Raw genomic sequence first — 141596 nt, 5'->3', positions numbered from 1 at the left:
GGGAATCAGCTGTTAGGGTTGGGGGCCCAAAAGGTCTTTGCAGCTGTGCCCCAGCCTTTAGCAGTGTGCTAGGGCACAGTGACATTTCTCAGGTCTCAAGTAGTCAGATGCCCAAGCCGAGCTCTAAGAACAGCACTTAGCTTTGCAGCATGAGTCCCCGGCTCAAGCTTGGATGATCGAGAGCACTGGCTCTGCAGGAAGGTTCTGGAGAAACTCAAGTTGATGAGGCCATTATTTGAATGGTGTTAACCCCTCCAGGATTGGAGTCCTCTGTGGTCCTGTGAACTGTCTCATTTCCTCATCACACTTGTGACACTTGAGGGCTTGACTTCTCTGAGGCCCTTTGCCATGTACTGCAAAAGACTTCAGCCCTAGAAGGAGTGCCCCCATGGGATCAATCCCTAGAGGGCTGATACTTGTGAGTAGGCGTGTCTTCGTGACGACAGCCTCACTGCCAAAGCCATGTGATTTGGATGTGGTGTTTTCTTTCTAGTCACCTTTTGCTTAGATTGAGCCAATGGTCAGAAAAGATAGGGCAAGCCAAGGCCTTAGCTGCAGAGGGCCTACACTCATACACTCAGCCTGGAAGGTAGAGCCAGGTCGCCAAGGAGTCAGAGGAGCCTACAACAGAAGATGGATGAGCATATGCCCTGGACAGCAAGGGACTTTGTTCAGCTCCTCTCAGAGCTCACTTCTCTGATAAAAAATATGTAAGATGTATGTTCCTTCTGGAAGGAATAACGTGACCTTAAAAGCAGTTGCACGGGCATTGGACTTTGTCCTTTAGCCACCCCAGTGGACTGTGCTCTGCAGACTCAGTGGGCAGGAACCAGTGGGCATACTTATTATTCCTGGTTTAGAAGCCCCTGTTCATGACAGCCTTCTGCCCTGTTCATATTCAGAAATTCTAGTCAAAATGAAGGATGGATTTATGATTTAGAAAAAAGTCTTTTTGCCTACAGAATCAATTATAAGTACTGTGTGAGCAGGTTGCTCTTAGGAAGGCTTGGGGAGACAAGGCACTGGCTAGGGTTCTAGCTATTGGGAATCTTCACATGGTTACATCAGCCCCTGGAGCATAGATTGGAGAGTTTGTTCTTAATATGTAAGAGTCATACAAGTGGCCCTGGATTGCTTTTTTGCTTATATAGTGAAGACTTCCTTGCCAAAGGATACCCATTTAGGTTCCTTTGAAGCTGGCATGAAAGGCCCTGCCCGTCCTCACCCAGGCCTGGCCAGAACAGGAGTCACTGGTGAGGCCACTGTAGGCAGGTGACTGTAGCTCAAGAAGAAACTGTAGGGCTGTGTGCAGAAAGTTGGGGGTCAAGGCTTGGCCCCTAAAGAGCAGCATTGAGCTGGTTCTGGAGGAGCTCAGTGTGCTGCCAGCACTCCTGTTGGAAACAGCCACGCGCGTGGGAGAGAGTGCAGACAGCAGCCTTTGCCAGGCTCACTGCTCTGGGGCTGGGCCTTGCCAGGACCATTCTTTACTTCACTCTGAGGACTTTGCATTGCCACCATATCTGGCTGCACAGTTGTTCTGTTAGTGTTTTGCACACATCATACTTACAAAGCTCTGGATGGGCACTATTGTCCCCTTTCTGCTGAGGAAAAAACAGGACTGAGAGGTTAAGAAACATGTTTAAAGTATACAGCTTGTGAACTGCAGGTGCACCCATACCCAGCTCTGTCTGGTTCTAGAATCCTCAGTCCCTCTGCCTCATACAGTGAGGCACCGTCATGTGTAATTAGAGTATAGTATTGGGGGCACTCCTGGTTCCTGTTAGGACTGGCAGGGAAGGCAGTCCAGTTAGGAAGGATTTGTGTCCTCCTGGCCACAGCCTAGCTAGGTTTCTTCAGATGCCTTAGGTTGTGGATTTGGCAGAAGACCCATTTCTGCTCTCTCCCTCTCTCTCCAGCTGCTGCTGCTCTGTGGGGGCCAGCATCTGGCTGTGCCCCTTTGTTCTCAGTAGTTACCCTCTGCACACGCCTTCTTCCTTCCCATTTCCTAGCATTCCAGGTGAAAGTCAGTTTGCACCCACATAGGACAACAGTTTCCAAAGCACGCAGCTGGGACCAGCAGTGTGAACACTAAAGTGTTGTGTGAATTGAACATGCAGTTCTGAGAGGCTGAGGTGGGAGCGTCTATCACCACTGGCAGCCATGTGCCCATGTGGAGGGCGGGCAAAGCTAACTTGGCCCTGCTCAGCTTCCAGTGCCTCAGATGTCCGTCTCCTCCTCTGCAGGACCGACCAGCCAAGCATGCCAAGCGACCCATCAGTTAATGGCCCTGTATGATGAGTGACGTCCACTGCTGCTGACTGAGGACTGCAGGCCACCACCACCCAGGGGCTCTGGAGGGCTCACCCAGAGCTACTGAGCCACCACTACTGCACTCTGCAAGAGATCAGAACCAGCAGCCTTTCTGTTTCTAGATTCTAAGATGCTGTACAGAGAGACTCAGACATGTAAAACACTGCACATTGACAAATACCAAGAATTTTTTTGCGTATGTTTATATTGTATTGATCTAAATACTGGGTAGCCTGTGACACCAGATCTTGCCGCCCATGTAATAATAGTAATGATACATAGTTCAGATGGTTGTAAGAATAGTTTTATAAAGTGACTACACAGATCTATTGTATTCGAAACATAACTATTTGACAATTATTAGTGTGACCAAAGTATTAGGCAGTTTTCATACATTTTCCACCTTGTACAAAATTCTGAATTCATTTTTCTTCCAGGTTGGCACGGAGCTGTCGATGGAAAAGCCCTCTGCGTGTTATATTTTGGTTGTTCTGACTTACAAAGTGATTTTGAATAAGAAATACTTGGTGTTTTTTTATAACCCACTTTCAATTGGTAACTGTTTTCTGTATTGTTTCAGGCGGATCAAATGCTTGAGTCTTGGTGGAGATTAAGTATTTATTGCTACAACTTAGTTGATGAATTGCTGTTCTTGTAAAGCCATATGTTCTGTTAAGGTCTGGTTTGCTCAGAGCGTTTCTTTCTGCAGGTGAAACACTAGAATATTGGAGTGTACATGGCTGTGGTTAGAATTTTAGGGGGGTTGGGGGGTGTTTGTTTTTTGTTTTGTTTTGGTAGTTCATCCGCCTTTTAACCCATTCACCAAAATGTCCCTTGTCAGCAAGTATCACTGATGGCTATTTCAGAGTGGTCTGCACCCACACTGCTCTGTGTCACAGAGGTGAGTCTGGAATGCTCATGTGGTGACAGGGTAGAGTGTGCCCATCACGCGGGCTGGCTGTAACAGAATCACAACCTGGCATCCAAGCATGTTTCTTGTTTTACTGTACCTTGTGAGGTTTTCACTTGTAAACCAGTGGATTTTAGAACTGGTTTGTGTGTATATAGTGATTATGGATACTAATTCAGTGTAATTTATAATTTTCTATGTCAGCGTAAACACATCCTAGCCTCCTCCAACAGCTGAAGCAATGGCCTGTGCACTGCCGCGGCATCGGGTGAAGAGCTCAGTCACCTCGCCTCTTGCACTTTTAGATGCAGATCAGTTTTTCATTCTATAATAGAAAATATTCACATATTTTTACATCATTTGTTTTTTCCTGACCAGTATTTAAAACCAAAAGGATATTCTGAAAAAATGGCCAACAAGTTTTTTAGAACCAGCATCCCAAGCAGTGTGCCTACATGACATCGCGTATGGAGATAGAGTCGAGTGTCCAATGCCTTACTCCTTACTCGCTTCTCACTGTACACAGTGCAAGGGACCACCTCAGGTGGCCGAGGCAGGCCTGGTCACCAGGCTCAGTGGGCAGCAGGAAGCCCTGGGACTGGTGGCGAGGGGCTCGGTGGCCTGTGCTTGCCCGCTCAGGACCCTTCAGTCACAGCTCCTTCAGAAGAGACTGCGTTCTCTGGAACCTGGTGCCACCAGAGGACAGGGCTCCTTCTGCTCGTCTCAGGGATGGTTGACCTGCGTGGCCCAGGACCTCACATTGCTGGCGGATGGCATTCTCCTGTCTCACCTGGTTGACAAGCCTTGCTGACCCCAGCCAGGACTTGGCTCCTCCTAGTCAGCCCACACTGCCTCCTTGCTGTGGACTGGGCTGGCTTTTCTGTCCCACTGTCCACTGGGAAAGGAACGCTTGGGTACTGTTCTTGGGAAAGGACTTAGGCTTGCTTGTCATAAGGAGAGGCTGTGAGGGTGAAAGGGGACAAGGTGTGTTGGGTTGGAGGGTGCCAGCCAGGGCTTGTGATGAGTTCCTGCTCCTTTTCATTTCTGTGTATTGGCCGAATGAATTGCAAGACTAACAGACGTCTACAGTACAGTACCTGTATCACAAGTAATAACAAAATAAAGCCTGATGCTTTGTTTCTATAAACTTCCTCGTGAGCCTTTTTGGGGTTCTAATAGCCACATAGTGAGCCTCTGCCAAAAAGTCCTCTTTAGCTTTCACCTGTCCTTACTCTTGGGCATGCCAGCTACTGAAGAAACAGTGTTGTGACCCCCACACGCCTTGAGCCTCCAGTGCCTAACACGTTTGCTTGGCACCTTGTTGCTGAGAGTGAACCACCACCACTTGCCGTCTTGAGATGGTCTGCCTGGTCCTCCAGCTTAGCTTGCCATATGTGTCGTTCCCGGCCCTGCCTGCTGTTATTGCCAGCAAACAGCATTAGTGACAGTTCTACAGATTCCCATTGCTGTCATTAAAGCGTACTCCCTGCTAAACACATGGTGCAGGAAGAGAGACAACTTTTGCTCTGTTTTTTGAGACTATATAATCCTGACTATCCTGAAACTTGAAGCCCTCGAACTCACAGAGATCCTTCTGGCTCTGCCTTTAGTCTTATGGGATTAATGGTGTCTGCCAGTGCACCTGGCTAAAGTGAGAAATAGCTTAAAACGTCACATGCACAGCATGGCACTGTGTGCCAGTCAACTCACATATAAAATACATGGTGGTATTTTTACTAAGCTGGGCTGGCTGTGGTGGCACATGCCTTTAATCCAGCACATGGGGGTAGGAGGATCTCTGTGAGTTTGAATCCAGCCTGGTCTAGGAAACAGGTCCAGGACAGCCAATGCTCTGTTCCACAGAGAAACCCTGTCTCAGAAAAAACAAAACCTGACTGGACTGAAGCTTGCCTATAATCCCAGCACCTATGAGGCTGAGGCAGAAGGATTGTCATTTCAGAGCCACTGAGGCTTGTCTAAACTGCCATTTTTGTGTGTGAGGTTGCTCACGTGCCACCATGCATGTTGTAGAACTCACAGCTTGGGGGAATTGGTTCTCTTCCTAATGCTGCGAACTTTTAATACAGTTCTTCATGTTGTGGTGACCCCCTAGCCATAAAGTTATTTTTGTTGCTAATTCATAACTAATTTTGCTACTGTTACAAATTGCAGTTGTAATCTGATAAGCAGGATAGCTGATATATAACCCCCGTGAAAGGGTTGCTCAACCCCAAAGAGGTCATGACCCACTGATTGAGAACCATTGGTCTAAGGTATTGGATTCAAGTTGATGGGCAAGCCCCATCACCTGCTGAGCCTTCTTGCTGGCCGGGAGACCACCTCAAAAGCAGCAGTAGAAATTGTGGCATGTCATCTCTATTTGCATTGAGAATGTGTGTCGTCGTCGTCCCCCCCCCCCCTTGTTGCTGCCCTAGCAAGGCCTGTACTCTGCCCGTCACACACATGACTTCATGTTTCTCCTGGATTCTGCAGGTGTCTCCCACAGGCATCTCCCATGGTTCACCATGAGCAAGATCATGGGCTTCTGAGAATCCCAGCTCACTTTGGGCAGGATGGTTCTCTGCTTGTCTTTTTGCTCCTCGGCACCAAAAGGCGGGTGGTTCCTGATAATGGGGAAGGCACTACCAGAGCTGTGCTCCTGCTTCCTATTGGCCTTTTGCTGCATTTACTCATCCTGCTGGTCCATATTTGTAAAGTAGGATGGTTTAATTGTCCTGTGTTGGGGTCTACTACAGCCCATGTGCCAGGCTTGGTACACCACTTGAACAGGCAAGTAAAACTGGACAAGACTGCTCTTGATGAGGACCCAGATTCAATTCCAACCTCTTCAGGCCACTCACAACCATCTATGTGTAACTCAGGTTCCAGAGACTGTCCAGCACCCTCATCTCTGTGGGCACTGTAGGCACATGGGCAACGCACTGATGCACATAGAATTACCTGTCAAGAAGCAGCTCAGGCACACACGGGAACACATGAGGGCAAACAGGAATTGTGTGGTAACACACGCCTTTATTCCCCGCACTTGGGAGGCAGAAGCAGGGAGACCTCTGAGTTTGAGGCCAGCCTGGTCTACAAAGTGAGTTCCAGGACAGCCAGGGCTATACAGAGAAATTCAGGTGCTGGTGACAGCATGAAGCATTGGGACCTCTGCTGTCACTACTGCAAATGATGCACCCATTTGGAAAGTTGCTGAGCATTTGTTCTGGCTGTTGTGGAGGTGATTTCTTAATTATGCCAGCAAACTGCCTTATAATTCCACAGCTTAGATGCTCACATGACAACATGCCCACAAAATATTTGTCCAGAGAAATTTATTGTAACTTTACTGAGATAACTATCCAGTGACAAGAAAACAGGCAAATGACAGTGCAGTCACATACTGGAGTTCTTCCCCCCCCCCCCGAACCCCCAGGAATGAACTGTGATGGGTAGTATGCCTGAACCTCAAAGTGTAGTGTAAATGGAGACCTAGCATGTGCAGGTCTACCTTTCTGCAAAGCAATGGGGCAGACCATTTTATGGTACTATAAATAAGAACTCGCAAGGAGGTGTTCTTTCATTTTCTGCTGCCATTAGCAATGCTGCAGACCGTAAGTTCTACTGAGGTTTATCTTGGCTGTGATTCTGGTCCAAGGTTATGACTGCAAGAGTCCTAACAGCCCCAGGCATCCCGTGGGGGGGGGGGGGGAAAGAACACGTGTATGTGTCCTTTTCTGGCCTCCTCAGCTAATGGGGCTGCACCCTTGTCACATCATCAGATCTTAATCTCTCTCTCTCTCTCTCTCTCTCTCTCTCTCTCTCTCTCTCTCTCTCTCACTCACACACACACACACACACACACACACCAGGCTTCATCCTTAGACACTAAAGTCAAATCAAGCCCCTCCACTTCCCCCTCAGTGGGGATTCAACTCAAAAATGACTTTTAGAGGACACACCTGGCTCAACCACAGCAGGAGGCTTGGCAGTAACGGGCGTTGGAGCTGATAACATTTGCCACTCTTACCTATGCTGAACTTTGTGTCAATACAATCGTTGGCGATCTCTAAATGGTCCTGTGATCATTTCCATCTGAGGCAGAATCTACACTTCCTCTGGGGTCTAGCCAGAGAACTGCTGTTAAAGAGACAAAGCTGTGGTTGCAACAGATGGCCGCTGTGTAGCAGGTGCTGTGCTGTGTAGCAGGTGCTTGACTCCCTTGGTGAGCTGGAAACACCTGCCCAACACCGGCTCTCTCGAGATCTCATCTCCTGCTCGTGGGAAGGAAGGGCTTGACTGCCAGCACAACAGAGCAGTGACAGCCACAGCAGTTGAGTTGACAGGCCAAAGCTAAAGGGTAGCAAGGAGGCCACTTGCTTAACTGCTGAGGAACCAGTGATCAAATGAGTCTCCAGGACAAGAACAAGAAAAGAGAGAAAAAGTAGAGAAAAGCTGAATAGTCCAGGCTGAAAGATAGGAAGCTGGGAAAGCCACAGAAGGAGAACTGCAGGCCCTAGTTGCTGGAGGAATATGGAAAAGTTGTCAAGCCTTTAGAACCAACAAGCCGCTGTCAAGCAAGGGCTGAGCAATTCCAGTGTCTAGGTTTGTACCAAATACGGAGAATCAATGAATCCCCCTGGACCTGCACAAGAACTGTAACACTAGAGGGCGCCATACACTGGTGTTCTGTCTGCGCCTGTTCTTTGTTGTCAAATGCTAACCATATAAAAAGCTGCTGGAGCACTTTGGAGCATCTCCCCAGACACCTGTAGTTTCCGAGCAAACAGAAGAGCCATAGTCAGGAAGCTCTCCAGTTCAAGGCTGGCCTGTGTACATAGTGAGAGTTCAACCCACATTGTACTCAGTGGTGAAAACCTCTTAAGTTTGCCGTGTCAGAAACACAGCTAGTACTTCTATTACACACAGTATTGAACATTCTCATCAGAGCAATTGGACAAGAAAAACCAAAGGCATCAAGCATCAAAGGAAGAATGGGGAGCAGGAGACCTCAGTGGGTAAAGCACTTGCCATACAAGCAAGAAAGCCAGTGTTCAGATCCTCGGAAGTCATACAGATGCCAGACAGGTGTGACAGCGTGCCTTGTAGGTCAGAGGTGGACTCTCCAAGCTGACTAGCTAGAAGGGTCAGATCAGTGAACCCTGGATTTAACTGAGACCCTTCCTAATGGGTAAGATGCAAGAGTGAACAAGACCCTTGACATCAACCTCAGACCTCCTGAGTACGCATGCAAACACATGCTGGAGAACAACTAGTTTTGGTTTTGATTAATTTTTAGTAAGTATACAGCAAGCCAAGGTAAGGGAATAAAGAGAAAATAAAAGATCATCAGATCAGGTGCTCAAAACTTGTAGGAGGCCGGGCGGTGGTGGGAGGCAGAGGCAGGGGGATTTCTGAGTTCGAGGCCAGCCTGGTCTACAGAGTGAGTTCCAGGACAGCCAGGGCTACACAAGAGAAACCCTGTCTCAGAAAAAAACAGAACAAAACAAAACAAAAAAAAAAAAACTTGAGGAGACAGTAGCTGGGGAGTCCTGTTAAGACAGCCTATTAAATCACCTGTTTGCAGATGTTATGGTTTGTATACAGAAAACCCTAACACCCATACAAAGCTTCTAGAAGTAGTAGGTAAACTCAGCAGAGCATCAGGGTACGAAAGACAACACACACACAAGTGGGGATAGAGAGGTGGCTCAGTGGTTAAGGGCACTTGCTCTTGAGGGGGACCCAGCTTCAATTCCTAGTACCCAGCTCACAACCCTCCCTAACTCCAGTGCCAGGGGACTCAGCACTGTTCTCCTGACCTCTACAAACGCAAGACATGCACATGGTTCACAATCATGCATGCAGGCAAAACTCTCATGGAGGGAGAGAGAGAGGGAGGGAGGGAGGCGGGGGAGGAGAACTTGTCTGTAACTGGGAATCAAGCCCAGGGCGATGTACGTTAAGTGCTCCACCACTGAACTGTGCTCCCTGTCCTTTCTCAGTGTCCAGTGGCTGGGTCTGCAATCTGAAGCCTTTACAGATGTCAGGGGCTGGCTAGCTAGGAAATGCTGGCCCAGGAGCAAGGCTATGTTAAAAGCACCTTGCACTATTTCTTGTACCTTGGTAGAAGGGAAGTGAAGGATCCAGATTAGTGGTTTTCAAAAGCCTCATTCAGCTTGTGGAGAAATATGCAGGCATCTTAGCCTCCTTGAGTGATCTTTTGACAAGGTAAGAAGCTTTTCTGCCCCATCCTTTCTCCCTGCAGCGAGGCTTTCTCTCATCCTGTGTCTGTGGACCTTGTTCTAACCCCAAGCAGTGGGCTTTGGGCCTGAGTGAACCAGTGTGCTGGGCAGGCAGTCAATAGGACACTAAGGATAGCTCGTGTCCATGCCTGTAGCATCTTCTCAGATTCTCTGCACCCCACTGCCCTGCACACCAGGGTGTAGAAAGTGAGATAGGCCCAGAAGAGCACAAGGATAGGGCTGAGAGTAGCTGGTACACTGGAGAACCTTGGTCATGCTTCCTAGCACTTCCTGGTCTTGCTGGAGCTTCCTGGCTGAGGAGGCATGGACTTCAGCTGTGGCCATGCACCCAGGCACTTCCTTTAGAGGTGTGCCAGAGGCATAGCGCCAAGCTGATAGATTCCTGCCTCTCCTATGCTGCTTAGGGCTGGTTTCCTTTTTGTTTTGTTTTGTTTTTTTCGGTTATCTCTTTGTTTATGTTCACCTCTTTTTCCTGGCAGGGAGCCACCAAGGCCTGTGCATAAGGACTTAGGGCGTGTACCTTGATTCTCACAAAACAGGTACAAGTGAGGGATTGTGATCCAGTTTATGCTCTCGTGCCTTGGCCATATTTCTCTGGCTTGTACTGAAGTCAGATAGTGTTCCAGTGAAATATTAGTTTGTTTTCTTAGATTCTTAAGACCAGGCTTGTACTGAAGTTAGATGGTGTTCCAGTGAAATATTAGTCTGTTTCCTTAGATTCTTAAGATCAAACATTTCAATTCTGTAAAAATATTTTATTATAGTTTTAAATTATGTGCCTAAGTATCTACAGAGGCCAGAAGAAGGTGGTGGCCCCCCTGAAGCTGGACTTGTGAGTCATCCAATGTATGTGCTGGGAATCAAACACCCAGGTTCTTTGTATGAGCAGCTCTTAACCACTGAGCCATCTTGACAGCCCCTATATTTTTTAATTTTCTTTTTAAAACTCTTTTCAGTGTGTAGTGTATATGCATACGTGCCCACATGTGCATTTTGAGGCCAGAAGCGATACTGGGTATCTTTATCATTTTCCATTGTATTTTTGAGATGGAGCCTTTGAGCCTAGCCCTTGCTGGTTTGTCTGACTGGGTAGTGAGCTGGAGGTCCTCCTTTTTTCTTTTTTTTCTTCTTTTCTTTCTTTCTTTCTTTCTTTCTTTCTTTCTTTTTTTTTTTTTTTTTGCAGGCCCCTCTCCTGCACTGGCTGGACAGCCATGTGCAGCCACAGCAGGCTCTTATGTGGGGGCTGGGATTAGAGTCAGATCTTTATGCTGAGATAGGTATTTAAGCAACTGAGGCATTTCCCCAGTCCCTTATTTTTCTTTAATTCTTTTTAGTCTGTAGATTTTTGGTCAAAGTAATGATATTTGAGTCCAACCTCTGACTTTGGGTAGAAAAAGCATTCTAAGCTGCCCCTAAATTGACCTAATGCATGGCCTCTCTTCTGTGATGAAGCACTGACCCAGGCAACTCATGGAAGAAAGGCTTTGTTTCATTTTACACTTCTGGAAAATGGTCTATCGTTGAAGGGAGTCAGGGCAGGATATCAACACAGAAACCACAGCAGAAGTCATGGAGAAACACAACTTACTGGCTTGCTCTCCACGACTTGCTTCCTTATACCATTGTGGGTAGAGCTAAGCCCTTCCCCATCAATCAACAATTGAAAAATGCCTACAGACAGGATCACAGGCCATTTTTGATGGAAACTGTTTCTTAGGTGAGGTCTTCTCTTCACAGGTGTCACAAGTTTGGGTCAAGCTGACAAAAAAATAAAATAAAATAATCAGGACAATGTACTCTTAAGAGTTGATGCAGGGGGCTAGAGCGATGGCTCAGTTGGTTAAGAGCACTGACTGCTCTTACAGAGGTCCTGAGTTCAATTCCCAGAAACCATATGGTGGCTCACAACCATCTGTAATGGGATCCGATGCACTCTTCTGGTGTGTCTGAAGACAGCTACAGTGTACTCATATAAATAAAAATAAATAAATCTTTTAAAAAAGAAAGAAAGAAAGAAAGAGTTGTTGCAGGAGCTAGAAGGATGGCTCAGCAGCTAAGAGATAAATGCTGCAAAGGACATGAATTCAATTCCTACCACCCAGTCAGGAAGCTCATTATACCTAGTGCTCAAGCTTCAGGGGACTCAGCGCCCTCTTCTGGCCTCCTCAGATACCTGCATGCACTGGGACACACACACACACACACACACACACACACACACACACACACACACACACACACACGTCTGTTACCTGGATGCCCTCAGGAAGCCATCATCAGCGCCCTCTTCTGGCCTCCTCAGATACCTGCATGCACTGGGACACTCACACACACACACACCTGTCTGTTACCTGGATGCCCTCAGGAAGCCATCAGTTCCAGAAACTTCCAAACCATGATCCACAATCTTCCTGAAGACCCATCAAAGAGGATGAAAATGTGAACTGAAGTTTTCAGGGAGAACAAAAGGCCACTCCTCTGCTTAAGGTGCCACAGAGCTCATCAACTGCTCATGACGTCTGTGACTGGAGCTGGAGAGATTGCGTGAGGGTTAAGGGCACTTGTTGCTCCTGCAGTTGACCTGATTTATGTTCCCAGCACCCAGCTGGGTGGTTCACAGTTGCTGCCTAACACCAGCAGAACACCAGAGTTCTGCTACCCTCTATAGTCCATGCTTATGGTGCACACTCCAATGGGCAGGCATGCACAGAGACACAGAAATAGAAGTCAAATCAACACTAAGAAGCAGAAGAAAATACCCTCTGTACTTTCTGTCCCTTTAGTGGTCCAGATTGAACCAGGGAGGACATTTGTATGGCAGGAAACCACCTGCTCAAGTTGGGAAGCATTTCATGGAATCTTCAGTCTTTTGGTGGTGGTGATGGTGGTGGTTTGGTTTGGTTTTACCTTTCAAGACTGGGTTTCTCTGTGTAGCCTTAGTTGTCCTAGAACTTGCTCTGTAGACCAGGCTGTCCTGGAACCCAGATATCCACCTGCCTCTGCCTCTGCCTCTGCCTCTGCCTCTGCCTCTGCCTCTGCCTCTGCCTCTGCCTCTGCCTCTGCCTCTGCCTCTGCCTCTGCCTCTGCCTCTGCCTTTGGAGTGCTGGGGTTAAAGGTGTGTGCCCCCATGCCATGTGGGAATCCCCAGTCTTCGGTGTAGCAAATGAGCCAGTTACTTTGAGTCTCTCTCCAGTCACCTGGATGCAACTTGCTAGCCACACAGAAGGACTTCAGACAAAGGGGACTGGGTCACCTTGAGTTCTTTTATTATGACTGCGGCTTACTTGGAATGGAGGCACTGATTTACGACAGAAATGTCATGTAGGTTTTCTAAAATTAAAGTCCATTAAACTTCTTAAAAATACAATTTAAAAGTGCTTCTGTGATTATGGAGGGTTAGAATGTTGCAAGTCAGAGACACATAATCTTGGGCTATCTTAGGCTCTGTCCTAAATGTGTTCCCTGATGCCATGACAAAATATTCTGACAAAAAACAACTTTAAGAGACAAGTAGGGTTTTCTCAGCTCTGCAATCCTGGGCTATACAGTCCGTAATGTCGGGGAAGTCAAGGAGGCCTGAACCTTGAGGCAGCTGGTCATGTCCACCATCAAGAATAGAGAGAAGCTGGGCGTGGTGGCGTAAACCTTTAATCCCAGCACTCAGGAGGCAGAGGCAGGCGGATTTCTGAGTTCGAGGCCAGCCTGGTCTACAGAGTGAGTTCCAGGACAGCCAGGACTATAAAGAGAAACCCTGTCTCGAACCCCACCCCCCCAAAAAAGGAGAGAGACAGGCCGGAGAGATGGCTCAGCGGTTAAGAGCACTGACTGCTCTTCCAGAGGTCCTGAGTTCAAATCCCATCAAACCACATGGCTGCTCACAACCATCTGTAATGAGATCTGATACCCTCTTCTGGTGTGTCTGAAGACAGCTACAGTGTACTTACATATAATAAATAAATCTTTTTTAAAATTTATTTATTAAAAAAAGAATAGAGAGAAAAACACATGCAAGCCAGTGCTCAGTCTCTCTCTACACTTAAACAGGCCAGGATTCCCTATCTAGGGGATGGAGTCACCCAAAGTGGTCAGGTCATCCTACATCAATCAGTGAATACAGACTACCTCCCACAGACATAGCCACAGGCCAACCTGGTCTAGACGGTCCCTCACTGAAACTCTATTCCCATGTGACTTCAGATTGTAACAAGTTGACAGTGAGAACTCACCACTGCACCCTCTATAGCCATCTTTGCATGACCTAACAAACACCTGTGACAAGCAGCTAAGTCCTCTTGTTGTTCCCTGGCTTCTGCAAAGCCACAGGCTAAGATGGCAGCAGTGTCTTAGGCCCATGGCAGCAATCCACTCCTGCTTCCATAGAATCCACCCACTTGATCCCAATCCCTGCCCAAGTGTGTTATCTATGACTTTCTTCGTGGCTATCACAACTAGAGCCATGTTGGAATATGCTATCTGGGGCAACCTGAAGCTTACTTCCAGGATAGTCGCTCATTTGCCAAAAGGGAACCCCTCCCTCCCTCAACGCGGCTGCTTATACAAAGATCTTGGGGGCTTAGCCAGGCTGCTTCTCTCTTCCTCCCCTCTCTCCCCATCCCCCACCCTGCCCCTGTCCCAAGCACAGTTCTAATTTCCAGAGCTGGACCTGCTGACTGTCTTCTAATTCATAAAGCCTGGCTTTCCCTCTTCCTCTCCTTCTCCCTCCAGCGCACAGCTGCGGCGCCTTCCTGCTTGCCCTCTCGAATGCTCCTAAAAGGGTCCCCGAGTCCCCCTCACCTCTAAGTTTGTTTCACATTTTTATCTATGAAAGTAAGGACCCTCGAAGGGAACCCATGGTTCCTTGGTGACAGATTGACTGTGTAAGTGGCCGAGCTCTGAAGGCCTGGGCCTTGAGAGCTGATTGCACAGCAGCTCTGCTCCTTGTGGATCCAAGCATGAAATAAATGCCATCATTGTGGGAGCGCTGGGTGCCATTGAGTTTTATGCAGCTTTTAAAGAGAATAATTTGAGTGTCTGCCTTGTGGGACAGTCACACGTGGCCACCACCTCAACAGACAAGATAAACTCAGCCCATTAGACACTGTCTGCAGTACAGACGCTGGGGTAGGGGATGTTACTCTGAGCTCCGTGGGAAGAACAGCCTTGAGCAACCAGAACCTGTGAGAGACGGCAGGAGGGGCATCACTGCAGAGCCAAGTGCAGCAACTGGATGTTTGATGCTGGACAGAATGGCAAGGAGGCGGTGGAATCTGCGATAGGGATAATACCCAAAATGACCTTGGCTCTGTTCACATCTACAGAGCAGCTGAGGCCAGGTCATAACCAGCACCATCATGTCCCAGGCTTGCTGATTGCATCTAGAACATTCTCCAGCTCCTCAGGGTGTACACAAAGTGCCAATCTGGAAGACACAAACCCCCATGGGTGGGCATGCATCTGAAGTCCCAGCACTCGGGAGGCAGAGGCAAGAGGATTCAGAATTCCAGGCCACTCTGGAAAATCTAGATCTTGTGTCAAAAAACAAAACAAGCCAGTCGGGAAGGCACATGCTGGCAGGAAAATGCTGAAGAGGCAAGGGCGAGAGGGGCACACGTGTGGGGCCAGCTTGGTACACGTTCAGGCCGAAACTGTAGATCAGTTTGTAGAATGCTTGCAGAGCAGAGGGTGCACAAAGCTATGGTTTTGACTCTCAGCAGCACTTAAACCATGCAAACACCTAAGAACCAAAGCCACCTTCAGCTTCATCCAGAGTTTAAGACCAGCCTGGGCATGAGATCCTGTCGACAGACAGACAGACAGACAGACATGCTCTAGGTATCTGCTGCTATCTCTGAATTCCCCATGTGTCACTGCAGATTTGTGTGGGGTCATTTCCCAGCCCCCCTGCTTCCTTAGCATCTTTCCCAGCAAAGGGTCTGGCAAAGGACTCACTGATGCCTTCTTGGCCATGCCTGGTGGCTCCTCAGAGGGGCAGTGATGGGCTCAGCAGCCACTGTTCATAGCTTCCAGGCTTGTGAAGGAGGCTGGGTAAGGAGACAAGAGCCATCACAGTGGCTAGAAATCGTAGCTTCATTCTGCCCAGGACAGGTGAGACCAGGTCCCGCAGGAACTCCACTGCTCCCCAAAGCCTGTCCTGTTCTCCTTCCTGTTTTCACTCAGAAGGAAGCAGCCCTGAGTGGTGGTGCAAGCCCGTGACCCCACTTCTTGAGAGGCAGAGGCAAGCCTTGGCTACATAGCAAGTTGGAGATCAGCCTGGGCTAAATGAGACACTATTTTAAAACAAAACAAAACAAAACAAAACAAAACAAAACAAAACAAAACAAAACAAAAACCCTTAATGGGTAGTTGGTTCTTGCTCTGGGAACTTCCAGCTATCTGCAAATCTCTGGGCTTCTGGGACTACCCCCCAAAACAGTCAGGACCTGGCCTCCTGCCTAAAGGAGCTCATGCCGACGGAAAAGGACATCGATCACCCAGCTTTGACTTTCTATGGGCCACTCAGAACCTGCTGCTGTCCCCAGAGTCCTCTGCTCACAGGTGAGGAGAGGTATGAAGGAAAAGCCCCCTCCCCTATAGAGAAAGTCACAATCACGTCTTCAAAGGTTTGCTTTGTTTTTGAGATAGAATTGATGCATTCTATTCAGATAGAATAGCCCACACTAGCCTCAGGCTCACCGCGCAGCAGAGGATGACCTGGAATTCTGATTCTCCTGCCCTTTCTCTTGAGTGTGCCACATCCAGGTTGTGGGGAGCTGGGATGGAAGCCAGGGCTCCTCTCATGCTGGGCAGGCTCTACACACTGAGCCACAGGCGCCGCTTCCTATTTTCACAAACGTGAAATATGTAGATGTTTAATCAGACATCCTGATTCTGTTCGAAATATATAGTGAGTCAGGCGTAGGGACACACAACTGTGATCCCAGCACTCAGGGGGCTGAGGCCAGAGGATCATGAGTCAGGGCTAGCCTGGTCCATAGATAGACCCTGCTCAACAAAAGCGTGGAGGGAAGTCTAGCTCAGGGTTCCGATGCTCACCTCCATGTCTAAGGCCCTAGGTTTCATCTCCAGGGTCAGAGTAAAGCACACTGGTGAATTGGTGAGCGGGTGATTTGACCACTCTTTCTGTACCAGGATGGTACAAAATCCTTCCCCTGATGGGGTCAGGGCTTCTCTGGATTGAGAGATGACAAGTCTTGACTGTGTTAATGGCACTGGAGCCAACAGTCGTTTCCCACAGTGAACCAGTTTGCTTTATTGTCACAATTAGAGACATGGGGAAGAGAGACCCTTAACTTCAAAGCTGCCTCCATCACACCAACCTATGGGCATCTCTATGGGGCTAATCAATTACTAACTTATGTAGAAGGCCCAGCCCACTGTGGGTGGTACCATGCCTAAGCAAGCGGGCCTCCACTGTATAAGAAGCGTAGCTGAACAGGACACGGTGGCATACATCCTTAATCCAGCAGAGAAGGCAGAATGATTCCTGCGAGTTCTAGACCAGAGCTGCACAGCGAGACCCTGTATCTCAAAACACAGGCAGACAAACAGGCGGACAAACATGTAGCTGGATGTCTAGGAGTCAGCGAGCAGCATCTCTCCATTGTGTCTGCTTCAGTCGCTGTCTTCAGGTCTCTGCCTTGGCTTCCCTGGATCCCGGATGGTGGATCGGTAAGTCAAATAAACCCAATGGTGGATCAGTAAAGTCAAATAAACCCGATGGTGGATCAGTAAAGTCAAATAAACCAGGATGGTGGATCAGTAAGTCAAATAAACCCAATGGTGGATCAGTAAAGTCAAATAAACCCGATGGTGGATCAGTAAAGTCAAATAAACCAGGATGGTGGATCAGTAAGTCAAATAAACCCAATGGTGGATCAGTAAAGTCAAATAAACCAGGATGGTGGATCAGTAAGTCAAATAAACCCGATGGTGGATCAGTAAAGTCAAATAAACCAGGATGGTGGATCAGTAAGTCAAATAAACCCAATGGTGGATCAGTAAAGTCAAATAAACCAGGATGGTGGATCAGTAAGTCAAATAAACCCGATGGTGGATCAGTAAAGTCAAATAAACCAGGATGGTGGATCAGTAAAGTCAAATAAACCCGATGGTGGATCAGTAAGTCAAATAAACCCAATGGTGGATCAGTAAGTCAAATAAACCCAATGGTGGATCAGTAAGTCAAATAAACCAGGATGGTGGATCAGTAAGTCGTCAGATAACCCCTTTCCTCCCCAAGTTGCTTTTGGCCAGAGTTTTATCACAGCTACAGAAGGCACACAGGGCACACAGGGTGTGGTCTCCATTGTCACCTCTGTGAAGAGACACTGACTACTGAGTCTCAGAGCATAGCTCTGGGTTCCCTCACCTGAGGGCCAGCAACCACAGAGGCAAACAGATGTGTTTCTGTCCCCCCAGGAAACCACAGAGCCTGGGGGCCGTCAGAGGCCCGTGACTAACGGCTAATGCTGCTGTTGTCAGTCAGGCTCATTAGCAGAGCAATTTGAGCAGAGGATGGCATTACGCTAATTACTCAGCAGCTTGTTAGAGCGGGCACAGAAAGGTTCCGCCATCCGGAAATTAATCAGGACCCTGGCGCATTGTTGGGAGCCATGAAAGCGGGCGGATGAAAAAATAAAGGTGAGCAAAGTTGCACAATAATTTCTGTTATTTTTCTACTGTTTTATTTCCTCTGCTGAAGAGGATGAGAGCCATTGTTCGTCCTTTTCTCTCTTCTTCTTCCTCAAAGCTCTGCGTGGGAAGCAAAATGACTGGTCTAACAGCCCCAGCCGCATTAAGCCCATTACGAGGACCACACAGATACATTTGCGGTTTTTCTTCATATTGCTCCAGGGAGGGGGCAGCCTCCAGCAACAGCCCAGCCCCGACTGACAGTCTCATGCCCTCCAAGCTCCAACCAAGGCTCTCTCCTGAGACCCTGCAATCCCCTGCAGCCTGGGTCCTTGTGGAACAGCTGCATACTGCACTGTGGGCCCCCTCTGACATCCTGGCTCTTGTTGCAAAGCTCCACACCTCTTAATGCCCAGTTCAGCCCAGTGATACCTCCAACCCACTATAGCCCCCATGGGGTCCTAGAAGACCTGGATCCTCACCTTGTCAGAGAGTCACTTTTTGCTGGCACCTCTCTTCTTGGGGAGTAGCCTCACTGCACACACCAGGACAAGCTTGATGTGTGCGCCCTAACTGTGCACCCTTTCAAGCTGAATCCTTTCCCTAGGTGTGAGGACCTTAGTAGTGACCATGCCACGAAGACAGATGCTGTGGAGGTGGAGGTGGAGGCACACACCTGCGATCCCAGCACTTGGGAAGTGGAGGCAGGGGGACTGTGAGTACAAGGCCAGCCTTGGCTGCCTAGTGAGTTTAAGACCAGTTTACTATAGAAACTCTGCCACAAACAACAGGCTGCTAGAGCACCTGCCCTGCACACACCAAGCCCTGAGTTCAGCCCTCAGCTCCTTAGAAACCAGGCGTGGTGCTGTGAGCCTGCAAACCAAGCTCTCAGATGCAAGCAGAAGGACCAGTCATTGCCTGCTACAGAGAGAGTTGGGGAGGTGACCTGGGATTGCAGGTGACAGCACTGCTTTCTCTGTCTGTCATATTCCATTAGACAGACAGACAGACACAGCTTATCTTCCCGTTGTGATGTATCCATGGAGTTGAAATGAAATATGTAAAAAAAAAAAAAAAAAAGAAATATGTATTTTCATCAAATAGACTTTTTGGGTTGGTTTTGAGACAGGGTTTCTCTGTAGCCCTGGCTGTCCTGGAACTCACTCTGTAGACCAGGCTGGCCTCGAACTCACAGAGATCCAGCTGCCTCTTCCTCTCAAGTGCTGGGTTAAAGGCTTGCACTGCCAGGCTTCAAATGGACTTTTAAGTGATTGCCAAGCACAGCAGCCTAACAGCAGGGGCTAGGGACTCGGGCTTTCACCCCACCATCCTCTCCTGCTCCCAGAACTCCAGAAGAGCAGAAGGCTGTCCAAGAGAGTGGTCTGAAGGCTCAGAAGCCTGGCCTGATGATAGGGACCCCAGCTCAGCTGCCCTATGAGGTAGGCAATCTGGGGTCCTGATCTGACAAATTCTGCTCCAAGAAATTCTGAGGAGTCTTTGCTGCTGAAGACAGCTCCAGAGCCCACGGGGACAAAGAGCAATTTGACTTCAGTTTGGGAGCTGGGAACAGAGGTTCACAAGGAGAGACCTTGCATCTTTGAGAAACCCCTGCCCATACTACACCAGCTGTATGCCACCTCTGCCAGCCTGGGTCCTCCTGGCCTACCAGGCCAAGGTCTAAAGTCACATCAGGGCCTGACTGAACTGCTGGTAGGGAAGGAAGTTCTGGGGACAAATGGGCTTTTCCTGCAGTCACCTTGCAGTGGCATTAAGGCGCAGACACATTTTATCAGGCTAGTGTCTCACAGTCCTATCGTCATTCCTTCTGGGGACAAAGAGTCCCCAGACAACTCGCTTTGTTCTTGTGGCATTGGCGGCTGGTAGACAGGTTTTGAGGAAGCTGTTACAAAAACAGACAGCTCCAAATCCAGGGGGAGGGGCTGGCTGGTCCCCCAGGTGACATGCTCTGCTGGACCAGTGTCCCAATAGCTGGGGGAAACAGCCAAGGACACTCCCAGGAGTCTGGGTCCCCTCTCATCTGTGCCCTTCAACCTGATCTTAGATGCATTTCCCCCAAAGCAGAGCAAGGCAGCTCCAGGCTTGGAGGGCACCCAGCCCCTCTGCTCCCTCCAAACAGCAAGAGACGCCTGGAGACGTGATGGTGGCTGTGAGCCAGGGACAGCAAGAGGAGCCACCTATCCCCTCTAAGACATCATAGTCTTGGGTGACAGGAGAGGTTGAGGTAGGACTATGTCAGGGTCACCTTTGTCAGGGATACCCTTAGCTCCATGTCACTTGTTCACAGCCGTGTCCTCATTCCTCTAGAGTAAGATTCTGCTCTGGGGCAGGCCGTGCAGCAATTTGCCTGGCAACATTTTGGGGTGTTTAGTGTTGAGGGCACGGCATGCTACTGAGTGACCAGTTCCAAATGTCAGCCCTGAAATTCAGCTTCCAGTGGCAGGGTGGGCAAGGGCCAGAGACTCCAGTGCACCGAGTGCAGACAGTGTGAGGCTGCACCAGGCACTCTGCACAGTCCTCACCCAGCTTCCCACAATGTTCCCTGTCCACCTCTCCTGGGACGGCCAGCACAGGACTCTCATTCTTTAGTCAGAATAGAAGATGCCACAGCCTCCCTCTCATACCACCAATAAAGCTGGATGACCCCCAAGACTCCCAGGGCTGATGACGCTGAGGGGAGTTTTAGGGAAAACGTCCCTGCTTTCCTTCCATGAGGGCTCACTGAATGTACAGCAGCTGAGGGGCTGACTCTGCGCACAATGTGGCATCTCATTTAATCCCTACCAGAAAAAAGAGCAGTGGGCTTGGCAGGGCAGGTGCCGTGTTGGTGAACAGGAACCTGGAAGGGAAGAATTTCTGATTCTGAGCGGCTGGAGACATAGCTCCATAGCAAAGTATTTACTTAGCTGGTGTGAAATCCCAGGTTCAACCCCTAGACCCACAAAGTGGGTAGGACCAGCAGATGGCGTGGTTGGTAAGGTGCCTGCAGAACAAGCACAAATACCCAGAACCTGTCAGGGAAGCTGGACCTGTAATCCCAGCATGGGCAGGGTGAGAAGGCAGGAGGATCCCTGGAGCTCTGGGCTGGCAGTCTAGGGAGATTTGCTAAGCTTCGGGTGCATTCGGGTCCAGTGAGAGGCCCTGTCTGAAAAATATAAAGATGGAACTCTCCAGGAAAACAGCGGACACCCACCGACAACTCACGCACATCATACGCACTTGCATGCTCATGCACACCCATAGCAACAGGTATACCACACATATACCACCACAACCACCACTACTACCGCCATCAACAATAACAAAAAACAGCCAGCAAGGAGGGGTGATTTTCTGATTCTGGGCTGAGGCACACACAACCCTTCATCAGCTGATCTCAGGAGACAGCCCCCCTCCCATAGCTTCCAGCTCCATATCGTACTCCATATCATATTTCCATACCCATACATACTCCATATCGTATTTCTGCTGGGGGCTACAGGCAATCATGTCACATGCAGCTTCTGTCTTGTGACAAGCCAGGCTGTGGGTGTGGTGCTCTGGACAGGGTCCTTTCTACTTGGGGACAGCCATCTGGAAACCACACCCAGAAGCTATACCTCGAACTTATACCAGTCCCCATGGTTGGAAGCACAGTGGCAGTTCCTTCTCCCAAAGACAGGTTCAAGGACGACCATGCCATGAAACTGAGTCCAGCAGATTGCTGGATATGCATGGAGCCGACTCAGCCTCCCCGAGGAGCACAGTCCCTCACACCCCAGGTTCAGCAGAGCAACTGTGCGTCCACAGTGCCGACCACAGGGAGGATAGGCAGGGATCAGAAGGTGGCCATGAGCCAGCCGTCACCGGAGAAGCTGGGAGGAGAGGCAGGACCAGCTTCAGAGGCAGCCACACCTGACACCGGGGCATTTGGAGTTTCTGAGAGAGCCAGTGTTTGTTCCTATATATAACACGGGCCGTGATACTGCCACAGTAGCCACGGGAGATGAACCTACAAACCCAGAGCACCCCAGCTACCTAGCCAGACCCAGCAAAGGTTGTAGTCCCCATTGTGGCCGGTGGGGGCGCTATTGCTCAAGTGAGCTGCCACCTGCACCCGGTCACATGGAACAGCTAAGCTCTGCTCTGTTCACACATAATGTGAGCACACCTCCAGCTCCCCCACTTAGACTGCCCAGTTTGTGGGCTCATTATAGGACCTCCTCTCTCACCCAGGTCCCCTACCCTGTTCCTCAGGATTCACAGTGGCTTAGCGCAGAGGTTGGCAGGACCTAGAGCACGTTAATAGATTGGGTTAGGCTGCAGGAGGGAGGGCATCCTGGCCACACTCAGCCACATACAGTCTGGACCCAGAAACCATTCACTAGGACTCCTAAAAAGGCTGTCTTAACAGGCTGAACATCTGAATCCTCTAGACCCCACCAGAAGACTCATCCCAACTCCCCATGGCAGGAACAAGGAATGTTACTATGAAAACTCTCCCCAGAGGAAGGCTGAATCCCAGGAGTGGGCCAGGAGACCCTCCTGGGTCTGGGATGTGTGACTTTGGAATAAGAGCTGATTACCCCTACCAGCACCAGGGCTGGCTGAGCAAGCACTGGATGTGGCTGCTGTGTCCAGGTAGGACGTTAACAGCAGAGGGCTTTCAGATCCAGGTATGGGGCGGGCTCATAGCCAGACCTCACCACACTCCAAGACAGTTAGTGGCTCCCATTGGCTGCCAGGTAGAGGTGGACCCAAGCCACTTGTCGGGAGGCACTTGTGCACTTGGGAACATATTATGGTCTGGCCACAAGAATCAGGTCTTTATATACAATCTGGATGCTAGAGGCTGGAAGTAGAAAATTCAGGGGCAAGAGGGCATGAATGTGCAGGTGAGGATTAGGACAGGGGAGGGGGTTGGGGAGACAGGGGTGGAGAGGGAAGAGCCACCAAAGCAGGGAAAACAAAACGGGGTGTTGCACAAGGAGAAACCAAGGGGAGGCTGGAAGAAGACTGAGGCTTTCTAGAAGTGAAGAGGCAGGGGAAACCCTGAAGGACAGGAACTCTCCGTTCATTATGAGCCAACCCTGACCATAGGTTGCTTTCACCAATAAAGTTTTATTGGCACACAGCCTTGTTTGTTCAGGCCTGTGTTGCCTGTGGCTGAACTGTGACAATGACTACTTAGCCGGTTGTCCTTGGCAGAAAACATTTTCTGGCCTCAGAGTTAGAAGCATGGTTGCTTCCCACTCTGCCAACCCTCAGACTTGACAAGAACCAGGGACAGGAGGTGGCTGTGCCCCAGTGGCCTGAGGTCCCACTGCATCCTGAACCCTTGGTGTGTCCTCCACTCCCACGGCAGTCTGGCTCTCCCGGGAGGGCTAATTTCTCTGGAATTTTCTCAGCTCAAGTTCATAATTCTGGCAAATGGTCTTGAAATGTATTTCTAATAGTTTCAAGGGAGACTCAAATCTTGTTAGGTGATGCCAATGTGAGTTTAAATATAAATCTCCACTTGCCTGGAACACTTTCAGTTATTAAAATTATCCATGGAGAGGCAAATAAAGACATAAAAATGTAAATGAGCAGAGCCTCTGCCAGGCACTGGGGTCTCATCCAGGCCAATGTGAGGGTCTCGCCCTTCATCATGGCCATCAGCCCCGCCCTGGAGTTTCCAGAGTCAAAAGAAGAGCCTGGGCTATGGCGGAGGAAGAGGCTCATGCCTCAGCCACATTGTACAAAAAGGAACAAAAGCAAAAACCCAGATGTGAATGCAGCCACAGGACAGCGCAGTGCCCAGCAGGACAGCGCCTGGCAGGACACAGCCTTCATCCTGTGTTCAGAAAACCTGTCACCACTCAGTCTCAATGGTCCAAATTACCGATAATTTCAGCACAAAAATCAGACCATTACTCGCTACTGCGAGATCGCGTCTGTCCTTTGTTGAAGAGTGAGAGGTGAGTCTGTTCTCTGCAGACAGAAGAGGCGTGGAGTGGGGGCGTTTCTGATGTCCCTTCACCCTTTTCCTGGAAGATCTGAGGCTGTCAAATGGATCTGCCAGACTTCTGTTGAAGCCATGAGCTGTGACCTGCCCCCAGCAGGCTCACATGTGGCCCCAGAATGATTTCAGGAGACTGACATCAAGCATAGAGCCCACTGTGGATCACATAAAATTCACTGAACTCAGGCTGGGACACAGGGGTTGGGGAGATCAGAGCAGGGGCAAGTCCAGAATGCATAGCTCAGAGCCTTTATGCTGACTTTCGAGGTGAGGCCTTGGGTGGGGCCCTGGGTAATGAGATGAGCGCCGTTCTGATAGGTTTCCCTGTCACCTCTCTTTGTCTCTCCCTCCCCCTGCTTCTCAACTCTCACAAAGACCAGGCCAGATCAGGGAGCTAGCAGAGAGGTACCACCCGCAAGCCAGGGGAAGAACAAAGCCAGGCTCCAGGAGAAAGACATTTCTGTTGCTTAAGTTGTTTGGTTTCTGGAATTTTGTTATAGGCTGAACTAACATACTGGGGCCACAGAGAAGAGACAGAAGGCTCAGAGGTTTAGGGTAGGATCAGAAGGGCACCTTCCTGGGATCTCAGAGGAGTCCTGAAGGTTGCAGCAGAGGGCTCAGGTTTCCTTTCACCCTTGGCTGTAGGGAGTCATGGTTTTTAGAAGAAAAACACAGAGATGAGGTGTAAGCATCAAAGACTGTAATGGAGGCTCAGACACCACCTTTCTAGATCCAGCGTGCTCTGAGGCCCCTGCCCGAGGCTCCTGGCCACTGTGTGATTGACATGTGCAACTGGGTGTTGGTGGGGTCAGCAATCTCCGCCTGCACTGCAAGCTGCCTGCTTCTTCCAGTGATGCTTGTCCCAGCTGTGACAAGCAATGGCTCTGCTGCATGGCTGCAGGTCTGCAGCTGCTGTATCTGTGTGGGGCTTCTACTAGGGTGAGCAGGAAGCCTGCCTGTGGTCTTCTGGGATCTGCTTCCGGTTTTTCAAGGTTGGGGTTCACCCAAATTGGTAGTGAAACTTGGAAGATCTGCGTGGATGGCACAGTGCTGTTCCGGCCAGCCTGGGTTGGGACTAAAATGTCACCCTTGCAACAGCTTCTCTTTGTCGCTTTTTAAGAGCAGAAAACTCCTTGTTTGGTTTTTTCTTCCATAAGTAACAGGATTAGCTGGGGGGGTGGCTGCCTTGAGCCCCACTCTCTCTATTCCAAGGCAGACCAGTCCCCTCCTCCTCTCCAGCCTTGGCTCCAGCCTTGTGCTCTCTGGTGCCCCTTTTCTCTCCTAACTGGACAGCCTGCCCATCTATCTGCCCCGCCCCCGCCCCCAGCTCTTTCTCACTGAGGACCAACGTCAGCATGCCCCACTCAGAACCACACGGCAGAGTCACTATCAGGCTGCCTTGAGATCTCTTCTGACAAGGAAATTAGTCCAATTTTTCTTCAATTTAGCCTCAGGAAGATTCTTAGGACAGGGGCATAAGGCAGACACATTCTTTGCCAAAATATCACAAGAATGGCCTCTAGCTCAGTGGCTAACACTGCTCCCCTCTGACACCACTTTAGCTGAGCCTTCATAGTTCACATTGCTCTCAGAGCTGCTGTCTTCCGAGATCCCACTAGGATGGCCACCGAGTCCCTTACAGCATTCAGTCACTTCCCTAGCTCCTCATCTCAGGTCTCCCACACCCTCCCTGTCAGCATTCTGTCTAAGCTCCACCCCACAGCTACCTGGCAAGGTAGGCCTGACCTACTACGAAAGGATCAACATGCCCCTCCCCTCTCTCTCTCTCTCTCTCTCTCCCTCTCCCTCTCTCTCTCTCTCTCTCTCTCCCTCTTGGCCTCTTGCTCCTCCCTTGCTCTTTCCCTGCTTCCCTTCCCCCCTCTCCCTCCCCGTGCTCATGGCCAGCCTCTTCTCCTCTGCTCTCTCTCTCTCTTTCTGTCTTTCTCTGTCTCCCCTCCCCATGCCCTGAATAAACTCTATTCTATACCATACCATTGTGTGGCTGGTCCCTCAGGGGGAGGGGAATGCCTCAGCATGGGCCAGTACCTCACCATACCTCCATAGATCATAGCACCCCCTTTATGTTTTTATAAACACATCACTCCCCACAAGATCCTGGTCGGGCCTGTCACAGCAAGCCCACTCCCTGTACCAACTTCTGTCCTACTTATGTCTCTAATGCCGTGACAAAGCAACTTTCAAAAGATAGCACTCAGCTGGGCTTATGGTCTCAGAGCTTAGAGTCCATGATGGCAGAGCAAAGGTGAGGTGGGGGAGCAACTGAGAACTCACATCTTGATCCACAGTGGGAGGCCGAGTCCTTGTGGGAACAGTGTGAGTCTTGAATCTTCACAGTCAGCTCTCAGTGACACATCTACTCCAACAAGGCCACACACCCTAATCGGCTCCCAAAGTTCTACTGACTGGGGACCAGGTATTCAAACATATGATCCTATTGTGGGGGGGTATGGTGGTTTTAATAAAAATGGTTTCCATAGGCGCATATATTTGAATAGTCACCAGGGAGTGGAACTGTCTGAAAGGATTAGAAGGATTAAAGGTGTGGCCTTGTGAGAGAAAGTGTGACACTAGGGATGGGCCTTGAGGTTTCAAACGCCCATGTGAGGCCAGGCTCTCTCTCTCTCTCTCTCTCTCTCTCTCTCTCTCTCTCTCTCTCTCTCTCTCTCTCTGCTTGCAGATCAAGATGTAACTCTCAGCCGGGCGTGGTGGCGCACACCTTTAGTCCCAGCACTTGGGAGGCAGAGGCAGGCGGATTTCTGAGTTCGAGGCCAGCCTGGTCTAGAGTGAGTTCTAGGACAGCCAGGGCTACACAGAGAAACCCTGTCTCGAAAAACCAAAAAAAAAAAAAAAAAAAAAATGTAACTCTCATCTATCTCTCTAGCACCAGGCTGGCCTCCCTGCCACATGCTCTCTGCCATGATGATAATGCAGTAACCTTTCAAAACTGTAAGCCAGCCCCCAGCTAGATGTGTTTAAAAAAAAATAGATAAGATTTGCTATGGTCACATGTGTCTCTTCACAACAATAGAACAGTGATAAAGACAAAAACCATTCTCATCCAAGCCACCACAAGCCCTTTCTTCTGCCGGGTTGATGGGATAAGGCTCTTCAAGCCATGGCCAAGGTCATCTCAGAGCCCAGGGCCCCCAAACACTGGAGTAGCCCTCCTCTGCGTACCAGCCCTGCAGGCTGGTCATAGCCTCAGTGTCCCTATCTGTTAGGACTCCCCCTCTCCCTCTAGGCAACTGATCATGGAAACTGGCAGGCTCAGCTCCTCGGGGCTCTGAAAGAGGAATTGGGAACTTCCCAGAGGAGCCAGGATCACGGAGCCACCTCCATAGAGGTCTTGACTCTTTGTGCTATGTCCTGAGCCCAGGCCTGCCCCAAGGAAAGCAGCCCAGCCTTTGGACTTGGCTGCAGGTGGAGCAGCGTTCTCTGGTGAGCGGAAGCAGGGCACACGCTCCAGACTCCACACTGTCACCTCCCTGGGGGCTGGAGGACTTTTATTTTAAGAAAAGTTCATTTTGGGGGGAGAGGTGTCATTCAATCTAGAAGGCTGCCAGGCTTCGTGACGCTGCTCTGTAAAGGGCAGAAATAACTTAATAAATCAAATCTGATTTGCAGGCAGTGGCTGGGGTCACGGGGCTGTCTGCGTGGCTGAGACGGGAGAGGAGGACAGGGTGTGGCCTGTCTCAGTGAAAGGCCAGCACATCGTCTAAGGTGGCAAGTGCACTAGGACGGGCCACAGCTGGGACAGTGAGTTGAGTGCCACCACTCAGAGAAACAGAGAAGAGAGCCACTCCCCACCTGTGTGACAAGCCTGAGGCCCTGCCTCCCCCAGGGCTCTATCCTTCCTTGGTGGCATCCTCGCCTTTGATGGCCTGGCGGGGGAGGGGTGAGATGAGTGGAGGTTACTAGAGGCACAAGGTAGGGGGCACACAGGTAGCAAGCCCACACTCACAACTGCGCACAGTGATGTTACAACACTTTACAGGTACACAAGCATCCCCACCGGCCACTATCTCACACACAGAACTGTACCCACTGAGATACACGCATCAGCTAAGACCAAACACAGCCCATCATCGAGTGTGCAGTGTGCAGGGGAAGGTCGTGCTGAACAGTACAGCTTGCCCCTGTGGGCTCATTAAGCCTTACTTCCCCTTAGTTTTATATTTTAAGACAAGGTCTCAGGTACCCATGCCGGGGACTCACTGTGCAGCTGAGGCTGGTGTGAAACCCCGGCTCTTCTGCCACCGCTTCCTCACTGCTAAGAACACCAGAGTAAGCCAGCCCAGCTGTGTGTGTGTGTGTGTGTGTGTGTGTGTGTGTGTGTGTTACCTGCACATGTGTGTGCATGCATGTGCAAATGTGTGCACAAGAGTGTGTGGTACCTGCACAGAGGACGTCTTACATCCGGCTCTGTCCTTTGAGTCAACACCTCTCACGGAACCTGGACCTACGCTGGCAGCCACAATCCTCCTGCCTCCAGGCCCTAGCAGTGGGGTTAGAGGCCTGTATGTAGCCCTGCCCTGCTTGCTGGTTTTAATGTGCACAGATGTTTGCCTCCGTGTATGAATGTATGTATGTGCACATACATGCCTGGTGCCCCTGGAGGTCAGAAGAGGCCATCTGAGCCCTTGGAACTGGACCTGGAGCTAGAGATGGCTGTGAGTGTTGGGAACTGAACTCAGGTCTACTGCAAGAACACATGCTCTTGTTTGGGTTGGGTTTGGTTTGGTTTGGATGGTTCAGTTTGGTTTTCCTATGTAGCCCTTTCTGTCCTAGCACTCACTCTGTAGACCAGGCTGGTCTTGAACCTGTCTGCCTCTGCCTCCTGAGTGCTGGGATTAAAGGCGTGCGCCACCACAGGCTGACAGGACAGGTGCTTTGGCACAGAGCCAAGTCCATATGCTCTAATGCCCACGATGCCACAATGAACCCTTTCACCCACCGAGCCACTTCTTTACCAACTCCTCTTTTTGACACAGGGTCTCCATATGTAGCTCAGGCTGACCTCCTGAGTGTTAGGATTATAGGAATGCCCTACCACACTTAACTCATTATTTTTATTTTGCTTAATTAGGTTTTGAGATGGAGGTGATGGCTCAATGGGTAAGAGTGCTGGCTACTCTTCAGAGGACCTGGGTTCGATTCCCAGCATCCAGATGGCAGCTTACAACTATCTGTAACTCCAATCCTTGGGGATCTGTTGTCCTTCTGGCTTCTCAAGACACCAGCCATCCACATGATATACATACATACAGGCAGGGAGAACGACAAGACACATAAAATAAAATAAATAAATCTTTAAAAAAACAGTCCAAGACAGAGTCTCAAATGCCACACAGCTGAACCAAGCTTCCTTCGAAGAGCAAAACGGGTTTCCAGAACAGTCAGTCAGTGAGACCACAGCCCTCAGCTCTGGTCCTGCTGGGAGGCTGAGCACCCCGCCCCTACCCAGCATGCACTGTGCCTCAGTCAATTTTGTCATCGCCATCTGTGGCCTTGCATGTGTGTTTGGATTTTCTCAGAGATCAGACGAGGGTCCTAGTTGCCCTGGGACTGGAGTGTGACAGTGAGCTGCCACACTGGTGTTGGAAACTAAGCTCTTAGCCTCTGAGCCATCTCTGCAGCCTCAGGGCAAGGAGTCCCGCTCACCTCTGTGAGAGACAAAGCCCTGTTAGGCATGGTGTGGGGCTTTCTTTACAATTTGATTTCCATTGTTCTTTCCTTCATTCTGAGAAGGAACCTGGGGTCTGTGTGCCAGGTAAACATTCTCTCCACTGAGTGGCAGTCCCTGCCTGCTGCTTTTTTCTTCCTTTCTGTCTTTTCAGTAAAACTGTTAGTGCTTTTTTACTGAATTGTTTGGCAGGAACACAAGCACACAGCTGCTTCTCCCCTTCTGCCTCATGGATTCTCTGGGGATCGGACTCTGGTCATCAGGCATGGGGCTTGGTTGGTGAGGTCTTAGTTTTGTTTTAAAGAAAATGCCATGAAGGGCAGCAAGAAAAAAGGCTTGCTTTGTTGGGGAAACCAAATTTGTTAGGGAAAGAGAGAGATCTGTGATTAGAAAGTTATTGTTATTAAGTATTTCCAAAACAAGTCCCTTGGCTGTAAGGGCCATCCTTAGCTACGGAGCAATTTGGAGGCCAGCCTGAGCTATAGAAAACCCCCTCTTGGGGGGGGGGAACTAGAGGGAATATTATCTTCAAAATACTGACTCTTTATAAATCCTTCCAAAAGTAATTTGATTTTTTTTTTTTTTTTTTTTACAAAATTCAGTTTCCCAAATCTGTAACATTGACAAGCTGGTGAGGCTGGGAGATCGGCAGAGTCATTTACGACCTGGCAGGGCATCTGCGTCACTTAATATGAAAAATGGGCTTTGATGGTTACATAAGCCCATGGCTGTCAGGACAGCCAGGAGAACACTGCGACCCTTCTGACGCGTTCTGTAGCTCCTCAGAGTCCTGGCGAGCTCTAGGTCACTGTGATGATCACTGCGGTTCAGAGTGAGGATTGAGGCTGCTGCTGCCAGCTCAGATCCTGTCAGCCACAGGACAGGCTGCCTGGTTGCCCACGGAGCCTGGGTGTGGGGCTGCTCGGTCTCTCTCTGCCATCTGCTATGGGCTGTCCTGGGTGCCCGCAGAGCCACGATGCAGGATCGTTCTATTTTTCCATACATCCTGAGATTCCCTCTGTGTACTTTTCTCAAATGTCCCTCCCCTTAAAGATCTTGCTGAGTTAGGGGCTGTTCTACTTAGCTTCTATGCCAAAACCCTGACCAAAAGCAACTTGGAGAGGAAAGGGTTGACTTGGCTCCCAAGTCCCAGTCACATTCAATCTCTGAGGAGAAGAAGTCAGGGCAGGACTCAGGCAGGGCTCAGACAGGAGACACAAATGCTACCATTTCCTGCTTACCATGGTCTGTCAGGCTCACAGCCATCCCATCTCCTGGGATGGCACCACCCACAGCTACCCAACCATCAAGAGGATTCACACACAGGCCAATCTGATGGAGGCAATTCCCCAGGTGAGGTTCCTGCGTCCCTCGACACTGTGCATCAGGTTAACAGCGTAGCTACTTTGGCACTGATGCAAGAGTTAAAATCCCAGGGGTTGGGGGTTATTCAGACCCAGGTTCAAGTCCTGGTGAGCTTGTGTGCACTATTCTTAGCTCACAGTGATTTCCACAGTCACTGGCCTCTTGTGTATGGACTAGTACCCAGAAGCCATTTCCTGTCACAAAGCTCTCTATACTTCCAGACCTCTGTCACACAGGTAATGGGATCAGGCTAGGCATCTGACTTGGACTTGGGGTTGGAGGGGGAGGTGGTGCACACTCAGGGTGGGGGGCAGAGGCAGGCGGATCTCTGTGAGTTCCAAGCCAGCCTGGTCCAAAGAACAAGTTTCAGGACGGTCATGGCTACATAGGAAAACCTTGTCTCAAAACAAACAAACAAACAAACAAACAAACAAACAAACAAAACAAGCAAACAAAAATCCACCCACCCCACCAAGATCGAGTTCAGCTGGAAAACAGAGAGTGCTCTGGGATTCATGGAAGGTGTCTGAAGAAGGAAAGCCCGCTGTGGGGATGTCCGCTTTGTCCTCCAGGTAGATGAAACAAGATGGATGGAGCCATAGGGGAGGGGACAAAGAAGAGAAGAGGGGAGTGGCCTCAGGGTCACCGGAAGCAATGTTGTCTTGTGATGTGACCAGTATCATTTTCCCTGAAGTCAGTAGCTCAGCCTTGTGGGCTCCCTTGGGAATGGCTTGGCCTCTTCCCACCAGATGTTCCCTGTTTCAGTGGCTCCTATACCACACCCTTCTCAACCTTTAGACCTGAGCAGGGTGACGAGCCAAGAAAGGCTGTTGCAACCATACAGGGAAACTGAGGCCTGGCTCCCACACATTGCTGGGACACGGAAGCTAAATGAAACCCCAGACCTTCACTCCCAGAGAAGATTGTCACTTGTGACATTCTAAGCCTCCTGCCACAGCCCAGTTCCTTTTCCAGAACCATCCAGGAGGCCATGGCAAGCAGATCCTTTGCTCTAAAGAAACTGAAATGTTGCAACTGCACCTGTGGTGACAGACTTGGAATCCCAGCACTCGGGAGGCAGAGGCAGGTTGAAAGAGGAACTGAAAAACTTTTGTTTTTGTTTTTGTTTTTCGAGACAGGGTTTCTCTGTGTAGCCCTGGCTGTCCTGGAACTCACTTTGTAGACCAGGCTGGCCTCGAACTCAGAAATCCACCTGCCTCTGCCTCCCGAGTGCTGGGATTAAGCGTGCGCCAATACCGCCTGGCTTGAAAAACATTCTTATCTACCTAAGTCTGAGGTCAGCCTGGGCCCCAAGAGACCATGTCTAGGAAAAAAGTAGACTGAGGAGATCCTCAGTGGGTAAGAACATCTGCACCAAGTGTGAAGACCTGAGTTTGACCCTCAGAACCAACGGTGTAAGGAGCGCTGGCTCCCACAGTTGTGGCTTCATGGTAGCACATGCAAGCACAGAGAGAGAAACAGTCCAGAGAGGTGGCTGCTCGATTAAGAGCACACTGGCTGTTCTGCCAAATCAGGGTTCAATTCCCAGCACCCTGGCATGGCAGCTCACAACTGTCTGTAACTCTGTTCCAGGGGCTCTGACACCCTCTTCTGACCTCTGAGGGCCTTGAATGCAGTGCACAGATATACGTATGCATAAAGTAAATAAATCTAAAACAAATTAAAAGTTAAATGATCTTCAAAATAAGTAAATGAACATAATTTTAAAAATTAAAAAAATAATCAAAAAATGTTAGAGGGGAGAGAGAGAGAGAGAGAGAGAGAGAGAGAGCACCAGCTCACCTGCTAGTGTGAGGAGAGCATGAGCTGTTCCCAAATCGCCCCAGCTGAGGCAGGTGAGCCTGGGATGCTGAGCCAGTCACACCACTGCAGTTGCCCTAATTCTCACCCCCATTTTTAGTGGCAAAACCAGAGACCAGAGAAAGATGAACCTGCCCCTCTGTCCAGGGAACCCCTTGGCGCTCAGTTCGGTAGCATCCTCCAGCCTGCGGCTCCTCATCAGAGTTGCCTGTAATTGGAGGTCCAGTTAGGGTAGTGCTTACGTGAGCAGCTGGACCCAGGAAGGTGAGCACGGTAAGAGGCAGGTCCTGTTGCAGACGGGCATCAGCAGATGTTTACTGAGAAGCTGGCCCCTCAGTGCCCTGACACCCAGAGAGGGTTCGGTGGGCACGCAGCATGGCACACTACATCCCTATGGAACTGGACTTTCTTAACTAGCAATCCCCACGTAACTGGGCCAAATGACCAAATGCAAGTGCTTGTGATGTGTGTACGCATAGAACAGGATACACATGCAAGGTGTGTCTCTGCTGGTATTGTGTGCATAGACACATATCACGAGTGTATGAGCAATGGTAGACATATGTGTGTACTGTGTATGTGTGCACACCTGTCATGGAACATGTGTAGAACTGATTTTCTTCTTTCACCATGTGGTCCTGACCAATAGAACTCAGGTCGTTTGCCTTGGTATCAGGCATCTTTGCCCTGAGCCATCTCTTTTGTTCTGGAAGCTTTGCATATACCCTTCCTTAGAAGACTCAACTTTCCCTTCTCAGAGACACAGCGTGAGCAGACCCATGGGCCTGGGGGTCAACGCTGCCCACCGGGCCCTGCTTACTTAGTTTCGGATCTGTGAGTAACTCTTGCAAGCCCCTGTTTTGGCAAGGCCCGCCCTCGCTGGGACTCTATGAATTTGACCTCCCATGTTCTTCTTGGGGATTCTACTAGGAGTAGGTGGGCCACGTTGTGTGATTTGACAACCTGCTTTTCATCAGTGGCCACGGTGGCCTGAGCCTGTGGGACCTCCGCCTGTAGGACTGCAGCCCCAGGGTCCCCACGGCTGGCACCTGACTCTCTTTTCTCTGCTGTGCTGGGGCAGACCACCCTGATTTAAAGAAGACAGTGTCATGGGAAAGGGGATATCTGATGGTAATTTGAAATCTCTTCTTGGTTAATAGACAAAAATGCCAAGAGCTCTCTTCACGGCTGAACTCTTAGCGGAGAAGGGTGCTAAATGCTATTTCATTCTCTTCCTTGTCACAGGGGAGAGCTTAGGTGAGAGGGGAGAGCCTGTTATCTGCGGGTCGTCTTGTGCTGGCTTTCTCCTCCCCGTGAGACGATGTGGGACCACTCATTGGTTGACAGAAACTTCCCCAGATCCAAGGGGCATTGAGCTTGTTTGAAAGACAGTGAGCTCAAAGAACAGAACACGCTGTTTTGGAGGGCAGTGGTAAAGAACACTGGTTGCTTTTGCAGAGGACCCAGGTGCAGTTCGCAGCACCAACATGGCGGCTCCCAACCACTTAACTCCAGTTCCAGGGGATCTGGTTCCCCACCCCCACCCCACCCCGGGACCAAGCCTGTCTTCTATGTAGAAATCTAGGAAGCTTGTTGTCCCTTCTGAAATATTAATCAACCCCCCAAGTCTGCCCATCTCCTTCTACAGCTTCCCTTTGACCCACACTAGAGGCCAGGAGGGGTCAAGGAAGGATCTCAGCTTAGCCCAGGACTTCTTCCTGCCCCTGGGTCTCAAGTTGAACCTTCCCCCAGTAAGGCCAAGCCTCCTCCCTGTTTGGGGTGTGACTTTGAGATAGCTGGTACCTCTCTAGGCCTTACTTTCTAGTCTGAAGCTAGGGTGAGGAGAAGGGCAGGTCGGCTGGCCTCTATTGTGTGTTACAGGGGAGTGTCTGACTGACTGCATGATCCTTCCTCCTGAGGCCAGGTAAAGGTGGTTGCCTGATCTTAAAGGGTCCAAAGTCTCAGGGAGCAAGTGGTGAGGAAAGGTATTAGAGTCACCCAGGGAGGAGTGGGAGCCATCTGCGAACACCTCAGAAGGGGGTTGGAAGGGACAGAGGCTATGCAGGACAGCCAGAGACTGCCAGGGCTCTGTAGACTGAGCCTGGTAGAGACAGAGCCAGCCCCATCACTTAAGGCCATCGTGAGCAGCTCCCCAGATTAGAGAGCGAGACATGAAAGATGTAGTCTGGTAAGCCAGACAGCCGGGGCAGCCTTTCATCTTTGGAGAAACACCTCATTAGGGCTCAGGACATCACTGAGGCCCCTGCCCTGCAATGACTGCCTGGCCCTGACATACATCCCAGCTCTCTGAGCTGGACTGGCTGTTGCTTTCCTTTCATGTACGCACTGGGACCGGTAATGCAGGACTCTGTCCCCTGAGACACCAGCCGGCCTGTCTCTGAAGACCATCGGGGATCCAGGTATGCACCACCACATCCATGGGCCTCTCTTGCTATCCATGGAGTCACAGAATAGGGAGCCACAGGCTCTGTCCCCTGGGTCATTTCTCCACCCACCTCCATTTCCTCCTAGACACCTGAGGGCTGGGGCGAGCAGCTTCCCCCTGGAAGTATCCCCTGTGGCATGGGAGGGACTGACTCCACCCCAGTGTTGGGCCTAAGCTGGTCAGTATCTATCATCTTAGGGCCACGTGACTGGTTTAAAGAAAGGTGATTCAAGTCAATTTGATGTCATTAACAAATTCCCAGTGTCGGGCAAGACAGACAGGTGTTTCTAGAACAAGAGCAAGCGTATCACTGGAAACTCAGGGGTGCAGACCAAGTGTAGACTCCGGGTGAGGAGTGAGAAGGCCACTCACTGTCTTCGCTGGAAGATGGATTCAAGTCAGACCTGGAGAGCCTGGAATTCGGGAAAAACATTTGAACTTGATCAGTGAATGACAGCTCCCAAGTCTCCAGACAAAGAAGAGGTGGGGTTTCAGAAACTTAAAGGGGTCCTGGAGTGCTGCTATGAGAGGGGGGCTGCTCCTCACTGCCACACGCCCTACATCCGGGTTGAGCTGTGGCTGCTTTGCCAAATACAACATAAGAGAAGTGATGTGGTAATCAGGCCTGGCTGGTGGAAGGCTGCCTCTTGCTTCCTCTTGTTTGACACTTAGCTGCCGTACTGTGAGAAGCTAAAGTGACCACAAGCAGGGAAATAAAAGAGCTGTCCCTGGAGAGGCTACCACTGTCCCCTGGGGTGCTCCAGGCCTTCAGCCACACCAATTCACATAAACTATTTGAGTCAAAAGCTAAAGGGACCCACGGTGATGTTGCACTGGGTGGGAAAACTGGGCTTTCTTAGCACTTACCACACCGCTTAGGAGAAATCTGTTACTCAAAGCAGTGGAGGTCTGGGAAGGAGAACTCTGTCTGCCTGGTACCTTCATGGTGGCAGAGCAGGGAGCAGGACAGTGGAGGGGAGTCAGAGACAGGCCTGACAGCTGTTCCTGAGGGTCATTTCCTGAGAAAATTCCCACAACCCTCTCCACACACTGTTGCTCACATCCAGAGTGAGTTTCCCTGGCCATGGTGCCGGCCCAGACCAGCTGTCAGGCAGGGGCTGCCATCCGGGCAGCTTTCAGGGCAGCTTGCAGGACAGCTGCACTCCCCGGAAAAAGCTGTCCCTGGAGACAGTAATTGACCATGTCCTTTCCTTGTTGAGTTCAGCATGACTCGTCAAATAGAATAACAGGGTTTGGGAATTTAATTCCCCCACCAAGGTCACAACGCATGATGTTATTGTGTACCACAGTGGGGGAAGATGTCCGTAGGCACTAAGGGCCCATTAACTGGATTTCCTCTTAATTAATTCTTATGCCCATTTTTTTTTCTAGCAGATTTATGTTTAAAAAAAGAAAGAAAGATCTGTTTTAGTTAGGGTTTCCATTGCTGTGAAGAGATACCATGACCAAGACAACACTTATAAGGGAAAACATTTAATTGGAGCTGGCTTACAGGTTCAGAGGTTCAGTCCGTTATCATCATAGCGGGAAGCATGGCAGCATCCAGGCAGACATGGTGCTAGAGAAGGAGCTGAGAGTTCTACATCTTGATCCGAAGCCAGTCAGGAGAAAACTGACTCTGGCCAGACTTGAGAGTATATTAGACCTCAAAACTGACCCCTAAAGTGACACACTTCTTCCAACAAGGCTATGCCTCCTAAAAGTACCACTCCCTATGGGCCAAGCATATTCAAACCACCACAGACCCCATCAAGACTTGTCATTTTGTCATTTTCTGTGGTTCCACTAGCCAGTGGCTTAGTTGGTGATGTGCATTAGTTGGTCAGTGTGCTTTCCTGAGAATAGCATTAAGCATCTTAGGCAAGCCTCAAACTTGCCGTGTAGATCAGACTGGCTTGGAACTCAGTGTTGCCTGCCTCTTTTAAAGCATCACAGGTGTGTGTCACCATTCCTGGGACATCACACCTGGCCAGAGAGTGCAAGTTTATTTTTTTAATTATTAAATAATTTATTTGTTTGTCTGCATGTACATCTGTGGACCACGCACATGCAGGGTCACAGAGGACAGAAGAGAACATGAAATCCCTTGTAGCTGGAGTTACATAAAGTTATTAGTAGCCATGTAGGTGCTAAGGAGCCAGTGCTCTTAACCACTGAACCATCTCTCCACCCTTAGAGTTCAGCTTTTGAGGACTCGGTTCCCACTCTGGGGACCTGGGGGGAGGCAAAAATGCGGGACATCCAGTTACGTTTAGACTTCAAGATCATCAGAAGTCTCTTCTGGCCTCTGTGACCACTGTGTGCACATGGTGAACAGATGTACAGGCAGACATAAACTGATGCATGTTAATAAATAAATAAATTAATTAAAAACAAAAGACCCTCAAGCCATGTATGGTGGCCCAGATATGTAATCTTTTGGATTATATATCCTGAGTATTGCATGAAGCATATATTCAAAAATACTCATTTGTTGGGCTGGTGAGATGGCTCAGCTAGGAAAGGCACTTGCTGCTAAGCTTGGTGACCTGAGTTCAGTTCCTGGGTAGGAGAGAACTGACTCTTGATAACTGTCCTCTGTCTTTCTCAGGGATGTTCTGTGAACTTACATAAGCATAAGGACATTTTTAGGGGCTGGACAGATAGCTGCTCCTCCAGCGGACCTGGACAGCTCACTTAGGATGGTGGTTCACAACTGTTTCTGACTCCATGCCCTTTTCTGGCCTGCATGGGCACTGCAAACATGTGGTGTATACACACACACACACACACACACACACACACACACACACACATATACACTCAGAACATGGGAACATAAAATGAAAATAAATAAATCTTTTAAAAATACAAGAAAAATCTAAAATTGTCTATCTTAATTTCCAGTTTAGCTCACATTTTCTGTTTGTATGTGCCTAACCATGCCTGAACCATTTGGGGAGCGGTGGGGGTGAACAGGGTGCTATGTTACAGGAAACACTCAGAGAAAGGGGGGTCTCAAGGTGCTCAGGTCAGGATCAGTGGAGTGGAGAGGAGAGAATGAGGACACCGGGGCATCCTATGGAAGAGGAGACTTTGGCAAGGCAGACATGGGGGCGGGGGAAGGCAACCCACCAGACATGGGGGCAGGGGGAGGCAACCCACCAGACATGGGGGCAGGGGGAGGCAACCCACCAGACATGGGGGCAGGGGGAGGCAACCCACCAGACAAGGGGGTGGGGGGAGGCAACCCACCAGACATGGGGGTGGGGGGATGGAGGCAACCCACCAGACATGGAGGCAGGGGGAAGCAACCCACCAGACAAGGGGGTGGGGGGAGGCAACCCACCAGACATGGGGGCAGGGGGAGGCAACCCACCAGACAAGGGGGTGGGGGGAGGCAACCCACCAGACATGGGGGTGGGGGGATGGAGGCAACCCACCAGACATGGGGGCAGGGGGAAGCAACCCACCAGACAAGGGGGTGGGGGGAGGCAACCCACCAGACATGGGGGTGGGGTGGGGAGGCAACCCACCAGACATGGGGGCGGGGGGAGGCAACCCACCAACCAGTGTCCCACATTGCTTTGGATTTGACATGGAAAACTCCATGTCCCAGAAACCCCTCCACCCTAGGAAATTGGTTGGTTGCATACACAGCAGGGAGGATTCTAGATGGGACAGGGAAAAGCCTAGAGCTGTGAGGGTGTCTGTGAGCAGGTGGGGGCCCCTGAGGAGGAGTGGGTGCATGAACATGGGGGCTGCTTCACTGTACCTGGTAGGGCTTCTCAGCCCAGTCACACAGATCCACAGTGGCTCCTGTGACTCTAGTGGAAATGTCTGCTCATGAAGCCCAGCTGGGAGGACGCTGGTCAGTGGCGTTGTCCCTGTGGGAAGCTGCGGCTCAACCCTTGAGGTTCTGAACATGCAGGGACATGAAGATGCAAACCCAAGAAGCCATCAGAAGAAAGTGAAGTAGGTGTCAAGAGGAAAAGCAGCCCCTGGGAAGGCTCAGAAGCAGCCCTTGAAGTCCGACAGCTGGTCCATCTGAGGGGCAGTGGCAGAAGGGACATTGGTACTTAAGGGAATGGATGTCACTCTGAATGAGGGCTGGTGACACAGAGGTAAAGTTCCCTGAAGTGTGATGGGTCCCTTAGAAGGAGACAGAGACAAGGCTGTGGATGACTGCTGCACAGCTCAGGCAGAGGTGGCCTGTCCTCTTCAGAGACTTTACATCCCGAAAGCCAGATGGGCCCCGTCTGCCCTGGACAATGCTACGGGTCTGTCTGACTCAGGGCCAGGAAGCAGGTGCAGTTGGCCAGGGCTGGGCTGAGTCACCTGCTGCCTCAGCCCCCACTGTGGGCTGCTCATCAGCAGTTCTCTGCTCCAGGCTGAGCTGGGTGAGTCACCCCAGGGTGCCGGTGGAATCCCAGACTACCAGGAGGGGGCGAGTACCTCATCATCTCTAGAGTTCCCAGGAAAGGCTCAGCCCTCAAAGCTCCTTCCTGATGGGAAGGCCTGTGGGCAAGTTGCAGGGAGGGGGTTCACAGAAAGGAGTGCTGCCCTGGCCTAGGAAACACTTAAAGCCCCACCCGAAGCAGGTCACAGGTCCTCCCATGTCCCCTGTTTCTCTTCTTCCAGCCTCAGAGCCATGGTGCCTATCCAAAGCCACACGAAGGACCGCACCACAAAGCCCTGCCGTGGCTGGGTGCCCCTAGGCCTTTAATATTGGGTAGGAGTAGGGAACCATCTTCGAAAGCTTCCTAAGGACAGAATTCTCTAATGGGAGGCAGATATAACCAAAATACATTATACCCATGTACAGACATGTCATAATGAAGCCCATTATTATGCATAATTAATGTATGCTAATAGGGGCTAGGAGCGGTCTATAAATTGGCTGCCGCGTGATCAAGGGATTGTATTCTATCCCCAACAGATATATAAAAACCCTGGGCATAAATGGTGCATACTTGTAATCCCACTGCTGGGAGACAGGCAGGCAGAGCCTCGGGGCCCAGGGTCTAGTCAGCAGAGCCTAATTTGCAAGAACCAGATCCCACTAAGAGACCAAGCCTCAAGACAAAAACAAAGCAGGACTGGAGAGATGGCTCAGTAGTTAAGAGCACTGACTGCTCTTCCAGAGGTCCTGAGTTCAATTCCCAGCTACCATCTGTAATGAGATCTGTTGCCCTTTTCTGGTATGTCTGAAGACAGCAACAGTGTACTCATATACACAAATTAAGGAAAAAGCAAGGGGGCAGGTCCTGGGGGTACCACAGGCCTCCACATGCATTCTCACCTGGACATGCCTATACACATAAGCAAACCCACACACACACACCACGAACAATAAATTAAATTAAACAGACACTACAGGATTAACATAGAAAAACAGCATGGGGCTGGAGAGACACTCAGCAGCTAAGAGAAGTAGCTGTTCTTCCAGAGGACCCAGGTTCGATTCCCAGCATCCCCATGTCTACTCACAAACCCTTGTAACCCCCATTCCAGGGGATTTGACTCCACCATCTGGTCCCATTAGGTACTGCACGCACTTGGCACACATACAAACCCTTATGCACATACAAATATAAATACAAATGTAAAACTCTTTTAACTGAACATTAGTAAGTGACCTCAGGTTTTCCTCCTCAGCCTACACATCATCCCTCAAGGCCTGCCGCCACAGCCCCATGGGAAACCCCTGCTATTTATATGAAGGAAAGTGGGCCAGCTTTTTGTGTGTTTTGAAGCTATGAAACGGAGTTACACTGGACAACTGAATACAGGTACTCAAACACTCACAGGATGGCTCAGTTCTATTTGCTGACAGTTGCTTTAGCTAACATTTTTCCAAGGTGATATTTTGTTTCATTGTAATGTTTTGTTTATAAGGCTTGTGAGTGCCTGACAGCATTGTACCACTGAGCCACACTCCCAGCCCCTGGGTGGGACATTCTAAAGTGGTCTACTTCTGTACCACAAACCCTAGCCCCAGGTACTGTTTTCCTTGGAGAGAATTAAGCCTGGAGACTTTTTTCCAATGGCCTCCGCGTTACTAGGGTCAGATGGAAGGAACCAGCTAGAAACCGAGGGAAGAGGGGATCAAGCGCACAGGCATATCCAGAGTGAAGGTTAGCCAGGTTTATATCGCCCGGCCACTTCCTTGGTTGCTTTTTCAGTCAAAATGAGGTCACAGTGAGGTGCAGGGGCGCTTATCTGTCTGATGCTCTCCCCAGCTGCTCCTTTCATGAGTCCATCTTCCCAGCATCAGCCCCACTGACAATGGATGACATGTTCTTCCATTTGCTTGTATGTGCTCATTTCTCCATCAGACATCGGCTGAGTGTTTCCTGGGAGGTGTTGATCATAGTAGGTCCAATTGCATCCACTGTAAAACTCCAAAGTAACAAGGCCTTGAACAAAAAGGAGAGTTTCCCTCTGTTCTAAAACAAGCCTAGCAGCTGGCAGCGCAGGTACCCACAAGCACAGCTCCGTTAGCCTGGCTGTCATCCATTGCCATCACCTTGGGCTCCAAGATGGTTGTTCTCCTCCAGCTCCTACCTTCAAATTCCAGGCAGAAGGAAGACGGAAAACCGAGAAGAGGCATAGAGCTGTCTTCCCCAGTGCAGAGCCCTGGATCACCCAGACAGATGTACCTGACTGTTAGGTCTGGCTCCCTGAATCCACAGCCCTTCCCGTGATAGCTGAATAGTTCATTGGGAAATTGCTGTATATTTCGGTCTGCACCAGAATGGAATCCCTGAGGGGCAGGCCCCTCTGTTGATGATCTCAGCACTGCTGAGACTCACTCCAGCTGTCCTCCAGCTCCAGCTCTCTTTGGTATTCAGATTTGGGCATTTTTCCTTGGTGACAGGCAGCAGCAAGCAGGGCTTCTGAGGAAGTCTAGACTTACAGGTAGGAAATGACAGCTTTGTGTGCTGTGTCCATTACTCTAATGGTGACCCATTTTGCTAGCTCCACGCTGGGCTGCCTTGAAGATGACAAGTTGACGGTGTCTCTATTGGGTCATTGCTGAGTGAGGAGTCCATTAGAATCAGGCTGTGGGCTCCAGCACAGAGTGTACCAGGAAGCAGAGACCTGCGACCCTGCACCCTGTCCTCATTTGTAGGAGCGAATCTGTCAGTGATATGGGGAGCCACAGCCCCTCCTGTTCCTGCCTGCCCTCCTGCCAGTGTTTCCCGGGCAGGGGGGATCCAGCCACACTCTAAGAACTAGAGAGAAACCCCCTCACCCAAGCACAGTGGGGAGCATGACATCAGTGGCCCCCGGACGTGCTGGAAATACCCCGAAGGGAGTGGCACTGAAGCATGGGCTTCAGTCTGGCTTGAGTCCCCATCCCCTTTAACAGAGCCTCATCTATTCCAAGCTGGCCTGGCACTATGTAGCCAAGAGTGAACTTACAGCTCCTGCTGCTCTGCCTTCTGGGTAGTGAGGTTACAGTGCAGACCACTACACCCAGCTTAAATGAATTCATAACACTCAGTATATGCTTACAGACATGTCTGATTTCCCTGTGAGGCAGGTAAGAGTGGTGGCCAGCCTTGGTCTGGCTCCCCCCCCCCCGACTTTTTTTTTTTTAATTCTATTTTATTTACTTTTTGAGATGGTGAGATGGTCTGGTGTCTGGTCACATTGCCCAGGCTGGCCTTGAAGTCCTAGGCTCAACACCATCCTGCCTTAGCTGGGGCAGCTGAGCTGCAGGCCCTTGCTGCTGTGTCTGGCTTCCACTCTTTCAAGACATTCTTATTGGTTATGGGCAGACTTGCTTGTTCTGCTTGGGCCCCCTACCCTTCTGAGCAGGGGGGGCTACTCTGGGGCTCTGTCTTCTGGTCAGCTGGCAGAGGTCTCAGCCAGTGGCCAAGGTAAGAGGCACGGTCCTCTCCACTGAGACTTCAGCAGGGCTTGAGGCCCTAGCCTGCCTGAGGTTGGGTTTCCCTGGAGACATTGGAAGACGTGGGCAGTGGGGTGTTCTCCACCTATTGGTTTTGAACATTTGCAAGAAAAGGGGTGACTCAGAGGTAAAGTATCATTTTGTTAAAAGGAGGGCCTGCAAGATGGCTTAGCGGGTAAAGACACTCAGTACAAGTCTAGAGACCCAAGTTCAAATCCCCAGCTCCATATAGACATGAAAGGAGAGAACTAACTTTACAAAGTTGTCTCTTGACTTCTACATGTGAGCCGTGACACACACACAGGCATGATAACCCAGAGTCTTCCAGCATTCTGTGGCCTTCCTGTCCCTGTGGGTCAGCCGATCCCTCCAGGAGTGGCCTGAGTCTGCACAGCCTCCTAAGTCTAGTGTGGGGACACTTGGAATGTGACATTAACATTCACCATTTGCCTTGTATTCTGCTCACCTCAGGTCCCAGACAGGTCTTAGGGGAAGAGGGGACACCTCAGCACAGGGTCAGGCCAGTGTTCATCAGGACACTGAGGTTAACCCAAGTGACGATGTCTCATGTGATGGCGAGGCTGCTTGGTCCAGCAAAGGAGCCATGTTAAGCCAAGAGCAGAAACTCTCTTCTCTTTCATGTACAGGCTTCTCAGGACCTGGCTGACAATGCTAGTGAGGTCCACTTCTGAGTCAGGTGACAGAGCACTCCTATGAGCCTCGAAGGCTGTACCTGGTTGAAATATCTCACACATTGGGAGTCCGGAGTTGCTACCCCTGTGTCTTTCTTGAGGTGTGATTTCAGGGTGTGTGTTTGCCTGCGTGCTGTCCTTGACAGGTGGCTAAACTCCCAGGGCGTAGACAGCTCTACTCCTTGGCAAGAACCTGGTCTGGATCTCTGCACCACAGCTATGACAGAGTCCACTGAGGAGAGGGAGCTTCAGGGGAAAACGGACCAGCCACCCTCCACCCTGCCCTCAGCCCTGAATAGCTGAAACACACCCCGCCCCCACCCCACCCCCCTTTTCCCTAGCAAACCAGGAGTGGAGGACCCTGGTAGGGAAGCTGCAGTCACATCCAGGTGCAAAGCGGGACCTGGGAGTTTCTTAGGTGTCTGTGACTGGCCTTGCTTGGGCTCTGGGGTGGTCCATACCAGCCCAGCCCTGGGAAGGAAAGCAAGACCTCCTGTAGGTCTCAGGACCGGAGGTGTAGGGACTCACTCTTGTGTGAGTACCGGGCGGAGCAGCGGTGAGTGACTCTGTGATGCAGGGTTGGCTGGGTCTGAGACTGTGGGTGATCCTCTCCCGAGCCTCGGGAGCGAGAGCGGTTCCGGTCACAGCGGCCCTTGGGACTCGCAGGAGGCGGCGCTGAGCCGGTGACGCGGCAGCTCCCACTGGGCATAAATAGCGGCAGCAGCGCGGCTCCTGCCACGGACACGTCGAGGGATCCTCGTGCGCTTCCCCATGCCGCTGAGCTGCGCCGTGCAGTAAGCGACCATCCAGCCCGCCACTCTTCACCACGCCCGACCCGGACCGAGAGAGCCTTGATCCTGCACTGACCAGCCACGCCCGGTTCTCACCGCTGCTCAAGGTACCTGTGTCTCACCGAGACTTGTCAGGCTCTAGTCCTCCTGCGGTTGCCTCCCCATCGTTGCCCCTGCACCCCTCACAGCTCTGTTCCTTTCACCCTTCCTCCCACTCCCACACTGATACCATCGCAGTCTGCAGGCCAAGTGCCCCCAGACGTGTGCGTGTTGAGGTGGTGTCAACTCATCCACTTTTCCTTCCAGATGGCCAGAGGCAGCGTTATCCTGCTAGGCTGGCTCCTGTTGGTTGTGACCCTGTCAGCCACTCTGGGACTTGGGATGCCTGTAAGTACTGATCGGAAAAGAAGACTAAGGGTGTCAGACCTGAGGATCTGCCTGAAACAAAGGATGGTTCATTGTCCCTGCGGCAGGAGTGCAAGGGGTGGGGGTGGGGGCATGTCCCTGAAGCTGCTGAAGGTAGGGAGGGTTCCAGGAGAAGGGCTGAGGACCACCTGGACACAGGTTCAAAGTGGTTCCATTCATGGCCAGGTGTAGGGGGCCCAGGTTTGTAATCCCAGCACTCAGGAGGGAGGTGGAGGCAGGAGGACCAAAATTTTAAGGCCAACCTCCCCTACATATAGAATTTTAGGCCAGCATGGGCTATATAAAGTGCTATCTCAACAGAACAGCAAGGAAAGGCCTCCCATTTGTTGACCAATGCCTGTGATAGACAAACCTCCCCTGAAGCCTGGGAGGGCTGATGGCTCAACTCTCAGCCCTGGGGTTGCTCGGAAGTAAGCCTGTCACTTGGCTCTGAAGACAACACTGGGGGTTATCAGCTGCTGAGCCCTGGTCTGACTTGAGCATTAGCGGACCCAGTAGTGTGTTCAGGTCAAATGCAGCCAGCCAATCCAGGCAGCCTAGATGCTCGGGTTTCTGCTGTGTTGTGTTGGGGAGCCAAGCACAGGCTATTCTGCTCCTCATCCCCGGGTCCTAGGCTGTCTAACCCTGTGTAATCCTGTTTTAGGCAAAGGAGAAGAGAGGTTGGACCCTGAACAGCGCTGGCTACCTTCTGGGCCCACGTGAGTGATGCAGGGCTGGATGCTGAGGCTGGATGGTGTCCAGATGTGACTATGGGAGCCAGGCACTGTTCTCAAAGCCCATTTACTCTCAGATGCAAAGAAGCAGGGGACATTCCTATGTGGTTTTGGGGACTGTGGGTTTCCATTAGCCTAACTACTTGCTGCATTGTGGGTGGTGGTGGGGTGCTTTCTCACTCCCAAAAGGCCTCCACTCTTCTTATTCATAGCCAATGAGTCCATCCTGGGCTCTCCTGCCATCACCCACAATAGCCTCCTGGAACCCCAGCACCCATCCTCCTGCTGTCTAGACAGCGCCTCTAAGAGCTTGCTCTGCTCTGAACTTCTTTTCCTTCCCACTTTTGAAACCTGCCCTGACTCTCAGCATCCCACATCCCCAGGACTCACCAGGGGCCTCCCATCACTGATCTGCACCTTTAACCTTAGCACCTGCTCCTTCTAGACGTTTCTTTTACTGATTTCCTGACCTCATACCACCATTCACATTTTCTAGAGGAGTCTTTTAGGCCTCCTTGGAGTTCTGCTTAGACTCTCTGAGTCCCCAGGTCTCCCTAAAAACTCTCTCACACTTCATGGTATCCTGGAGTAGTCCTCTGAGCTCTGGTAGGGAACTCTGACAAACTGAAGGTAGCCAGACACCCTACCTTGAGACCCACTTGAGCTGGTTACTTTCTTGCTCAAACCTGCTCCCCAGTCTCAGCCCTGCTGTCACCTCAGCGCCTTACACTAACACTAGTCTTGTCCTGTGGCACAGGTCCTGCTCTCACCTATGTTATTTGTTCTTTCTCTGCATTCAGAGCTGGGGAGGGTTAGAATCTGAGGACTTTGCCAGCTCCTGGCCACTCATGGCGTAGGGTGGAGCAGAGAACCCACTGTGCCCCCATGGCCTCTCTTTCTGCATCCCAACGCTATGCTACCACACTGTGGGAGATGGAAACTCCCACAGTTTGATGTTGACTTTGATGCTGTTTCTGTGTAGTGTGAATGCTTTCTCACATATAGAGATGGAGATTTCGTTTGGGGCTGTGGAATCATGGGGGTGGGGTGAGGCAGGGTACAGCTCTGCAGCGAGAGGGGAAAGGCCATGCTCGAAGACCACCACCACCACCACATATGCTCCCTGCCTGCCCTGCCCCCTAGTTAGTGTCCTGGATGTTTGTGACTTGCATTAATGCCTTCAGATGTGAACTATCCCAAAGGAGGTGACTGGGTGGGAAGATAGTGGCTCCCTCCTGAGAGCAGCCTAGTTAGTCTCTGCTTTTAAATTTATATGCACAGCTGGATCTGAGATGCCTGTCTGCCTTAAGTACTCACTCATGGTCCCCAGACACATCCATCCAGCTCCTGTCCCCAGTCCACCAGCACGGAGGGGACCATGGAGAGGGGCTTCCCAGCCCCAGAGTCTGCATAAAGCCATGTGTTCGTGCTGCAGATGTGTGTGGTCATCCTTTGAGAAACAAAACCTGCCTATCGCCCTGTGCAGTGCCCCCTGGAGATACTACTATCCTCTGCTGGGGCTTCCACACTTTTGGCTTTATGCTGGTGGCCCAGCTGTGTGGGGTCTTCCCCTGGGGTTGGAAATGGGATGCACAACAGTGACAGATGGCTTTCTCTCTGGTCTGCAAACAGATGCCATTGACAACCACAGATCATTTAGCGACAAGCATGGCCTCACAGGCAAGAGGGAGTTACAACTGGAGGTGGAGGAAAGGAGACCAGGTAAGGCCTGAGTCCCAAATGTAAATGCCATCATTCCTGGGACTCCCAGGTGCATGTGGCCATATGGTGTGACACCCACCACCCTTCTGCTTCAGTCATAGCCTAAGGCTGCCCTAGCCACACCTTTCAACTGCCAGGACTGGGGAGCAAAGTTTTGGGGCATGCACCTACAACAAGGGGCCTGGCCACAGAGGCCCCTGGGAGAGCTGGCCCAGGACCCCCAACACCCCCACTTCTCTAGAAAGGCCCTGGATGGCTTAGGATGTCTCCAGGCCCCCGGGCAGCCTCCCTGGCCTTTGAGGAGGGTGGTGAGGAAGCAGGCTGTGAACACCGTTCTTTTCCATTGTCTAGGAAGTGTTGATGTGCCCCTGCCTGAGAGCAACATTGTCCGCACTATAATGGAGTTTCTCAGTTTCTTGCACCTTAAAGGTATGGGAATGATTTCTATCTAAAATGGTGTCTTGGGCTGCAGCTCTCCCTAGTACTGGCAGGAAAAAAAGTGAAGGGGGAACCATCCATTACCCTATGCACTGTTAGGACTGAGGCTAGTCACACTCGAACATCCTGTGCTGGAGCTGAGTGTCACCAGGCTGATGTGGGAAGAGAGTGAAGCTTTGAACAGGTCACTCTCCTGGCTCCTATTTTTGGCATAGTCTTTTTTAGGGTATAGTATGCCTCAAGCCAGGTTCTGTGGGGTCGTGAGAAGCCATATTGTGTTAGCATAATGCCTGGCAGGTCAACTCTGGAAGGATGCTGTTTCTGTCTCGCTCAGTTTCTGCCCTTTCAAGAGGAGCTGAGGAGCAGGAGATTAAAACCCAGTGTGTGTGTGTGTGTGTGTGTGTGTGTGTGTGTGTGTGTGCAAGGTGGAGGGATGGCCCAGTACTCGAGAGCATTTGCTGCTCTTCCAAAGGACCTGAGTTCAGTTCCCAGCATCTATGTCAGCTGGCTCACAACCTCCTGTAACTTCAGCTTCAGAAGATCTGGTACCCCCTTCCTGCTTTGAGGACACACACAACATATAAATGAAATGAAATCTTTATAAAGTGAAACCATCCATCAGGGCAGGGAGATGGTGTTAAGAGTCTTCACCCCCAGTTAGCCCCCAGGCCTCTAAAAAGCCTCTAGGGCTTTCCAGAAACCTCTGCATGGCTGTTCTTGCAATGGGCACCACAGCACTGCTGGGGGTTCTGAGCTTCCATTTAGTTTTGATCTCATGAGAAAGTGTTCTTGGATACCAGCTTCACACTTCCAATGGCCTGCCTTCTTTGAAGAGTGGACAGTCCTTCAGATGCTGTCCCCAAATCAGGGTCCCCACAGTGAGAACTCGCCCCTCTCCATAGGTATTCCAATTCCATTCTCTCTCACACTAACTACCTGACTGCTATTCTTTAGAGGCCGGGGCCCTCGACAGCCTGCCTGGCATCCCCTTGGCCACCTCCTCAGAAGACCTAGAGAAGTCCTGAGACCATGTCCACTGTGCACGTGTGTCCTGTGCTGTAATTTAAAGTCATTCTAGGCTAAGAAGAATCTTCTGCCAACTCCTCAAGCCAATCGTCTGTTCTCTGCTTTGAAGCTGTGTTATGATTAAGATGTTTTGATTGGAGTAATTATATTGTGTGACATAATAAAAACTAGCAAGTATCTGGGACTGTTTGGTTCTTCTATGCTGCAGCGTATCGCTTTCACCTCCAGTGTGGTTGTTTATTGTATTTTGCACATGAATGTGCACATGCACGAATGCACCTTGTGTACTGAACTCAGATCACAGGAGTGGCAGGTGCTTTTACCTGCTGAGCCATCTCTCTGGCTCCCCATAGTATGCTTTAAAAGGTCATAGTAGTCATCCACCCATGCATTAGGTAAGGTTTAAACCCGAATTCCACAAGAACTGCAGGGCACCTGTCAGCTCTTGCTGGGCCCAGGAACAGTTGTCTGCTGCTCAGCGCAGTCTCATGCAGCTGTCTAGTGTGCTGCTGAGGTGAACAAAGGCATAAATGGGTACAAGCCCACCTGCAGCAGTGGCTATGGAGACAGGATGAACTGGCGCTGAGCAGAAAGCAGGTAATACCTGATCAGAGAAGAAACCAGGTGACAGGAGACCCAGGTACCCACGTGCTAGATGGAGCTGAGCCTTACCTCCTATGTCTCCCTGGCTGGAGGACAGGCTGCCAGCCCTGGCCTCACCTGGCTGCCTATATGGGTCCCTCTGCAGAACAGGGGAGGTTAAAGGAGTCCGTAGAGGCTCCACACCAATGGTGAATCCAACCTCATAGTGAATGCAGCCCTACTTCCCTGTCCCTTCAAGAGACAGTAGCTGATGCCAGCACGGTGTTCCCAGGCTCATTCCCTCTCTCTCATATACTTCTGTGATTCAGATCCAGTTCCTACCCCCAGGCCAGGTGCTACACGCATGAAGACTGTCTGCCCGGACTGAACCACCTGGTCCCCTTCCTACGTAGTCTCTTTACTCTTCTTTTTAAAAAACTCTGAAGGTGGGAGCCATGTGCTTATGTGTGCAGCTTCAGGAGCCCCTGAGCTGGATCTACAGGTGGTCGGGAGTCACTCCACATGGGTGATAGGAAACAACCTCATGTCCTCTGGAAGAGAAGCAAGAGTTCTTATCCAGTCATTCCTCCAGTCCCCCTTACTCTTCCTCCCATACTTAACTCTGACTTGAGCACTTAACTTTGACTCTGGACCCCAAGGCTTACAGAGAACAGAATACTGGACCCTGCTGAGTGTCAAGGTGGGTCTGGAGGCCATATTGTGCTTCAAAAAGAGTCCCCAGAAGGATGACCCTGGGCTGTTAGAATCAGCCCTCCAGCCTGAAGCCTACTCTATACAGCATCCTTCTAGCCTTGCTTCCTCTTGTCTAGGGCATAAGCATCATGTGTCCCCATCCCCAATTCTCCAAGCTAGCAACTAGGCCAGCCTTGTCTCATCTCAGCCCTCCCACCTGTCCCTCCCAATGTCTGGCACACGATCCAGGGATCTGTCAGGACCACTTTGTTAAGTGGCAGCCTTCCTTTTCCCTGGCTTCAGTGGTGGGGAACCCTAATAGAAAGCTGTCACTTTAGTTCTGGGGAGCTAACCACCTCATCAGAGTCTCCTGAGTTCTAGGCTCCTGCAAGGCTGTTGGTATTAGGGCTCTATGAGTTCCTGCAGACGTTGCCATGGCATCCCAGCCTCTGGGTCAGCAGTGCACAGCTGTCCAGTCACTCCTTACCATCTTCCAACTTCTCTGAATCTGTGCTTCATGCTGTGTTTGTGTACGTGTGTCAGTGCAAAGGCATGTGTGTACAGGAGGCGTGTGTGTACAGGAGCTGCCCACCTTGTCTTAGGAGCCAGGCTCTCTTCCACCTGTGATTTGCCACTGAGGCTGTGCAGTGAGTCCCTGGAGCCTCCTGCCTCTGCTTCCCCGGTACTGGGGCTACAAACGTCAGTGTCTGTTCCTTTTGCTTTTGTGTTTGTGGCTGGGGGTGGGTGGGGGTAGGGTGTTCATCTTTAACACAGATTCTGGGTAACACTGATCCTCAGGCTTGTTCTGCAAGCACTTTACTGCAGCACCATCTCCAGTCCTTTCCTTCTTGTCAGTGAGCTGCTGGCTTCTCACAGCCAGCCTTCAGCCAGGGTCAGTTTCCTAACTCTCCAAGTGATGAGGTGGCAGTGCTGTTAGACTCATGAACCTTTCCTATAGACTCAAGAAAGGACAGAGTCTCTGTGGAGTCCAGAATGGGTACTGAGACAAATATATTTTCAGCTACTAACCAACTGGGAGTCTGGAAAGGTTTATTCTCACAACAAAACACAAAGTGTGGGCATAATAAGCCACCTCACCTTCTGGTGTCTGAGGTCACTGTGACTGGTCAGCAGGCGACCGTGCAGCAGTAATTATGGAGAAGAGGGTTGGACAGGAGACAAGTTTTCTCACTTCAAGCAGAAATACAGGAAGAAAAAAACGCAAAAAATCCAAACAAACCCAGCTCTAACCCGACCCCCCTCCCATATCTCCTGTCACAGGCCTGGCCTGGAAGACCCCTGATGGCCACCTGACTTGTATGTGATTTGGGCAGAGTCCACCTGAAGAAGAGCCTAGCTCTCTAACTTGAGGCTGGCTCATAATAACTTGAATGGAGGTACTACTAAGCAATTTGAAAGCAAACACATAACAACAAGTAGAAAATCACCCTCTTTTTATGCAGGGCAGGGAGTCCCCAGAGGGCCTCCCCAGGGACAGGAGGGCCAGTGTCCATCCCCAGGGTGGCTCTGCCTGCTTGCACTTTAGGATACCTTGAGTAGGCTGGCCAGTACCATGCAGATCACTCAGACCTCACAGCTGACCTGGCCATGATGCGCGGCCTCTGCTCCTCCCTGGGCACCAGCTTCCTCGGTGCAGATTCCCAGGGCTGAGGCTTGCCACAGGCATTCCCCTTTACCAGCTTGCACGCTACTCAATTTTCAGCCCCTTGGACTTGAACTCGATGTGGAGAATCTGCGACAGGCACCTTCCAAACTCCTCCAGGATCATCTGCTCAGCCAAGCTTGGGGAACAGTGCTCCTGCTCTGCTTCCTCACCCTGGGCCAGCAGGCAGGCACATGTGGCCTCCACTACTTCCCAGGAGATACAGGAGAAGGCCTGCCTGGGGAGAGACACAGCTACTCAGGGGCACCCAATCACTCTAGTTGTCGGCTCTATAGAGAGGTTACCTACATCACCTCCCCCTCAAGGCCCAGGAAACATCTCAGAAGACCTCTACAGGACTGGATCTTTCCATACTCTAGAATGGATGGGGGAGGGGCTCATGAGGCCCCAGCCCTCTCTCAGGAAAGCTTGGTAGCTAATGGCTGCTGGGGTAAACTGCCCATGCCCTAGTAAATAACTACCCCATGCACAGATGAGAAGCCCTAAGTAAACAGAAAAAGTCACATGCACACACACACAAACAACAAAGGAGGAGAAAGGAAAAACCAGAGAGGAGGGGGAGGGTGAGTTTGGGAGAGGGATCAGAGGAATAGAGTTGGGGAAGAGCTAGCAAGAGGGGGACTATGATCACAACATATAGTATATGCACATGAAATTGCTGGGGGTGGGGGAAAGGAGCTATGTATGTCCCTTTCTGGTAATAAAATAGGTTTTATTTGAACAGAGCCCACTGGCCCATGCCTGTGACCCAGTTTGGGCTAGAGGGAGAGATAGATGCTGGCAGCACATCAGAAGTAAATAAATAAATAAATAAATAAATAAATAAATAAATAAATAAATAGAAGAAAGGCATGAGGCTGTGCTTTGGGGAGCAGCATCCATCACCTGGCAGAGTCTAAATGTCTCAGTGTAAGGCTATTGCTAGACCCAGAGGCTCATGTGCTTTGGTGGCAAACCCACATGTTACATAAGGCTTGGCAATGTAGGACTGACTCCCAGACAGTGTTCAGATGCCCTCAGTTCCCTGCATAAGTCAGGAGACGAGAGCTGGCAGTGTGACAGCCAGAGCAGGGGTCTGCTTGTCCTATTTGCAGGATACCAGGAACTGCAAAGTACCATATGGCTCTGAGATCCTCCTGTTATACCTGTGGGCATATCATGAGGACATCTCACCCTGGGAACCCCCAAAAAGTCTGGCCTGGGCTGGGATTTTTAGGACTTGGCATTTCTTCTCTGAGCTCTGGAGCAAGGATGCTTACCCAGCCAGCTATGAGCAGGGCTCACATTCAAACAACCTTGGAGAAGGCTAGCCCAGGATGGGGAGAGCATCATGGAGGATGCAGGCTTGGTGGGAGCATTTCTCTCCTCTCTAACTGAATAAGCCTGGGTTTGGCTTTGCAAAATGAAGTTGGCTCATTTGTGACATTCCAATGACTAACAGCTCAGCACTTAAAGGAATCTTCTTCCTTTGGTTGGTTAGGTTTTGGGTGTGTGTGTGCTTTTGTGCACATGTGTGGTGTATGATAGCTGTGTATGGATGTGTGTAATTGCATGCAAGTGTGTGAAGGCTAGTGGTTGACACTAGGTGTCTTCCTTGATGGCTCTTCTAGCTTATATTTTGAGATAAATATATATAATTGAGTCTTTGGGATTACAGGTACCTGCCCACCCACCCATGCTTCACTCTCAGGCTTGCAAAGCAAGGCTTTACCATTGAGTGGCTTCCCCAGATGGTCCTCTGTACGATAGAGTCATTCATTGACCTGGCTAGCCATTGGGCCCCAGGGATCCTGTCTCCATTCCCAGTACTGGGATCACTGGCATAGGCCCTCAAGCCTGACTTTTTATATGGGAGCTAAGATTTGAACTCCTGTCCTCATGATTTAACCACAGTAGCCACCTTGCACACCGGGTTTCCACCTTCCTGTCCCTCCTGTGCCCTGTAGCCCTGCAGAGTCCAGCCAGTGCAGAAGTGGTTTCTAAGCCTCCCTTAGAACCACCCCACCTAACTGTTCAGAGCACTCACCTATTTTTTCTCAGTTTTGGAGGTCCTGAGAACTTGGCTGGGGACAAATAATGGCTGCTCTCAAAGTCCCCAGGCTCCATGTAGTGGGGTGTGCTCATCAGCATTTTTCGTTCTGGACTTTCTTCATAGTTTTTGCAAGCAATGCATTTGCAAATGGAAGAACACATGATTTTGGCCTGATGATAAAAAAAATGCTTTGATGAAGTCAGGGTTTCCACACAAGCCACCCAGCACTCACATCTGCTTGATGAGATTAGTTCAGATTAACACTAGAGCCTGTTCACCAGGGAAGGAGGCAGGCATGGCAGCATTAGTGAATGGCCATGATCCAAGTGCTCTAGAGGTGGAGGCAGCAGACATAGATTCAAGGTCAGCATCCTTGGCTAGGGATCATGTTCTAGGCCAGCCTGAACGACATGAGACCTGACTATAAAAACAAAATCGTGTCTTAGTGTTGTTTCTTGATGCTGTGGTAAAATACCTTGAACAAAAGCAACTCAGAGGAGAAATGGCTCACTTCAGCACACAGATCAAGGCTACAATCCAGCATGGAGAGGAAGTCAAGAAGATAGGCACTCGAAGCAGCTGGGATTCACAATCAGGAAGCAAGGAGTGATGAATGCTGCTGCTGCTGCTGCTGCTGCGCTCCCTCTCTCCATGCACACAGCCCAGGAATGAAGCTAGGGAATGGTGCTGCCCCTAGTGGGCAGGTCTTTCTTCCACCTCAAGATAATCCCCATAGCACACACATCCGGAGGACTGTTTCCCAGGTGACTCTACACCCTGCCAAGTTGACAGCACCCTATCATCACATGGGGAAGGACGGACAGGGATTGCACGTCCCTTTTTACATTACAGCAATCATCTTCTAACCACAAAGCTACTTGGATGTCTCTGCTTATTCCAGGAAGCTGGCACTTGCCTCATAGCACTCACAGTAGTTCTTCAGGCAGCCTGAGCGCTTACAGTTGCACCCTTTGCTGTGTCGAAGTTTAGCAGCTCCCAGACGGCCTTTCCCCATTTTTGGTTGGAAAGCTTCAGGATTTCTATCAAGACACGCCTAAGAGAGAACATGAAAACCATCAGGAGATGCATGGGAGTCAGAAGCAAGGCTCTGTGCAAGGGAAGACCATGCAGGGGAAGCCACTGAGGGAGCTAGGGCCTCAGGACATGACAGAGGCCTTGAGGCTTCTGTGCAGCTATGCCTCACCTCATAGAGAACTGTGTTGGTGGCTGGGTTCTAGAAGCACTGAGCCCCTTCTCTGCATTTGATAGCTCACCATATGTACTGTAGGGAATAGTACATAGTAAGGATGTAAAGAAAGCCAGGGTGCCTTCCACTTGCCTTGCACTTTTGCCTGAGGCAGGTGAGGCCATGGCATAGCAAACTGCTCACACCAGCACCTAGCCATCTTTCTCTCTGATGCATACTGTCTTTCATTTCATCCTGTTGGCAAACTTGGGAGCTTAGAACTGTAGGGGTGTCTGGTAGACAGTGTGTTCATGGCCCAGAACAAGGGCAAGGCCAGCATGACTCCTTCTACTGGAAGGGACCACTAGTCTCTCCCTATGGTGTGTGGCATCTGTATTCACCTAGCTGGCAGATGCGCCACTCCACCACTGATGAGCTGTCGGCTTGTGGCAGGTTTTGTCTGTTATGAGCCAAGCTGCCGGGAACTTGCTTGGCAAGTCTCCGGGAGGATTTCCTCCAGCTTCCATTGGCTATGTGTTAGGGAGGAGCAAGTTGGGTGACATCTAGGCAAACATTTAGCTGTCAGAGTGTCTCCTAATCATTTCTCAGAGTAGTGCTTTATCAAGCCATGTTCCCATCCCTGCCACATGAGAATCCTGATCTCACACAGACCATTGCACTCACTGCTACATAAAAAGAACAACCAAGTGCTGTGAAGCTCAGGGCCATGGCCTTCTCTCTTGTCCTCTGGGTCTGGCCAGATCTGAATTGGTAAGATACTGCTAAGTGATATATCTGCAACTCAAGAGGAGGAAATAAACTGTTCTAGAGAGGGAGATAAAAGGCAGACTGACCAAGGCTCGGGGTCATTTCTGGTCCACTGAACAGGATACCCTCCAGCCTTAGCTGATGCTCTTGAGGGCCCTGGAAGTGTCTCTGGAGAAGTTGTCAGGCCCAGTCTAGCTATCCCTCCCATCCCCTGGTCCTTGCGCCCAGGAAGGCATAGATACAGCCGGCAGCTGACATGAGAAAGCTTAGCTCTTGTACCTGAAACTAAACGAATGGAAGTTTAGAGACTGTGAGGTCTAACCAAGTGCTTCCCATCCTCAGGTGATACAGTGTGCCTCCCCACAGGGCACAGTCCAACCACAGTTACGAACCTAGAGGTGAGACAGACTATGCTCTTCAGTCAGAGCTTCCCAGACTCTGCTGCAGGGCTGAAGTGCACAAGTCTGCTGTATCACTACAGTCTTGGTCGCTGTGCCTGTCTACTTCTGCCTGAATTGGGCTCTGGAGAGCATTCACAGATAACACTGGCAATGCTCTGCCAAGTGCATTACCTTTATGGCTTTGAAGCGCTCGAGCTCATGGCGCAGGTTGTTGCAGCTGCAGCTGTTGCAGAAGTCCCCGCTGGAGAAGCAGTCACAGTACCTGTGAGGGAGAACTCACTGAGTTGTGCACAGGCATCCTGAGGTGAGAGTATGCATACAAGGACAGGTGATTTAGTTTAGGGGTTTCCTTTGGACTTTTTAAATGAACATTAGAATTGGAAGCAGGGGTGTGATGTCTTCTAACACAGAAGACAGACAAACCAGTACAGCCACCAGCTTTCTAAGGCACTTTGAAGCAGTACCAGTTCCTGGAAGACATGCTGCCCACTGTCGCTCCACGGCTCTCTGCTCTCCTCTACTCTCTCTGGCACAGCAGTGAGTAGATCCCGGGCTATTTCCAGCAAGCTGTCACCACAGCTTCTTCTGGGCAGCACTTCTCCCCTCGACCAATAGTCCTGACCCGTCAAGTCACGTTGGCATAGCAACATCAGTGGCAGCAGGAGGAAACTGAGCATGGCACTCCCGCTGCTCTCAGGCTCTGCACCATAAGCATTTAGGGATTATGGTACAAGGTACAGGCATCCTCTGCCATCAGTCTACTCCCACTGTTGGCTGGGAAACCTCATGGACAGCCACTACCACTTGAATGTTGTGTTCCCTTTGTCAGTGAAGTATCAGTGAACGCCGAATGCTGTGCGACAGCTGCCACCTCTAGGTCTACATTACTCCAGGGTGGCTGATGGCAATGCTTTCTGGGTCATCCTGCCCCAGTTATTATGGAGAGGTAAAAACGGTGTTCGAGGACCTGCCTGTGACGCCCTGTGCCACGTTTCCTTTAGAAGCAGCAGACCTTAATGGTTGAAACTTTTTGTTGCCCAACTTGGGAACCACAGCCCCAGGGGAAGTGAAGACACTCCCCAAAGTGCCAAGCCACAAATAATTCCTTCACCTAACTCCTCACTGGTAAACTTCACAGGAAAATGCAGCCACAGGACACAAAGTGAGCAGGTGAGCAGGAACTCCAGAAAGCAACAGAGATTCAGACAAGCTGGAGCCTTGTATGTCAGTGCTGTGAGCTCCAGAGTCCAAATGACCCAGTCTGCTAACATGAGCAGGAAGGAGTACAGGCCTATCACCCCAACTCTCAGGGGAGCAAGGTAGGAGGATCAGAAGTTCAAGGCCAGCTTGAGCTGCATGAGACCCTGTCTCAAAACACTGCCAGGCCAGACACTCCCAGTACTTGGAGACAGAGGCAGGTGGATCTCTGTGAGCTCTAGGCTGGCATAGTCTAAATTGTGAGTGCCAGAACAGACAGGGCTACAGGGATATCCTGTTTCAAATTCTCCAAAACCAAACCACCAAACCCAAAAAACCTGCTCTGCAAACTATTTACAGTCATTGTGCAAACTGACTTCAATTTTGGAGTGTGCCCCATCAAGGAAGATACCCTCAGCCCAGTGAGAGGCCCCTTCTTGTTCTGTGAAGTGATAGGGTAAAGATTATTGAGGTTGGCATGGCTGCTCATCCAAACTGCTGCCACAGAAGTGAGCCTCACACGAGGAGGCAGCCCTGGGTACATTATGAAGTAAAGCACGGCTCCAGCATATTTATAAGGAACTCAGACCTCCATTACAGTCCACTCCTTGACCCCCACCTCACATCCTATCTGAAGCTGTGCCCACCTGGCTTCTGTCCTCACCCTCACTTTTAGGGTTCCAGCCCAGAGAGGGCTGCATCAAGCCAGACTCAATCCAATGTTTGCAGGCAACACCAGCCTTCAGTATTATTTTGTAAAAGAAGTACCTCACTCATAACCTGTGCTAGCCTCATACCCACTCTGCAGCCCAAGATATCCTCAAAACCGTGTCAATTCTGTCTCAGTCTCCCAAGGACGGGGCTCTGCCTGTAAGCCCCACTCCCAGCCTCCAGCGGTGTTTTCAGTTTTGCTCTGGGTAAAAGTATAGAAACCACTGCTGTCCCTACCCCATGGTGGACCTCCGTCAGCAGGAGCTCTGCAGTGAAAAGATCATGAAGGTGCAGCCAACAACGTCAGCCCATGGTCACTGTACAGCTTGCCCTGATTCCCCACCCCTTTCCCTGACCCGAGACTTCTGCGAGGGAGGCTCCGCATCCTGGGGACAGAATTTAGAGAAAATTTCAATATGGATCATGTCAATCACCAGGCCTTCAGAGACAGTGAGGGTGCCACATCACAGAAGAGGCAGAGGACACCGACCAAACCATGGCACTGAAGACTGGATACTTGGTGTCACGCCTGAAGTCACCCGGCCAGTCACCTAGCATGACCTTGCCTGCTGCTCTGGGGAAAGTATCAGACCATGACTATGGAGTGCTAGCTGGGGCTGCAGCTGGCCTACACTGCACTGACCACCCAGCCTTAGGACCCTCATCTTGGAAGGAAAGCATTTAATTTCAGGTCAGGGATTTGGTGCAGGTACGTGGCTCTTTAGACTTTGTGTCCCATGAGCTCAGAGTTACTCTACAAAGATTGAAAAGGAAAATGTCTTCAGATGGCTGGTCTGGAAAAAGAATCTTGAATGTTTACATGTGTACATAGTAGATGGTGACCATGAGAGGGGAAAGACACATGGAAGCAGAAAGGAACCACCAAAAGGGAAGTGGGAGGACAGAGGAGAGCAGTGGTAAAGAGTAAGAATACAGTGTTATGTGTGTGAAAATGACACAGAAAAGCCCACTAGTCTGTATGCTAGCTAAAAATAAAACTAAAAATACAATAAAAGGAGAATGAGCTCTAAAAGCTGGACAGGCAGCAGCCACTAATAAGTGCCTCTAAACACATCCAGTGTAAGATGGGGCGGGGAGGGAGGCTGTCAGGTCCAGCGAGGGTGGTTCCCATAGCCACCTACTGTTTTGCAGTCTTCCCATGGTTCCACCTCTGAGCTTAGGCCTCTGTTCCTCTAAGTGGGAAATCCCACCAAATCTGAACACTACAAAGTGGGCATCACAGAGCTACAGACAGGAGCTGGAGAGATGGCTCAGTAGTTAAAGTGCTTGTCTTCCAAGCATGTGGACTTGAGTTCCAACCCACACAAAAAGCTGGGTGTGCTGCTACACTCCTGTAACCTAGCACAGGGACAGGGCTGGGGACGAGTGAACTCCTGGCTTCACTGACCACATTGAGCAGCTAGTCTGTGTGTCTTCCTTTGCTGTGTTCCACCTGGTTTGTTTAAAGTATTTGATGTGGATCTCAGTGCAGATTACTTGTGTCATGTGCATGGAACACCCATGGAGGCCGGAAGACAGCACCAAATCCTCTGGAGCTAGACTTACAGCAGTTGTCATCTGCCTGCTGTGGGTCCTGGGAACAGAAGCCAGATCCATATACAAGAACTGCACATGTTCTTAACTTAACCACTGAGCCATCACTCCAGTCTTTACATTATTTATTATTGTTATTATTTATTATTATTTTGAGACAGAGTCTCCTATTGCTCTAGAGCTTGTCAATCAGGAAAACTGGCTGGTCAGAAAGACCCAGAGATACTTCTGTTCTCACCCTCAGTGGACACCACCATGCCCTGGCATGTTATGTGGGGTCCAGGAATGGAACTCAGATCTTTATGCTTGCACAAGACTGACAACAGCCTTTTCCCCAGCCCTGGCAGTGGGTGTCCTATGGTTGAAAGAATGTCTTGATGCACACTGTGAGCAAAGACAGGCCACTAGGAATAAATGGAGCATAGGAGAAACAAACTGTTTCCTGGGCTTGAAATTACTGGGAAAGGCTTCTGTGGCTTTGGCAGTGTCTGACTATTGTCCTAGTGGGGCCAAAAGGCCTGTCAAGATCTGGATAACCTCGCCTCTGCAGGGTACCACAAATGAGTCACACCTTTGGAGATGCCAACTACCCGCTAATCTCATCATAACAATTGGTTATGTTACACAAGTGATAACATCACCCATGGGGCAAGATTCACATCCATGACCTGGCAAGGTGATCTGAGTGCTAAAGCCAATCAAGTGTTATCTCGGAGTTCTAGAATATAGTAACAAAAGGTGGATAAAGTTAGCCAATCAGCACCAGGCTCTAGGACTGGACCAAACCACATATTTATCCTTCAGGCCCCGGGAGCTGCTTCTCTGTCCTCTAACAGGAACAGTTATGGGTGACAGTTTCCTTTTAATCTCTCAGATCTGGTTGACTATGAAGTCAAGAGGGCTGAGGAGCATGTGAAGAGGAGAGGATGGTGGGTTAGTTCAGACTGGAAATTCCCATATTGAAGCTACCAGGCCCAGATCTTCACACTGTACCCACCCTCCAGTCAGGACACCTGCAGGGCTGGTTCAGACAATGGTCTGGTCATTACCACAGCAGAACAATAAGCTCAAAGCTCAGGTGTTTCTTGGTGCATTCTCTATGAAAGAAAAAGCTTTTGGGCTCTGTAGAATTTTATTTTAAAAAATTCAGACAGTATGTGTGAGAGAGTGATGATCACGAGAGAAGGACAAACTACACTGCAGACACATTGCTCCTTTGGAAAGCTGCTGCAGTGGAACTCCACAGAGCTGTGACTGTGGGCCAGCATCTGCTACTATTCTGGACATGACAGAGCATGGGGTGCTGTCTCCTGATCACAACAAAGGTGTGGTGAGCCTTTCACACGGCCTGTAATAGCCCCAGGCCCCCTGCACAGCCTTGATGCTATCAGCAGCAGCTGCAAGCTGCAGAAGCCATCTTGTTTCTTCTTCCAGTATAAACAGCTGCCAAAGGATGATCAATGAGAATGCCACAAATCCAGGTACACTATGCTCACAGAGGAAAGCAAGAACCCATCCTGTCTCATTCTAGAACATTTGAACATTTGAGGGAAATCATCAGCTAACTATGCATAGCATTGCCCCAAATGTGCTACAACCAAAGCCTCAGGTGGCACTGACTTGAGCCTAACACATTAATACTGTCTGTATCCGGAGGCCATCTGACTTCTGTTTGTCTGTCTCCAGACCCTTGTCTCACACTTGCCAATACAGCACAGGCTCAGAGAGCACAGCTAACACACGGTGACCTAACAGTTCTTACCAGGGTGCCCAGTTTAATCAGCTGCAGCATACACACGGCATTAAAGTGGACAGAGTGGACCTGGGTAAGTGCACCTCATGCCCACCTGAGACTATGGACATGTGCCACAAAGTGTGTGCCAGGGACACAGAGGCAGCGCTGCAACCCCTCACTAGCCACATAAGCAGCTGCCACTATGTGACCTGCACTGAAAGAGGAGACAGTGTGGCACTACCCACCTGAGTGCACACCAAGACAGAGCTACAACTGTGGATCATGGAACACACATGGGGTAGCAGAGAGTGGAGGGGAAGCCAGGGCCTACCACTAATATACCCACAGGAAGGTTAGTGATCTTGCTCTGGGGGCAGGGACAGGATGACTACTGATGTTCCAGCAGAGTTCATTTTACAGTGCAGCAAGAAGAGCAGCTTACACAGCATCTTAGATGCTTGCATCACAGGCAGTGGCTTCTGACTTTAATCCTTACCCAGACAGAGTTATTTTGGGTGGCCCTTGCAGAGCAGGTCCAGAGGGAAAGGCAGCCCCATTGACAGCTGATGGGAGAGCTCCATTATCAACCTGATGGAGGCAAACAAGAATGGTTTCTTCAGAGTGTGTGTGAAGTGCCAGCAGCAGCCCCTACATGTTGGTGTCACAATCACATGGCCAGGCCTCATGACCTCTGCAGTCCACTGATACTGAACCTATAGACTGAGACCATCTTATAGCTATTCCCATGTGTGGGGCCAAGGGCCCCAAGGGTACAGAGTCTCTAACCATGGGGATGGAGAGAACAGTCAGGGTGGGGTAGGGTCTAGAGCCAGCAAGGACAAGCTAGGGAGCAGTGCACTTAGTGTCACTTAGGGAGACACTGTCATGGAATACTTTGTGTCTCTAAACCAGGAGTTGAAAATACAATCAGTTACAAATGTCCATTCCTGAACTATTATGTTCTCAAAAGAGACCGGGCATCTGAAGTCTCACTGGCAAATATTGCTGTTTGGTTTTGTTTTTTTCTTTTTCAGACTTTCCAGCTGGACTCTATCTTTCTACCCACATCTTGTCTACCCTGACCCCCTCCCCAAAAAATCCCTGCTGCAACACTCAGGAGGGAATAGAGGTATTCCTTCTCCACACCATTGCTATCACATCTGACTTAGAATTTGTTCAGGCAGAGAGCCAGCAATGGTGACATAAGGGACTCCTGGCTAATGCTTGGACTGTTGTCTTTCCCACAGCCTCATGTCCCTATTTATGGTCTTCCATCCAGGGTCTGACACAGGTGTGAAAGGACAAGTACTCAGTAAACATTTCACTATTGATTTTCATAAAGCTAAGACAGGTTCTATGTGACCGGGGCTGATCTTAAGCTTGCTACGCAGATGAGGATGACCTTGAACTCCTGAGCCTCCCACCTCCACTTTCCAACTGGTGAGATTACAGACGTGTCTGCCTCTCACTGCTAACTACATAACCTGAGGAGACATAAGTGCAGTGACTGGCATGCCATAAGGTGAGATCAAGTGTGCTTTTGTACTGAATACTCACCTGTGTGATGAGATTTAACTTCGCTGGTACTGGCAGAAGTCTTCCCACTAAAGTTGTCATTGGCTTAGGGAGCTCTGTAGGAAAACACTTGACATTAACTGACAGCAGACACTGAAAGGTGTAGGTCTGCCATGGGCAAGGCTATTTAAACTTACCCTGATCTTAGTCTTTTTGTTTTTAATTTTCTTTATACATATGTACACATGTGTGGGTATATGTCATGTGTGTGCAGATACCCAGAGGCCAGAAGGTGTCTGATCCCTTGGATCAGGGGTTATAGGCAGTTTGTGAGCCACGTGAAGTGGATGTTGGGAGCTGGGGCCACCAGATGAACAGCAAGCGCTCTTGATTGTTAAGCCATTTTTCTAGCCCCTTGTTTTTAGACAGGGTCTCATAAAGTCGGGAGCTTACCTCACTGTGTATGTAGGCCTTGAGTGGCACAGGGAGGTACTGCCCCTCTTGGTTTTGTGATTTTTCTATAGTTCCTTTTGGGCCAGTGTACTTTTTGTTTTGTTTTGTTTTTTGGTTTTGGTTTGTTTTTTTTTTTTTTTTTCGAGACAGGGTTTCTCTGTATCACCTGGCTATCTTGGAACTCACTCTGTAGACCAGGCTGGCCTTGAATTTAGAAATCTGCCTGCTTCTGCCTCCCAAGTGTTGGGATTAAAGGCGTGCATCACCACACCCGGCTGGGCCAGTGTACTTTTAAACTTTTTATTTTATTTTATTTTATTTTATTTTATTTTATCTTATCTTATTTTGCTATTTTTTCATCATAAAGCTGCTTGGCCTGAGCATTACAGAGGTCTACAATACTGAAAATGTTAGTACCTGGCTTCTAAAACTATGGGTCAAGGTACTCGTACATGACCCAGCAAATTTCCTGAATACCTTGAGGCATTTTACATTTTCAATGAAAGCCTAACAACTGTTGGATACCACATCTAGGACTTTTAATCTATACATCTGCTTTTCTTGCATTGCCCTAAATTGTTAGGATATCAATGCTTTCTAAACTCTCTAGAGGAAGCCACTTGTCCTTTAGCCCAAAGGCTCCATCAAGTAACTTCCCTAGAGACCTGGTATATCCTCCTCTTCTGGTATGCACCTATTTCCTGCTCTGGTCCTCTGTATCCTTCAGTAAGAGAAAGACTGGAGACCATAGATGTGCTACAAGTAGCAGGAAGCAACAACTGGGAAAGAGTCTCAATTCCTCCACAAGCACATTAATCTCTCACTAAGCATTCATCAGCTTTGAAGTGTAGATCAGGCCCTTTGGGGTCATTTCTCAATTATTGTGTCAGTGTGAGCAGTTGGGTAAGTGACTGTCAAATAGTCACTGGAGAGCCAGCTTGGAACTCCTGAGGGTAAAGCAGAGGGACTACCCTATTGATCACACAAACTGTTTCTATTAAAATGCCAATAATTTAGAACACATTTGATAATGTTTCAGGCAAGCCACATCTGCCCCTGCCTAGAGGGATGAAGCAGAGCCAGACTGATGAGAAATGTCACTTTACTAGAAGGCAAGCCAGTGGAAGAAGCCAGACAAGAGAGAGTCGCTTGACACATGTGGAAAGATTAGACTGTAGTCAGCTGTTTCATTCCACTCTGACCGCTATTGTGCAGGTTTGCTCAAGCGCTCATTGACCTGTTTTACTGTTAGTGTGTGTGTAGGGGGGATGTCTGTGTGTATGTCTGTGTATGTGTTTGCATGTAGAGAATCTTTTGTGATGTTCTTCAATTGCCAGCTACCTTTTCTCTTTTTTTCTAGGCAGGGTCTCTCATTGGTCTGAACTCACCAAGTAGCCTGGGCTGGCTGGCCAGCTACTGACAGAGCTTCCTCCTCCCTCCTCCTGTCCTTGGACATGAGCCTAACAGGCTCATTTGCTGCCCCATTCCTCACCACCTCCAGTATGACTGGCCCAGAACAGCCTTTGCACTGTGGTACCTGACTGAGGGAAACTGCTCTGGTCATCGTACTGAGGAAGCAGATGGAGCGCTTTGAGCTCCCTCGCGCCACAGTTGTCTATGCAGAGCATCTGGGCGCCTCCTTTCAGCTGACAAATCACCTGAAATGACATGGTGAAGAGGGCAGATGACTCCAGCTTAGAGCAGGAACAGACTGAAATCTGAGATGTTCCCTGGGGTCTAAATTGGGGGAAGAAGGTGGGTATGTTCTCCATGTCTTCCTCTACACTAACTGCTGCTCCCTAGCCCCAACCCCATGTATTCCTGGGATGTATCCACATATTCATAGGTTGCTCCTGCATCCTCTGAAGGACTTGGCTATGAACTGAGATTTCTTCCTGATGTCCACAACCTAGTGGACAGGGATCTGCCTGCCCCCTAAACCTCAATTTCCTACCTCTGAGACCTCTGGGGGCTAAGCACATTTGTAGAATTAACCTTAATTTGCTGTGTGTTCTTCCCTGCTGCAGAGTCAGGTTATTATCTAACAGGTGATCTTGTGGATTTTTTATGCCTGTTGTTTTATTTCCTATAAATACAGTTAAGAAGGATGACTAGAAACTCAGCCGAGCGTGGTGGCGCACGCCTTTAATCCCAGCACTTGGGAGGCAGAGGCAGGCGGATTTCTGAGTTCGAGGCCAGCCTGGTCTACAGAGTGAGTTCTAGGACAGCCAGGGCTACACAGAGAAACCCTGTCTCGAAAAAACAAAACAAAACAAAACAAAAAAAAAAGAAACTCCTAAGAAACTATGTTGAACTCATGGGGCCTGACTAACACTGCCAGACCCCATGTGGGTTTGAGCACTCAGCCTTAGCAAGCCCATCAGAGCCAACAGTCCATCACTGATGGAGGGAGTGCCCTGCACACCCAGCAGTTCCAGGGTGTGTGCTGTGGAGACTGTCCGGAGAGCTCAACTAGACAAAAGGACAGAAGTCATCTGAATAGCACCATGAACCTGCTGGAAGAAGAAAAGTAGGTTCCAGGGCAAACGATCACTGGAAGAGACCGGTGGCCTGCACAGCTATATTCAGAGGACCATGTAGCCACGTGAGGCATACACTAAAATGGGAACAGCCTAAAGTGATGCCCAGGCTTTGGGCTCCACAGCCAAGGAAGAGATGGGAGGTGTCACCCTACAGTGTGGAAGGAGTCACAGTCCTTTTCCTATGGCTTCTCAAAGGTCCTGGGAAGCTCTGCCATCAAAACCTGTGAGTCCAAATAAGTCTCAGACACAGATGGGTAGTAGTGTTTGCACCCAAAAGACAGATTTCACAAGGACATTATTTCAAGAGTTTCTGGGGCAGCCTTATCTGGAGTGGCTGAAGGCTCTGCGGCTGTGCTGCTTGTGGAGCCCAAGCTGGGCTGAAGTGCTAATGATTGTCTGCAGAGCACTTCCAGAAGCACACACCACACCACACCTAGGGCTGAGACAGCCCTGAGGCAGCTGTAATCCAAAACAGACTAGACTGCCTGAGGGGTTGAGATAAGGAAAAGACATCACACAAGAACAGTCCCTAGAGGTGGCCATTACACCTTTGCAACCTGAAAGCTGGCAGAAGGTTGGGCCTATGCCCTGAAGCTATAGAAACACAGCCTTGGAGAAACCATCAGTCCAAACTCTAGGGTGGACTGTCCCCACCTCAGTTCCTAACACTCTACACAGATAGCAGACAGCATTATTTATGGTGAACAGCAGGGGCAGGCGGGGATCTTGGACTGGCTGAGTGATGCCTTTTTTTTTTTTTTTTTTTTAACATAGTTACCATGGGGCTGGAGTCTTTCTTCCGAGGGCAGCTGGAGGCCTCCTCTGCCTCCTGGGATGATGGGAACTTGCAACAGGATTCCTGAGCCAGAGGGGCCTGGAAAGCTGCGTCTTCAGGGCTGCCGCCTGGCACACTACCACCTGCTTCTTTGATTTCAACCTGGAAAAGCAGTGGTCACATTAGAGGATACAGACATGGAGTGAAGTGATAGCACGTGGAAGACTGACGTCTAAGTCTGGGGTCAGCAGCGGAGCAAGGATTGCCCTGGCCCTCAGTCAGGAACCATTTTCTCCTTTGAGAAATAAAGCAATCTAGTCATCTGAGCAGCCTCAGGATGGAGAACTCTGAGGACGCCATCAGGTCCAGAATGTGAAGAGGACAAGAGTTGGGAACATACTGAGAGCCTGCATCAAAAAGAAATAAATAGGGCTGGAGAGGTGGCTCAGCGGTTAAGAGCACTGGCTGCTCTTCTGAAGGTCCTGAGTTCAAGTCCCAGCAACCACATGGTGGCTCACAACCATCTGTAATGAGATCTGACACCCTCTTCTGGAGCATCTGAAGACAGCTACAGTATACTTACATATAATAAATCTTTTAGAAAGAAAGAAAGAAAGAAAAAAAGAGAGAGAGGAAGGAAGGAAGGAAGGAAGGAAGGAAGGAAGGAAGGAAGGGAAGGGAAGAAAGAAAGAAAGAGAAAGAAAGAAAGAAAGAAAGAAAGAAAGAAAGAAAGAAAGGAAGAAAGAAAGAAAGAAAGAGGACCAGCAAGATAGCTCAGTAGGTAAGGGCACTTGCTACCAAGCCTGACGAGCCAAGTTTGAACTCAAGAACACACATGGTAGAGAGAGTCAACTGTTGTAGGTTGTCCTCTGACCTCTCCATGTGCACTGTGGAACATGCACCCACACACAGATAAATAAATCCAATTATAAAATAGATAAATGAGACAAAATTGCATTTACTAAGAAGCAATGGGATTTAAAAGTGGAAAGGTCCCAGTGGTTACAAAATTTACATCAGACTTGTGTGATCCAAACCTTAGAAGACAAGAAAGTACAGTTAGGTTTTGAGGAGCAGCCTTATGCAGAATTCAGATTTTACAGAAATGCAGGAAACTTACACTTTTTCTTGCTTGCTGCCTTGGGAACCTGGCAGTAGTTCATTGGAGTCTCACCAAAATGATTTCCCCCTACCCACAAACACACAATTGCTGACTTCAGCAGCAGCAGCAAATATCAGAGCTATTTATACTACAGCAGTAGTACTTTTCTAGACTGAACCTAACTGCATGAAAATGTGTGAGGAGGGTTCCTTCAGAAAGAGCCAGGAGTGCTGGCCTGAGCCTGGGATCCTAACCCTTTTGTGGGAAAGGAGGAGCAGGCATGAAGATCATGTGCAGGTACAGAGTTCAGGACCAGCCTAGGCTACATGAGACTGCCTCACAAAAACAAAAAGGTCTACAAAAGGACCTGGGTTCAGTTCCCAGCACCCACATGGTGGCTCACAACTGGTGGGTGATTTGTTTTGGGGGATCTGCCACCCTCTTCTGGCCTCCTTGAGTACTGCATGCTTACAAGGCATGTAAACAAATTCACACATTAAAAAAACCTTTAAAAAGTGTTTTAAAGTTTTGTCATGCCGGGTGTGGTGGCGCACACCTTTAATCCCAGCACTTGGGAGGCAGAGGCAGGCGGATTTCTGAGTTCGAGGGCGGCCTGGTCTACAGAGTGAGTTCCAGGACAGCCAGTGCTTCAGAGAAACCCTGTCTCGAAACCATCCCCCTCACACACACACACACACACACACACACACACACACACACACAAAGTTTTGTCACCCAATAATTAAACCTCTCTTCCACACTGGCTTATTCCCTTTCCTGTTCTTCTCATAGAGGGGAGAGGAGAGCTAGGAGGCAGAAGGTGCTGAGCCAGCTCCTGTTTAAGGTAAATCAAACTGCTGGCATTTGGAAGCACTGGAAACCAGGAGGAGGCCTCTGCCTGGGAATGAGGCTGAGTTAGAAGGTTCCTGTGGGAAGGCTAGAGTCCCACCTTCTCTGTAAATTGAGCAGGGAACAGGATTTCTGGGTTCTGAGCTCTACTAGCTGTGACTTATTGGTGTACAAAGCCAGGCTCCTGTCATCTCCACAGAGATTTAAAACAACAAAAATTCTATGAAGGCTTACTCTAGACCTGACACACTTGACTGGATGAGGAGCCCAGTTTCCCAAGCAGGGTTCTTTGGGGGCTGACCTGTGCCTGGTTTCCTTTAAAAGGTTGATTCCTTTCTATTGGCAACAGTGAGGTGTTGGGGATGTGGGTTAGTTGGGTTAGTGGACTAGCATAAGGCAGGGTGTGGTCCCAGCATTGTATCAGCCGGGTGTGGTGGGGCTCACCTGTACACCTAGCACTCAGGATGTAGAGGCAGGAGAATCAGAGGTTCTCCTAAGTTATATAGCAATTTCAAGGAATTGCTATATAGCTTAGCAATATGGTTGAGAAGCAGAATTCATCAAAACTCTACATAGGTTTAAAGAACTGTCCCTTATCTTACAGAGGGGGAGATCATCAACTGAAAAAATCCTCAATAATGGAAGTCTTTGGTGTGAAGAAAAAAAAATCTCCCAGCCAATCCCAAACTACCAGGCTGAAAACTATCTGCAGAACACGCAAAAGGCCCTGGGTTCTATCCCTAGCCCTGCTGGGGCGGAGGTGGGTGGAGACACAAGTCCAACAGGCCAGGAACACACACTGTGATGGCAACAGTTATAAGCTCTTCTAGTGTGGCACAGTCATCTGCAGGGGAAAAGGCTGGGCAGGGAGGTGCCACCTCCCTTGTATCCCTTGTGGTGCCTGAGCCTGCTGCCCGGGGCCAGCCCACAGGATAGGCACGCGGAGAGGCGGCGCGACGGTGGCCCCTGCTGGCGCTTACTGGGATCACGCGCACTCCTGCGCTTAGCGGCAACAGCGCGGGCCCGCGAGCACCGGGAAGTAACGACGATAACACGTGCACGCTGTAGGCGGGAGGCGGAGCGGCGTCGTCTGGGCTGCGGAGCTCGGGCAGCCCCGGGAAGTCGCCGAGCAGGGCGGCCGGTACCTCAGCGCCCGGCGGGGGGCTGAGCGCACGCAGCAGCGGCTCCCCTGGCTCGGTGGCGCCCAGGTAGGCGTCGGCCAGAACCGGCAACTCATCCCGATCGGCCGCACCGCCTGCGGGGCTCAGCGCCAGCCCGTCCGCGAACACACGCTCTGACCCGAACAGCTCGGCGCCCAGCTCGTCTTCGGGGCCAGTCATGGCGCCGAGCAGCGCGTCCTCCATGGCCACTGGGACCCGAGAACAGCGACACGACGCGGCCGTCCAGCTCGCCTTGCTTCTGAGAGGCTGGACGACCGTTGACCGTTAGGGAAAGGGGCGGGGCCCGTCTCTGACTGAACGGGGCGGAGCCTGGGCTGCGGTGGGTGGGGCCTCTGCCAAGATGACAGGAGCCTGGGTTGTGGTAGGTGGGTGTCTATGGTGGGCGGGGCCTTGCCATGGAGGTTGGGCTTTGGCTCTTGGTGGGCGGGGCCTGAGCATGATGGATGGGACCTGGGCTGTGGTTGGCCCACAAGGCAGCCTTTCGGTATGCTTGGATGGAGGCTGGAGGGACTGGGTATCAGCCAACCTCTCCTGCACCTAGTGGGGGAAACTGAGGCTCCCAGGTGGTGGTTCTTTCTCTCTTTTTTTAAACTTTGAAAATTTCATTGGTGAGTACTGTATTTACATCATTTTCACCCCTCCTTTTCATCTGTTTTTGTTTTTAAGTCAGAATCTTAGTAGGTAGACTTGGCTGGCTTAGAACTCTTTACGTAGACCAAGCTGGCCTGGAACTCACAGAGCTCCACCTGCCTCTGCCTCCCAAAAATTGGGGTTAAAAACATGACTAATACTCCAGGAAATTTGAAGCAGTGCTAGGTGGGAGGCCCCACCCACCCCTGTTAAGGCCCGCCCTGTCCAGGCAGAGATGGCCCCGCCCCCTTCCCTAACGGTCCAACCTGGGGGGGGGGGGGGCATTACGAAACTGAGTTAATAGGTGCTGGGAAGTGAGTTTGGGTCCTCAGCGAAAAAAAGTGCTATTAACCTGTGAGTCACTTCCAGTACATTTATCTATTATTGCTCAGGCAGTACTGGAGATTGAATCTAGGGCCTCCTACATGCTGGGAACTCTGCCCTTGAACGTGTTACCTTGTCTCAGTCTCAGTAGTTGCAATTAAAATCCTGTGCCATCAGGTTTTGCTTTCAGGGTTTTGTTTATTTACACTTAATGCGTATTTGCATATACATTTGTGGACACACCATGGCATTAATCTGAAGGAAAGGAAAACGTTCCAGAGTCGAGAGTTGTCTCTCCTTCCCTGTGCGGCTTCTGGGATCAAACTCAGGTTGTCAGACTTGGCAGCACACACCTTTACCCACTAAGCTACCTCATCAGCCATTTTAGTTTCTTGTTAGTCTGTTTGAGACAGGGTCTTGTTGCGTGACTCTAGTTGACCTGGTGATCACTATTTAGTCCAGGTTGGCTTCCAACTCATGTTTTACTTATATCTTTTAAAGGTAAGGTCTCATGTGGCCCAGACTTCCTTGAATTTACTATGTAATCAAAGGCAATCTTGAACTTCTCATTTTCCTGCCTCTGCCTACTGAGTGCTAGGATAATAGGTATGCACCACTATCATCAGCTTATTTAGTATGGGAATTAAACCCAGGGCTTCTTGCATGCCAGGCAAGCACTCTGTAAGCTAATCCACATCCCACAGTCGGCAGCAAGAATTCCTTTGCACCTTGCATTCCCATATCGTTGAGAAGGATTCTATACAGTGCTCTGGCGGCTTCTTCCAGTTAAAATGAGGCGAGCCCCGACTCAGTTACATACTATGAAAGTCTCTCACCAACTGTTTAAATGGAAGGTGAGGCTGACATCTTGTCGTGCACCAGACTGTCACAATGGCTCGTATCTCCCTATGCTCTCCTGGGTCTGTGCACACATGTTCCACAGCTGTAATAAGCACACTGCATTAAGGGCTAGCCTGAGAATCCTAGTGCATTCAATCAAAAATTGCCAAGAAAGAATGGTAAGGAGTCTCAGACACCTATCCACCAGATAAACACAGACACTGGTATGTCACCAAGCTGGTCAGAATGAAGCCTGGCACCTCCATGACTGCTGCTGTCCCAGTAGGTTGGCTAAAGCTGCCTCTGTCTTGTTATTCTTGTTGGTCACAGTTCTAACCCATGCCCAGCTGGGCACTTCCTTGTGCCAGCTTCCACTTCCTACATCTGGCTCTTGGGGCTCTTGTTTATTTTTACATTTTTTAAAGATTTATTTTTGCCAGGTGGTGGTGGCGCACCCCTTTAATCCCAGCACTCGGGAGGCAGAAGCAGGCAGATTTCTGAATTAGAGGCCAGCTTGGTCTACAGAGTGAGTTCCAGGACAGCCAGGACTATACAGAGAAACCCTGTCTCGAAAAACCAAAAAAAAAAAAAAATTTTATGTGAATGGATGTTTTGTCTGTCTGTATGTGCACCATGTGCATGCCTGTGTTGGAGGTCAGAAGAGGGTGTCAGATGCTCTGAACTGGAGTTACAGGTGGTTGCAAGTTACCATGAGTGCTGGGCATTGACCCCAGGTCCTCTGGAAGAGCAACAAGTGTTCTTAATTGCTATGTCCAGTTTCATGTTGTTTCATTCTATGAGACAGGGTTTCACTATATAGATCAGGTTAGTCTGGAACTCTCTATGTAGCCTAGGTTGGCCTCATAGTCATGATCTTCCTACCTTCACCTTCCTAGTACTGGGATTCGAGGTCCATGACATCGTGCCCAGACCTCACTCGAGTTGCAATACTTAGGATCCTTCCTTCAGTTGGCTGTCTTGGAACTGGAGCTAACATCCAGAACTAGAGGCAGGGAGCTAGTTCTTTATTCTCCGTGCCTAGAGCAGATGCTTGGAAGAGCCTGATGAAGAAACTCAGTGCTGGTCTGGAGAGATGGCTCAGCAGTTAAGACACAGATGACATGAGGACCAGAGTTCAGATACCAGAGTTCATCCCTTAACATGGTAGGTGTGCTTGTACACATGCCTAAAACCCATCACTGAAGTGGGACCGAGTCAGCACTCCTGGGGCTTGCTGGCCACTGGCATTGCCAAAAAAATATAAGCTCCAGGTTTAGATACAGACCCTGTCTCAAAGAAAGGGGGTGAAGAATGCCGGACAACTCCTCTGGCCTCTTCATGTACCTGCAGCCGTATGCCAATGTGCATATGCCACACAGGCACACACATTACATGTTTCTAAAAAGGAAGTGTTATCATTCACTGAACATGCACTATAGCACCTCTGTGGTGCCAGGCACCCACACAGGAATGGAGGATAGCTCCACTGTGTGCTGCTCCTTGGTCAAGTACATGACAGTGGTGCCCTGCACACTGCAGGCTCACAGCCAGTACCTGATAGTATAACCCTGATTAGTATGACAAGGGAGACAGGGACAGATGATGTAGTAGGCGGGATTAATGTTTTATTAATGGTCAGCTATATTCGTTCACACATGCATTTCTAAGATTTATATCCAAACAGCATATGGTATTTACATGCAATGGACAGATTAGAAAACCAAATTCGAACCTTGGCTGCGGTAAGACTATGTTTTGTTCCACATTAAATACATAGTAGTCTTACCTCCTCCTTTGAACACTTACAGTGAAAGCCCACTCTTCTGCCTTGGAAGGAGTAAAAAATTGCATTGGTAACTGCTCAGGAGCAGCAAGGAAGGACACTGGAGACCTGAGAGAGGAATGTCACACTTGGGTACTAGCAGGAATACTCCGAGTAACAGAGGTTAGCAAGTAGTCCTAAGAGCGCGGTCAGGCGGCTTTGACTTACAGTTGTCTCTGCTATATATTTATGTTGCCTTTTGTTTTCTTGTTTTTAGTAGGAAAAAAACTTTGGCCCTTGTAGGTGTGATTCTTTTTTTTGTATTCATGGATACTTATAAAACACGCATGAGCTGTTCAGCCAGCACCTCTCTGTACTTCTGGCCACCCCACCCTCACTTCTGTTACAGCTAGCACACGAGTAGGAATCAAGCAAGGCCAAAGGGGCACTGGAAAATAAATACATGATTTAAAACACGAAGAGCTAAACTTGTCAGGACAGGATGGTAACAGGTAGGGGAGGCCACTCCATTATGCTATGTTTACATGGAATACCAAACGGAGTTGCTTTACAGTCTATTGGATGTTGTCAAGAAAGGCACTCTCACAGAGGGATGGTATTTGGGTACAAAGCACCCATTACTTGAGACCCCCGAGTCTGTCACCAAAATGACCTAGCCTTCTATCGAATTTGCTCTGGTTGGAATCTGACTGGGTGGGATTAGAAGATGAGCCCGTTGGTGTATCTGCCAGGATCTCTATCTCCTGGCTGCCATGACAAGGCTTTGGCTGCCTGTGTCAGTATGCCTGACTCAGTGACCAGGGTCTCACTCTCCTTGCCAATGGCTGCCACACTCTCCAGCTGGTGTCCAACTTGGTAGCCTTTGACTACCAAGCCCCTCACTTCCCTCTGTGGACACATCTGTTATTTTGTTGCTTAATGGAACTGGTGGCCAATGAGATTCTGCATCGCTCCCTCCACCAGGGACCTCATCTTCTAGGGTGGGGGAAGTGCTTACTTAGGGACATCTCTATGCAGGAACTTGTGAGGGGAAGCAGCACCCTCACATATCCACCCAAAGGCTTCACATGCTAAGCCTTCTCTATGGCCCCACTTGCCAATGGGCTCCCATCGTTAAGGCACTGGGTTTCGAAGGTGGCACTGAGGAGGTGGTATCCTGCTTCCAGGAAATGTGGAGTCAAATGTGGACTCCCAAAGCGATGGTGGCTGTCATTCATAGCAGAACCTTAATCCCCAGGCCTAACCATTCCATTAGTGTGTTACAGGTGTGTTAGCTAGAGCTGTTACCTCCACTGGCTCTGAAGCCACTTTCTCTTTCCACAAGGTGATGCTCTCACTGCCTGGGTGAAGTCAAGTCCCAAGTATCCACAGGGTCACCACTGAGGAAGTCTGTCACCTCCAACACATATTGATACAACCCCCAAAATCCAGGGATTCACCAGCATTTAAATCCCTTTATCCATTAGGAGCCGATTCAAAAGACTTCGGGGGACTGTGCCCAATATTCCTGGAGCCAAGGCATCTCTGGATGTAGTAGGGTCACAAGTCAAACGGTGGAGCCTACGGTTGTTCTAGGGAGACCGACGGTAAACCTTCTGGAAGGAAAACTGAGTTTTATAAGAACAATTTTCTGCCTGTCCTATGGTCAGGAGCAACACCTATTCATTTGGTTTGTATCACTAGAGTCCATTTTCCTTCCGTGCGGCTCCGACAGTTACTTTTTGGAATTGGCGGTGAGGCCAAACAAGGTGATAATGTCCATCATGGCTTGTCTCAAGTGCTTCCCAAAGCGGTGTGAGTCCTAAAAGAAAGAAGCCGAACAGCACATCAGCAGCCGGGCAAATAAATCCCAGCGCCTGAAAACTGAGGCAGGAGCATCAACTGCAGCAAGTTCAAACCCAGCCTGGGCTATATAGCAAGACTCTGTCTTCAAGAACCAAATGAGAATACCCAAGATATAAGATACAATTTGCTAAACACATGAAACTCAAGAAGAATGAAGACTGAAGTGTGGACACTATGCCCCTCCTTAGAATTGGGAACAAAACACCCAGGGAAGGAGTTACAGAGACAAAGTTTGGAGCTGAGATGAAAGGATGGACCATGTAGAGACCCATATCCAGGGATCCACCCCATAATCAGCATCCAAACGCTGACACCATTGCATACACTAGCAAGATATTATCGAAAGGATCCAGATGTAGCTGTCTCTTGTGAGACTATGCCGGGGCCTAGCAAACACAGAAGTGGATGCTCACAGTCAGCTAATGGATGGATCATAGGGCTCCCAATGGAGGAGCTAGAGAAAGTAGCCAAGGAGCTAAAGGGATCTGCAACCCTATAGGTGGAACAACATTATGAACTAACCAGTACCCCGGAGCTCTTGACTCTAGCTGCATATGTATCAAAAGATGGCCTAGTCGGCCATCACTGGAAAGAGAGGCCCATAGGACACGCAAACTTTATATGCCCCAGTACAGGGGAACGCCAGGGCCAAAAAGGGGGAGTGGGTGGGTAGGGGAGTGGGGGTGGGTGGGTATGGGGGACTTTTGGTATAGCATTGGAAATGTAAATGAGCTAAATACCTAATAAAAAATGGAAAAAAAAGAACCAAATGAGCTAAATACCTAATAAAAAATGGAAAAAAAAAAAAAAGAACCAAATGAGAGGAGTTGGGGAGATGGCTCAGTGGATAAAGTGCTTGTGCAAGCACACACACACACACACACACACACACACACACACACAGAGAGAGAGAGAGAGAGAGAGAGAGAGAGAGAGAGAGGGAGAGAGAGAGAGAGAGAGACAGAGAGAGACAGAGACAGAGACACAGAGAAGGAAAAGCTCTGGCACGCAGCAAGTCTCACTTTTGGAATTGCCCATTATCATCTGTCCCTGGGTTAGGCCAACCTCCTGTCTTCCCACTCTCCAAGCTCTGAGGGAATTAGTGGAGGAGCAATAAAAGCACCCTGAGCACTCAGTGGGGGACAGCCATAGGTGGCTTGATATATGCATGGATGGGTCAGATCTGAGGCCTCCCTGTCACTCTGTACTACACCCCAGGCTATCCCTGAACTCTCAGTTCCTGCCTCAGCTTCCTAAATAATGCTAGGATTAGAGGTGTGTAACTCATGCCTAGCTTCCTGAGGACTCGGGGTCTGTGGGTGGGAGTGGGCAGCCTGGAAGATTTTGTAGCACTGGCTAGGCTGATACTGCGGAGGGCCACCATTAGAGGTTCCCAAGAGGCTCCCTCAGAGACTTACTCCCTACGGAAGGCCAGAACCTGCTCACGGAGTTGTTTAGAGTAGAAAGAATGACAGAAACACAGACACATTGAGACTTAAGACCACTGCTACCATCAAAGGCAGGTAAATGAAATAAATATATGTCTTTCAAATGGGTGAAATTCATCGATGTGAAACTAAGCTAAAAAAAGGATGACACCTGAAATGAATGTTTTGGTTAAAGATGTGCTCCCTCCAAAAAGAAATTTACCTCATGTCTAGAAAAAGTAGTGCCCAATATACTCACTGTCTCAGGGCTAGAGAACTTGGAAGAAATATGGAAGTGGATGAAATTCTCTCCCACAATAATGTAGGAAACACCATAGCCGTCATCAGCAACCTGCAGAGAGAGAAAGGGCAGTTTTATCACTAGGAAATGAGATAACGTGGACGGCGACTTCCTGTTCTCAATGTAAGTCTGGGCACTGAAGAGGCTGAGGCAGGAGGATGGTGATGGCCAGCCTGGACTTTACAGTGAGTGAGTTTGAGGCCAGCCTGGGGACAATGGGATGGGCTTGAAGTTAGTGGGTGGGCCTGGCTGCACTTACCGGCCCAAAGCCCCCGCCACAGGACACATAGTCAGGGTATTTCTCAAAGTCAAACAGTTCCACCTGCTGCTGAGGAGTCTGGCTCGTGGACAACCTCCATGGCTCAGACAGTACCTGCGACAAAGCAAAAAATGTCCACATGACTTCCCTACTCGCTTCTCCTAGTGAGCACCGACTGTCAACCTGACACTGCTGACAATCACCTGGGAGGAACCACAAGACATTCTCAACTGAGTGACTATCTGCCATCACACTGATTTGTGGACACTGTCCTGGCTTGTTTTATGTGTCAGGTTGACACAAGCTAGAGTCATCATAGAGGAAGGAACTTCAGTTGAGGAACTGCCTCAGTGAGATCCAGATGTAAGGCATTTTCTCAATTATCCATCAATTTAGGGAGGCCCAGCCCATTCTGGATGGGATCATCCCTGGGCTGGTGATGCTGAGTTCTATAGGAAAGGCTGAGTGAACCAGGGGCAGCAAGCCAGCAAGCAGCACCCCTCCATGGCCTATGCGCCAGGTCCCACCTCACAGGTCCACCTCTGCTTGGGTTTCTATCCTGACTTCCTTCAGTAATGGACTATGATATGGACATGTAAGCTGAATAAACACTTTCTGCCCAAAACACTCATTAAGACAGACATGTCTGTGGGAAATTGTCTTGCTGCAGGAAGGTCCAGCTCAGGGTAGGTGGGTTCTGTCCCTGGACAGGTGTCCATCTAGCTGGAGAGGACTAGAGAGAGGGCTCAGTGGCTAAGAGCACCCAGCTTTGATTGCTAGCACCCACATAGTGGACCTGTAACTCTAGTTCCTAGACATCCCTCTAGGCACTGCACACACACCAAACATACACCTACACATGAAGGCAAAGCACACATGTAAAATTATATTTGTAAAGAAAGTTAACCAAATGTGAGCCCGTGCACAGGCCGGCAAGAAGCCTTCCTCCACAGCTTCTGACTCTGTTCCTGCTTAAGTTCCTGCCCTGACTTCCAAGGGGCAAGTGGTCAGAGTGCTTTATACAGCAGCAGAGAGCAATGCAGAGAGCAATGCAGAGAGCAATGCAGAGAGCAATGCAGAGAGCAATGCAGAGAGCAATGCAGAGAGCAATGCAGAGAGCAATGCAGAGAGCAATGCAGAGAGCAATGCAGAGAGCAATGCAGAATACCTCCTTTTTGTCTGAGGATCCCCTAAGAGGGAGGCAAGGAAAAACTGCGTGGTCAGAGACTATTTCTCCAAGCCCCTCAGGGCCACACTAAGGTTAAAGTATCTGAGCCCCTCCCCTTGACCAAACTGCCTCTCACAGGGAAGGCAGAGGACAGCCCGTGGGGTCTAAGGTAGCCTCTACAAACCCACCTCTAGGTTCTCAAGGGCTTTTCTAGCTCATTCTATGCAGCCACTGTTAAAAGCCAGTATGCTGATGCATGCCTGTAGTCCCAGCATTCAGGAGGCTGAAGCAGGAGGATTGCTATTTAAGGCTAGCCTAGGCTACAGAGTAAGATCCTGTCTCAACACAGAAAAGCCAGGCTGGACACACACAGTCCAAGCACTTACCTCCTTCAGGAAAGGTGAGTCGACTGCCAGATACTTGGACACCACATAGAGGCAGAAGAGGTGGCGGTCGATGCCAGCGCCCGTCATGGCGAGGCGGTACAGGTGCTGGTGCTTTTCACAAGCTATCTTGAACAGCTTGAACCTCTGCTCTGCCTAAGGGTCAACAGGAGAAGGACATGCTTTGCATGGTTCAGGTTGTGCGTCGGGCCACTTTCTCTTCAGTGGTCTGTAAAAGGCAGGGTGCTGTGACCAATATACTTGACAGAGCCCCACCAGCCCACGATCCCTTTCCAGATTCTTGCCTCAGAAGGGCTGCTGGGCAGTAGGTAGGTTGATGGAGAGGCACCCTGTGACGGTGTGTGTGCTATGTACACAGAGAGCCAAATGTGGACCACTCAAGCTGTTAAGAGTTCTTGCCAAACCTGGAGCTCTATCCCAGCTCTGACCCCAAGTTTATTTTGTCACAGGGATGAACGCTAACCCTCCTTGGCTACTCTGCTAAAATGTGAGGGCTTCCTTATGACCCAAGGGGGAGGCTTGCTGAGCAGCCAGTCTAGCCTAAGTAGCAGCTCTACATTCGGGGAGAGACCCTGGCTCAAAGTACAGGGTGGAGCGTAATGGATGAAGACAACAGCGCACATTTCCGGCCTCACTACACATGTGTATACACATGTACAACATAACACAAGTACATACATACACATGTGTTCACACATAACAAACACAGACATATAGGCTGCTTTGGAATCTTCTGGACATTACAACACCACCTGAGACACGTGGCCTCTACATGGAGGTATGTCAAGGCACTGGCCTTCCTATGACAGACCCAGCCTCATAGGAGCCTCCTGGAAGTTCTAGTGACAGAAGTAGCCGCTTGCTTTTTTTTTTTTCCTCTCTCTAGAGTAAAAAAAAAAAAAAAGAAAAAATGCAGTCTGTTGTCTGTTGGTGGTAAACGCCTGTCTCAGGGCTTGGGGAACCTAGGCATAGCTCTGAATGTGGCCATGTGCCAGCTGGGACCAGCAATGCATTGGATTCATCTGAGTTCATTTTCCCAAGGCCACTGCAGGGCTCCTAAGAGGCAGAACATACTGTAGTACTCTGTAGTATCTGGTAGATTGGTCAGACAGGCTCTGACCCCAGGGATGGGTGTCCGGTTTCCTGTGTCTGTGCCATGTCCAGTCGCATGTGAAGGGTCTCGATACATATAATCTCATTCCCAAAGCTCAGCGAGCAATACTCTCTTCTGTATGTCCTCTTAAATGCTTTCTGTTCCTATGCATAAGGAGCTGGGGGAGGGGATGCAGAAGTAGGGTAAGGGTGGAGGAGCAGGGGGAGGAGGGGTTGAGGGAGGAAGGGTGGAGCTGGAGGGGCTATGGAGCTTCATGGTCAGCTTCCAGGGCAGTGACTTTCAACCTTCCTCTTGCTGTCTCCCTTTAACACAGTTCCTCATGTTGTGTAACATGGTTCCTCATAATGAATACAATTATTTCATTGCTACTTCATAACTGTAATTTTGCTACTTTATGAATTACAGTGTAAGTATCTGATGTGTAGGATATCTGATATGTGACCCCAATGGGGTCACGACCCACAAGTTGAGAACCACTGTTCTAGTGTCGTCCAGAAACCATGCACCATGCCATGTTCTGCCACCATGGTCTTACCGTTGTTGTGGGGTCCATCATGGCCAGCACAAAGTTGCAGGACTCCGTAGTGCAGGAGCGTACAGTCTCTGTCCTCCCCTCTCGGAAGAGCCGAGTCATGGAAGCCTCATACGTGAGGCAGAACTTGCCCATGTCCTGGGAAGGAAGGAAAACTAGCTTAGGGCTAACAGGCTAACAGGTGGGAGTGGCCATCTAAGTCTAAGGGAGAAGGGACCTGGAATGGATCTGAGAGGAGGTGGCAGTCTGCTTCCCCCACTGTGTGTGTGTGTGTGTGTGTGTGTGTGTGTGTTGCCGGCACATACATCTGACCAACAAGGATAAACCTGGTGTCCAGAGGCCAGAAGAGGGCACTGGATCCCTGAGGACTGGAGTTACAGATGACTGTGAGCTGCCATGTGAGTGCTAGAAATTGAACTCAAATCCCCTGGAAGTGCAGACGGTGCTCTTAACTGCTGAGCCGTCTCTCCAGCCTCCTGGAGTTTGTCTTTGCATGGTTTCTGGTCCAAGACATGACTAAGGCCACAATGTCCTCCAGAAAGCCCTCCAGCTGATGTGAATTTTTAGGAGAAAGGACAAGGCACACAGCAAGGTCTGAGGTCTGAGAGACACAGGGGAGGGACAGGCAAGAGGGCAGGACTAGGGAATGAGGAGGAGTTCAGTCACTATGGCCATGGACAAGACAGTAGCCAGGAGGAGCGAGCAGATGCAGATGGGAAAAGCCTATTGTCTGGATGGGACAGAAGGGCCACCTGTGGAAGGCAGGATGGGAGGTATCACAGGTGGAAGGCTACTGCAGCCAGCACTCCTTAGCTTGAAGCAAAGGTGTCTGCAGGTAAGGCTGCCTTTCTGGAAGCAGAGTAGAAGCTGGCGATGAGCTTCAGGAAGAGATGAGAGGCTCCTGGCTGGAGGAGAGTGTGGCTAGGGCTGGGGAAAAGGCAGCAGGGGAGTGGTCAGGGGGCGTGGCTAGGGAGAGAGTCGAGGAAGCTGGGGTTAGAAGTGATTACAGAGGCCTTGGGAGTTGTGCCAGAGAGAACAAGAAGAGAAACAGGGTAGGGGTGGGGCAGGAAGAGCTCCTGGGGAGGCAAGGGTGGTGGACACAGCTGGTGGCACCTGAAGCTGAGCCCCTGGGATGTCCACCCTCCCACTGTGCACTTCTAGATCTGGTGCCACAATGACTTCTGCATTGCCAGCAACTGAATGCTTCTGTCTGGAGTAGGCTGACCTCTACCAAGAACTAAAGTTCCTTCCACATCCTCACACAGGTACAGATTGCTTCTGCCACCCTTTAGCACTGCTCAGGGAAACGATAGAATTGGCACACAGTCCTGGGTGGATACAGAAATCTGACTCAGCCTAGAGCAATGAGGAGCTCATAACTTCTGCTTTAAGGAAAGGCCTGTCAAAAGTCAGACACATTAAGCAATTTGTCCTAAGTATTTCTTAACAATACTGTAAGAGTCAGAGCTTATTATGGGGTTGTTTTACAAGATTTATATTTTAACATTTTATGTGTGTGCTTGCCTTTGTGCATATGTGTAACTATGTGTAGTTCACAGAAGGCAGAAGAGTGGCACCAGATCCCATGGAACTGCAGTTACAGGTGGCTGTGAGCCGCTATGTGAAGGTGCCAAGAGCCGAATGGGGTCCTCTGCAGAGGTAGCACGTGGTCTGAACCGCCAGGCCATCTCTCCAGTCCAGGTTACACTGTTCATTTGCTTATGTCCCAAGCTCTCATCTGTGATAGGAGCCTGAGAGGGATGTCACAAAACCAAGGGTGATCTGCTCTGCAGTCTAGCATTTCACACCTTGGTACCGCAGGTAGCCCCAGGGCTGGTGTTTGGTGTCAGCTGCCCTCCATGCTGGGCTTTATAGCCTCTGCCCACTAGGGAAACAGCTCCAGAGTGCCCACAGTGAGTGCCCTTCTTACCTTGTAATGTGCGAGCTGCAGTGCCAGCTGGATGAAGGCATCGGGACTCGTCCGGCACTTCTTGATCAAGCCTTTGCCAAAGGTGTCAAATGGGAAGGAATGCAGGTCCACATCATTTGCCAAAAAACTGGCACTGCTTAGGGATGTCTCTATGACCTCCTGGCACTGCAGAGGAAGAAGGCAGCTCTGCTTAGTGGGGAAGCACAGCAGGAGGAGAAGGAAGCAGGGCGGAACAGTCTGGAAGTCTGCACTTCAGTCTCTAGTCTAGGGCCTTAGGGGAGCTGGCTGGAGGAGGAAGCCATGGATATAATCAAGACACATTGTTTACATGTGTTCAATTCTAGAAGCACAAATAATATTGTTTTTTAAAGGACAAACACAGGGATCCACGGTGGCCAGGGGCCAGGAAGGAGCTGGATGAGAGGCGGAGGCCATGGTGTTTATAGCAATGTCACTGCCATCTGACTCTGGGCACTAGTCACGTGACACTACACACCCAATCCCATCCAGGCGACGCTGTGTAAACCTGGGATGTGCCAGGAGGCCTGACAGACCACTAGTGAGGATGCTGAGGGGGCAGACCGTGGGTTTCCAGGAAATACCTGCATCTTTCTCAAAATTCTGCCATGAACCCAGCATGGCTCTATTACAGGTGTGTTGAAGAGAGCCAGTGAGCCCTGGTGGTCCAGTCAGCCCGGCCCCAAGGTCAGGCCTCCACAGAGGTATTGTTCCTCTATGGATCACACACTGTCCTGGGTCCTCAGAGTGCTGGACTTTACCACACGAAAAAGTACTTCTCAGGCCCCAGAAACTCACACTTGGATCAGACAGGCTGGAGTTATGGTTCCAACCCTAACATCTCTTCTCAGGGCTCCTACTTGAGTGGACTGAATCTCAGAATCTGTTGTTGGTTGTTGAGACACGGTCACAGAATTCTCTGGCCTCAGCCACAGGGGTTGGGATGACAGAAACAGGCCATCTTTACACAGCCCCAAAATCTCTAAGACTAGGTTTTTCTATGTAGTCCTTATTGTCCTGGAACTAGCTTTGTAGACCAGGCTGGCCTGGAACTCAAAAAGATCTGCCTGCTACTGCCTCCTGAGTGCTGGGATTACGGGAGTGTACCACCATTGCCTGACTAGGATTTAAGTTTTTATCCCTGTTTACAGGGAATTTACAGAAGCCCAGCTACTTTTCAGCTGAAATCTCAACTGAGAACGGAAGTCCCATTTCTCTCAGCATCCCAGGCCCCTTCCCCAACTCTGGGCAAACAGCTTTCTGTTTGGTAGAGAGCTTGCCTATCACCAGAGCTCAGGAACAAGATTGCCACCCAGGTGAGTGATGGTCTCTGGGACACCAGACTTACTTCTCCTGGAATGTCCCACTGTAGCCTGGTGGGTTTGGGGATGTTGGGGTTCTTGTCTCCTTTACAGTGTCCATCCTCTGAGTAGCCCAGCTGGAAGACGTCGGTGGCCATGACATACTGAGACAAAGAAGCAGAGATGGAGTAGAAGCCACGAGTGAGCAGTGTTTCCTTCCTACTGCGCTCAGGACAGACACTCCACACTCCTGGGACCAATCCTGGGAGTAAGGGCGGAATCTCCACACACCAAGCACCTTCTCCAGTCTCTGTCACACTCTCTCTCTCTCTCTCTCTCTCTCTCTCTCTCACACACACACACACACACACACACACACACACACACCAGAGGGCAAAGAGCAGGAAGGCCCCAGAAAGCTAACTGATGGGTGGTTTCTAGAAACCAGGGAGGGTAACACCGTGGCTCTGAACCTCTGCATCTCTGGAGCCCACCTGCCACAGCCTTCTGCGCCCTTTGTAATAAGAGAGAAGCATAGGCGTCTCCCCGAGCCAGAGCTGCTCTAGGAGATGAATCTGTCAAGAGAAGGTAAGCGGAGAAACCTTGAATCAGGGCTGATGGGAGGATCCTCAGTTCTCAGGATGCTGGACCCACAGCACACAGGATGCTACTACGAAGTTGTCCCCACCTGGTTTCACATCTCAGAATCAGCCCATTGTTACTGGGGCACTGTCCCTCCAAGATGAGAGCTGGGTGCCCAGCACTATCCTGGGAACCTAGGCTCCATTCAAGAGTCCTCCTCATTCCACCAGGCAGACAGGAAACTAAATACTGATTCTACTTGTGGCCTTGGCCTTAGCCTTATCTTGATCTTGGCCTCCTTAGCCTTATCTTGATCAGTTACTTTAAAATATTAGCCCGAGGGCTGGAGAGCCAACTCAGCTGTTAAAAGTGCCTGCTGCTCTAGCAGAAGTTTGGGGTTTGGGTCCCAGCTCACAACTACCTTTAACCCCAGCTCCAAGGGATCTATCGCCCCCCTTTGGTTGCTGCATGTACTGCACTCATGAGCACATACATGTAGACACACAAGAAACCTTAACATCAGCCAGACCTTGTGGATATCTTGCTGAAATTTCTTCTTCATCTCTTTTCAACCTTTTGTTTGGTTTTGTTTTTTATTATGTAGCCCTGATTGTCCTCAGGCTTTTCAGTAATTCTCCCATCTCAGCCTCTGGAGTGCTGGAATTATAGGCATGTGCCACTATGTGCCCTCTATGTCTGCCCTTGAGAACGGTGCTGTGTATGCTGCAAGTTGCCTGGGCCTCAGAGACCCTCATTACCCAACGGCAGCTGTGCATGTGTTATCTGAAAAGTCCCTGGGATATTCTCATGGGCCTATACTGTTGGGCTTTGCAGAGCTTCCCAGAGATCTGTGTGTGAGCCGCAGGGTCTGGGAGCTAATGGAGGTGAGGTATCTGCATCTGGACTGAGGCTGCTGCTGGCATCAGTTCAGGGGCTGCCTCGCAGGGACACGAGCCCTTGCACTTCGCCATTGGAATTGGTGTCTCAGCGGAGCACGCTGGTGTCTTAGATCCAGACTGCCTGCTTCTTCCTTTCCCAGGCTGTCTCGTGTAGGAACTCTTCCCTGGCTGAAGCCGAGCAGCTGGGACTCTGCCAAGACCCCAAGCAGAGGTCCGAGCACCCAAGGGATGAGAGGGTGAGTGATCGAGGGAGGGAGGGAGGCCAGAGCATGCGCACAAACAAGCAGACACAATCTGCACCCTGCAGTTGACTCTGCACCACAGGAAAAGAAATCGCTGGCACAGCACTGCAAGGAAAAACTAAGATGCAAAGTCTTAGCTGGGGGTGGCCGGGCAACCCGAAACCAGCAGCACTCCCGAGGCTGAGGCAAGAGCAGTGCCATTTGGCTTGGGCTAAATGGTGAGACCCTGGAAGAGAGAGGAAGGGAGGGAAAGAGAGAGAGCATCCCTAGCCTGAAGTCCAAAATCTTACAAAAATTTAAAACTTCGTTGAGAGTTACGTCAATATTTAATAAATTTCAGATTCCTGCAATACAGCTATTTGACTGAGAAGTCCACAAAGGCACCAGATCTGCAGTCTGGGTCTGACCCTTTCTTTTGCTTTGCCTCTCTCTGTTTTGAAATGACTTCGTTTTATAGTCCAAGCTGGCCTCAAGTTCCTGATCCTCCTGCCTCAGGCTCCTGTACTAGGGTGACATGTGTCACCACACCCAACTCTGTGTTTTTGAAAGCTGGGTTAGGAGAAAGGGGGACAGAGATTTGGTGGTCTTTAAGTAACCTGGTCATTTTAGTAACTGAAATATTTTCAGTAAGATACATTGCCTTAATTTTTTTTGATTTAACTATTAGGATGTATGAGGGTGCACATGGGGTGTGTGAGGTGAGGGTGCATATGAGGTGTGTGAGGGTGCATAGGGGATGTGTGAGGGTGCAAATGGGGTGTGTGAGGTGAGGGTGCACATGAGGTGTGTGAGGGTGCATAGGGGATGTGTGAGGGTGCATATGGGGTGTGTGAGGTGAGGGTGCACATGGGGTGTGTGAGGGTGCACATGAGGTGTGTGAGGGTGCACATGGGGTGTGTGAGGTGAGGGTGCACATGGGGTGTGTGAGGTGAGGATGCACATGGGGTGTGTGAGGGTGCACATGAGGTGTGTGAGGGTGCACATGGGGTGTGTGAGGGTGCACATGGGGTGTGTGAGGTGAGGATGCACATGGGGTGTGTGAGGTGAGGGTGCACATGGGGTGTGTGAGGTGAGGGTGCACATGGGGTGTGTGAGGGTGCACATGAGGTGTGTGAGGGTGCACATGGGGTGTGTGAGGTGAGGGTGCACATGAGGTGTGTGAGGGTGCACATGGGGTGTGTGAGGGTGCATATGGGGTGTGTGAGGTGAGGGTGCACATGGGGTGTGTGAGGTGAGGATGCACATGGGGTGTGTGAGGTGAGGGTGCACATGGGGTGTGTGAGGTGAGGGTGCACATGGGGTGTGTGAAGTGAGGGTGCACATGGGGTGCTGCCCTTCTACTGTCACATGGGTGCCAGGGGTTGAACTCAGATCGTCAGACTCTACCCTACTAGCATCTCTCTGGCTCCAGGACACTGCCATTTTATAAGCCAAGATGCTAACCCAGGCCCGGTGGCACATACCTGTAATCTCTGATACTCAACACGCTGAGGCAGGAGGATTCCAGGTCTGAGGCCAGTCTGGGCAACACAGTGAGTTCAAGTCTAGCATGTTTCTATCTAGTGAGACCTTGTCTCCAAAATAAAGGCTAAGGTTATACAGCCTTGGTGTGGAGCAGCTGCCCAGCAAGTATGAGGCAGGCCCTGGGTTCCATCCCTAGCACCCCCCCCACACACACACACTCATACTCACTCTCACACACACTCACTCCTCCCTCTCCAAGGTATTTCATCAGGGAGAGAGAAATGTAACCAATACAGAATTAGACAAATACTGCAGAGTTCAAGTGGGCCTGCGTTGGGTTTCTTTCCCAAAGCACCTTCCACATTCAGACAGGTAACAATGGTGTGGCTCACCTCCCACAGATGGCCCACGATGGGCGCGTCCGCCCAGGAATGCTCTGCGTTTATGCCTATCTTGCTGTTTTTGAAGACAACAAAGGTGATGGACTTGTCAAACCACCTACAGGGAGACAACATGATCATGGGCTTCCAGGGTTATATCGACATGGGAACCCAAAAGCTACATGGGTGCTTCTTTCTGCAGAGACCGTTGCTTCTCTCCACCCTGACAATTCTCCAGGCTTCTACATCCTAGGAAGGTGACTCAAGGGGGCACAGAGAACACAGAGCCATTCATAGCTTCTTGTATCAGAGATACAATATAGCATGTGTGTGAGCCCTGGGTCCAGAGGCGTGTAGACTACTGTAACAAGGAGTCTGGGGCCATGCCCTCTCCAGCCAGGCCTGGGAGGTACCTCCTCACTTTACACCTACAGAAAGGGGATCCAGGAGGGCAGGGTCACAGCAACTGCACAAGGCCAGTGATGGTTCCCAGGACTGTCCTATGTGCTTCCTCCATGTATCCTGGGCCCCTCCCACAGTTCTGCTGGGAGCCAGGTAACCCACAGTTAAGAAGGGTGGTGGGTAAGCAAAGGAGGGGACCTCAAAACTACCGGGCCTACAACTGTGTCTGAGTTTGTGTGGAGGGAAGAAAGCAGAGCTTTCTGGTTGGATGCTTATTCCTTCCTAGTACAACCCCATAGCAGGGGTCAGATTTGGGGAGGCTGCTCACAGGTACCCCCAGAAACATCTCCCACAACCCCCCATCAACCTCAGAGATTAAAAATGGGAGTTACCTGTCGAAACATCTACCATGCAGCAGAGATTTGGCATAGCTGTCAATAGATGCCTCAGGGTCCTCCTCTCTATATCCCTGTTCCGATTCGTCCAACGTCACGAAGAATGCTGCCTTTTCTACCGCATCCAGAGATTGCTTATTTTTTCCTCGTGCAAAATAGGTCTGCCGACACTTCGCCCAGGGCACTCTGTGGCAAGGAGTAAACGCATCTAAAATCAGTTGTCCAGGGTGGGGAGATGGCTCAGTAGGCAATAGTGCTTGCTTGTCAGCCCGAGAACCTGAATTTCACCCCCACAGCCCATGTAGAGGAGCCAGGTGTGGTGGTATGTGCTCCTAATCTCAGGTCTGAGAGACAAAATCAGGATCCCCAGGGCTTGTTAGCCAGACAGGTCACCTAAATGGATATGCTCCAGGCTAGTGAGGGACCCTGTCTCCAACATCAGTGTCGACAGCTAGTACCCGAGGAACAACATATTCACACACACACACACACACACACACACACACACACTGCTCAGAATGAAATCCAACCTGTCTCTGCAGCAGCCAGGGAGAAGCACCCTTCTCTGCCCCAGACATCCCCAGCAGAAGTTATAACAAATGCCGAAGGACCTGGCCCTGGAGCCAGGCTCTGACCTGAGCCTCTCTCAGGCATCAATCAGTCCACTGATGTCTTCAGCACCACAGACCCATTTGTCAGATGAGGAAACCTGAGGCACAGAGATCATGCCACAACTACTTTGGGGCAGGGAAGGAACGACACCATCTGGCCCCTGACCCCAGACCAGGACTGGTCACATGACACTCCCACAATGACCTCCATGTGCCCACCATGATGCTCACCTTGGTCTCTCTTCAGAGCTACCCTGAAGTAGCTTCCTCCTATGGATCCTGGGTCCCTCCCACAGTTCTCAGCCTCAGGCCTTCTGTGCTGCCTCCCATCCACTACCCACCTCTCTCAACAACTTTTGGTATCAACACCCACAAATGCCGCAGGCCCCCAGTGCACCCCAGCCCTCAAGGCAGGAGATGAAGCATAGACTATGGCCTTCCTCGCTTTCTGGTTTTCCTTCTCAGTCCCAGGCTCCAAACAACACACAGCCTTGTTATCTCCTGAGTGCCTGGAGCAACTCTTTATTAAAGAGTTAGAGCTTAGAGCAGCTCAGGGTTCTGTGAAAGATGGTCTTTTGTGAAGTGCTGTATACTTTTGGCCCCAGAGAGCAAAATCCTCTCCCCACCAACTCACTCTACCTGTTTCTTACCCTGTTCAAAGCAGGGCACAGGGCACAGGGCACAGGGCACAGGGCACAGGGCAGTTTCTCTTTCCCACAGTCCAACCCCACAATGCTGGTCTTAAAGATACGCATGCTCCTTTGGTGTGTGTTGGGGAGTGTGGGTAAAGTACTCTCTGCATAAGCATGAGGATCTGGGGCCCTGACCTATTATCCTAGTACTGAGAAGGCAGAGACAAGATTATCCCTAGAACTCACTGGTCTGCCAGACAAGCCAGTCAGTGAGCTCCAGGCTTTGGGAGTGACCTTGTCTGCATAATATAAGATGGAGAGGAACAGATGAAGACACCCAGCATTGACACACATGCACATACACTACATTACACACACACACACACACACACAGAGTCTCCCTGGCTGCTCAGTGGTGGAGCACTTACCTCAGAAAAAGAAACGAAGGAAGTTAACTGAATGCCGTGATACAGGACTTTGATCCAAGCTTATAGGAGGTGGAGGAACGGAGGACCCCAGGATTAAGGCATTGGACTGAGGCCCTCAAACACACCGGGAAGGGTGTGCGAGGCCATGCACGCACGCACGCACACACGCACCTGTCTGCGGCAGTGAGGGCGGCAAGCTTGGCTTCCCCGGGCTGCGGCTCTGAGGTGTCATCCAGGATCTGCTGCATCTGCTGCTCCAGCTCACGGGGCCTCAGCAGCCTCCCGTCATGGTAGAGCCAGACCTTGAAGTAACGGCCTCTGTGGTACACGACAATGTGCCTGCTGTCCTTGACGTGTTGGATGGTGTCTGAGGTGGTGAGGAGACGAAGGAGTGACAAGAAGTCAGAAAGCCTTGGGCTCATCTGACCTGACCGGTTTGCTTCGTGAGGATCTCATGTATCCCAGGCTGGTCTTAAACTGTCTATGTAGCCAAGGGTGACCTTGAACTCCCGATTCTTCTGCCTCCACCTCCTGAGTTCTGGGAATACTGCTGTGTGGCCCTTGACTCCATACTGAGTCACTCCCTTTGGCTTAACCAGCCCCTATAACCTAAGTCAGTTTCCTATCTATGAAACAAGGTTGGCACACGTAGTATTGAATGAGATCTCTCCCATAAGTCACAGGCAGAGTTCAGGTCCCAGTACCCACATCAGGTGGTTTACAGCCTCCCGGATCTCCAGCTCCGGGGATCTGGTGCCCTCTTCTGGCTTCTGTGGGCACTTCATATGCTCAGTGCATATACACATAAAGAGGCAACACATACATAAAAATAAAAAGCAAAAATAAATCTTAAAAAAAAAGGAATGTTTTAGCCAGGCACAATGGTGTACCACTTGGAAGGATCAGGAGCTCAAAGCCAGCTTCTACATAACAAATTAGAGGCTAGTCTGGGCTACATAAGACCCTGTCTCAAAGGGGGGGAAGAGGACCTGGGAGATGACTTGTGGGTAACCCTTGCCGTGTAAGCCAATGGCCCTCGTTTGATCTGCAGCCTCACGGCACTGTCATCTGACCTGCACATGACTGCTATAGTGTGGCTGTGTCCTTCCTACACACAAACACAGTGAAAAATCTTAAAGAGAATTGATAGCAAAAGGCCGGTTGTGGTGGCACACACCTTTAATCCCAGCACTGAGGAGGCAGAGGCAGGTGGATCTCTGTGAGTTAACTTGGTCTAGCTAGGGAATTCAGAAGAGCCAGGGTTTCAGGAGATCCTGTCTCAGAAGACGCAAACAATCAGAGCCCACCACAGAGCAGGAGAGGCCTCTGACAGCTAGCATGCGCTGTACGACCTCACCGAGCATACTACATTTTCATAAATGATAACTTGTCTTTGTGGCAAGGGTTCATTAAGAAGCTTTAGCTGGCCTGTAACTCACTATGTAGACATAGTATAGACCAGACTGGGCTCACACTCACTGAAATCTACCTGTTTCAGCCTCCTGAATGCTAGGATTAAAGGCATATGCCACCATACCCAGTGTTACCCAGATTTTAGTTAATATTTGTGATCACTACTATTGAAGACCATGCTGGAGCCAGTGAAATGGCTCAGGTGGCAAAGACACTTGCTGCCTGGCCTGGACAAGAAGAAAACCAGCTCCCTCAAGGATAAAATAAATAAATGGAATTTATTTATTTATCTTGTGTGAGCTCAAATATGTGTGAGGACAAGCATGCCCCATACATGTGTAGATGGCAGAGGACAGCTCCTGGGAGTCTGTTGTCTCCTTTTACCACAAGAGAGCCTGGCATCAAGTACAAGCACCCGGTTTACAGACAGGCTCATTCAGGCGCTGAGTCACCTGTCAGCCTGAAGGGGACCTTTGACTCTAGTCCCTTTTCTTGAGCTGTGTCCTTCCTGTTAGAGGTAAATGCTCTGCTCCCTCACATGTCCTGTACCCATGATGCTTTGCCCTTCCATAGCCCAGCAACAATAGGCTCCAGGCTCTGGCTCCAGGAGGTAGAATAAATCTTTCCTCCCTAAGTGGTTTTGCTCACGTTATTTGTCACCAAGTTTAAAAGTGACCAATGCTGTACACTTGACCCCAGCAGGCCTGCATGGCACCATCTGGCATCCGTCTCCCTCCCTCCATCCTTTTCCAAGGATGTCCTAGGTTAGAAGCAGATGAGATGAGCCCAGCCCAGGCCAGGCTGCCAGCAGCAGCAGCTGGGCCTCCATCGAGCCTCTCAGGCACATTGGTTCTCAAGGGTATCTTACAGCAAACCCTGCATGGGCCAGAACAAGGTGCCCAAGGAGTCATGTGAAAATATTCCAGCAGGTCTGAGGAAAATGCCCAACGAAAGAAACTCTCAACAGAAGAAACACTAAAATCTGGAAACGGGCCTGTTGTACAGGCCTAGTGGACAAAGGAAATTCAGGCCAGAGCTGAACTTCGGTTCAGTTGGGTTGTCTAATATATATGAAGCCAAGAGTTTCAATTTGAGCAACATATATACTCTGGGCATGATGACACATGTCTAGAATCCACTGGGAGGCAAAAGGGTCATCCTTAGCTGCATATTATTTTAGGCCAGCCTGGAACATGTGAGATCCCATTCCCAAACCACCCCCAATGACAAAAGACAAAGCGATTCCAAGAGGAGGAACAATCAGAGTCAGACGCTCTTGGGACAGACCCTGTAGACCATTCTGTTCCCAACGTTCCCCAACTATTCCTGGTTCCGAGCAGCAAAATGGCAAATGCTGGCTCCCAGCGGAGACCCCAGTAAGCACTACCCACCTGTCTCCTCCCCAGGGATGCGGGAAGTATTGAAGAGTCGCTCCCACTGAGCAGAGCAGAGGGGAATTGTAGATCCCAGAAGACGAATCTGTAGTAAAAATGTGTTTTAAACCAACAGGCAAAATCCCAGAGGAAAGCTTTGCAATGAACTGATTAAAATGCGGTTTGTTTCCTGTGCACACTGCCCAGTCTGACCACATCACTCAGCATCCCTAGGGTAGCACCTGGGGGACTTGCCGAGCAGGGCCAGGCTACTGAAGTTCCTTCCAGATAAACACTTAAGCCACCTGATGTTATGAAGAAACCGTTCTCCTGAGGAGTTTACCCGTGTATCAGTACATGTGGGGGTCAGAGGACAGCTTGCAGGAGCTGGTTCTCTCAGCCCACCATGTGGATTCCCGGGATTGAACACCCAGGCCTCGACAAGCCCCTCGCTGCACCTGGGCCTCACTGACTGGGAAGCCCCAGCGTTGTCTGACTCTGGCTCCCCAGTGCCGGGATTACAACCGTGCACTGCTGCATCTAGCTGGGCACCTCTGGGCCAAGTCTGAACACTCTTCTCAAAGCAAGCACTTTATTAATCGAGCCGCCTCTCTAGCCTCCCAAGAGATATTTTTAAAGGCAAGTTGACATACAGGTTTGAGTTCCTCACGGTCTACCGTGCGACGATACAGCAGTATGGCGTGGATGGTGTTGCCAGCTCTCGCTGCCTGAATATGGGTTGGGGTGATGTAGAGCATCTCCTGTGAGGATGAGACAGAAAAGAGGGCTCATGGGGTGACACGGCGGTCTGTATACAAGGTGTGTGTGTGTGTGGGGGGGGTGCTCCCTGACAGCTGTGCTAAGTTACAGCCGCCTTTTGTATTTGTTTTAGGTGGGCTTTTGGCTTTTGTTGTTGTTGGGAGCAGGTTATGTAGCTTTCAGGCAATTCTCCTACCCCAGGTCCCTGAGTGCTAGGATTAAAGCTATGTGTCACTATGCCTGACTTTACAACTTTGGACACTTTTGTTACTGTTTTAGGTCCATTTGTTTTTCTGGCAAATTGGATATGTTTTTTCTCTCTATGTGTATGTGTGTGATTGTGTGGGGTTAAGTGTATATGTGTGTGCAGGTACCCAGAGTGGCCAGAAGAGGGCATCAGATTTCCTGCAACTGGAGTTACAGATGGTTCTGAACCACTTGAGGTGTGTACTGGAAACCGAACTCAGGTCCTCTGGAAGAGCAGTAAGGGCTCTTAAACTGCTAAACCATCCTTCTAGCGCCAGACTTACTTTTTTTTTTTTTTTGGTTTTTCGAGACAGGGTTTTTCTGTGTAGCCCTGGCTGTCCTGGAACTCACTCTGTAGACCAGGCTGGCCTCAAACTCAGAAATCTGCCTGCCTCTGCCTCCCGAGTGCTGGGATTAAAGGCGTGCGCCCCCACGCCTGGCTCAGACTTACTTTTTTGAAAGAGTATCTCATACAATCTAGGAGGGCCTTGAACTACCTATGTAGCCAAGGATGACCCTGAACTAATCCCCCTGTCTCCACCTCCCCAGTGCTTGCCTGGCAGGCATGAGACACCACAAGCCCTAATTTTGTTATTGCTCTATTACAACGCCAGCTTCCTGTTGTTCTACCACAGGTTCAAGGTCAGCCTGCACTTACATAGCAAGTGTTGTTTGCAATGAAAATGTATTTGCACTGTTGGGTGGAGGGCAGGGGCCCGTTAAGACACAGGGGGGTCTAACACATGGGCCCCAGGTGGGCTCTTCACAGCAACATGAAGACTTGGACAAAAGAAGCAGGAGCAAGAGGAGCTTTCCCAGGCCACCCAGCAGGACAAACCCATCTTGGCTGCAGTGGGAATGGAAGACCAACTCACCATGGCGTAGTAGTTGCTGTTAACCATGATCGGCCCTCGGCCCCGCAGGTAGATGTATTCCTCCCACCAGTCACTCACCTATGGTACAAACACGACAAGTCAGCACGCTGAGCAGTCATGCCCAGATGTATGCAAATCTTTCTGGAAAATTCCAGTGTATGACAGGCTCCAAAACAAAGTTGTCTCAAGCAGACAGGCCATAAGGAATTGAGAGACACACTGGTCTTAAAGGGAGACCTGGCTAGACTATAGAGCATAGTTTCATATTGCGTTTAAATAAATAAATAAAAAGAGTCGGGCTGGGTTTTAGCTCAACTGTTGGAATGTATAAAACTAGGCATAGAACTATATAGCAGTGCACACATGGGCAGGAGGATCAGGAATTCAAGGTTATAGCAAGTTCAAGACTGCTATGTAGCAACTTTAAGGCTAGCCTGGGGGCCATATTTCCAAAAACCCTTAACTGCCAAAGTGCTGTGCCGAATGCTTGTCTGATATTCACCAGGCCTTGGGTCCCAGTCCCATCCCCAGCACTGCAGGAAAAAAAAAATAACCCAGATCTCCCCAAAGATCGATCTTCCTGATGCCTGGTACATCTCAGCCACAGAACTAAGCCTGAGGCCAGCATGTGCTGTCTCGATTCTCCAGAGTGACCATGGCAATGTTACCCAGCAAGCTGCCCTAGCCACCCAGGGGCTGCTGATCTACAACCTGTGATGATTTGAGCATCGTGCTGGAGCGCACACCTGAGAAAAGGCTTGCACGAGAGTCTAAATGCACAGCGGGCCAGCTGCTTAGGATTAGACCCAGTCCTGATGACCCAGGTGCTGTGGCCTCCTGCCCTGCTGGGCACAGTGCCTGGGTCTGGCACCATCTGCTGGCTCTTCTCTTGTTTCTTTTTGTCTACTTTCTCTGTTGATTTTTGTCTACTTATTATTTGTGTTTTTAAAATAATTTTTCTTTTTTGAGGGGCCAGGGGTCAGGGTTTCTCTGTGTAGCCCTGGCTTTGAACTCAGAGACCCACCTGCCTCTCTCTGCCTTCCCAGTGCTGGGACTAAAGGTGTGCACTAAGATGTCTTTCATGTGTGTGTTTTGTCTACATATAAAGTATGTGCACCATGTGTGTGCATGGCACCTATAGAAGTCAGAAAAGGATGTTGGATCCCCTGGCCCTGGAGTTATAGATAGTTGTGAGCCACCTTGTGAGTGCTGGGAACCAAACCCAGGTCTTCAGCAAGAATGGCAAATGCTCTTAACTGCTGAGCCTTCTCTCCAGCTCCTGGTTTTATTTTTAAAGCAGGGTCTCAAGCAGTTCAGGCTCACCTTAAACTCTATAGAAGCACAGACAACCTTGAACTTTGATCTTTCTGCCTCTATCTCTCAAGCCCTCGGGATACATGCGTGTGGGACAGAACAGGTGTGGTGCTGGAGACTGAACCCAGGGCATTGTGCACCAGAGGCAGAGACTCCAACTGAGCTTCATTCCCAGCTCTTGAGACTTCTTTTTGATGGACTACAGAGCTGGCTCAGTGTGTGCTGCTCTTACAGAGGACCCTAGTTTGGCTCCCAGCACCTGTGTTGGGCAGCACACAATCACCTGCAACTGTTAGGAGATACAATGCCCTCTAGTTTCCATGTCATCTGCATTTGTGTAATACATATAAACTCACCTAGGCAAATATATACATGAATAAGTAAATAATTTTTTAAATTTAAGAGTTTTTCTTGAGATAGGGTCTGGTATCCCTGTGTGACCCTGGTTAGTTTGAGCCCACAGTTCTCCTGCCTCTGCCTTCTGAGTGCTGGGACTATAGGCATGTACCTATCTTGCCTATAGGCATGTGTCTGGCTCCCATAGGTTATTTTCAATCCCTTCCCTTCCATCAAGTTATTCATGACACCTGAATTCCCCCTCTTGGCTTCATATCCTGCAGTGTGCCCACTTGCTACCCCCACCCCCAACACCACACACAGACGCTTAGCTGGCTCCCAGCAGACAGCTGCCACTGTCAACAGCATCTGAACTCTGACCAGAGCACTCAGAAGTGATACTCTTGGATGGAGAAGATGCCACAAAGGGAGGTGGGGTGGCTGGGCCACCACAGGAGAGAACAGCCTGTGGTATGCCAGGTCGGGACTAGAGGGTCCAAAGCAGCTCCCTGCCCTGAGCAGGGTGCAAAGGCTGCTAAGGAGCTTGCAGGAGGGAAGAGATGCTAGCATCTCTGAGCACAGCTCTCAGGGGAAAGTATGGCTGCCCTCAGCCACAGCTAGAACTCTGTGAGCCCTGGTACCCAAGTAAGAACTTTCACAGCACTACATGCAGAATTACTTACATAATTTGTGGCCCACCAGGATTTTAGCTTCAAATACCACTGCAATTTGGGTCCAAGGTTGACAGCAAAATCCTGGGCCAGTGCTGTCATGCGTTGGAAGTCTCCCTCCTTCATCAGTGGCCTCACAGACTCCAGGTACTGGAGAGAGAAAACACGGGCAGAGTTAAACACCCTTCTCCAAGCCGTGCATCACTTCAAATGCCTCAGAAAAGTAAGACGGTGTAGAAAAGGTTAGAAAAGCTTCCCTAAGTCAGTCTGTCCTCTCTGCTTTTACATAGGCAGATAGACCGGACAAGACAGTCCCCTGCAGGGCTGAGCAGGGCTGCAGGTGGATGATAATTAAGGTCACGGCTTCCTGATGGAGGTACCAAGACACCTAGCCATTGCTTCAGTGATGACCTGGGTTGGTGTGGTGAGATGGGTGGGAACCCTGACAGCCCAGTGAGGCCAGGCAGGTGCTCAACAAGGCAGTCATGACACAGGCCATGTTTAGGGTCTAGATCCTCAGCTCACACAGACTGGCAGACACACACCTTGAACAGGCTTGGGGGTAAAACATACAGGAACATCTCACACGCAATCTTCTTTTTTCCTAAAGATTTATGCATATGAGTGCTCTACCTTCATGCACACTTGCATGCCAAAAGAGGGCATCAGATCCCATTACAGATGGTTGTGAGCCACCATGTGGTTGCTGGAAATTGAATTCAGGACCTCTGGAAGAGTAACTGCTGAGCCATCTCTCCAGCCCCCTTTTTTGGACTCAAACTCACAATATAACTGAGGCTGGTCTTGAACTCCTGATCCTCCTCCTACCTTTATCTCCCAAGTGTTGGGGTGACAGCATGTGCCACCACGCTTGGCTAAGTGTGGCTCTTTCTGAGGATTCTGAAAGCTCCCACCTATACTGAGTGAGTTCCAGGAAGCAGAACTGCCGCCAAGCCTGATTGGTCAGGAAACAAAGTTTGAGCAGGGTGTGGTGGACAATACCTATAATCCCAGCATTTAGGAAGTGAAGTAGCAGGAACCAATGAGGGTTCAAGTCCAGCCTGGTCTACATGGAAAATTCCAGGGCAACAGAGGCTACATAGGGCCAGCTTTGCACAATGAAGGGTCAGAGCCAGCTGCAACTGTCTGGCTAACTCCAAACTGATAAAACAAAGGTTGGACTCTCCATGGCTAAGCTGGCAGATCACTTGCCTAGCACACACAAGGCCCTGGATTCTATCCCCAGCACTGCATAAAACTGAGTGTAATAGGCCAGCCTGTGACCCAGCACTCAGGTGGCAGATACTGAAGAACCTGAGGTTCTAGGTCGTTCTCAGCTATATAGGGAGTCTAGGAAGTTCAAAACCAGTCTGGGCAATGTGAGATCCTGTTTTAAGAAGAAGAGTGGGGCAGGTAGGTGGCTGCACCACCCCCAAGCCAAGGCTGGGAGTCTCGTTTGTGCCCCAATCTGGGAGATGAGAGATGGAAAGGAACTTGCCAAGGGCAATAAGGACTAAATCCCTAAGCCAGGAACCAACACCTGAAGCCAAGGTGTTTTTGATTTACAGTTCTGAGAAGAGGGCAGAAGTCATAACAATATGGGTGCCCTCCAGCATTGGAAGCTGGAAAGAACTAGGGTGCTGCCATTTTACAGCAGATCAGGATCATGACAGAGCCAGCCTCTGCTACTTACTCTGTGATGTGATGGACTCTGCTATCAACCAGAGGCGGTCAAGTACCCAGATAAAAAACATGCATAGATATTCCCAGCTTCCCTGCTTACAACACAACCCACATTCACACCATCAGATGGACAGATAACTGGTCTACCCACACGACGAGCGAGGAGCGTTATCAGCCACAAAAGGGGAAGAAGCATAGCTTTGTTAAGAAAGGGATGAAGCCAGGGCTATACAGAGAAACCCGTCTTGAAAAACAAAAACAAAAGCAAAAACAAAAAAAAAAAAACAAAAAAACAAAAAACAAAAGTCAGTGATGAAGCTTGAAATCATCCTGCCTGGGAAGCTGAGACAGGAGGATTACAAGTCTGAGGCTAGCTTCGGTTAAGATCCTGACTCAAAGAAAAATAAACGCTAGTAGGGGGAACCCCTCACAAAAGTCACAGATTACATAATCCCATTCCTACCATACTCCCTCTCGAGGCAGAACTAGAAACAGAAAGTGGAACAGAAGCTGGCAGGCCTGTGGCAGGGAGTTTTGTGGCTTCTGCCCAAGGCTATAAAAAAGCCTGACAATCCAGGGTGGTCACAACTCCTTGACACCCTAAAGCACAGAGAGTTGCACTGCTGGGCGTACACTTGGAAACAGTTAAAACAATTCTGTGTATGTGCACACGTGCCCGAGAGCCAGAGCGAAAAGATGAACCCATGTGTGGTGGCACTCAGGAGTCAGCCTGACACAGGCTATCCACCTCCCTGGAAGCCGCCTGAAGTTCACCAGTCAGGCTAGGCTTACTGGGCAGTGAGCCACAGGCATCCCCCTGCCTCCACTCCCCAGTACTGGGATTACCAGTGTATGCTGCAAATCTGTCGCTATCATGTATGGGTGCTGACAAATCAAATGCAGAATGCAGGCTCTCATGTTTGCCAGGCAAACGTTTTACCGACTGAGCCATCTCCTTAACCATTTTCTTCCTTCTGTTTTTTTCTTTTTTTTGGAAAGTGTTTCACTGTGTAGCCCTGGCTGGTCTGAACTCACAAGAGATCTGCCTTCCTTTGCCTTTTGGGTGCTAAGATTAAAAGATTAAAAGGTGGCTAGTGCCACCATGCCCAGCCTTAAAAAAAATAATAAATGTGGTCTTTGTATGTATTTTCCAGTTTAAAATAATGGATACAAACTCAAATCACTGAACTCTGCACATTAATCAAGGACACTATACAGTCCTAAACTGCATCTCAGTAACACCATTAAAAAGCAATCATGCAGCCGGGTGGTGGTGGTGCACGCCTTTAATCCCAGCACTCGGAAGGCAGAGGCAGGCAGATTTCTGAGTTTGAGGCCAGCCTGGTCTACAAAGTGAGTTCCAGGACAGCCAGGGCTAATACAGAGAAACCCTGTCTCAAAAAAACAAAACAAAACCAACCAACCAAACAAACAAACAAAAAAGTGATCATGCCCCAATAGGTGGGACACAGCACTTTAAACACTGCAGATGCAATAATGCTCTAGAGAAAACAGTATCAAGCCATGGATAGTGAAACTCGTCTACCATCAGGAGGCTACAGCAAGAGATCAGGAGTTCAAGGTCATGGGGCTGAGGGATGGATGGTAGGGAAGAACACTGGCTACTCTTGCAGAGGACCCAGGCTCTGTCGCTAACATTCACTTGGAGGCTCACAGTCATCTGTAACCCCAGTCCCAGGGAATCCAACACCCTCTTCTGGCCTCCTCAGGCACTGCGAGCATATGGTGTACATACATACACAAAGTCAAACACTCCCACATATAAAGCAAAAGGTGAGTAGATCTTAAAATGTTCACCAGAAGTGGTTGCGCATGCCTTTAATACCAGTGCTTAGGAGGCAGAGGCAGGAGGATCTCTGGGAGTTCTAGGACAGCCCAGTGTACAAAGTCAGTCCAGGACAGTCAAGGCTACATGGAGAAACCCTGTCGAGAAAAACAAAACAAAACAAAAGCCCCAACCAAACAAGCAAACAAAAAAAGATTCAAGGCCAGTGTGTGCTAACTAGAAAGACCTGTATCCAATATATATATATATATCAAAGGGCTGTGGATGTAGCTCACTGGTAGAACACTTGTCTAGCCAGTGCAAGGACTCTGTGGGGTGGGAGACAGGGGAACATTCTTATAATAACCCTACAGGAGAGACTGCAGAGCAATAACAAAGATTAAGAACTTTAATTTACAGTCACAATTAGGCAGAAACATGGATCCCAAGGACACTGGCATCTCAGCAGGAGTGTGGATAATACCTACCCTGCTCACGGTATCTTTGACAGCTGGGACAGGCAGGCGCGGCAGAGACGTCTGGAAGCTGTACAACATGGGCTTTCGACCCGAGAAGACCTTGACCATAGCCTGGAGATACAAGTTACGTTTTCAAAGATGAGGCTGTGTTAAAGAACCAAAGCCAGGGTTCAACTGCGTTTGACTCTCTGAGTGTTTTATGACAGAGCCATCCCTGGTCTACACCATCAGGCTCCGGTCCCACCGAGAGCTCAGCTGAAAAGAGAAGTCTTCTGGTGTGGCTGCCTACTGTCCTTCCCGATTCTGCAGGAGGGCTGTCTGCCTCCTCCTGGAAGGTCCTTGATTTGAGGCTGGTGCCCGCTCTGCACATAGGGAGTAGGATCAGCTGAGGTGCCTGACCCTCAAGCCACCCCCAGGGGCAGCAGTGTGTCCCTGCCCATCAGGTCAAGCAGCCTAGAGAGTGAGCTCCCCCCACAGCCTGTAGGAAGATTTTGCAGGCCAGCTATGGAAGGCAGCTGCCTCCTGCTGGCAGGAGCTAGGGCATCTCTAAGGGTTCAAGGTGTAGTCGGTGATTCTCATTTGCGATGCTCAGGAAGTGCTGGGACTCAGCTCAACAGCAGCCACAGGGCCATCCTAGAGGACACTGTGTTAAGCCTGTTGGTTAAGTTTTGCTACTCTAGACATTAAAAAACTAATATATAAGGTGGAAGCTGGTTTGTGAAAGATGGAGGCCAGGAGTGCGTGGTGGGCAGCAAAGGGACCTTGAAGACGTTCACAAGTGCGGGCATGGGGGCACACTGGCCCGCAAGTCAAGGCCAAGCTGACCTACTCCTCCCATGCACAAAGGAGGAGCTCCAGTAACAAGCATTTGAAAGGCAATGTTACCAGAACCAGATTCACTGAAATCCTTTACAAACCTTGGGTGCAGAAAATGACCTTTTCTTTATAAAAATCAGAAGCCAAGAGGGGTGACAATATGTGGGTGGGTGGGTGGGGGATATGTGACAGCCATACAATGGTGTGTGTGGGAAGGAAAGGCTGGGGTCTGAGTGCCAAAGAGGGAGGTCCCAGGAGTGATCCGTCATCCTCCTCCCCCTACTCCAGAGAGCTAAGCTTATAAAAGCAGCTCGTTGGGGCTTTGGATGTCCTTCCCTGGGCAGACGGCTCATCTGGGTAAGCCAGGCATGAAGCTCTGGGTTTGGTCACTGGCATCTCATAAACATCAGGCATGGTGGTGCAGGAGAACCAGAAACTCAAGGTCATCATTGGCTACAGTCAGGAAATGGCCAGCCAGGGTGACATGAGCCCCCATCTCAAAAACCAAAACTAAACAACAACAAAAGCCTTCACAACCAGTTATAATTTAACAAACACACATGTATATGGTATAACCCTCTCTCTCTCTTAAACATGGTGCCTTGGCCTTAAGGTCACGAAGAAATAGAGAACACTGACGGATTAGGGTAAATCATGTGATCTGACCAACTCAGAAAACCGTCTGGTGTCTGCCTGCAAAGTGGCCCCTAAGGCTACAAAGACCTCCTGGGTGGTACTTATGCTCAATATCCAGCCTGAACCACAGGTCACACAGAGGTGAACAGAGAGATGGCAGAACTCCCAGAAACCATTAGCAAAAGCAGCCCTGGCTCCATCCATGCAAGTGTCATGAGCCATAGCTCTCCCATAGCCAGAGGCTGGGGACAGGTTACACACCAAGGAACAGAGGAGGAAAGGTCTAAGGAGGCAAGGGTCCTGCTCTGACTCGGAGCGGGTCCCCTGGTGGGTGACGGGTGGTTACCATCCAGATTCTGGTGCTGCGGCTCATTTTGCCGTGCTCTGCAAACATCCAGCCATGGTAGGAGAGCAGCACCTTCAGCGAGTAGCGCATAGTCATGATGATCGCCACCCAGAGCCCTGTGCCAAAGAGGACGCCACTCACGATGTTCTTCGTCTGGCTTGACATGCGGCCACTGTGAGGATGGAGCAGACAAGGAGCTAAGACGTCAGCATGGAAGGTGGTAATGGCAGCTACCAGAAAGCGGGCTGACCAAGCACCCTCCCAGCGACAGGAGTGAGCAGGCTGCAGAAGAAGCCTGAGGGACCCCAGTTCTCCAAGCGCCCTGGCAGTCTCTATTCCTCTCAAAATGGGCCAGCCTTGGCTGGGTGCAGCAGAGTGGCCTGTCTCTGGAGGCCCAAGGAAGAATCAAGAGGCCGGCCAGCGACCTGAGCAGTCTTGAACAACACACAGTTTTTCCAGTCTCTGGAGGAATGGTGGAGAGGCTCCTGTGGGGCAGAGAGCTGCTCACGATGGCAACTGCTCCCAGTGGGTGGGACCTGCCAACTGCTGCTCAAAGGGATCCTGGCCCGTTTTCTTCAGATTATAATGCTTTGCCAGTCTCTCAAACATACTTTGCTAGCATTTGCTGGGTTTTGCTGTGCCCAGGGGTGAACTATGGGCTTCATGCTTTCTAGGCAGGGGCTCAACCCCTGAGTTATATCCCCAGTCCTCAGATATAACCTTAAATGCTGTCTTTATTTATAAGAAACTCAAATATCCCAGCAAGCTGGAGGCAGAGGCAGGTAGACCTCTGTGAGTTCAAGACTAGCATGGTCTACATAAGACCTTGTCTCAAACACAAAAACAGAACAAAACAAAGCCAAAAAATCCCCACATAAATAAAAATAAATAAATCTTTTAAAAAACTTAAAAGATTTTTAAATAGTTAAAAATCAAAGTCACCGACTATGAAAGAAAACTCAAAACAAAGTGCTGCTATTTGAGGGGTTATTTCAGTTGTTTTAGAAAAGGAAAAATAGTGACAAAAATAAAAACTAGCCCTTCCCCTTCATGGCTCAGGGGACATCATGGAAGAAGGGGTGGAAAGGGTGCAGCCAGATGTGAACACAACATGGCTGCTGCAGACAAGACTCACTGAGAAGTGGACCAAGCCAGCTGGCCGACCAGGGATCCTCCAGCAGGGGGCGCTAAGGGAACTCAGCGGGTTTTTAAAAAGGTTTGAGTGGAGAGTTGGGATGGGTTAAATCAAGGTATCCTGTTGACGTGTATGCAATTGTCAAGGAACAAATAAAAGAGATCGAGTCTGGCTCAGAGGTTAAGCACACTGGCTGCTCTTCCAGTTATCTTAAGTTCAATTCCCAGCAACCAAATGGTGGCTGATCTATAATGAGATCTGGTGCCCTCTTCTGGCCTGCAGGCACATACATACATACATACACACATACACACATACATACATAATATATGCATAATATGAGGCTGGAGAGATGGCTCAGAGGTTAAGAGCACTGACTGCTCTTCCAGAGGTCCTGAGTTCAATTCCCAGCAACCACATGGTGGCTCACAACCATCTGTAAAGGAATCTGATGCTCTCTTCAGGTGTGTCTGAGGACAGCTATAGTGTACTAAAATAAATAGACAATTCTTAAAAACATATATGCATAATATGTGACTAACACATAATACATAAAAATAAATAAATCTAAAAGCAAAACATAACATAAGAGGTCCCAAATGATCAAAGTAGTAGCATATCTAACCTTCAGAGCTCTGATATTGGAAAACATTAACATCATGTGAGAGACCTATGCTCTGGAGGCCTCGCCTCCCAGAAGAACAGGATGGGTGCCTAGCACAACTGTCATTGGAAGATGCTTCCTCCTGCAGCTGATGGGAACAGATACACAGTGGCTCACACTCATCTGAAACTCTGGTCTCAGGGGATCTGATGCCCTCTTCTGACCTCTGAAGGCACCAGGCACACGTATAGTACACATACACACAGAATAAAATTTAAAGAAAAAATCCAAGCTGGGCATGGTGTCACATGTAGAGGCAAGTAGATCTCTATGAGTTCATGAGACAAGGTTGGTCAACATAGCAACATAGCAAGTTCCAGGACAGCCAGGGCTACACAGAGACCCTGTCTCAAAAAACCAAAAAAAAAAAAAAAAATCCAATAAGGACAAAAAAGTAATTTCACTTTCAGCTGTGCTGATAACCTCTATGGCCTTCCTTTCAGATCTCAGCAAACAAAACCAAAGCAGCCTAGGAGACACAGGCACTCCACCCACACTGGAAAGATGCTTCCAGAACAGCCCCTCAGGCTGCAAGTCTCTGAGCCTTCACCTGACCTTTCTAAATTTGAGCCAGACATGACCCAGTTTACGAAAATAGAGTCTAAGGGACAAAGAAACAAATCGTATAAAGACTGAGATTAAGCAAGGTTTTAGTAGCTGGCGTGGCTGTGTGCAATCCGGCTTTGAGACACACAGCCCATGTAAGAGCAAAGCTTGGCTGTTGGCCTCACAGCTGCCTTGGGCCTGGCAGCCAGCTCAACACTCAGGGAAGCAGGGTGAGCGTTCACAGGACTTTCCTCACCTCTCAGGACAGCACAGGTCCAGTCTTTAGTGACCAGCTCTGCCAGCTGCTTCTGAGAACCTAGCCCCAGCTCGATGTTCCAGGCCCCAGGCAGACAGGACCCTTGGCAGGATGCCTGGACAGGCATTTTTATCTTGTTTCCTACAGTTGCTTACAAAGGAATGACCAATGCTGCCAGGAGGGCTGGAGGCTGAGGAGCTGGCTGGCTTCTCAGTCACTCCTGGGTGTCTCAATCAGAAGGCAGGGCATGCAGACCCATTAAAGACTGACCTCCAGGATTCCCGAGCACCTATTCAAGCTGTCTTAAACATGCCACACTGCTGGGTTAAATCTGCTAGTTGCTCTGAGTCAGCAGAAACCAACTCCTCCAGCTGTGAGTGTTCCCTGGGGCCACTCTCTCATCTGTTTGCTTGTGCAATCCTTCCTAGCATACAGTATCTACAGCTGAACAACCAGGAGAGAGAGAGAGAGAGAGAGAGAGAGAGAGAGAGAGAGAGAGAGAGACAGACAGACAGACAGAGACAGACAGAGATAAGATCCCTGAGTTCTAGGCCAGAACAGCTGGAGCTATACGGTGAGACCCTGTCTCAAAAAAAAAAAAAGGAAGGAAGGAAGGAAGGAAGGAAGAAAGGAAGGGAGAAAGAAAGAAAGAAAGAAAGAAAGAAAGAAAGGAAGAAAGAAAGAAAGAGAACAGAAGAGAAGAGAAGAGAAAAGAAAAGAAAAGAAAAGAAAAGAAAAGAAAAGAAAAAGAAAAACCAGAAGATGGCCAGGATTTGTCCCTAGACAGGATGACATCTACTTTTTTAAGTTCCCAGAATAAACTAAAACTCAAAGCCAAGGAGTAACGCACTTCCCTGCAGGCATCTAAGCCACTGTGAAGGGGCCAAGGGCTGAGTTGTCCCTAAGCAATGACCGGCAGTAAGTTCAGAGGACCAGATCACTGGATGGACCAACTCCAGGGCAACAGCCACACTTGGAGCCATCTTCTGGGGCAGAGATGCCCTCTGAGGTCATCACTGTCTCCATCTTGACCTCAGGAGACAGACACCTGGAAGGCAGGTCCCCGTGCCTCTGCCACTCTTAGCCTAGTCTTCAGAAGAAGGGTGGCAGTGTCTGCAGACTTTCAATAGCAGGTCAGGAGGGCAAAGAGCATGCGGAAAAACAGCGATAGCATAGTTGTACTCAGACATTTCAGAGCGAGGACAGTCAACAGAGGTACCACCATCTTCTTCAAGATGCAGAGGGTGGAGGTGGGTTACTCACGTGGTGTCTAGGGTCCGATTGATCTTTGCAATCATGCCCAGGGAGGGGTCCACTTTGGTATGCATGGATGATATCACACCCACCACCACGATAAGCCAGCTGGAGGGACTCGCGGGGAACACACCAGTGATGATGCCATTCTGGAAAGACATGTGAGCTGTGAGCTGCATCCTCCCCGAGGTCACCATCACTACCTGTCAGCAGCCCTGTGGCAACAGGCAGTTGGGACATCAGGCAGCAGGGAGAAGGTGCCATATATGCAGGCCACCAAAGACCAAAGCCCAGTAGCTGTGTCTCTGCCTGGAGTCACAACTGCCTTACCTTTCTTTACACAGTCTATTCTCTCCCCTGACTTCTGAGCCCAAATGCATCTTGGAAGATTCTCCAAGAAAGGGACTCCAGGTTGGTAAAACAGCCAGGCCTGACTTACCATACAGGTCTCCATATGGTGACTGGCAGCCTGGGCACTGTGAGGTCCCATTCCTACACTGCCACTATCTGCCAGTCAGGAACCCCAGCTCCCAAACTACCCTTGCCCTGTTCCTGAGTCAAGATGTGTTTACAGGAGCCCCCATACCATTGCTGCAAAATAACCCAGCAAAATAAAGTTTACATTAATTTTTTGTTGTTACATTTATTTATTGTACGTAGGTGCATGCAAGGACCATAAGGCGCAAAGGTGGAGGTCAGAGGTCAGATCTCTCCTCCTATTTTGTGGAACTTTGGGTCAAACTCAGGTCATCAGCTGGGCTGCAATCTTGCCCACCCGATTAAAAAACTGGTCTAAAGAACTGAGGTTTGGGGAGAGAAGGCTTGCGTGACTCAACACTGCCCAGACTCCGCCAGCTCTGGGAACCAGGAGGAGGGTAATGGGGAGGGAGAGCTGTTTTTTCTGCTTTGTTGGATGTTTGAGTCTTACAAAAAGTTAATTCTATTTTGTTGTTTTTTTTGGTTTTGTTTTTTGAATGCTGCGATTAGAGAAGTGTGCCACCACACCCAGCATAATAAATTCTTTTAAAAAAGAGATTTATTTATTATATGTAAGAACACTGCAGTTGTCTTCTGACACTCCAGAAGAGGGAGTCAGATCTCATTATAGATGGTTGTGAGCCACCATGTGGTTGCTGGGATTTGAACTCAGGACCTTCAGAAGAGCAGTCAGTGCTCTTAACCGCTAAGCCATCTCTCCAGCCCTGCATAATAAATTCTTAATGGATACACACATTTCACCTCAGCACTTGGGAAGCAGAGGCAGATGGAGCTCTGTGAGTTTGAGGGCAGTCTGGTCTCCACCGTGAGATCCGGGTCAGCCATGAGTACACAGTGAGATCCTAACTCAATAATATTGATATTAACAACAATAACAACAACTGTCCAAGCACGGTGTGGGGGCTCACACATCCTCCAAGCACTTGAGAGGCTAAGAAAGGAGAACTGCCTTTAGTTACAGAGGAGCCTGGCTAGGGTCAGACACCGTCTCAAAAAAGTAAAACTAGGCTGGGACATGGCTCAGTGGGTAAAGCACTTAGCACACAAGCTGGGGGAAGGCCTGGCATTTGGATCTCTAGAATCAATGTAAAAGCCAGGCAGGAATGGCTTTCACCTGTATGTAACCCCAGTGCTCCAGAGGCAAGCTGGCTAACTAGACTAGCCAGACTCTAGACTAGCCAGACTCTAGACTAGCCAGAATCAGTGATCTCAGGTTCTGTGAGAGACTCATCTCAATAAATGAAGCTAGAGAAGAAGACATCTGCTGTAAAGGTTGGGCCTCCATGCATAAACACACTCGTGTGCTCACACACACTCACTCTCACACACTCTCTCTCTCCCCCCACTCCTGTAAACACAGGCAAACAAAACCAAGAAGAAAAACCTTTCAACTAAAAACACATTGTGATGGTTTGTATATTTTCGGACCAGGGAGTGGCAACATCTGGAGGTGTGGCCTGGTTGGAATAGGTGTGTCACTGTGGGTGTGGGCTTAAGACTCTCATCCTAGTTGCCTGAAAGTCAGTCTTCCACTAGCAGCCTTTGGATGAAGACGTAGAACTCTCAACTCTGCCTGCGCCATGCCTGCCTGGATGCTGTCATGTTCCCATCTTGATGATAATGGACTGAACTTCTGAACCTGTAAGCCAGCCCCAATTAAATGTTTTTTGTTTTTGTTTTTATAAGACTTGCCTTGGTCATGGTGTCTGTTCACAGCAGTAAAAACCTAACTAAGACACACATTCTTGGGGCTAGAGAAGGCTCAGTAGTTAAGAGCACTTGCTCTTGTAGAGACCCGAGTTGAATTCCTAACACCCATGTCAGGTAGCTGGTGACCACCTATAATGCCAGATTCAGGGGATCACATGCCTCTGGCCTCTGCAGGCACCTACCCATACACAGACACACAGAGATCTACATAATTAAAAGCAATTTTTAAGATAGGGTCTCATTGTAGTCCAAGCTAGACAGTCCTGCCTCAGCCTCTAAAGTGCTGGGATGACAGGTCACATCACACTGACCTCTGAGAACCTTTCGTTTTTGTGACACATGTAACATGTATGACTGCCTAGCCTGAGCAAACCCCTGGCATCCCTGATGCCAACCAAACCCTAAGAAACCTAATAAAACCCAACAGACATGTCTGTGGTTCAGCACCAGGGAGGACAGAGGCAGAAGAACCAGATATACAAGGCCATCCTCAGCTACATGGAGAATTTCAGGCTAGCCTGAGCTACCTGAGAACTTTTCTTTAAGCAAATAAGACACAAATTCATTAAAGTTTGAAAATAATCCTCTTCAGTAAGGTGCAAGGAATCCAGCTGAGGGGCAGAGGGCAGGCCTGTGTTCCTATTTGGACACTGACTCCCCATAAGTGGGCCCCCTGCTCTGGCATCAGGTGCTTGGCCTGTTTTACATTAATCTGATGAGCTCCAGTTGCCTTCCAGGGCATGGTAGCATAGGCTTGTTATCCCAGCACTTGGGAGGCAGAAACAAGCGGATCTCTGTGAGTTCAAGGCCAGTCTGGTCTACTGAGTGAGTTCCAGGAGAGTGAGGGATGCAGAGAGACTGTGTCTTAAAAAACAGAAGCAAACAAACAAAAAGCCCAAAACCCAACAATAAGAAGGAGCTATGAAGCGATGAGGCCATTTTATATATCTGTGTCCTCCACAAGCCTTAGCCAGCACTGAGACCACTGCTCTGTCAGAGACCCACCTAAGACACATTCCTTCTTCAGCGGGACCCAGGGAGGTGCATGCAAGCAAGTGCTGCAGAGACGATCAACCAACTAACCTTGAATCGGATGAACTTCTTCTTCCAGGAGTGCAGCCCTGACAGGCAGATCTGTTTGAGGGCTTCATGGCTCAGGCGGAGATCGATGCCATCAGGGGTGACTGTGAACTGGAAGGCCACAGCTTGGTGAGCCTCTGCCATCTTGAGTGGTGACCTGGAGGAGGGGCAAGAGATGGCTTTGAGAAGCCTGGCACCAGGAAGCAGCAGGAGAAGACACTCTCGAAGTGAACCCTGTGGCCCAACAGACTCATGCTCAATAGATACAGTTTTGCCCCTCACACCACACACCTCACTGTGTAGCTCCCAACAGGCCTGCTCCATTTAGAGACCCGGGGTGATGGTGTGGGCTCACCAACCCTCTCTACCTATCCCACAGAGCCACACCTCCACTGGCATTCTCAGCCAGCATGGCAAAGGACATTGGTGGCCATGCATTGACCTGAACTGCAGAGATGGCAGCTTCTTGCAGCTCATCCCCTTCAGTTTTTGTGAAGACACCTGGAGTAGCCACAAACACGCCCCCAGTGGCCCTGAACCCTGGCCTTCAGACAGGACCACTGCACCTCCAGCTTTGGATGGTGCTATAAAGACTCCAAGTGGGGTGGTGAGATAGCTCGGCTGGACAAGCTCAGTCCTCCAAAGACTGACAAATGTGAGCTCCATCCCAGAATCCAGGAAAGGTGGAAGGAGAGGACCGACTCCACAAAGTTGTCCTTTGACCTTCACAACAACACTGTGGTGTGCATGCCCTGCCCCACCCCCACGTAATAAATAAAAATGCTTTTAACACTGGTTGTGGTGATGTATGCCTTTAATCCCAGCACTTAGGAGGCAGAAGAAGGCAGATTTCTGAGTTTGAGGCCAGCCTGGTTTACAGTGGAAGTTCCAAGACAGCCAGGACTACATAGAAAAACCCTGACTCAAAAAAACCAACAAAAACTTAAAAAACAAAACAAAACAAAACCCAACAAGAAAAATGAAAAAGACTCCACTAGCACCCTACAAACTGCACAGACACCCTCTGGTCCTGATCCTCTGAGGCCAGTCCTAAAGTCAAACTGGTCTTAAGCACCCATGTATGGGGCCTTCGTCATCCCTGCACAAAACAAGGCCTCTTCTGTACTTTGCCCAACTCAATACAGTAAATCTTAGAAATCTACAGGTGCTATCTCAATACCTGTCATGTGTGAAGCCCAGGTTAGATCCCCAACCCCCCAAAATAAGAGGATCTGGAGCTGAAGAGATGGCTTGGCTGGGAACAATGTTTCCTGCTCTTGCAGAGGACCTGAGTTCAATTCCCAGAACCCAAGACAAGCAGCTAGCTCACTGCCATCTATACCTCCAGCTCCATGAGATCTGATGCCCTCTTCTGGCCTCTGTGGGTACTACACTCACATGCACATACACACAGTGTACACTAATACAGGTAAAAAATAGAACAAGAGGGATCTACAATGCATTCTTTCCCTCTCTTCTTCATTTACTCCTGTTGTCTTCAGAATCAACAGCTTCCAACCCCCTCCACACTCAGTACAGCAGACGTATCACCCCTTCCTGGCTTCCCTCACTCCCCAGCACTGCCTGAGGTATCCCCTCTTCTGAAAGTGTGCAATCCCTCTGTTTTCCAAAGCTGTTTGTTACAAAGTGTGTGTCCAAAGTGTGTGTATGTGTGTGTGTATCTATATATACACACACTTTGTATATACTATATACATATAAAATGTGTATACATATATGTATTTGTATACACACAAATATATAAAAGATACAAGGTAAAAACTATGCAGAACAATAATAAAATCAAATTTATGGGTATGTTCTCATCAGATAGTAACTTTCCTACTGAGGCCCAGATAGTCTGAGAAACCTGTCAAAACCAATAGGTATCAGGACTAGAGAGATGGTTTAGCTTTTAAAAGTACTTACTGGTCTTACAGAGGACCTGTCTTTAGTTCCCAGCATTTAAATGGTGGCTCACAACCATCTGTATCTTCAGTTCCATAGGATCACACACTGTCTTCTGTCTTTCCTAGGTACGACTTATATATGCTGCATATTTATATGCATGTAGGCAAAACACTCAGATTTTAAAAAAAACTTTAAATATGTGCCTTTTTAGAAAATCAGCAGTCAGGGTTCTAGGCTGTAGCTCAGATAGAAGAATGCCTGTTTAGCTTGCACGAGCCCTCGGTGTGATGCTTATTATTGTGTGTGGTAGTACATGCCTGTAATTCCAGCACTCAGGAGATGGAGGCAAGAAAATCAGGAGTTCAGTGTTATCCTTGGTTATATCGAAAGTTAGAGGCCAGCCTGGGCTACATGATATCAACAAGCAGAATTGGGGATGTAGCTCAGTGGTTGGATCATTTGCTAATGTATGTGAGGCCTGGGTTTTAACCCCAGCACTGCAAAAGAAATTATAAATAAATAAGTAAATAAATAATACACACACACACACACACACACACACACACACACACACACACATCAATACAACTCAAAGATATCAACCAAAGCTAGCTGTGTGTGGTGACATGCACCTCAGGAGGATGATTGCCACAAGTTTGAGGCCAGCTTGAGTGATCTACCAGCTTAAGCTGCAGAATGAGATGGTATCAACTGTCAATCACTTGTCCATTCAACAAATACTTGCTGTCTGCGTCCCGTGAACTCAAGAGGTGAGGAACTAGACCCTCGCAGAAACGACCCTTCTGCCCTCCTGTGGCAGAGCTGAGAGGCAAAGAGCAAGCAATGCCTACATAGTAGTTAGAGAAAGAGGGCCAGGCAGGACACCACACAGCTCAGCAGGCCACTCTGAAAAGGAGAGCAGACAGCCCTGGCCCAGTGTGGTGCTAGTGAAGATGAAGATGCCACCCTAATGAACAGGTCTGAGACCTGTGAGCTGGACAAGCTGATCAAAGGGACCCTCCAGCCTTGAACTATTGTGCTCTGCGGAGCCATTCCTGGGGTGGCAGGAGCAGACATCAGACAATGCACCTGTGGGCCTGCTGTGTTGGAAATGGCACAGTGTCATCTAGGACACCTAGGTGGGGCGGCTAGGGACAGGTGGATGTGGGAGGAAGAGGACAATGCCTGTGGGTGGCACACCTGGAAACTGGCCTTTGAGTGCTGTTCTGACCTCAGAAAGGTTGAGGTGGAGACAGCCTGGTACTGAAGATAATTTAGAGCCCAAGGGAAGTTCCTGTGTATCTACATCCTGTGACAGGCAGGAAGAGGGCAACAAGGCCTAGCCATGGTGAATGTCTACATTTGGCATCAATCTTGGCAACAGAGCTCTGTGGCTGGCCACCTGGCCAATCTTTTATACAACCTCAAGGGTGAGCCAGGCACAATGGCTCATACTCTGTAATCCCACTAGTTATAAGGCAGAGGCAGGAGTATTGTTTCAAGTTCAAAGCCAGCCTGTGGGCTCAACAGTGAATTCCAGGCTGGACTACAGACAGATCTTGTAGCAAGAACAAAAACAAACGAACTCAATAAATACATTAATGAACTTTTGAAACACCGGGGAACTATTTCGATGCAAACTTTTCTGTATGTGTATGTGAGTGCACATGCGTTCGTGGGTGTGCATACCTGCAGGCCTGAGTTCAACACGAGATGCATTCTTCTGTGGCTTATAACCTTACTGTTTGGAGGCAAGGTCTCTCACAGGACCTGGAGCACGCTGACTGGCTGAGTGATCCGTGAACCCGAGGAACCTCCTGCTCCCACCACCAACCCCAGCACTGGAAACTGACCTGCGCTTCTGTTCTCAGCACTTTCCATGGATACTGAGGCTCAAACTCAGGCCCTCAAGCCCAGCCTGCACTTTACCCACTGAGTCATCTCCCCAGCTCACAAGGGGGTTGTTAACAGCAGTGGATTAAACACAGTGTTGCAATTAATTCTATCCAAAGTCATGAACCCCATGTTTGCCCGGAAACCAAACCTGGTCTCAGGACAATCATGGGGCCTGGGAATATTTATGGTGTCCTTTCCAGGGTGAAATAGCCCTGTCACATGACCTGAGTCTAATGTTCAGAACCACCCGAACCTACCAGGTGTGACGGCACAAGCCTATAAACCTAACATTATCGATGTAGAAGCAAGAGGCTCTTCAAGGTTATCTTTGGCTACACAGTGAATTCAAGACCAGCCTGGTCTACATAAAACCCTGCCTCCAACAGACTAAAAAGACCTGCCTAAACTTAATAAAGGCCTTAATAAAGGCCCCCGATAGCAGGCACTCCTGCTGCTCCGTGGGCATGCATGAACAATGCACTCTGCCCTCACAGCCTCCCTGCTTCAAGTCATTAAGCAGGCACTGGTGCCAGAAAACATGAGCCTGAGAAACTCAGGCCTACAGATCTAATGAGGCGGCCACAGCCTCCATGTTGGCTTCACAGACTAATTCAAATTCTCTGACTGCTTCCAGAAGTACAATCAAATCACAGCACATACTACCCACAGGAATGGCTAGAATGCAAACAATGAGTGACAGGTGCTGTCAGAGGGAGGAGAGAGATCAGGAGCTCTCCCCCACCCCACCCTGTCCCCTACCTACGCCACTGTCAAAGAAATGTGACAGGTTCAGGTCATTCTGGAAGACAGCCTGTCCTTTCCTGAAAGGCTAAGCATAAAGCTAATTCCAGGCTAGCCTGGGCTACACTAAATGACCATCATCTCAACAACAACAACAACAACAAATCAAAACTAAAACCCATGGAACCCAGCAACCTCTCCTTGGCTAAGCTAACCCCAACAAGTTCTCAGGAAAACCTACACACACACACACACACACACACACACACACGTTCACAATGCTCATGACAGACAAAATTACAGCAGGAGAGGAAAGTACAGCCAGCCCCTTCCACAGAGGAAGAGCGTGGGTAAACTGATGCAGCCACACACCAGGAACATGACTCTATCCTAAGAAGGACAGCAGCACCAACACACGCAGTGACACAGATGATAGCATGGCACCAGGGTCTGGGGACACAGCAGAGGGTTCACCTTACACATACATGGTGCAGGGTTCCATCCCAGCGACACATGAACACAGCATGGTGGCACTCTCCTGAGGTCAGAGCACTTGAGAGAGGAGGTGGGAGGATCAGATGTTCAAATCATCCTTAGCTAGAAGTTAGCCTGAGCTACAGGAGACCCTGTCTCACAAAACCAAGACAAACCAAACCAGCATGGCAGGAAGCCAAGGAAGCCAATGTCTCACTCCATTTACATGACGTGTCCAGAACAGAACAAACCTACAGAGAAGGAAAGACCAGAGCAGCCAGGGACACACCAGGGGAGGCTGGATGAGGCTAAGAAGGAGTATTTGGGAGGGTTGATAAAAATGTTCCCTAACTGGTTACAATGCTACACAGTGGCACGTTGCTGTGAATAAATCAAAGATCACCAAAACACACTTTAGATGGGTGAATTCCTTCTGTGAATTCTCCACCGTCTTAGGATTCGGCTGCTTCAATGAAACACATGAACAAAACAAGCTGGGGAGGAAAAGGTTTATTTGGCACAAGCGTCTGTATCACAGTACATCATCAAAGGAAGTTGGGATAGGAACTCACTCCAAACCTAGAGGCAGGAGCTGATGCAGAGGCCACAGTGCATGTTGTTTACTGGCTTGCTCTGCATGGCTTACTCAGTCTGCTTTCTTACAGCCCAGGGATGGTACCACCCACAATAGGCTGGGGCTGGGCCCTCCCCCATCAATTACTAATTAAGAAAATCCCTTATAGCCTGGTCTTATAGAGGCATTTTCTCAACTGAGGTTTCCTCCTCCCTCTCAGATGACTGACTATACCCTGTGTCAAGTTCATATAAAACTAGCTTAGGCACACCTCATTGAGGTTGTTATTTAAAAATATAGTCTCAGAGACTCAGTCATTAAGAGAGCTTACTGCTCTTCCCGAAGATCTGAGTTCAGTTCCCAGAACCCTTATCAAGCAGCTCACAACCACCTGTAATTATAGTTCCAGGATATTTGATGCCTTCTTCTGGCCTCTATGGGCACTGCACTTATGTGGCACACACACATACACACATACACACACACACACACACACACACACGTGCGCGTTACATACACAAATAAATAAAGAGAAATTTAAATTGAGCTTCTCTTCCTAGATGGCTCAGCAGCCACTGGTTGCTCTTCTAAGTGACCTGGGTCAGATTCCCAGCACCCATATGGTAGCTCACAACCATCTGTGACCCCTGTCCCAGGGGATGTGATGCCTTCCTCTGGTCTCCCTGGCCACCAGACACTCCACTCACATGGTGCATAGCTGTGCATACAGACAAACTATCCAAACACAGAAAAATAAATAAATTTTGCCGGGCATGGTGGCACACGCCTTTAATCCCAGCACCAAGAGGCAGAGGCAGGTGGATTTCTGAGTTCGAGGTCAGCCTGATCTACAAAGTGAGTTCCAGGACAGCCAGGGCTATACAGAGAAACCCTGTCTTGAAAAACCAATCAATCAATCAATAAAAAATAAATTTTAAAAATTGATGCATAAACTTATCTTTTTTGTTTTGTCTTGGTAGTTTGAGTCAGGGTCTTTATATGTAGCCCTAGTTATCCTGGAACTTACTCTGTAAACCAGAATGGTCTTGGACTTCCAGCGACCCCTCTGCCTCTTTCTCCCCAGTACTGGGATTAAAGTGTGGGCACCACCACGCCCTGCTAAACATATCACTTAGGGGAAAAAAAAAACCAACCCTGTCTCAGCTGGGCATGGTAGTTCACATCTGCAATCCCAGACTCTGAGTGGTTGAGGCAGGAGGTTTGCTGTGAAACCTACAGAAGTAAGAAACTGTCTTTAAAAAATAAACAAACAAAGAAACAAAAAACAGAACAGGGAGGTGGTTCAGTTGTGAAGCACCTGAAGAAAACAGCCCGAGTTGGGTCCTAATCCTGCTCTCTGAGGACACTTACACTCATGTGCACACATGCGCGTGCACACCCCCCCCCCAAATTTCTTTTAATTAAAAGGAAAAAAATTTGAAAGGAAAGGACTGACTTCCAGAGCTGTCCTCTGCCCTCCATACATTATGGTGCATGCATCCCCACTCTCTCTCACACACATCATGTACACAGTAATAGTAAACTAAAATTTTGTTTGTTTGTTTGTTTTTTGTTTTTTGAGACAGGGTTTCTCTGTATAGCCCTGGCTGTCCTGGAGCTCACTCTGTAGACCAGGCTGGCCTCGAGCTCAGAAATCCTCCTGCCTCTGCCTCCCCAGTGCTAAACTAAAATTTTTAAGTGGAAAGAAAACTGACCACTGCTAAGACAATTGACCTCTGACCTCCACATGCACACACATGAAGGCACGCATACACATGAATATACTGCACATTCACAAAGAAAAAACTGTGAAGAAAGAAAGGAAAAAAAGGAAATGTCCTCTCACAAAACACAAATGTTGTCTTCTTAACACTTACACTTAAGCATCAAATCCATCTCTGGTCACACAGTTGCGGCCATCAGTGTGGAAGGAGTGGCTCTAGCAGGCCACCCCACCACTGTTCCCACCAAGGCTTCATTCAGAACAAATATCACCCTCCAGAACTAAGTAATTTTTCAGGGATCCCCTGGTGCGGTAGGACAGATACCAAAGCATCTGCAGACAGCTCAGACTGTTAGGCGCGTCCCTTGCTGAGCGGAATGAAGATCTGAGCTCAATCTACAAAAAAAGCCAGGCACAATGTAATCCCAACACTGGGAGGCAGACACAGGAGGATCCCTTGGGCTCACCAGCCAGCCTGCTTCAACCCTGCCTCAAAAAAACAAGGCAGACTGTGCAAGGAATGACAATCACGGCTGACCTCTGACCCACACGAATCCCAGCATGGATTCCATGGCACCTAGGGCTTGGGTGAGGAAGAGTGGGCAAAGCTTCAGTGAGAGCCCGGAAAGGTGGGCAGTGACCACAGGAAGCCCCATCCTCTGAGCTCTTCCTCTGTTCAAGTCTATCGTCTCCCCACAGCTCTGAATGTACCCACACAGCTGTCTGTTCAGTAAGCCAGAGCTCTCATGGATGCTAAGCAGAACTGGGTGCCCATGCTTGCTGTGAAGTAAGCACTTGCTCCACCCACGTACAGCACAGCAGACTCCTGCAAGTGGAGTCAGGAGGGAGGGGAAGGCAGCTGCAGCAACCCAAGCTCCCAACTCCCATCCCATGCCCACTTCTTGTGTATCCATTTCCTCCAAAACACCCCATCATGCAGGCAGGCTCCTTAACAAGGGTAAACACCTCCAGGAAGTCCCTGAAACTGACCAGATCCACTAGGCACTCACTGACAGAGAAAGCAATAAAAGCGGTGGGTCCCTCTGAGACTAGCCCAACAACAGAGCTGCTACTAAGACAAAGACAAGACAAGCTTCAAAGAAGCCTCTAGAGACCAGCTGCCTAAAAGAAGCAGAAACCAGCCAAGCTAACTGATAGAGGTTTAGACTAACCGAGGCTCCTGGAAAGAACTCTCTCCAATGTGTGAGGGGCCATCAGTGTGTGCAGTGTGCTCTAAGTTCCCAGCTTTGTGGGCTGTCACCCATGCTGGGGTGTGCCTTGGGAAGGCAGCTGTCTTTGAGTAATTTCTGCTCCAGTAAGGAATCCCTCCCCTATATTCCCGTAAATACCTCTCCCCGCCAAAAATCACTGTTTTGCCCAGTTGGGCTTTTGTGGCCTGATCTGGATTGAGTTCATGTGTGTACATACGCCACTCTCCACTTTGACCAGACCCAATGACACCTGCTGGTCGGGATGCACGCTGGTCCTGCCATTCTCTTCCTGCCCTGGAGACCACACCCCACACCTGGCAGAAACTGCCACCTGCAGCTCCCTCCTTTTCAGGTGGGCACAGATGTCCCTGTGGGAGGCTCTGTGACCCCAGAAACAGTAGTCCCAGAGAGTCCCAACCCAGTCACCACAGTTCTGCTTAGTAAACCTGATCCCAGGCCCGTGTGGGGAAGGCTCTCTTCATCCCTGACTCAGAGCCAGCATCCCAGAGGCCCTCGAGGGAAAGTAACCGTAGGCAGGGTGTCTCACGTTTTGACTTTCAACAGAACATTACTTATCTACAACAATCAATCAAGTTACGAAAAAGAAAAAAGGAAAAACATCCTGGGCCAGCAAGATTGCTACCGGGGACAGGTGCATGCTGCCAAGTCCTGCCCACTCACAGTCAATTCCCAGAATATACGGGTGGGTGGGATAAGCGAACCAACCCCTGAAAGCTGTCTTCTAACCTCTACTCAATGCTATGGAGCATGTGCTGGGCTGTTTTCATAGCCTTAGCTGCATGTGCCCCACAGGCTGCGGGTCAGACACCCTCGGTCCCCCTCACCTACCATTTGAAGCCACTGTGGTAGAATGAGTAGCTCTCTGCAAAGCACCAAAAGCGAGTTCACCCTCAAGCGTGGGATTGGAGGCCTGGTGCACCTGGCAGAGCCGGCTGGATGTGTGGGGAGAAGGTACTGGGGTATACACAGTCCCATGGAGGAAGCAAAATGCCCACAAATCCAAGGAGCTTGCAAGAGTTCCCCCAAAGCCTCCATGAACTTGGCCTTAACTGAACACTTCCTCAAATGCTCAGTTATAAAACACAACACATACAGGTCAGTACAGAACTTCACCTGTGTACCTGCTCCAGCAATGGCCTGTTGGTGACACAGACCTATGGCAATCTGGTCCTCTTCAATTAATAATACAGCACCCCCCAACCCCCAGCCAAAGGCGAAGAGACACCTTGCTGTCCTTATAGCAGTCTAACCTTATAGGGTTAGGGCAGTCATTTGTTCATCCTAGTTTGATGCCTGGCTTGGTGGCCAGAGCTGCCCCGTGGCACAGGCAGGCCACAGACACACAGAGCCCCGCCTGTCACCACGCAGTGTAACGAGAAGGAAGACAAGGCCTGCAGACCACAATGCCACCCACAGGACTGCCCTCTGGCACACAGCACAGGCTGCTGCTCTGTTGTACAGACTGAGGATGTCACCCAGGGGCCACCAACTGCATGACCAGCCTGCAGCAGGAGCCACCACAATTCGCAGGAATGGGTGGTCAGAGGGAAGAGAGGGAGAAGCGCAGCAGCTTGAGTATTATGAAGAGATGGGACTGGAGACTCGAGGGTGGAGAGGAGTCGCCTGTTGTGAGTGGCCAGCCCTGCCACCTGAGCTTGTTACAGGTCCCAGCTTGCTGCTGTTAAGGGCCAAGTCTGAGTCAATGGCTACCCAGTGGCAGGGGCCGGTGTTTCTATCCTTGACTCATATTACCACTAGAGGACATGGGCAAGTTCCTAGTTGGGACAGCCATAGGGGACCATAAGGCTGACCAAGGGCTGTGCAGAACTGGCCCTGCCCCTCATTGGCTACAGCACTCTGGAGAGCTGGCCCTCATGGTGTGAGAGTGGGGAGAGTTGACTCTGGCAGTGGACTCACGAGAGCTAGCCCCGTCCCTCACCAGCTGCAGCCCTCGGGAGAGCAGGCCCTGCCCCTCCCCTGGACAGCACAGCAGAGCTGGCCCTGGTGGTGGGAGCACAGGTGAGCTGGTCCCCTGAGGGTAAGAGTGGAGTGGGGTGGGGATGGGGGTGGGGGTGGGGGAGAGCTGGCCCCACGTTGCCAGGAGGTGATGTGGTTTTGGCCGTGATGCACTTCCCTCCTCTCTTGCCACCTGTGGCAGTTGGGAGAGCTGACCACAGGGCTGTGAGAGCAGATGAGCTGGTCCTGCCCCTCACCTGGACAACACAGAAGGGCTGGCCCTGGTCAAGAGTGTGTGGGTGCTCCAACCCTGAGGACAAGAGCAAGGGGGGGAGGCAGGCTCTGCCACTTGTCTGCTGGGAGATGGCAAGGATGCGGGGGTGATGCCTTCCCTCCTTCCCTTACCATCTCAGCAGTTAGGGTAGTTAGTTGGTCCCTAGGGATGAGAGTGGGAGACCTAGCTCTGCACCCTCACTGGCTATAGCACTCGGAAGAGTGGGCCCTGCACCTTGCCTGGGCAACTCAGTGGAGCTGGCTCTGATGGCAAAGGCAAGGGGGAGCCAGCTCCAAGAGTGTGAGAGCGGGAGAACTGGCCCTGCCCCCTTACTGGTTGCAGCCCTGGGGAAAGTGGGCCCTGCACCTTGACTGGGCAGCACAGTGGAGCTGGCTCTGAAGGCATGGGTGTGGGTGAACCAGCCTGAGGGCATAGCTCTGCCTCCTGCTGATGGTGGCATTGGATGGCTTAGCTGAAACAATGCTGGAGAACTTGCCCTAGTGGTGCTGGTGAGGAAGAGCCAGTGTGCTGACCATCAGCTCAGCTACTGCCCAGGCCCAGACCCAGGGCACTGAATTGGCCCACCCCAAAATCTGTATCATCTGTCAATCGCTGGGATGCATGGAAAAGCTGGTACTACTGATCCAAAGGTGCAGAACCTCCACGACACAGGGTAACAACAGCATAACCTGGAGGAGACCCAGTGAGGACCCAGTATTGATGGTGTCACAGAAGCCAGACACTTCCAATGACTCCTTGTTGCAAGGGAATATGTGTGGACAGACGGATATACTGTGGGACACACTAACACACTACAGCTTATGTGATGAGATGTTTTTTCTATTGTGTGTGTGTTATTTTGGGGTTACAAGGGCTGACCTGAGGGGACAGGAAGATGAGTGGGACTGGGGTGCACAGTGTGAAACTCACAAAGAATCAATAAAAAGTAAAAATAAATAAATAAGAACACCTCGGGCTGGAGAGGTGGCTAGGTAGTTAAAAACACACTCTGTTCATGCAGAGGACCCAAGTTCAGTTCCCAGCACCAACACTATGAGGCTCAATAGCTGCCTGAACTCCAACTCCAGAGGGCCCAATGTCTTCTTCTAGGCTCCAAGGCCACTGCAATGCACATGATACACACACGCAGACATTTCAGACACCTCTTCCCTGGAACCCTGGGCTTCTGAGCAGCCATGGGCTACCTGTGTGAGTGTACACATTTGTACATGCAAGCATGTATGTGCATGTGGTCCACAAATCTTGCCGTATCCCCCATTCTTCTTTGGTGTGCCCTTGCCAATAGAAAGCCAATCCATTCCCCAGCTGGCACCTGAGGCCGGAGAGTAAGAGCCCTGACTGCTCTGACTCCCACTCTCCCTTCCCACTCTCCCTTCCTGCCATCACACCCTGCCCAGCCTGGGCACAAGGCTGCATTCTTGTGTCTACCAAGCTGGGAACCTGACGTCCTGGAAGAAAGGCCCTCGGGGCCAACTGTCCCAGCCATTCTGTCTGGCAAGCCAGCTGTGCCTGGATACAGACCACTGACATTGGGCAGCTGCTTCCTCCCTTCCAAAGGCTGTTGCAGGGAGGGCCCGGCAGACCTCCATGGTGGCTCCATGCAGGGGGCACTAAAGCACTGCCTTCCCACAACCAGTCCTCGATTACACAGGCCAGGCCCACCACATTGTCTGCTAGACCTCCAGCCCCGATCTCTGTCTGCACTAATAGGAGCTTCTTTGGCTCTCTTTACCCTAGGAGCTAGCCAGGGCCCCTGTCCCTAACCAGACCTCTACAACCTGTGCATGTGATCAGATGTTACAAACCCACCTTCCAAGACCCAAACTACAGAGACTGGACATCAGCCCATCTCTCAAGCTGCACCCTCTCGACCTGACCTCTCCCCTACTTGGCCTGCCTCAGTGGGGCACACAGGAACCATCAGTTACCCAAAATAATCTCCCTGCCTCTGCTTCACTCACCCAGGCACAGAACCCACAGAGGAAGGAGGTGTGTTAGCCCACCAGCACCTCCTCAACCTGCACCCTTCTTTGCCTGGGTATAGACTCGGCTTTTCAGTGCCCCCCCCCAACTCCCCGACCTCTATTACTGCTCACAAGATGTCCCAAGTGCCCCATGAAGCTCTGCTTTGTATATTCCCCCAGGGGCTGAGCCATCACAGCACCAGGACCACAGGGACTATACCTGTAGGGCATGCACCTGGGACCCAAGTTCAAAGAGGGCCACAAGAGCACACACTGGACAGAAGCATGATGGAGACACATGGGCACAGAGAGAAGGGCTTTGACCTGCCCTCTGCCACTCACTGTCCCTCCCAAGCTGCTCAGCAAGGACAACTCAGTGTCTACACCAGACTGGCCTTGACCTTGTGGCTGCCCTCATATTGGGATTACAGTATATATAACCACCACACCTAGCTTTAGCCTTTGGATTAGAAATCAAAACCAGAGGAAAAGGGTTACATGGGACACACCCTGTAGGGTAAACACACGGACAGCTTCAACCCAGAAGCAAGTCTGGCCAGGTACACAGGAAAGGCCCCTCTGGGATTGTTCCTAACACAACACAGTGTCTTGCCCTGTGTCCTCACAATGGCTCAGGGCAAAACTGCAGGTGGTTTCTGTGACAGAAACCTCTACCCTAGCCCAGGTCCCAGGAGGACATGGCCAGGGATGCACCCACAAGGCCTAGAGTTAGACACGGACAGGAATACACCCACAAAGCCTAGAGTTAAAACCTCCGTTAGGTGTATGACTAGGCTTGGTTTCTGGTGTCAGAGAGAACACAAAGATGCTCCCGTGGAGACCTGTGCTCTTGCTCTGCCCCAAGTGGCAGTGTTAGTGTGGTGGGTGACTGCTCACTCCCAAATCCTACCTGCCAACTTCCTTGTCGCAGGTGTCCCCATGCTTCCAGGCCCAACCCTGCCTACATACCAGCCTCGAACCTCACTTGCCAAGGAGGAACTCCCAAAGAGGGCTACTTTAGTCTCCTAAGCCCCTCACTGCAATGCAGAACAAGAGACCTCCACCAAAAACTAAGGACACATATTAGGTCTGGTGCTTAACTGGCACCTGCTTGCTATGTTGTATCTCTGCCTGCACTATGCTCTTGGTGTGTGTGTGTGTGTGTGTGTGTGTGTGTGTGTGTGTGTACCTGAGATCAATCCTGGGTGTTGTTCCTGAAGGGCCAAGCTTCTCTCCCTGGCTAATTCAGCGAGGCTGGTTTGGCTGGTGGTGAGCCCCAGAGGTTCTCCTGAATTCACCTCTCCTGAGCTGGGGTTGCAACTGTGCACTGCCACACCTGACCTTTCTTGGGTCCCCACGCTTGCAAGGCAAGCACTTCACTGTCTGTTCCATTTCCTTAGCCCCTACTGGGTCATACCTGTTCTTACCTTCATCACAGTTAGCCCCCTCAGGACCCGGTTTTGGACAGCTACTGACTTCACATTCCCAAAGCACAGAGATGCACAAGATGGCACTCAAGCACTCACCTCTGCTCTCTGGCAAAGGATTCCCCCTTTCCAAGCCGTGTCTAATCACCCCCCCCCCAATAAGCTGAAAGCTTTTCAAAGACCCCAAAGCTTAATGCTCTTGATCAAATCATGAGAACCCTGCAGGCTGCAGCACAATTACCTCTGCCACAACTGTCTTCATTTTTTTAATTTGTCTTTAGTATTGTTCTAGTGTTTGTGCATGGAGGGGGTGGGGTGGGGTGGGGACACACGCTACTGAGCATGTGCAGAGGCAGTGGACAGCTCTGTGGAGTCTCTTATCTTCTACATGTATGTGGGATCAGGGAGTTGTCTCAGGTCACAAAGCTTGCGCAGCAAGCACTTTATCTGCTGAGGCTTCTTGCTGACTTGAGACTGTCTTCATTTTAATAACATGGCTTGGTGTCAAGCGCCAGTCCTCTGAGCTTGGCTGATGGACTTATCTACTGGGCTTGCTTTCTCCACAGTCAAGCCGCCTGCATCAAAACCATTTCACCTCTGAGGTCAGCCCATGAGCCCTAACGATGGCCATGCCACCAAGCTGCCACCCCACGACCAGGCCCTCTCAGCCTCTCTGCTCTTCCTGTAGCTCCCCAGGGCTGCAGAGTTGAGAGGCAGTCAGCTAGGAAAGGAGGGCGAAGTTCAGGAGAGGCCCAGCACACCGCCAGAAACTGGCACATGCCAGAGAAACTGCAATGAGAAAACCGTGTCCACCATATAAATCAAACAATAAGACCTACCCAGGGATGACAGGCTTCTGAGTAACTGAATTATGCAAATGGATTCTGGGCCCCAGGGAGTATTGCAACACAGCCCTGCAGCCCACAGATGGGGAGCCAGATAGGTCGGTAGACAAGACAACAGGCAAGCAGGTGACTCACCGTATACTAGCATGGATGGTTAGCAGGCTTGTTTTCATGGCCAAGAAGGTGTGGGGTTTGCCTAATAACTGCTTGGCACAAACCAAACAATGCCCTCCCTATTTTGTGCATGAATGCCTGTGTCCAAATCGGTGTCCATCACTCTTTACCTTATTGTTTGAGAAAGGGTCTCCCTCGGAGCCCAGAGACCGCCGATGTGGGGAGGCTGGCTAACCAGCGAGCCCCAGGGTTCCTCCGGTCTCTGTCTCTAATCCCAGGGTTAGCATTACAGATATGCACCACTGCTCCCGGCTTCTTATGTGGGCCCTGGGATCCGTACTCAGCTCCTCATGCTTGCACGGCAAGCACATAACTCACCGAACCGTATCCTCATCCCAAGCCTTTTCTCTTCTTCTTCTGACAGGGTCTATGAGGGAGGCCCTGCCTGGCCTGAGACTCACAGATTCCACCTTCTGCTTACCAAGTGGAATTAAGGGCATGGGCCACCTGCCGGTTTTATTATTATTATTAATTTGTTTCTCATCCATCAGCTTGTTAAATTCTAACTACAACTCTAATTAATGAATCCCCGGTTGTCCCCATTCACTGACGAGGAAAACAAGACTCAGATGTCAAACGCTTGCGTAAGGTCATAGCTAGCCAACTGTAAAGCAGGAATCAGGTCCAGGCTCAGCTCCAGTGGGCATGTCCTTACCTTCCAAAGTGCAGTAGCAGCTGTGACAGCAAAGGCTAGCAAAAGATTCCTGCAGTTGCAACACACACCAGCTTACGTCACTGCTGTAGCCAAAATGATAGATGGTAGCCAACAGGAAAACTTGATTACTACAAACTCGGACCAAGGCTAATGACTCTTATCAGTGTGACCTAGGTGCCCACCAGAATCACATCATTCATTGCCAGGCAGACACAGGCTCTGCCTGCAGCTCTAATCCCTCACCAGCTGTCCATCTTGACTAGCAGTAAACAACCTCTGGAAATCCTGAGAGAAAGGGTTACCCACAGGAAGTGGCACCTTAACAGAATTCTAGGCAGGACATCCAGGAACATGGCAGGCATCCCTCACAAGGAACAGCACCAGGCTGATGAACCCTGGGCCTTGCCCCTGGACAGATGCTGCTGCTGGGATCTAACTTCTGGGAGCGCTCTGCTCCGCTAAACAGAAATGGCTGTAACTTAGAGAGGCTGGGCATGGTCGAGCATACCACTCAAGAGCCAGAGGCAGGTGGAGCTCTGTGAGTTCGAGGCCAGCCTGGTCAATAAATAAGTCCACGTTAGCCAAGGCCATTACACACACACACACACACACACACACACACACACTCCTGTTTCAAAGAAAAAAAAATACTATTGGATGGATCACAGGACCCCCAATGGAGGAGCTAGACAAAGTACCCAAGGAGCTAAAGTGATCTGCAACCCTATAGGTGGAACAACATTATGAACTAACCAGTACCCCAGAGCTCATGTCTCTAGCTGCATATGTATCAAAAGATGGCCTAGTCAGCCATCACTGGAAAGAGAGGCCCATTGGACTTGCAAACTTTATATGCCACAGTACAGGGGAATGCCAGGGCCAAAAAGGGGGAGTGGGTGGGGAGGGGAGTGGGGGGGGGAGGGTATGGGGGACTTTTGGGATAGCATTGGAAATGTAAATGAGGAAAATACCTAATAAAAATATTTTTAAAAAGACAAATACATGTGAGCTTCTCTAGGATGAAAGAAAGGTTTCAAAGCCTTATATCTAAGTTCTGTAAATCACTTCAAATCTAAAATAAACAAGAAAGACTTGGTAGGGGTAACCTTCCTTTCAAAGAAAAAAAAAAGAAAGCCGAAGAGTAACTGCAGATGACACTGCCTGTGGCCTCTGGGCTACATACACATGTGAAATGCGCACACATCAAAAATAAAAAAGAGACTTAAAAATCTGAGTACAACTGCTATACCCAAATAGAAATGAGACCTTTGCACCTTGTGCCTTCTGTGGGCTGGCTTGGGGTATGAGGAAGGTGAAGGAATGTCTTAGTAGATTTACAGTTGCTGTAACAGAGTTGCCAAGGGTGGGTACTTTATAAAGAGAGTTATGGGTCTCATAGCTCCAGAGACTGGAGAGTTCAGGATCACTCCTTCTCGGTGAGAGCCTTATGCTATGTCCTGGGATGGGAGAAGGCACTGGAGGGGTTGGAGCGTGGGCAAGAGTGGAAGAGTGTGGAGGAGAGAAAGCAGGCCCAAGGCACTGTACCTATGAGAATTAATCCAATCTAAGAACGAATCCAGACCAAGACACTAGACCCTGCTTGAAAGACTCCACCTTGGAAACTGTCACATTGGCTACCAGATTTCAATTTGTTGTTGTTAACTTACTGTATAGGTGGAGAGGTCACAGGAACTCACCCTGAAAGGTTAAATTTGGAATTCATGCCTGAACAGTCTTCATTTGCATTATGTAATTTAGCCCTAGGTGACTTTCCCACATCATGGCATATCACCATAAGCCATTTGTGCTGTTTGGCTGAACACAATAGTTCAGATCAGGTTAGAAAACAAATTCTGGTCTATGGCCATATCATTCTATTTTATTATTAATTTTTTAAAAAAGATTTATTTATTTATTTTACATATGTGAGTACATAGTTTGCTGTCTTCAGACACACCAGAAGAGGGCATTGGATCCCATTACAGGTGGTTGTGAGCCACCATGTGGTTGCTAGGAATTGAACTCAGGACCTTTGGAAGAGCAGTCGGCTCTTAACCGCTGAGCCATCTCTCCAGCCCTGGCCATACCATTTTAAATGGTCTGATTTTTAAAAGAAGCTAAGCAGGGTTAGTTTTTGGATGGTAAAAGTAAGATTTCCATCTATTTTCTTTTTTTTTTTTAATCTATTTTCAATTCAGTCTACATTCCCCCAAAATAACAAGAGAAGTCCCGCCTACCACACACTGTAAAAACCCATGCTAGACAGGATGCCGAATCGTTCCAGCTCCAGCACTTGGGAGCTGAAGACAACAGAATCAGGAATGCAAAGGCTCTGTGGCCATAAAGCCAGCTGAGGCTACAGAGACCCTGCCTCCATTTAAAATGATAACAATAATAATGAAATAAAAGCCGGGTGTGGTGGAGCTTGCCCGTAATCCGAGCAGGCAGAGGGACTGCTGTACATTTGGGGCCAGCCTGGTCTACATCTCCAGTTCTAAGCCAGCTAGAGCTACTTAGTAAAGAAAAGTTCAAAGTAAAGCAAAATCCAATTTAGGCGACTGCAGCACATCATTAAGAAATGGCAATCAGAGAAATGTGACACATGGGGAAGCCAGCAGAGGACACACTTCTAAGGGAAGTAGCCACGACTGGGGACATGGCTTAGTTGACAGAGTGCTTGTCTAGCATGGGGTAAGTCCGAATGACCCTGCATCTCTAACACCACTAAAGCAGGCTTGGTGGCACAGACCTGTAATCCCAGTACTCAAGAGGGGGAGGCAGGAGGATCAGATTGTCCTCAACTACATAGTGAGTTCAAGCTCACCAAGCATATCTAAGACTCTGTCTCAAAAACTGCAAAACAAAGTAACAAAGAGGACCAGCAACATGATTCAGCAGGAGAAGGCTCTTGCTGCCAAGTCAACTGAGTTCAATCTTCAAGAGACCCGCACAGGAGAGGAAGAGAACCAAGTCCCACAAACTGTCCTCTGACCTCCCCACAGGTCACACACACACACACACCTCTGCCTCACAATACCAAAACAACAACAACAACAACAACAAAACATGTAAAAATTTGTAATAAGACGTGAAATACACTTTAACAAGGCTAACAGTCTACCCCATCCATTCTGAAACAGCACATGGGTCCAATCTTGCCAGAACAGGATGCCAGCCTGAACTCTTGACTGCCAGGAAGTGGCATGAATCTGTTAGCTCAAGAAAACTGAACTTCTCCTCATACCACTGTCCCTATACACGTTCCCAAATCCTCAGGGACTGTTCTAAACATCCTGTCTATGTTTGTCACCTCAGCAACCTGAGATCTGACCACCAGAAAACCCGCCCGGGTGCAGTCCTGACACTGGCGTCTAGAACCTGTATCTACAAATGTTTTGATGTGTGGGGCAGGGGTCACATGCCACAGGCCACCTCCAGGTAGAAAATGCTGTTAGGTGGGGCTGGAGACATGGCTTAGGGCTTAAGAATGTCTGCTGCTTGCACAAGTTCGTCAATAATCCTCATAGCCAGTCTCCATGCAGTGGGAAAAAAAAAAGGAAAAAGCACGGAGTCCATTCAATCTACTGCTTGTCTGTCACACCTTCACACCTTAACAACATAATGTCCTGTGAAGGGCTTCTGGTCCTCCTCACAGTTGTGGGTCATGCTGAAGTCACCCAGACTCACATGGAAGATGGCACTTCACCTCATTAGCCCCAGGAGAAGATCCAAAGTCAACCTTCTAAATTCACTTTCCATGGGATGTGTGGTGTTTTCAGGCATCAGGGACCAGGCTAGAGGGAGGCTAAGAGTGCCTGAGGCTCTTCAGAGGAGTGAGCACAGCTCCTAGTGCCTCTGCAGCTTATAACTGCCTGTCTCCAGCCCCTGGGGAGCTGATGCCCCCAGCCATCGGAGGTGCGCACACGGAGATGCATAGCATACTCGTAAATAAAAAAGTTAAAAATGTAAAAAGCACTGTGTGTGGTGGTACACTTTAATCCCAGCACTCTGGAGCGAGAGACAGGTAGATATCTGTGAGTTCAAGACTAGCCTGGTCTATGTAGCAAGTTCCAGGCTAGTAAAGGCTATATACATAGCGATCCTAAAACAAAACAAAGAACAAAAAACAAAAAACAAAAAAGATGAATAAAATAAATCCTTTTTTTATATAAAGTTCACGATTTTGCATAGGTCATACTGCGGGAAGACAAAGCCAGCCTCAAACCTAGAGATCAGCCTATCTTTGTCACCTGAATGCTAAGACTGAGGTCTCACTCCTTAATGGAGTCTCCTGGGACTCAAGGGACACAGGAGAGCAGGTATCAGAGCTGCCATTTGACAGAGAAGGAAATGAACACCCAGACATGCCCGCACTTCGATATCAGTCTAAGTCTGCATATATAGAGGTGATGGCTGCCACTAAGAGCCCTGCTCTATGACAGCAGGTGAGAGAGTGGCTACAACACAGATCTGGGTTCACTTCCAGATCTGCAGCTCACTGACAAACATCAGCCTCTCTCCTATGCTTTATCAGCACAGGGCAGAACAGACTGCCTCAGCTCCCATCAATCGAAGGATACTAGAGTGTGCAAACACAGAACGTGTTCTTTAATACAAGGCCACACTCTGTTATCCCACCAGGAGCCTGAGCAGTCAACACCTGTCCTTCAAGAAAGTGGGTGTCTGTCCTGGCTCTATCCCCCAAGGCCCACCCAGCTCAATGCTTCAGGGCGAGCATATGGTACCTCAGCCTATCTTCTAACTGACTAACATGGGCAGCTCATTCATATCTTTTCAGAATACCTTCACAGGCCCGCAGGACGCAATGGGCTCCGGGGCTGGACCTTCCTTGTAGCATTTCCAGGAGCAGCTGCTGGAAGCTAGGGGTGAGTATGTTAATAAACCAGCCAGTTTCATAAAGGGCCAAGTTTTTATCTGAAGTGGAGCAAGAGGATCACAAGTTCAAAGTCATCCTGGTCTACATAGTGAGTTTCAGGCTAGCCAGGACTACAAGGGGGATAGGGTTGTGGGGAGTTACTCAGTGTCCCTGTCCTGTAGACATACGAATATCCCTTCAGGCCATGATAACGAGGCTTGTTGAATTCTCTTTTCATGGCTTTACCCAAAGCCAAGGAAACCCTAAAAGAAGAGAGGTGGGTGTGGACGTGGTCACTGCAGAGAGCATGTGGCCTGGATGGGGACAGAGATGTCAGGCAAGTCATCCCAGAGCCACGTACCATGGAAGCACACTGAGCTAGGGGCCCAACCACTTCCTCTAAGCCCTCCCTCTCGGGCATTAATTTCTAGGGGTGTAGCCAGTGAAACTTCCAAAAGGCCCTCACCCCCTTAATATCAGTAGGCTGGTTCAGTCCAGCGGAGAAAGGGCGCCCCAAACCTGTCCTTCCTTCAGCAATGATTTGCAGGCCTGCATAGGGTCAGGGAGACTGAGGAAGACAAATTCTAGTGGGACTTAAGAAACAGAAGTGAGACTCAGCTCCTTGGACCACACATGGAGGAGGAGGAGACAGAAAGAGTATAGATGACCTTTGTTTTCCTAAGTGCCACAGCCAGTGCACAACTCCAGTGCACAGCACCAGTGCATTCACACCAGTGCACAGCACCAGTGCATTCACACCAGTGCATTCACACCAGTGCACAGCACCAGTGCACAGCACCAGTGCATTCACACCAGTGCATTCACACCAGTGCACAGCACCAGTGCATTCACACCAGTGCACAGCACCAGTGCACAGCACCAGTGCATTCACACCAGTGCACAGCACCAGTGCATTCACACCAGTGCATTCACACCAGTGCACAGCACCAGTGCACAGCACCAGTGCATTCACACCAGTGCATTCACACCAGTGCACAGCACCAGTGCATTCACACCAGTGCACAGCACCAGTGCACAGCACCAGTGCATTTACACCAGTGCACAGCACCAGTGCACAGCACCAGTACATTTACACCAGTGCACAGCACCAGTGCACAGCACCAGTGCATTCACACCAGTGCATTCACACCAGTGCACAGCACCAGTGCATTTACACCAGTGCACAGCACCAGTGCACAGCACCAGTGCATTCACACCAGTGCACAACTCCAGTGCACAGCACCAGTGCATTCACACCAGTGCACAGCACCAGTGCACAGCACCAGTGCATTCACACCAGTGCACAACTCCAGTGCACAGCACCAGTGCATTCGCACCAGTGCATTCACACCAGTGCACAGCACCAGTGCATTCACACCAGTGCACAGCACCAGTGCACAGCACCAGTGCATTCACACCAGTGCACAGCACCAGTGCATAACTCCAATATATATCACCAGTGCATTAATACCAGTGCATACAGTATTTTGTCTTGTTTTTGAGACAGGTCTTATGTAGTCCATGCTAGCCCTAAACCAGGTACATCACTGATGCTGATCTTGAACTACTAATTTTGTCTCCACCTACTAAGGACTGGGATTATAGGCATGGACAACCCAGCCTAATCCGGTCTTTGCTGGGTTTGGTTTGGTTAATTTTGTTTTTTGAGTCAAGGTCTCACTATGGAGTCACGGAATCCTGCCTCAGCACCATCCCCCAAACCCTAGGATTATAAGTGTTTTGTACCACACCAAGCTTCTCTTACATTTCTACCTAAATGGTCGGTGTGCAACACTCCTCAGAGGCAAGGTCAGTAGCCATCCTATTTCCCAACCTTCTAAAGTGGCAGTTACCCAGGTGTCGGGGCGCGAAACGGGCAGTGTGCCTGCTGCTATTAACTTCCGAAAAACATTCCTGAAGGTCAGAACAACTCGCACAAAAAGGGCAAAGGGTGGGCACTTCTCAGAACCAGGCTGCCACGTTACCTCAACAGAGCAAAGCTGGCCTTAGCCCAGGGCCTGTGGGGACCCAATGTCCGCCTCAATATTTGCACGGGGTTCAAGGTGAAGAGTACAAAAGGCAACAGATATTTGAAATCAACAAGGAGAACTCACTCCTTGTGTTAGGTAAGAGATTAAAAAAATAAACAAACTTTGCAGTCTAGGTTTGGTTTAGAGACAAGTTCTTGTGTATCCCACACAGGACTCCAACTCACGGATGGTGGTAGCTGGCCTTAAGTCCGGCTCTCCTCTGTCCACCTCCGAAGAGCTAGATGGTACAGGTACACACCATCACAGTCCTGAATGAACTGCTCACAGTGGTGGCCTTTGCAGTAACTACTGAGTAAGTAGGTGACTGCATCGCACCCCATTTTTGCCTTTCTAATTTTGCACAATATGCTTGTATTGCTTTTTACTTAAAACAAAACCATGTATCTTATTTATTTATGGTGGCGGTTGAGTGCACACTATAGCACGGTGTGCAGAAGTCGGGATCATTTTCACCCTTCGAGTTAGGGTAGTCAGGCTTGGCAGCAGGCTTATTTTCCAAACAACAAAAATTCTTGCACTAAGAGCTTAAATTGGCATTAATTCAAGTGTGCAGTAATCCTTTTTAAGCCTACTAGGCGCGCCACCGCCACCGGCTTAAAACCCCACCTCCCTTTTTCTTCTTTCCCGAGCTGAGGATGGATCTTTGCCTATTCCCAGGCTGTCCCTTAACTCCCAGATTCGAGCGACTCTCCCTCCTTCAGGGGACTGTCCAGTCTGCTAAACACACTTTAAAATTATCCACCTTGGACTACCATTTTATTCTAAACTAGTTCAAATGCAGACTTCCACCAGCTTTAAGACTCGGGCCTACCGGTAAATATCTATGAAGAGTGACTGAAGAGTGACTAAACATATTTTCTAACCAAAAAAAAAAAAAAACCTTCAAACGGTCAAAGTACAGGAAAGTCGCGTGGCTCTAGCCGCCTGCAGATCCAGACTGCAAGTTCAAGGCGCTGGGGAAGGGAAGGGCACTAACAACAGCGGCTTCCCGCCCCGCCCCTTCCCCTACCCAGCCGGGTCACGTGACGGCTGAGAAAAGTAGGGGAAAGGTTACGGGTGCCCCGCCCCCGTGCTGGCGCGTCCGGGGCGCTCGGATCCTGTTCCACCGGCCGAGCCCACGCAGGCCTTCCGGAGCGACGCGTCGCCGCTGCCATCCCGGAGTCACCGATCCGCTTTGTCCGAGGACAGCTGTCGCATACAACAAAACAGCCAGCCGGCACCGTGCCTCGAAGGGTTTCGCTGCGAAACCCAAGGGGAAAATAAAGTAAAAATTGCAGCGCTTTTATGAATGGGCAAAATGGGCAAGAGGAATCAGGGTTGGCTAAACCCCGGCCAGCGCCCCAAACTCCCGAGAGAATCAGGCCTGCCGGTTTCGTGACCACTGGGTCAGGGCCAAGCGCAGCGGCGGCGGAAGGGAGGCGTTCCACCCCTCATCTGCAGTCAGGTGGCTTTCTAGCTCAAACTCGAAAGGTTTTGTCTTGTGCAGGAAGCCGCTTCGGCCACTTTTGATACAAAACCTAACCGGAGCTTGATTCCAAAGACGGTTAAGGAGTTCAAAGCCGGGCGTGGTGGTGCTCGCCTATAATCACCGCACTTATGGGTGGGTGCAGGAAGGAGATCGGGGGTTCAAAACCAACCTTGGGTACAGAGCAGGCTGGAGGGCAGCCTGTGTTACATGAGATCCTATCTCATTTTTTAAAAGTAAATAAATAGATAAAAGAGAAAATTCAAGTGTAAGGTTAAGTCTAGCGAGGCTTTAGTTAAGAAAAGCAATAATTTACATGACAAAAGAGCTCCGGGTGCTGCAGCAAAACCAGTCTAGCCCAGGACTCTGAATGCGGACGCTGCCCAGACCTACCTACTACTCTGCACTGCCCCGGAGCAAGCACTGTCCTCCCCACACCACAGTCCTCTGCTTTAGGTCCTCACTGAGTCCTGAGTCGACCGACTAGGAAGGGGGTGGTGGTGATGTATGCTTGCTGGCACAAATAAAAGGCCAAAGCTGTGTTTTAGTCATTTGGCTTGTGGTTTTGACAGTGATAAACACGCTTGAATATCAGGAATGACCAGAAACCAGACGCCTGTGCAACAAAATGCTGTAACTAAATACGCGTTCCGAAAGGCTTCTAAACTCACTTTCATTTTATTTGCGAACTTCCAAAGTTAGCAGTTTCCGACTAAAATCTGTTTTTGGACAACTATTTAAATGCACGGAACGAGAGTCGGCCCAGAGCTGAGAGTACTGAGCTTGATTGTATGTAGCCTGGTTCACACTAGGAACTTTTTAACTCCTTAAAAACTTGAGCGTTCATCTGTGTTCTGTGACATCAACGAAAACCAGACCCGATTCACAATAAGATGAAGAAAAACGAAGGGTACCCGCTGTTACCGCACAGCCTGGTTGCCCAGACCGTGCTGTCCGGCTGTCCCAGGCCAAGTTCGCTCAGGCCAGGTCACGTGACGCCCCCACCCTCCCGGGCTCTGGTCCCGGCGCGACCTTGGGCAGTCTCTGACACCCACCTGCCCTTGAACCCCGGGCAAAACCGCGGTGAGGGGTGCAAAACACTTAAGTCTCTGCGCCAAGGGTGTGTCCCGAAGGCTATACTGCAGGGACCCGCACGAAGAGAGGGCACCGGCCACCTGCCAAGTCCCCTGTGCGAGCATCCTTCCTACTGCCGAGCCCGACCCTCACGGACCCCGAGAACCAATCCACCTGCAGAGTAGCGGGTGGAAAGAGCCTGGAGAACGCTCGGCGTCCACACTGGCCCCAAGCCACCCGCGGAGTGGGGAGTGAGCAGGGGTCAGAAAGGGAGTTGACACTCCTACTGGTCAGGGACCAAGGAGTCACGCCTAATCATAAGCATCTTTCACAGAGCAATGAAGACCCCAAACCCACGCGGTGAGTGAATCCACCGTGGGGCGGGACACCACGAGCCGAGGTCCCACGCGTCCCGAGTGGAGGCATTTTGCCCAGTCTGGGGACCAAGCATCTTTCCTCCCGTCCCGGGATCCCCCAGATCCGTCACTGCGCGGGGGAGGGAGTGCCCTCTGCTTCTCCAATGCGCGGCTCACGCGTACCCTACGGGCACAGTCTGGGTCTCCCTCCACACTCTTAAGAATGACACCCGCGCGCCCAGCCCAGGGCGGTGCCGCAGCGCTGCCCTCGCGGTGTCTTACCGAGTCTGCAGACGGCGGCGGCGGAATGAGCGAGCGGAGTCCGGGCCGGGGCGGGCGAGGCCAGGCTCACCGACGCGCGCCGCGGGTGATTGGCTGAGCCCAGCTGGGCTGCAGCGCGGGCAGGACGGGGCGGGGCCTGGACGGGGCGGGGCTGCGGGGAGGAGGTCAGTAAGGAAACTGAGGCTAAGTCCCGAGCTTGCCAACGGCAGACCTAGGACAACATTCCTTACCCTGAGAGCCTCAGTTTCTTCATATACAAAAGGGACCAACTCATTAAAGCCATGTCCAAAACAGCTCTTTGCACCATACTTGGCTTACACTCGCGGTTTACACTAATCCGCCCGTAAACTTCTCTGCAACCCTGCGGGAGTTATGCTGATTTTGCTCCAGACTTTTGGTTTGTTTGGTTGTTTGGTTGATTATTTTTTTTTTTAAAAAAGGGGAGTGGGACGCTTGGGGTGGTGTTGGGAAGAACGGCTTGTCTAACATCAGAGAATGAAGAAGTAAGCTCAGGTTCCAAGTTTGAGAACAGATGTTTGACATCCGGGGGCAGGTTGGCGCCAGAGGCCAACACACTCATAGTCTCCCTGGGATAAAATCGTCAGGGGGCGGGGGAACCCTCATCTGCGGAACAATTAGGGTGTGTGGGTAGCTCACAATGCCGTGCATTCCTTGCCTGTGTAAGGTCCTGGATTCAAGTCTCTGCGCCCAAAAGCAACGGAATCGAAGTACTCTTTGAACGCTGAGAACGAATAGGTGTCAATAGGGGAGTGATTGGAACCTCGGACAGAGTGGCTTCTGGAGGGGGATCGCTGGCAGCACACGGGGAACGAAGGTTGCAGGGTGAGTTGTGAACAGGGTGTAGAGAAGTCGGGCCAGACATGGCAAAGCACTCTACCCGCCAGATGGGGCGCCCTCCCAGGCTGCAGCTCCAGGCCCTGCGTGTAGCAAGCTCTCCATAAATGCGCTGAAGAAGGAAGAGTCGCAGCTCTGAGGTCAAGCACGCCTGGTCATGGAAGAGCCCTGTTTGCCTCCATCTTTCTCTGCCTTGCCGTGGAAGGGTTCCATAGAGAAAATGAAAGTTCCCCTTGATCCCGCCCCCAACTGTAGTTAACTGTTGCTGTATCTCATCTCCCCCTACACCTCTATTATTTAAAAGGACAGGCGATTGTTGGGTGTAACTTTGAGATTTTTAGTTTATGTGAAGGGACTCATAGAGAATCGGGGTCTTTCACTTGCCTTCATTGTTCTGACACACCCAAACGCCTTCCATCTTCTTAAGCATCCTTATCTGAGCACCTGTTCCTGAGCGTGGAAGCAGAGACCAGTGTGACATGTGGCTGGCACTGCAGAGGTGCTATCTGGAAACACTTTCTGCTGTCCCCCGGGCCTCATCGGCCTCGATGGCTCTAGTGTCACCTCTTGCTGCCCCCTACTTAAGGCTCCTTTTAAGTCCTGGACTGTTGGACTCACCTTAAATGCCCTTCCTTCTCTCCCTAGAACCCCAGTCCTAACCGGTCCCCTCCCCAAGGACACTTCCTCTTTTCTTGGCGTCCTGCTTTGCGTCCCTCTGGATTGGCCCTGTGCCCTGTCTGTCCAGGAGGCTCAGCGGCCTTGACAGCAGGCCCTCCCTGCCGGCCAGGAGGGACAGGAGCAGGGGCGGAGACAACATCAGAAGGAACTCTCAGACACCTCGTGCCTTGGGGAGGCACCATAATGAGCCAGAGCCGCCTGCACCTGGTTTTATCCTGTGGGGACCTCATTTTCCTTCCTCTACCCTCACCATAGCCCTTTTCCCAAGGACTGTAGCTCCCGGAGTGGCTATTAATAAAGAGCTTAACCTCCCCCTCGCCCCTCGGGGTGGGGATGGGGAAGCTTGGGGCATTAACCTAAACTCCCTGAGCGCTGAAAATATACCAGGAACTGGCACCAAGGCTAGAATAACCTTTCTCAAGCTCGCCTGTTTATTTTTCACATTCTTTCTCAGTTTCAATCCCATAGACTGTGCCAGCTGCTCACGATGGATACGTTTGCCCTGTGTGGTGGCTCACATCTGTAATTTCATTACTTGGGAGACTGAGGCAGGAGGATCATATATGAGTTGGAGACCAGCCTGGGTTACAGCGTGAGCCTGTCTCAAAAACCAAACCAAACCAAACCAAACCAAACCAAACCAAACCAAACCAAACCAAAACAAAACAAAACAAAACAAAACAAAAACAGAGTTGGAGGAAATTGCTCAGTAACTAAGTACGAATACTACTCTTGCCCAAGACCACAGTTTGGTTCCCGGCATCCAAGTCTCAATGTTCACAAACACCTATAACTCCAGCTCCTGGGGATCTTGCTCCCCCTTCTGGCCATCATGGGCACCTGCATTTATATGTTCATACATTCCCATACACATTATTTTTAATCTAAAAAACAAACCACAACTGGGGATGTGGCTCAGTATTACAGCGCTTGTCTAGCAGGCATGAAGTCCTAGATCCCATCCCCCACACCACATAAAGAGGGTATAATGATGCACACTTGTGATCCCAGCAAGAAGTTCAAATTGTCCTTGGCCACATATCAAGTTTGAGGACAATGGAAAGAATAAGATAAGCTGATTAATCGTAGGGTTGCATGCATGCTAGTCAGGTGCTCTGCCACGGAGCTACCACAGCCCTCGTTTTTTTGTTTGTTTGTTTGTTTGTTTTGTTTTGTTTTGGTTTGGTTTTTTTTTCAGTACTAGAGCTGGAAGCCAAGGTCTTATGTGTAGAAGGCCAAACAACATCCCAACCCTAACTATCCCACCTAATATATGTGACAGGGAATTTTCACAGCCCCCACTGTTTTGCCAAGAGGATGGCTGCTCCATGGTCATTCTCTCTAGCCTCCTTTCCGGTTGGCAGGACTCAATAGATATCTATCCAAAGTGCTTAAGACGTTTGGGGACTTGGCTATGAGACCTAGTTTTGAGGGAACTCTACTTCATACTAAAGAATGTTGTAATCACAGGAGGCAGTGTTTTCCCCTCCTCCTCCAAGCCTCAGGCCCCACTGAACTTGAACTTTGAGCCCCTGTACACGTTTTGAGTCAATATCGGAGGTAGTATTTGCTCAGCCAACGTCACCAGGTTTCATGAGGACAGTGGCATTGTCGCAAGGATAACAAACCCAAGGCTGCCAACGAGTGTGGGAAAAGAAACTTGGAGTCCATGAGGCTTCTTCTGTGTCCCGCTGTTCCCACCAGAGAGTGAAAATGTCCTGTGAAATGTACCCTGCCTGTCCCACTTTGGGGGCCACTCCACTGTTTTCTTCTGCCTTGCCTTCCCGAGCACCCAGTGAAAGGAAAGTTGGCAGTGTTTACTATCCCAGAGAAGAAACAATCGAAGCCACAAGACCAGGGCTAGGTGTGTCAGTGTGAGCCCCTCCTGGTCCCGTGTAAGCCTCAGTTTCCTACCCTAGGAAATGAAGTCAGGGCCAGAGACATGGCTCAGCAGGAAATGGTACACACACACACTCACGAACATACACAGATAAGGCTCCATGCACAAATGCTTGTGAACTACCATCTGGATGCTAGGAATACTTGAACTTGGGTCCTCGGCAAGAGTGTCCAGTGAGTGCTCCTGCCCCTCCACCCTACCATTCTTTGAGAAGTAGTGCATGTTGGTCTGGTACTCGTGACGTAGCCAAGAGTGACCTTGAACTCCTGATCACCTGCCACTACCTGCCCATACTGGGACTGCAGATGTGCTCCATTGTGCCAGGTCTGTGTGGTGCTGGAGACAATGGCCAGGATGTTGAGTACCCTACCAATTGAGCTACTCCCACAGATGTGCCACAGGCCAATTGAATGAGGCAATTCCCCTCATGTTATGTCCTCAGATAAGTCTGGGCTGTGCCCAGTTGATGCCTAGGTAGGTGACAGAGCCTCTGGGGGTAGAGGAAACAGGTGAGGCAAGAAGCTCTGTCATTAGGAGTTTTGTTTTTAAAATATCTATCTATTTATTTATTTATTCTTAAAGATTTTAAAGCTTTTTATCTGTGTTCACGGATGTGTGGGTGCCCTCAGGTTAGAAGAGGGCACTAGGTCTCAGGAGCTGGAGTTAGAGGTGGTTGTGAGCGGCTCTGTATAGATTCTGGGAACTGAACTCCGGTCTTCTGCTGAGGTTTACTGTGTGGCTGCCCTAGGCCTTTCATTTTTCATTTTTCTTGGGTGGAAAAATGAAAGGGCTGAAGACGAGGCTCAACAGTTATGGGCAGAGGCTGCTCTTGCTGAGGATCCAGCTCCTGGACTCTGTTTCACCTCCACTTGGTGGCTCTCAATCCTCTGTAACTTGAGTTATGAGGGACCGTATACCCTCTTCTGGCCTCTGAGGACACTAGGCACACAAATAGTGCACAGACATATATGAAGGCAAACAGATATACAGATATTAATTTTAAAAAGAAACAACAACAACAACAATAATGTTGGCATATTATTTAGCTATTTTATTGGGTTCTTATCTCTCTGCCTCCCTTCCAAACAGTTATTGTACGCTAATCCCTTCCAACATCAGATAGGAGAGAAGGAAGGTGAGAGGGGAAAGGAGGTGTGCACCTGTTTAGACCACTTCCTGCTGACTAGAGGCCTTGAGTTCCTTGGGGCGAGTTCAGTCCTCCTTGTCAGGATATCTCCAACTTCTCTTCTCTTTGCTTGTGACCCCAGACAAACTGCAACAAAAGCAACCAGGAGCAGCAGGGGGAGCAGCAGGGGAGCAGCAGGGGAGCAGCAGGGGAGCAGCAGGGGGAGCAGCAGGGGAGCAGCAGGGGAGCAGCAGGGGAGCAGGAGGAGCAGCAGGGGAGCAGCAGGGGAGCAGGAGGAGCAGCAGGGGAGCAGCAGGGGAGCAGGAGGAGCAGCAGGGGGAGTAGGGGGAGCAGCAGGGGAGCAGCAGGGGAGCAGGAGGAGCAGCAGGGGAGCAGCAGGGGAGCAGCAGGGGAGCAGCAGGGGAGCAGGAGGAGCAGCAGGGGGAGTAGGGGGAGCAGCAGGGGAGCAGCAGGGGAGCAGGAGGAGCAGCAGGGGGAGTAGGGGGAGCAGCAGGGGAGCAGCAGGGGAGCAGCAGGGGAGCAGCAGGGGAGCAGGAGGAGCAGCAGGGGGAGTAGGGGGAGCAGCAGGGGAACAGCAGGGGAGCAGCAGGGGGAGCAGCAGGGGAGCAGCAGGGGAGCAGGAGGAGCAGCAGGGGAGCAGCAGGGGAGCAGGGAGCAGCAGGGGAGCAGCAGGGGGAGCAGCAGGGGGAGCAGCAGGGGAGCAGGGGGAGCAGCAGGGGAGCAACAGGGAAGCAGCAGGGGAGCAGCAGGGGGAGCAGCAGGGGGAGCAGCAGGGGAGCAGGGGGAGCAGCAGAGGGCAGGGGGAGCAGCAGGGGGAGCAGCAGGGGAGCAGGGGGAGCAGGGGGAGCAGCAGCAGCCACAGCCCTCTGGGGACTCTCCCATGTATACCCTCTTCAGAGTTTCCCAAATGAAAATATCTGTGCTGGCAAAAATTACTGCCCTGCTAGTGCTGAGGCAAATCATAATCACCTGCTGTGAAGCAGCCTCTTATCCCAAACCTGGGGTTAAATAAACTAACAAAAACACAGGCACATAACATAACTTGACTTTTAAAGAAACCAACATTCTTGAGACACAGTAATAAATATTATCATCA

General features: G+C 50.0%; 4 protein-coding genes and 1 long non-coding RNA gene across 31 annotated transcripts in view; 3 read left to right on the top strand and 2 right to left on the bottom strand.

Moving 5' to 3' along the window:
• The window catches only part of Ppp6r3 (protein phosphatase 6, regulatory subunit 3), a 121106-nt gene extending 116739 nt beyond the window's left edge, over positions 1-4367 (top strand). For all 17 annotated transcript variants that reach the window (XR_001782603.2, XM_017318250.2, XM_017318249.2 and 14 more), the window contains one exon: positions 2244-4367. Coding sequence is in view for 16 of the 17 variants with exons in the window: in XM_017318250.2 (XP_017173739.1) it covers positions 2244-2295 (52 nt within the window). In the remaining variant the exon portion in view is untranslated. The remainder of the gene's footprint in view (positions 1-2243) is intronic.
• A 40383-nt stretch (positions 4368-44750) lies between these two features.
• Positions 44751-49380, top strand: Gal (galanin and GMAP prepropeptide). 2 transcript variants are annotated; one of them, NM_001329667.1, is made up of 6 exons: positions 44751-44983; positions 45183-45263; positions 45946-46000; positions 47648-47737; positions 48089-48166; positions 49132-49380. In NM_001329667.1, exons 2-6 carry the CDS (start codon positions 45183-45185, stop codon positions 49251-49253), a joined length of 426 nt encoding a protein of 141 aa, NP_001316596.1. In that variant the 5' UTR covers positions 44751-44983; the 3' UTR covers positions 49254-49380. The 2 variants fall into 2 exon arrangements, with proteins under 2 accessions (NP_001316596.1, NP_034383.1); NM_010253.4 differs by having other exon boundaries at positions 49130-49380.
• Positions 49381-51471: 2091 nt separating this feature from the next.
• On the bottom strand, positions 51472-70438 carry Tesmin (testis expressed metallothionein like). 4 transcript variants are annotated; one of them, NM_001286557.1, is made up of 10 exons: positions 69426-69917; positions 68151-68219; positions 67034-67192; positions 65250-65370; positions 63302-63375; positions 62241-62332; positions 56719-56809; positions 55109-55246; positions 54187-54362; positions 51472-52377 (listed from the first exon to the last, which is right to left on the bottom strand). In NM_001286557.1, exons 3-10 carry the CDS (start codon positions 67034-67036, stop codon positions 52185-52187), a joined length of 888 nt encoding a protein of 295 aa, NP_001273486.1. In that variant the 5' UTR covers positions 67037-67192; positions 68151-68219; positions 69426-69917; the 3' UTR covers positions 51472-52184. The 4 variants fall into 4 exon arrangements, with proteins under 4 accessions (NP_001273486.1, NP_001034746.1, NP_001273487.1 ...); NM_001039657.2 differs by lacking the exons at positions 68151-68219; positions 69426-69917 and adding an exon at positions 69962-70438; NM_001286558.1 differs by lacking the exon at positions 68151-68219.
• A 3121-nt stretch (positions 70439-73559) lies between these two features.
• On the bottom strand, positions 73560-136969 carry Cpt1a (carnitine palmitoyltransferase 1a, liver). Of its 6 annotated transcripts, none has more exons than XM_011248602.3 (19): positions 136819-136969; positions 109953-110106; positions 106671-106810; positions 102807-102978; positions 101018-101119; positions 97073-97210; positions 94740-94817; positions 93513-93620; positions 92878-92965; positions 90245-90440; positions 88400-88588; positions 87618-87723; positions 84086-84202; positions 82720-82884; positions 80793-80927; positions 79126-79278; positions 77572-77685; positions 77271-77363; positions 73560-75540 (listed from the first exon to the last, which is right to left on the bottom strand). In XM_011248602.3, exons 1-19 carry the CDS (start codon positions 136878-136880, stop codon positions 75454-75456), a joined length of 2397 nt encoding a protein of 798 aa, XP_011246904.1. In that variant the 5' UTR covers positions 136881-136969; the 3' UTR covers positions 73560-75453. The 6 variants fall into 6 exon arrangements, with proteins under 6 accessions (XP_011246904.1, XP_006531717.1, XP_006531718.1 ...); XM_006531654.3 differs by lacking the exon at positions 136819-136969 and adding an exon at positions 134602-134624; XM_006531655.3 differs by lacking the exon at positions 136819-136969 and adding an exon at positions 133555-133977.
• Positions 81805-86426, top strand: Gm36532. Of its 2 annotated transcripts, none has more exons than XR_003952931.1 (4): positions 81805-81841; positions 81951-84053; positions 85660-85755; positions 86102-86426. It is a non-coding gene; the product is annotated as a predicted gene, 36532 (long non-coding RNA). The 2 variants fall into 2 exon arrangements; XR_003952932.1 differs by having other exon boundaries at positions 81810-82054; positions 82342-84053.
• Positions 136970-141596: the final 4627 nt, after the last annotated feature.

This window comes from Mus musculus, chromosome 19 (assembly GCF_000001635.26).
Source record: "Mus musculus strain C57BL/6J chromosome 19, GRCm38.p6 C57BL/6J".
Classification (NCBI taxonomy): domain Eukaryota; kingdom Metazoa; phylum Chordata; class Mammalia; order Rodentia; family Muridae; genus Mus; species Mus musculus.
The sequence above is the reverse complement of the archived record's forward strand: the minus strand, read 5'-3'. Positions and strand labels throughout refer to the sequence as shown.

Bases quoted from the DNA above. Each gene is read 5' to 3' on its own strand.
- Gal (NM_001329667.1), top strand. From the start codon at position 45,183: ATGGCCAGAGGCAGCGTTATCCTGCTAGGCTGGCTCCTGTTGGTTGTG. The intron at 45,264-45,945 runs GTAAGTACTGAT...ATCCTGTTTTAG, and splicing joins CTCTGGGACTTGGGATGCCT to GCAAAGGAGAAGAGAGGTTG. The intron at 47,738-48,088 runs GTAAGGCCTGAG...TCCATTGTCTAG, and splicing joins GGTGGAGGAAAGGAGACCAG to GAAGTGTTGATGTGCCCCTG.
- Tesmin (NM_001039657.2), bottom strand. From the start codon at position 70,345: ATGGAGGACGCGCTGCTCGGCGCCATGACTGGCCCCGAAGACGAGCTG. The intron at 54,363-55,108 runs GCAAGTGCCAGC...TTTTATCATCAG, and splicing joins ACTACTGTGAGTGCTATGAG to GCCAAAATCATGTGTTCTTC. The intron at 52,378-54,186 runs GTGAGTGCTCTG...GTCTCTCCCCAG, and splicing joins CCAAAACTGAGAAAAAATAG to GCAGGCCTTCTCCTGTATCT.
- Cpt1a (XM_011248602.3), bottom strand. From the start codon at position 136,880: ATGGAGAGCTTGCTACACGCAGGGCCTGGAGCTGCAGCCTGGGAGGGC. The intron at 101,120-102,806 runs GTAACCACCCGT...TTGTATCTCCAG, and splicing joins GCAGCACCAGAATCTGGATG to GCTATGGTCAAGGTCTTCTC. The intron at 75,541-77,270 runs GTGAGTATATTG...TCTTTCTTTTAG, and splicing joins AGTTCTCTAGCCCTGAGACA to GACTCACACCGCTTTGGGAA.